Genomic DNA, 144179 nt, shown 5'->3' with positions numbered 1-144179 from the left:
GTGAAGTTGTACATTTAGCAGGTCTGAAAGTCAGACTCATGACCTAGTGCGTGCTTTGAAACTATTGCACTACTGAGCTCTGATTACAGTTCAGATTCACTAAGGATGTGTGCACTAAAGGGGCATCTACAAAGGACATGATAGACTTTAACCATGGGAGTTTGCTTTCTCTTTTTAATTGATTTTTATTGAGCTCTACATTTTTCTCTGCTCCCCTCCCTGCCTCTCCCCTCCCATTCAACCCTCGCCCAAGGTCCTCATGCTCCCAATTTATTCAGGAGATCTTGTCTTTTTCTACTTCCCATGTAGATTTGTTGTATGTATGTCTCTCTTAGGGTCCTCATTGCTGTCTAGGTTATCTGGGATTGTGATTCGTGGGCTGGTTTTCTTTGCTTTATATTTAAAAACCACTTATTAGTGAGTACATGCAATTATTGTCTTTCTGGGACTTGATTACCACACTCAAAATGATGTTTTCTAGCTCCATCCATTTGCCTGCAAAATTCAAGATGTCCTTGTTTTTTTCTGCTGTGTAGTACTCCATTGTGTAAATATACCACATTTTCTTTATCCATTTTCAGTCGAGGGGCACTTATGTTGTTTCCAGGTTCTGGCTATAACAAACAATGCTGCTATGAATATAGTTGAGCACATGTCCTTGTGGCATGATTGAGCATCCTTTGGATATATACCCAAAAGTGCTATTACTGAGTCTTGAGAAAGGTTCTTTACTAATTTTCTGAGAAATTGACACACTGACATCCAAAGGGGCTGTACCAGCTTGCATTCTCACCAGCAATGCAGGAGTGTTCCCTTTACCCTACGACCTCTCCAGCATAAGTTGTCATCAGTGCTTTTGATCTTGATCATTCTTACAGGTGTAAGCTGGAATCTCAGATTTGTTTTGATTTGCATTTTTACAAGCATCATCTGTTCCAATTTTAAAGTTATCCATCCAATGAAGAATACCTCCTTGTGTTCCTTGGTAGTTTGGACAAACAAAATAAAGATACATAGCAAGGAGCATAAATTCCAGTATGCTAGCAAACTGACTGATGGAAGGTGAAAGAAAAAGAAGTGGAAAGGATGAGGGGAAGGAATAAAGAGGGAAAGATGAAGAAGAGAATAAATAAAGAGACAGAATAAGTGTGTGAGAGAAATGGCAAAAGGGGTAAAGAGGGAGAAAAAAACACCCTGAGTCACAGCATTGGTTACAATTGCTTTCTGTGGCATTTCCTCTCATCACAGACAATTCTAGCCCCGAAGTGACTGGCACATAGCTTTTCCTGTTCCTAAGTGTCTCAAAATTAACTTCCAAGATTCTACAGAAAGCAAGAAACTCAGAGCCCAGGGACAAATCTGTTTTACACACGGGATTTAATGGGTGTCTAAGAAGTTAGTGAAAATTTTATATATTTATTTAAACAACTTTTTAAATTACCACTTACAGTATGGTAATTTTTTATCCATATATATTTAACATATAATTAAAACATTCAAAAGTTATTTTCATCTTAATATTACCTGGTCAAATATTTTGGAGATTCTCCAATGAATCACAATGGCACAGGTCTCTTTGGCTCTCCATGAGATTAATCTTTCTTCACACCTCAGTGGTCAGGGACTCCCATACCATCTCTAGTACTAACAAACAGCACCGGTTTAAGGGTTCCAACAAACCCTCAATCCCGGATCATGTTTCAGAAATGACTCATGGTACTGAGAGCACACATTTGGTTGCACCTGAGACAATATGAGAACTGAGTCTATGCTGAACTTCAAGAGTCTTACTCTATTTAACCAAAACATCTGGGTAAATAACCCTAGCCATGACCTTTCGTGCATGGTCACTAGTCCACTGCCATCAAAACCAACTTGTCCACCACCACCTAACCTAGTGAAAATCTGGAGTTTCCATCCTTCACTGGAGGAACAGTAGTTGCCAGGTGTGGATTGGGATTGCAAAACTGGTAACTGCCCCAGGATGCGAAAATCCCTCTCTTGTTGAACTGATTTAGGTTTGATGTTCATGTCACTTGCAACTAAGAACATTATAGCTGATAGTCTGTACACACCATGAAATCGCACATCATTCAGAAACATTATTATTAATAATTAATAATAATATTAATCATTATTTTCCTTTCTTTGTTTTTTTAAAGAAAGCTGAAGTACTGTGTAATTTGCCATCACGACTCTCACAGATTAAAAAAAAAAGATTTCTTACTGATGCTTAAGTGACCTTTTATTGGTTCTTCTTATTGATTTTGTATTGATTCTGGCCTTTTGGATTACTGCCTCCTTTTCACAAATCAGTCTGGAAGACAATTTTTTTTAAAATATACTGGTTTTTGTGACTAAAAAGGTACAGATTTTATCTTGCCAGTAGCTCCTATCCAACTCCTGTCAAGCCGCCCTCCTTTCAAGACACTTACCAGCTTTCCTCCTGCTATCTGAAGTTCTGGGCAGTGGGTTCAACTACATCAAAGTGATTAATGAGGGCTCTGGTTTATAGAGTCAAGAATGTGACTTGCTGGGTTTGACAATATGACCAACAAGAGACTTCAGACTACAACTAAACTTACAGATAGGTTGAAAGAGAGCTGTCTTAAGGCAAGAGATAGCCATGTACTGCTGGAACTCTAGAACTGTTGAGAACCTTAAAAAGGTAGATCAAAATGTGGACACAAAAAGCTCAATGCATCAGACTTTCCAGGTCCACTAGTAAAGGCATCAAACTCAAGTTGTGGCCTACATTTAAAATTAGTTAATGAAGTGCAATTTGAATCTCTGACATATAGAGACTTGAAAAGGAAGGCTTGGAAAGACTCTGTGTAGATCCATTTCTGGGACTGGCTAATGCCATTGATATGTCTTCCTTAGTTATTGTTTGGTGATTTTATGTCAGGGATATTTAGCTTATTTTAAATTACTTATTCAACTTAGCTTAAGGTCAGTTTCAAGGCATTTTTCTTTAGAAAGAATTTCTCTAAGTTCCCATTTTCTGCAATTTTTCTCTGTTAGTATTGGCATACCAGGGGGAGCACCTTCTAGTATTGGTCTTCACAGACAATATTTCTGCCTTTCAAGTATGATAGTCCCTCACTGTCTTTCTCCATAGTCTTGCTCACAGTCTGCTGGGTAACACATACAGGATTTATCGACCTTAGAAAAGCAAGGATGGGACAACTAGCAAATCAATATCCCGTAGGAGACTTAAACAACTGGATATCTTTCACCCAAGAAAAAGGCAGGTTTGGGGAAGTTATTTTTTTTATTTCCCATCCTCTCTCACTTAACTCAGTGGTGCAGTTGATCAAAGTTAGCTCTGTCATCGTCACCCTCACTGAACTCCAGAGTAAAATAGTCTGCTTGAGCTGTTAGCAATCTAAGTAGGCTAGAATGTAACCACTCCCAGGAGTCCTTGGTCATTTAATGTGTGCTTTAATTTAATTCTTTTTTTTTTTCTGAGAAAAGATTGGAAGCTAAAGTAATTCTCCTTGTGGGGATTTTCACCTGTAAGTTTGAGGTAAGCCAAGGCCATGGCGACTGATTGCTCAGAGTAGTCTGATCATGTTTATCCCCAGGCAGCTAATCATGACAACAGCATCAAGATCTTTAGAACCTGTTTTACAGTTGTAATATCATCTGTTTAAGTTATTAAGCAAATCATGGTTCACTAGCATGTTCTAAAAATTTTTCCTCTTTATTTAACTCCCTTCCAGAAACTTTTCTGTTTTTATTAACTTTTATTCTACTCTCAAACATTACATTTGGATCTCAGTTTTCCCTCCCCCTCTATGCCTCCCAAACTTCTCCTCTCCCTGAGATCAGCTTGTCCTTCATTTCCCTTTGAGAAAAAAAAGAAGAGCAGGCCTCCAAGGAATCAAGTGTTGCAAGGAGAGGGCCTGCTTGTTTGTCTTGGCCACCCAGATAGATTGCACCCAAAATTACCACAGAGAAATTGTATTAATTAAATCACTGCTTGGCCCATCAGATCTAGCCTCTCATTGATTAACTCTCACATCTTGATTTAACCCATTTCTATTAATCTATATATCACCACTTGGCAGTGGCTTAATGGGAAAGAGTCTAACCAGTGTCTTTCTCAGACGAGGGATTAATGGCTTCTCTCTGACTCTGCTTTCTTCCTTCCAGCCTCCAGTTCTGTTTTCCCCACCTATCTAAGTACTACCTTATCAAAAGGCCAAGGTAGCTTCTTTATTCATTAACCAATGAAAGCAACACATGAACAGAAGTACCTTCTACACCTTTTCCTTTTTTCTGTTTAAACAAAAAGAAAGGCTTTAACATAGTAAAATTGCATATAACAAAACAGTTATCAAGCAAGAATTACAGTTAACAATATTTGTATCTACTTTATGTTTTAATTATAAATTCTTCAACTCCATCAAAGACTCCAGAAGGATATAATATTACCTATGTAAACTGGAAGCACATTATAAACAACTTCCAACACTCTAGAATTGACAAAAATATCTCACTGTCTGTACAGTCACCCAAAGTTCTTCTATACTGATGGGGCATCCATCTTCAGCCTACAGTCCCATAATAGTATCCTGCAGACTTTTCCATGAAACAGGAAATTTCAAGACAGTTCAATTACTTTCTGCTGTATCCTGGAGAATGTCTCTCAGACTTTCATGAAGCGGGAACCCTGAAGGATTATCTCACCTTTATGAAAGTTTAGCAGTCATTTCTCTGTGGATCTTGCCTGTTCAATTTTTACAGCATACCATGAAGCAGTTTAGGCAAGAGTAGTTTCTTGACCAAAAATTGTTAACCATCTCCATAAGGAGTCTCTTCAATCCCCATTTTCCTCTTGGAGTAGCTGGTGCTGCCAGGAGCAAATGTGTCTCACTGTCATGAAAAGTCCTAAAATTTTAAAACTTTTAAATGACATATTCTGAAGGTATCTGAAAGATTTGAAGAATACCTAACTAACTGAAATATATCTCTATACATCTTGACTATTGTAGATGGTTATCTATTAACATATACTTTAATTAAACATTACATTTTTTAAATGAACTACACAATCACAATACTTTTATCAAGATCAGAAATACATATACATATAACAAAATTGAGCTTAAATTTGTATCAATAAAGCAAGATCTATTCCAATGCAAATCTCTATAGCATATCCCCCTTTAAATGAAAACAAACATTTACAAACAATATTTGTGAATATGGGTGTAGTTCTGTCTAAACATTTTCTGGCTGGTTGGGGGTATTGTTAATCAGGTCTTTTATGGTATATCGTGTGTGCTAGGTTCATCTCAGTCACCAGTTGTACGAAGTAATTTTTGAGGGTGTTCACGGCAACCTTTCAGGGGGCATGGTCTATCAAACCATATTGGTTTACAAGCAATCCACAGGTTCTCATCTTTTATGAAAACTAAAGAAAAGCCTCTTTTTCAAAGAAACATATCCTTAGACTCAAATTTTGGAATCAAGATATCTTTAGAACATATATGCTGGTTTATCTTGGCAGCCCATTCAATGAAATGTCTCTCTGTACTTAGCTCCTTCACAGTCAAAAATTCAAAGATAACACAATAATATACATAATCCAGACTCTGTGAATTTTCCATTTTTACATGGCTAACTTTTCTTTACTCCTTTTAATCTATGACTATCTGTACTCTGTCTCTTTAAAAATTTTACCTGTTTATAAAAGCATTAACTTTATTTTATGACTCTCTATACTTGAAAGACCCCCGAAGAGAGTCTTCCTTCTGGAGAGACCCTTCCCAAGGATCAGCGAGAACACTGTTGCGGATGCAAACAGCAAGAGGTTTATTTTCAGATACACAGGCACCTGGGGCGGCAGAGTCTCTCGGAAGACTTGCGCGCCCTCAGGCTGTGGTAAGGGGTTTTTATAAGGGCAGAGAGCAAAAAGCGCGGTTACAGAAGCAGATGCCTTGGTTACAGGGATTTCATTGGACAGCTTAATTTAGCCAGGTTAAATTGGGGAGAAATTCCCACTTGATACATGGACCCCGGTTAGGGCTGAGTTGGCCCTTTCATAACTGGCACTTCCCGTTCTTGCCTTGCCTCCATGGCTGACCACAGATATCCTGTTTTGCTACCGACAGTCTGTAATCCTGTTTTGCAATGTATGACTGTCCTCTGTCTGAATTCCCCAAAAGTACAAGCCTTGCATAAAATGGCGTTATTTTTAGCTGCGGCAGCAATTTGAGCAATTTGGGTTGGGGTCTTTCATTCCCCCATATCTCTTGTTAATTGGAATGGAATCTTTCATTCCTTTGGAGGGGTTGCAGTCAGAAGTCTGAATATATTGGTTCAGTTGGCTGACATTGCAGGGTCAATATGAATGCCTGCATCACTGCCAGTCTGTCTTTTACAAACTGTACCAGCCAGTTTAAAATGCAAGGGCCAAACAAGAAAATTAAAAGAATGATAATCATGGGGCCCATAATTGTGGAGATCAGGGTGGTGAACCAGGGAGACCTGTTGTACCATCCCTCGAACCATCCCTGTTGGGATTCAACTATTTGCTGTCTATTTTTGAGTCTTTCTCTTAGCTTGGCCATACTGTCTCTTACTAATCCAGTATGGTCTGCATAAAAGCAACATTCCTCTTTTAGGAATGTTTAAGGGCCGCACATAACCCTCCTTCTTTTAAGAATAGGATATCTAGCCCCCTTCTGTTTTGTAAGACAACCTCCGAGAGGGGCGTTAAGGATTTTTCAAGGGCACTTATGGACTCTTCCAAGGCCTGGATGTCCGTATTCATGGCTAGTTGTAGTTGTCTGAATTGTCTGGTCTCAGTTAAAGCTATTGCCCCCGTCCCTATTCCAGCAGCCATTCCCCCTACAGTAATTCCTCCTAGTAAAAGGGCCACAGTTATGGACACCGGTTCCCTACAATATCTGGGCCTCCTTTCATAGTGGCTGTAAAAGTCTTCAGATTTATGATAAATTACCTTAGGCCATAATTCTATCAAGACACAGTAATCATTAAATTTATCAAGTACTGCGGCTGAAATACATGGTGTTAGCCCGGTGCTACATGCCCAATATGTCCCAGTAGGGGCTACCAAATAATAAAATCCTGTGGAGGTTAATTTATCTATTTTTTCTGCATAACCTTTGATGGCTGGGGGGAACAGCCCCTATACAATATCCTTCCCCTGAAACTTCTGATAAGGTCAGTCTATGCCGGGGTATGGAGGTACATTGGGAAGGGGCCTTGGTGTGGTTGGTATAGTTGCCCATGATAGCTATCCCTTCATAATATGGGGGCCCTGAGACCAAACAAAGCCAGCAATCTTGTGTCTTGTCAGGATTAGTGTAATTGAGGGCTAAGTAGGTTCCCTCCATTAGATTTAATAGGCGGTCTCCCTTCCCTTCCTGAATTAAGGCAGCTGTGGGGATGGGAGTTGAGCCATGAGTCCTAGGTAGACTGGGCATAACAGGTAGTGCATTGTGATCAATTGACAGTTCCTTATTTTCCTGTACAGATGGGAGCCGCTGATTTGTCAAAACTTGATTAGGGCCGATAGGTATGGCCGCTGTCTTTACCTTAAGTTGTATTTTGAATATCACCCCTTTATCTGTCCCTGACATATGCCAGCGGAGCCCCCAGGTATAGCCTTTTTGCCATTCCAGGGCTTGTTTACCCTTGTCAGTAAATGTAATGTTAAGGGGCAGCGAAGTGGTTCCTGCCCTATTTTTAACCCAGCCTCTCTTGACAATAATTTTGTCCCAGGAGGAGGAGGGATTCCAGTAGGCATCCCCAGTGGTTTCGCATGTCCACTGAGCACAAAAATATTGTTCATACCCGCCACAAGCATATGCTTTGTCTCTGCTTCTATCATCCTTTGGACATACATAGAAATCTAATGAAGCTAGCCTGTCTTTAGCCCAATTGTCCCTGCATCCGGGGGAAGTTTGTATAGGCCCTCCTGATGAGCTGACCTCTGTGGCCGCATGCTTAGCGCGTGGCAGGTTGTCCTCAGAGTTGGTAGGGTCCTCGATGGGGACATCCCAGGTGTCTAAACCAGCTGCTAATTGACAAAAATCTGGGGTCAGGGGCGGCCACCAGGTATTGGGGGCATATTGGCCAGTTTTCTTCCAGACCGTCTCGCCGGTCTGGGAGATGACCCACCAGGTTAATAAGTAGACAGTGTGGGGGCCCTCTCCCTGTGTCCCCATAGGTCCTAGGATTAATAGGAAAAACCCGATCATCTTAAACATTAGTTGCAAACCAGTCTTATCTTTAGGGGATTTTGGGTACGCTGGACCTTCCATTTCTTTTCCTGATCTGGTGTCTGCTGTCCTGGGCTGGCGGCTTTTACATGTGAAGCATGTATCCAGGCTGCTATCCCTTCGACTTTAAGCGCCGTAGGGGTGGTCAATAGTACGGTATAGGGTCCCTTCCAGCAGGGCTCGAGGTTCTTGGTTTGGTGTCTGCGAACCCAGACAGAGTCCCCGATCTGGAACGGGTGGGGGATCGCAGGTCTGTCCAGCTGTTCTTGGTAGGCAGCGGCCAGTGGTTTCCAAATCTCCTTCTGGACAAGCTGGAGTGCCTGTAAGTGGGCTTTAAGAGAAGGGCTGTTAGCATAATCAGCAATGGTGTCATCAAAGAAATTAATCATTGGTGGTGGTGCCCCATAGATTATTTCAAATGGGGTTAATCCATGGGGGCCCGGAGTGTTCCGGACCCTGTATAAGGCCAGGGGCAGTAGGAGTACCCAGTCTCTAGAGCCAGTTGCGAGCGTCAATTTGGACAAAGTCTCCTTTATTGTTCTATTTGTACGTTCTACTTGACCTGAGCTCTGGGGTCTGTAAGCACAATGTAATTTCCAATCAATCCCCAATAGCTTAGCCACCAGCTGACTTACCTGGGAGACGAAAGCAGGCCCATTATCTGACCCCAAGACTTGGGGCATCCCATATCTGGGGAAGATCTCTTCCAGCAATTTCTTGGTGACTATTTTGGCTGTCTCATGTTTGGTAGGGAAAGCTTCCACCCATCCGGAAAAGGTATCTATGAATACTAGCAAGTATTTATAGCCATATAGTCCTGGCTTTATTTCTGTAAAGTCAATTTCCCAGTGAATACCTGGTCAGTGTCCCCGCATGCGGACTCCGATTCCAACCTTTGCCCTTCCGGCATTTACCTGTGCACAGGCCTTGCAAGAATCGGCTACTTGTTGTAAGATGACATCCTTTCCGAGCAGGTGGTAAATGTTTTCTTCCCTATCCAAGAGAGCTTTCATTTTTCGGCGACTGAGGTGGGTCAATTTATGCAGGTAGGATATTAATTCAAAAGTTTGTCCGATGGGCATTACTGGCTTTCCTGCATAGACCCAGCATCCTTTTGCGGAGTCAAAGGATGCCCCAAGGTTTTTAGTAAATCGGTGTCCTCCTTAGTGTATCGGAACAAGCCATGGCTTGGAGTTTCAGGGGAGGCTTCTGCCTCTGGTTGGAGGGGAAAGGCTTGGGAGGCCATCGAGGTCAGGCCTTTTGCAGCCTCCCGGGCCACTGTATCCGCTAGTCTATTTCCCCTTGCCTCTGGGGCATCTCCTTTTTGATGCCCCGGGCAATGAATGATGCTCAGTTTTCGGGGCAAAAATAAGGCCTTAAGTAAGGCCAAAATCTCAGCTTTGTTTTTAATTTCCCTCCCCTCTGAGGTGAGCAGTCCTCTTCTCCGATAGATTTCCCCATGAATATGGGCAGTGGCGAAAGCATATCGGCTGTCTGTATAGACATTTAGTCTCTTGTCTTTCGCCATCTGGAGTGCCTGGGTCAAAGCAATAAGTTCAGCCCTTTGAGCTGAGGTCCCTGGTTGGAGGGCCTTTGCCCAAATTACCTCTGTTTCGGTGGTCACCGCCGCCCCCGCCTTTCTGGCTCCATCCTCCATGAAGCTGCTCCCGTCTGTGTACCAGGTGAAGTCCGCATCTGAGAGGGGCTGGTCCATGAGGTCTGGCCTGGTTCCATGCGCTTCCGCCAGGATCTGCAGACAGTCGTGTTGGTCTGGTCCTCCGGCAGTGGAAGCAGGGTGGCGGGGTTGAGTGCCAATGTTGGGCCGAACCGCACTCGGTCAGTGTCTAGGAGCATTGCCTGATAGTGGGTCATGCGTGCGTTGGACAGCCAGCGGTCCGGAGGCTGTTTAATCAGAGCCTCTACTGCATGGGGTGCCAGGATAGTCAGTGGCTGTCCCAAGGTCAGTTTACCAGCGTCCTTTGTTAGGACCGCTATGGCTGCCACCATGCGGAGACAAGGGGGCCATCCTGAGGCCCTAGGGTCCAACTTTTTGGAGAGGTATGCTATAGGCCGTCTCCAGGGTCCCAGTCTTTGGATTAGGACTCCTTTGGCGTAGCCCTGACTCTCATCCACAAACAATTCGAACGGTTTGGTCAGGTCTGGGAGGTCCAAAGCCAGTGAGGCCAACAAAGTTTTCTTAATGTTCATATAGGCCTCTTGTTGGGCCTCCCCCCAGGTAAAGAGTGTCCCTTGTTTGGTGAGCGGGTAAAGGGGGGCTGCTAATTCTGCGAACCCGGGGATCCAAAGGCAACAGTATCCAGTGTCCAGTGGATCCCCAGGAATTCCCGCAGCTGACGGGGTCCCTTGGGGACGGGGATGTTCAGGATGGCCTGCTTACGTGCCTCAGTCAGCCATCTCTGTCCCTCCTGGAGTCGATACCCTAGGTATATGACTTGTTGTTGACAAATCTGGGCTTTTTTTGCAGAGGCCCGGTAACCAAGAGTTCCTAAGGTTCTTAGTAAAGCAGAGGTCCCCTCCCTGCATTCAGCTTCTGTTTTTGCTGCCAACAATAAGTCATCAACATATTGTAGCAGGATCAAGTCCGGGTGCTGAATTCTGAAGTCAGCCAGATCCCTGTGTAGGGCCTCATCAAAGAGGGTGGGGCTGTTTTTAAACCCCTGTGGGAGCCTGGTCCATGTCAATTGCCCAGAAAGCCCCATTTCTGGGTCCTTCCATTCGAAGGCAAAGATGGGCTGGCTACCTGGGTATAATCTTAAGCAAAAGAAAGCATCCTTGAGATCCAGTACCGTGTACCAGCTATGGGAGGGTGGAAGTCCACTCAGTAGATTGTAGGGGTTGGGGACCGTGGGGTGAATGTCTTCCACCTGCCTATTGACCTCTCTCAAGTCCTGCACTGGCCGATAATCGCCCGTGCCGGGTTTCTTGACAGGGAGGAGAGGGGTGTTCCATGGTGACCGGCAAGGAATCAGAACCCCTTGATCCAGGAGTCTCTTAATGTGTGGTCTAATTCCTTGGTAGGCTTTTTGGGACATGGGATATTGCTTAATTGACACGGGGGTAGCCGTGGTCTTTAAAGCGATGATCAAAGGGGGTTGCCGAATTGCCAAGCCCATGCCCCCGGTTTCGGCCCAAGCCTGAGGAAATTCTTTTAGCCAAAACGTGGTGGTCAATTTTTGGGGGTCCTCATGTTCTCCTGGCTCATATAGCTTGTATTCATCTTCCAAATTGAGGGTTAGGACATGGAGGGGCTCCCCTTGGGGGCCTGTAATGTGAGCCCCTGCTTCCTCAAAATGTATTTGTGCTCTCAATTTAGTGAGAAGATCTCTGCCCAATAGCGGGTAGGGGCAATCAGGCACATGCAAAAAGGAATGAGTCACCTTACCAGTAGCTAGTAGCACTTTCCGGTCCGTAGTCCATCGGTAACGTTTTCCTCCGGTGGCTCCCTGGACCCAAGCTGACCGGTCACTCAGTGGCCCCGTAGGCTGGGTCAACACTGAGTGTTGAGCGCCGGTGTCCACGAGGAAGGTGACCGGATGCCTCCCAACATCAAGGGTTATCCTGGGTTCGGGGGGGGGCTCCTGACCCCAACTTCCCTAGTCTTCTTCCAGGGACAAGAGGGAGGCCTGAGGCCGGGCTTTGCGGGGTCCTTTAGGGCGCTTTGGGCAATCTCTGGCCCAATGGCCTTTTTCTTTGCAATATGCGCATTGATCATGGTCCAATCTGGGCCCCTTTTTGTCTCCCTCCTGTCTATCCTGCCGCTGTCATGAGACTACGGTGGCTAGCAACCTGCTCATTTCCTTATTCCTCTTACGGTCCCTAATATCTTCTCTTTTCTCTGCTTCCTTTCTAAGTCTCTCGTCTCTCTCTTCTTGAGTCTCCCTCTTGTTAAATATCCGCTCTGCTTCCTTAAGTAAATCCTGCAAGGTGCTTTCCTTGAGGTTGTCCATCCTTTCTAATTTCTTTCTAATATCTGGTGCTGATTGCCAAATAAAAGACATGGCAAGGTTACATCCAGGATCCTCGGGATCATAGGGAGTATATATACGGTAAGCTTCCTTGAGTCACTCTAGGAAGACGGAGGGGGACTCCTCAAAACCCTGAATGACCTGCTTTACCTGAGCCAAATTGGTGGGTCGTCTGGCAGCCCCATGGAGACCCACTATGAGCAACTGGCGATAGAGACGTAGGTGGTTCCTACCTTCAATTGTGGTAAAATCCCAATTTGGGCGTTCCAAGGGGAAAGCAGCATCGATTTCATTCGGCAGCTGCGTGGGACGGCCATTGTCACCCGGCACCCTCTTACGAGCCTCCAGAAAGACTCGCTGCTTTTCCTCGCTGGTTTATAAAGCCTGTAATAATTGCTGGCAATCATCCCAGGTGGGCTGGTGAGTGACCAAAATAGATTCAATAAGAGAGGTTAGCATGGTGGGGTCCTTGGAAAAGGGAGGGTTATTATGTTTCCAGTTATAAAGATCGGAGGCTGAGAATGGCCAGTATTGAGGTTGGCCATTTGGCCCTATCCGGAGGGGGAAAGCCTGTGAGGTGGAATCTGGGGGAGGTTCCCGGCGTCCGCGCAGTCGTCCAGCCATTGGGGATGTGGCTGGGGGTGTGGGGTCCGGGGCCGCCGCAGTCGGGGCGGCTTCCTCTGGTGGAGCGGGTCCTTGGTATGGCAGGGGTTGTTCGTCCAATAGGTCCATTAATAATTCATCTCCAGGAGGCAGGACCGTCCTTGCCATTGGGGTCCTTTCGTTTTTCCCTCCAGGCTGCAAAGGCTTGGTGTGAACCGGGTAAAGAGAAGATTGAGTATGTGGTTTAGCCGGGGTCAGGAGGAGGGGAGGAGGAAGGGTAGGGGCAGAAGGTTCTTTCAAGAATGGCTTAGGGAGAACAAAAGGTTTGACCCAAGGAGGTGGGTCGTAGGCCAAGGCTTCCCAGGTCACAATGTAGGCCACCTGATCGGGGTGCCCATGTGTGCCTGGGTTCATCACCTTGGCTTTTACCTGTAAAATAACATCAAGGTTAAAAGTTCCATCTCGTGGCCAGCCAACATTGAAAGTTGGCCATTCAGAGGAACAGAAAATGACCCATTTCTTTTTGTGGATCTCCACGGACTGGTTATTAGCCGTGTCCTGAACATCTCTCCAGTGCTGTAAGGTGAGACTCAAGGGGGTAGTTATGGATTGCCCCATAATTTCCAATGAAATTGCCGTAGATGTGAAACAGACAAAAAGGACGCAGAGACAAACACAGACAATTTTCGCAGCGCGGCTCCGGCGCAAAACCGAAAGCAAAAACTCAGATGGAGACGTAGATGAGGGTCCGGATTCCTTGCCTCCCAGAAGGATCACGTACCCCTCAGACAAAGGTGGGGTTCCGAAGAGTCCAATCCGGGGTACGGATTCCGACAGATGGGCCCTGGAATATCGGGACCCAGACACCCTTGGAACATCTTCCAGGGTTGCAGGGGAGAAGTCCGAGTTCGTCAACTCCATCTCTATCCCGCCAAAAACAAGACACCCAGCTGAGGTATACAGAACGCAGCACAGTCGACAAACAGACAATAAGACGTGACAAAAATAAAAGGCTGGCCAGCTTACCTCCCGAAGGTGGGTCGGTGGTCCCTGGGTGGGGGTCTCCAGATCCCTGTACGGGCCACCAAATGAAAGACCCCCGAAAAGAGTCTTCCTTCTGGAGAGACCCTTCCCAAGGATCAGCGAGAACACCATTGTGGATGCAAACAGCAAGAGGTTTATTTTCAGATACACAGGCACCTGGGGCGGCAGAGTCTCTTGGAAGACTTGCGCGCCCTCAGGCTGTGGTAAGGGGTTTTTATAAGGGCAGAGAGCAAAAAGCGCGGTTACAGAAGCAGATGCCTTGGTTACAGGGATTTCATTGGACAGCTTAATTTAGCCAGGTTAAATTGGGGAGAAATTCCCCCTTGATACATAGACCCCGGTTAGGGCTGAGTTGGCCCTTTCATAACTGGCACTTCCCGTTCTTGCCTTGCCTCCATGGCTGACCACAGATATCCTGTTTTGCTACCGACAGTCTGTAATCCTGTTTTGCAATGTATGACTGTCCTCTGTCTGAATTCCCCAAAAGTACAAGCCTTGCATAAAATGGCGTTATTTTTAGCTGCGGCAGCAATTTGAGCAATTTGGGTTGGGGTCTTTCATACTCTTTTCTCTTCCAAGCCTACATACATTTATCCAACACTCTGACACATTTAGAGTTCTTTTATGCCTGAATCTCTCCTATTGTGAATCTATAATTCCTTACTGTCCAGGAGTACTTCTCAAAATGCTAAGCACTTCTTAAAAACCTAAGTTGAGCCATTAGTAGGGGTAATATGGTACTACCTGTTTTCCTGCCCAGTCTAAAGCTTAAGCTGTGCTTTATCATTATGATAAATACCGTAGTTCCTGCTCGCTCTGCACAGTACAGCATGGCAGAGCTGCTTGTGCCTCTGAGCCAAGCACTCTGTCCAAGTTCCAGGCACACAGCGAATCCACAAACAAGCTGTCACGCTCTACTCACAAACCCCATCCAAATGCTCTGTCTCCCGCAAGAGACAGTGCAAAAGACAGAGGTCATGCTAACCGCATAGGCCAGAAAGCTGGCATTTTAAAACTGCCATGTTTTTCCTGCTAAGGTTACTGAGTCAGGAAAAAATCTCTCCTAAAGGAGCTGAGGCTTGCCTCCAGCAAACAGCAAAAAGTTGTGTTAAACTCTCTGTTTTTTTTTTATCTAGAATTCCTTTTTCTAGTCCTCTCAGGTTTAACGTGGATATAAGCAACCATGTTGGAGCGCCAGTTGTTGTAAAGAGAGGGCCTGCTTGTTACAGAAGAACTTTGGGTGATTGTCCAGACAGTGAGATGTCTCTGCCAATTATGGAGTGTTGGAAATTGTTTATAATGCACTTCCAGTTTACATTGGTAATATTATATCTTTCTGGAGTCTTTGATGGAGTTGAAAAATTTATAGTTAAAAGATAAAGTAGATATAAATATTGTAACTGTGATTCTTGCTTGATAACTATTTTGTTACATGCAATTTTACTATGTTAAACCCTTTCTTTTTGTTTTAACAGAAAAAAGGAAATAGTGTAGGAGGTTCTTCTGTTCATGATTTACTTTCATTGGTTAATGAATTGAAAATGAATTAAGAAGCTACCTTGGACTTTTGATAGGGCAGAACTTAGATAGGTGGGGAAAACAGTACTAGAGGCTGCACGGAAGAATGCAGAGTCAGAGAGAAACCATGGATGCTCTGCCTGAGACAGATGCTGGTTAGAATCTTTCCTGGTAAGCCACTGCCAAGTGGCGATATACAGATTAATAGAAATGGGTTAAATCAAGATGTGAGAGTTAGCAATTAAGAGGCTAGAACTATTGGGCAAAGCAGTGATTTAATTAACACAATTTCTGTGTGATTATTTTGGGTGTAAGCTAGCTGGGTAGCCGGGATGAACAAGCAGGTCCCCGCCTTAAAACAATCAAGGAATAGCCACTGGGCATGGCCTAACAAGATACAAGATGCAGTAAGACAAGGCATTTAGGATCTTAAGCACCAATGAATTTATACCAATAAAAAGAGAACTTTAATTTTAGAAGCCATATTGTGTACTCTGCCAGTTATGTTTATTATCCTGAAAGCTATTTTTCCCTGAATATTATATTTCAAATCTCATAAGAGGAGATCTTTGAAACTCATCCCTGTGTTGTTTACATTTTCTGTATTACAATGCTAACACCATACTTTCTTTTATCCACAACTTGATTGCTCCTGGCAGCACTGATATATTCTGAAGAGAATGTTGGACCCTCCACTTGAAGCTTGTTTTCTTCTTGCCAAAACTGAAAAGAAAGAAAGAAAGAAAGAACTGCCCTTGCTTTGACTGTTGACATTATGCACATAGTCCAAAATGGACAAGCAGTACAAAAGCAAAAATGACAACCAATCCTTGCTAAAACAAGGTAGGACACTATTTCAAATTTTCCTTCTTCTGAAAATGGTCTGTCAGGTATTCTAGGCCTTAGCCAGAGGTGGTTACCCCAATGCTGCAAATGTGACTTTCGGTGATTGCCCAGGTAGTCCGTTGTCTCTGTCATTTATTGCTCCTTTTGGAAGTTGCTTTATTGTACTTTATGTTTACTCAGGTAACATTATTTTTCTACTCAAGACTTTGATGGGGTTGAAGAATAGATAGTCACAGCTACTTTCCTCTCATGATTTAGTCAAGACATTTTTAATATAAGATTTAGTCTCCCCATGATTGGGTATCTATTGAAATAATCTCTGCTGTTTGCTAACTACCTTATGCTAGACATTTAGTATATATTTTTTCATGCTTGATGCTGTTCATGCTGGTGGTAATTCTCTTTGGGGGATGTTGAGACAGGGTTTTTCTGTAGCTTTGTGGCCTGTCCTATAACTAGCTCTTGTAGAACAGGCTGGCCTCATACTCACAGAGTTGTACCTGTCTCAACCTCCTGAGTGCTGGGTTTAAAAGCATGTGCTACCATCACCTGGAAGTAATTCTAATTTTTATGTATGCTTTTGCCTCTTTTTCCCCCTGGACAATACTTGATATTTGTTCTTATTGTATATAGTTTTGTGTTAGCGTTAGAACCCATTTGTTATCACAAAATGGGGAGATGTTGTTGGAACTCCTTCAGCCAGTAACCTTTTTGATACTGGACCATTTGGGGAATGGTCTAAGCTACAATAAATGCAAATGAAAAGTGTGTGCATTCCTTTTCTGCTGAATTTGGTTCCCAGATTCCAGCACACACAGAGTACTGCAGATTTCTATCTTTACTGTGAGTTTTGTTCCTAAATAAATAAACCGTTGATATACTCCATTCTGGGCTATTGGTGACATCTTTAATATGTCTACAGTGCATATGCCTGGTACTGAATAAATAACTCATTTGTCAAGAGCTCTTGTCTGCTCTTGCAGAAGGCAGGGTTAGGTGCCCAGCAGTTACATCAGTCAGTTCTTAAAACCTCATAATTCAAGCTCCAGGGCATCCAACACCTATTTCTGATCTCAAAGGACACCTTCATTCATGTGGATACAAGCACACACACAAACCACACACACAAGAAAAAAATAAGTACAATTTTTAATTTCTACTGATACTGGGAAAATTCCTTATGCTGCACTTTATATACACAGTATATTAGTAGTATTGCAGATATTGAGTTGAATGATATACTTCTTAATTTATATGAAGAATTATAAACAATATTGTTAAAAAAGTGGAATGCCATCTTTAAAATGTAATATCAGAAAAATAATTTTAAATACCAAAATTAGCATAAACTTTCTATGACTGCTCATATCAAGTAACATTATGTTAAGAAATGATTTGAAGATTCCTGACAACATGTGTAAATATGTATTTCTGGAGTAGTTAGGTATAAAGAAAAAGAGATTAAGTTCAAAGAAAAGCTTGAGTTGGAGCCCAGCCTGGTCTAAAATAGTGAGTTCCAGGAAAGGCAGGGCAGTGTATAGAGAGAATATCATAGGAAAGACAGACAGATGCGGCATGTTTCAAAGGTATTTCAAAGGCACACTCTACTTTAATACTTTAATTATTTAGTGGAGAATTATATAACTAAATTACTGAATAGAATTTGAAAATAAAAAGAAACTTCTGCACAGGAATAATATTGGAAGCAGGCAGGTCTAAATATTAGGTGCATTTTCTCAGTTCAGGGCATGTAACACCCGATTCTGTGTTACCCTTCTTGGTACGGGTCGCGTGCCTTTGTACCTTACACGACTTTGGGCAAAGGCCTGGAGATTGAACAAAGAGACACACAAGAGACCTGGGTCATTCGACAAGAGATCACTGAATGCCACTTTATTCAGCTTAATGCCAAACTAATATACTTTGGCCCCAGTAAAGGAATTCCCTTCCAGCCAGAGGGGAAACTGACACCATAGGGAAACTGACACCATAGGAATTCCTCCTTAGGCAGGAGGCGGAGAGCAGAAACAGCATCAGAGAGAGACCTTGGTGCCCTGTAGCAATGCTCCTGGGCAGGTGGGAAATTACCATACCAAAGATGAACAGTGCCCTACAGGTAAATCACCAGACTATGGCATATAATTTATATATTTAGGCCTGTCATGGGTGGCAATGGACATCAGGCAGAACCTCTTACCTATCATGGGAAAGCATTCAGGTAAAAACACTTTTCCTGTCTTAGGTTGGGGCAGTCCCCCAAAACCTTACCCGTCATTGATTCACTAGTCACCCAACACCAAGTTCACCAGATTTATGCTGAAAAATACTCTGGGGCAATAGCTAAGAGGACTTGCCACGTGGCAACATAGACCTGAGTTTGTCTTTGGCTCTGGCATTATGAAATCATGAAGATGATGCTCCAGCACATATAAGCATTCCAAAAGGAGACTGTGCCTGCTCAATCCTTAATAAATCTGCCCAAAAATGGGGCCCTTAAAGTAAGGTCTCAGCACTGGTGGAAGGAACCCTTGTATAGTTAACTAGAATAATAATTGATAGCCAATTTATAAATCTTGTACTCCATGAAAAACAGCAGAAAGCCTTTTCTTTGACCTAGCAGAGGTCAAAAACCACAACCAAGAGCAAAACTAACTGCAGTATTCAATTGTAAATTTAGTTTCATTTGAACTGCCACGGCATTTGCAACCTGCCCTGAGAGGAGATCCATAGCGCTAGCAGAGGCAACTAACTGAATAAAGGAAAAATCCAGCAGTATTACCTGCTCTGGAAGCCACAGAAATAGCTGTCAATAACATGGGAGGGGTAGATGGGTAAAGGAAGAGTCTGTGGCACTTGGACCACCACCGCCAGCTTCTCAGGAACCCTGCAGCTCTTCAGTTGGCAGGCCAATGTCTGCTTGATCGCATGGTTTTGTCCTGTCTTCAGACTTCTGGACTGGAGAATCCACAGCATGCACCAGGCACTCCGGTACCCAAATTGGATTGGCAGCCTCCTGCGGGAAGACACAGACAACTCCCATGCCCCAGATTAGTACAGGATCTGGACCATGTCAGGTGCCACTACGCACCCTGCCTCTGACTGTTTCCAGAACTCACTCTGTAGTCCAGGCTGGCCTTGAACTCACAGAGATCTGTAGGTCTCTGCTTCCAAAGAGCTGGGATGGAAGGCACGTGCCACCATCATCCCCCATAGGGCCTCTATCTGCCACGGCGGCCACCAGGGCCATGTGCACACTCGGGCCCTTCCCTGCACTGCCACCTCCGGGATGCCTGCCGGCTGGCTCCAGACCACTGGCTCCAGTTAGCTTGCGAGCTCCGCTCCACGCAACTCTGAGACGAGGGCGGCAGCAGGGGTTCCCGGGGGCAGCTACAGCAAGCAGAGCCCCTGGGCTTGGCCTGGCTTTTTGCAGTTCCTTTAGAAGTGTTCTGACCTTCCACAATGAAAACAATTCCTAGATCTAGCTCTTTCTTGACCTTCCCTAAGGGCAGAAACAATAACCTGACCCAGCATGTGAGTGCCATCACACAACAGGATAAAATCATCCAAATTGTCATTTCCATGGGGGCATATAGCCTCCTGACAAAATCTGCCAGCACCCTCATAGGCCAATTGTTTTATGGCTGGCATAGCTGAGCTCACATCCCCCAAAACACAATCTCCCACCTGTAGTAAGCAGTCAACAAATTCATAACAAGGTTCTGAAGATTTTTGAAGGGTCTTAGAAAGCTGTTCTTCTCTCTTTTCTTTTTAAGACCTCAACATAAAACCAACAATATTTAACCTCATGGAATAAAAATTTAGAACTAACACTTGAATGCACTGATACAACTCTAACGCAGCCTCAATGCCATATACATTGAGAGAAATTATTAATAAGATCTCTTGAACTGAGAAGCTTCTGTATAGCAAAGGACACAGTCAAGGAGACATATCAGGCTATAGAATTGGAAAATATTTGCTAGTTATTAATCCATGTCAAAAACATAAGGACTCCAGAAATTAGTCATCAAAAGAACAATTAATCAAATAAAAATATATGCAAGAGAATTAAACTGAAAACTCTCAATAGATGAACTTAAAATTAAAGAAATACATTTAAAAATGTTTAAACATAACATCTTTAACCATTGGAAAAATGTAAATCAAAATAACTCTTGAGACTCCATCTTATCCCTGCAATATGACCAAGATCAAAAATACTGCTCCCAATTTATACTTAAGAGAAACTCCTCCATTTTTGCTGGAAGTGCAAATTGGCACAGCCTCTTTGGATCATAGTATAGCAAATTCTCAGAAAATTAGGTAACAAACTACCTCAAAACTCAGCTATACCTCTTTTGGGACTATATACAAAAGATGTTCAACCATACCATAAGGACACATGCTCAACCATGTTTACAGCAGAATTACTTTATCACACACAGAATCTGAAAACAATCCAAATATATCTCTTCTACATGCCTGAAAAATGAGATAGCCCTAAATACCATAAAATATTTTTGAGTAACTCTAATTACACAAATTGAAGAACCTGTATAACAAGAAATTTAAACCTTCTAAGAAATTTAAGCCATCAGACAATGGAAAGATCTCCTATTCTCTTGTAAAGATAACATCAATATAGCAATACTGACAATATTACTGAAAGCAATCTACAAATTTAATTAAACTCATAACGAAATTTTTAGACTTCTAAAAAAAAATCCTCAACCTTATGAGAAAAGATAAAACTCAGGATAGCCTAAACACTCTTAAAATCTTGTACAATCAAGGAACTTTTGAATCCATTAAAATCTCTGACTTTAAACTTTACTACAGAGTCACAGTACTGAAATCAATCAACCTTGGATACGAATTCACCTGCCTACAAACAGCAGACTTTTGACAAAGAAGCATAATTGTGAAATGGAAAGGAAACATTTTAAACTACTTTTCTACATTTCTTTAAATTCTGATGTCTATCTCTGAGCGCTCAATATTCACGTATCCATCCAGCAGCAACGCCTTCCTCGGCCATGGTGGTGGATTACGGGTGAGGCCGAATCTTGAACGCACCCGTGGCCTCGCCTCCACGCAACTCGGCAGTGGCAGGGCCACCAACAGCTGAAAGAGCAGCAGGGAAGCCCATTGCCTCCAGAGAGGGCAGCCCGAGGCTGTCGCGGCGAGAGGAGTGCTCCTAGGAGCCGCCAGCCACTTACTCGTCGCCAGTTGCCTGTCCCACGCTTATCTGTGAAACCTCACTCTCCTGGTACAGGGCGCGCTTCCCATACCAGACCACGAGTCTGGATCAATATCTTAGGAGTTGTAAACAGACACATGACACATAGAGAGACCAGATCATTCCCCAAAGGGTAAATGTCGACTTTATTTAGCATATATAGGCTTATATACTTGGAGGCAAGAGGACGAGAGCCCCCTTCCACCTGGGAGTGAGAAGAGGGGTGTTCGCCGCATGGCGCCAGCCGCTGGAGCCTCCATGTAGGGGGTATCGAGCTGGGAACCCTGACAGACAGATGGGAGGAGATTTAGGGCACGGTGAGGACCTTCTTAGCAGGTGAAATTATCATAGCAATGACAGAAACAAGGCTTTGAACTAATTCCCTCCAGCTAGCAGAATGAGCAGCGGAATCTAAGCTGGTTAGCATAAACAATTCTTGCATCCTGTGCTTTGGCCTCGAGGAACAGGGAAGACAGGGCCCTACAGCTGCCCTGGGCCCTGCCACCTCAGAAATGGACTCCCACCGGGCGCTAGCCTGCTCCCTTCAGTAATATAAAAGCTCTCTGCGTGTAGAAGCCAGGGACTAAAATCTTTCAAAAAAATTAGGCAATTAACTACCTTACACAAAAGAAAACTGTCTTAAGGAACCCTTGTGCTGTCTATTTTAAATACCGGTGCCTACTTCTTACTGTTTTTAAAAAGCACTATCAATCGGCCTGTAATCGGCCCTTTAACACTGGAACAGAATTACTTGCACCCATAATCCAATACACCCTCCCCATTTACCGGCTGGCCAGCCTCCTGAGGGTGACCTCTCAGGGATCCTTACTTCCCAAAATTCGCAGATGGGTCCCACAGATGAGTGTTGTAGATCTGCTTCAGATCCTAGCGGAGCCTCCAATTGTAACACCCAATTCTGTGTTACCCTTCTCGGTACAGGTTGTGTGCCTCCGTACCTTACACAAATTTGGGCAAAGGCCTGGAGATTGAACAAAGACACACACAAGAGACCTGGGTCATTCGACAAGAGATCACTGAATGCCACTTATTCAGCTTAATGCCAAGCTAATATACCTTGGCCCCAGTAAAGGAATTCCCTGCCAGCCAGAGGGGAAACTGGTGCCATAGGGAAACTGGCACCATAGGGATTCCTCCCCAAGCAGGGGTCGGAGAGCAGCAACAGCAGCAGAGAGAGACCTTGGCACCCTGTAGGAATTCTCCCAGGCAGGTGGGAAATTACCATACCAAAGATGAACAGTGCCCTACAGGTAAATCACCAGGCTATGGCAGAGTGAGCACAGGAGCAAAGAGGATGCAGGCTGGGTGGCCAGAAGCGTCTTAGAAATTCACCCCATGGAGGAAGGAGAGACCGGGGCCCTACGGGGCATATGAAAATCTGCTGACATTTTATAGTTCTTTCTTCATCTCCTTTTCTGTCCTTCTTCAATAATGTTAATTAACACGTAAAATCTTGCATTGCAGGCATTGCAACCCCTGATCCAGGACATAGTCTATCATAGTATCTGGGACTCTTCATGGTGAGATTGGTGATTGAGTCTCCTCAAAACTACCTAACGTCTTGACCACACCCACATCATCCAGTCTGACAATTACACTTGCCTTCTCTGTATTCCCTGGGTTCTTAAGTCTGTCCATTTCTGTTTGTTCCTCAATATCATTTTACAAACAATCTATTCCTCTTTCTCTATTTAACACCCTCTGCTGTGCCTTGTTCAATTTCTTTAAAATATATAAACTCTACAGTGTTTTTTTTAGAGTGATTACACTATGGTTGACTTGGGAGAACCAACAAACTGTGGAGTGAGTACTAAAAGGTGGAGGTTCCAGGAAGGGACCTCAGCATGTGGCTTTGGTTTTCATCTGTCTCTTAAACCATCTCTAGATATTTGGGGTCTTCAATATTGTACTGTGGTTCTAAGGCCTTGTACTGATTGTTTCCATTACATACATAATTGTTCTACATACCTGCAAAATGTTTGTGCACTTTATGAATGGCTTTTTGTTCCCACAGTACAAGCCTATCACCCTACAAAATCTATTGTTGTATAAAATTTGATACAACTTGTTATTATCATTAGTGTTATTACTAGTCCAGGCCTATCTCCCAGAATTATTTTTCTGTCTTCTTTATGTCAGATACCTTTCTTTTCTTTATTTGCACTGGAACCTAACATTGTCCAGCAGTGTTCAGAGGGAACTGCATGATGATAGTTTCAAATAAAGGATCTGTATTAAAAGAAAACATTTGTGAACTCACCCCTCACTCCTCTATCTCAGTATAGATATTGGTTATTTTTTTATTTACTTTCAATTTTCGACTTTAACACTAAATTTCAGCTATTCCTGAACATTTTGGATGTCATTAGACAAGACTGCATGTGCTGTTCACAACTTTGTCTTCCCTGACACCACCATCTCCACAGAGTTCAGGGAACTCTTACTGCCAGGTATTGCAGATCTTTGGCTCTCTCTTATCCATGGTTGGCATCTGAAATATTGCTTGCTGCTGGGAAGCACCAACAGGAATCTGGCTTCCCTGATACCATTGACTGGGCAGAGGGAGAAAGCTGACTCAAGTGTGGTAGAAATGCCTCTGTCCTCCAGGACCAACGCAGGGCAAGGTGTGGACTCTGACCAGGAGCGGAGAGGGCCAGGCTTCCCTTCTAGTGTTGTAGATGAGATGGAAGCCATGTCCACTTACACAGGCAAATCTGAAAAGCCAAGGTCCTCCAAGTTTCTACAACTAAAATGTGTCAAACTGCTGCTTTCCAATGGTGCACTGCAATAACTCAGATGACAGCCAGGTAGCCAGTCTCCCGAAGCTGGTGTGCTGTTTCATTGAAGAAAGAGGAGAGATTTATCAAAGTTTACAAATAACAATATTCCTCTCCCCAAATTTTGTTTTCAGTATTCCTCTTTTTCCTATTTTGTAGTCTTTCTGTCTGTTTTTCTGTGCTAAGCATTGACACTACAGCTTCTCATTCAGAAGATAGAACTGAGCCTGTCCACCAAATATTCTTTGTATCCTGCCCCAAGCAAAGGTTCTTTATGTATTATTTATTTCAAGTAAACCATTTAATTTACACATTTATTACATTTCTAATACATCTCCTCTTTCTTTGTTACGGTTTAAATGTTATGCTACCTCAAAAATCCACAAATTGAAACTTAATAACCAGTGTTGCTCCCAATTTGGAACATACAGAAAATGTTCCAAATACAAGCTGTTCTCTTATTTCTCTCCTCCAGGCAAGCAATTATTCCCAGATCCACCTCAGAAGAAGAGATTGACCTTCACCAGAGAGAAAATCTGCTATTATCTTGGTCTTGATCTCTTCAAGACAAAGAACTTTGTGTGATAAATTTCTGTTTTATGCACACTACCCCATCGATGGTACTTTATTTTATTAGCACAAATATGTAGTATTTTCCCCTAAAACAGAAATGTAAAGTTCCCTGGGGTAGTGACCACTGTCTGAGGCTCCCTATCATAATCATGGGATTTTATTCATTTAAAAAAGTCTCCTATAACAAATAAACACTAATTTGGAAGCTTAAATCAACAAATGCTTACTTTAACTAGATTTTGCACTTACAATTCATAGGTTTCTAGGTATTTGTATTAGTTTCTTCTTAGTTGCTATACCAAACACCATGACTAAGGAAACTTATAAAAAGAAGCATTTAGTAGAGCTTATTGTTTTAGTGGATTATAGTCTATGATGGCAGAGCAAAATCATGCCAGCAGGAACTACTGAGAACTCATATCTTGGCCCTCAAGCAGGTGGCAGAGATGAAGAAGAAACTGGGCATACCTAGTGTTTTAGAAACCCCAAGGCCAGCCACTAGTGAAAGATCTCCTGCAATAAGGCCACACCACCAAATCTTTCACAAACAGTTCCACCAACTGAGGATAAAGCACTTAAACACATGAGCCTATGGGGGACTTTCTAACTTAAGTCACTACAGGGATCAACTTTACTCTGGTTCTCACAAGAATAGCATCTAGAATATTTTCTTTTTTAGCATCTTATTACTTTGCAGAAAACCAGAAATGTTAAGTGATGTTGTTTGCTTTACTTAATCAAACTGTCTGTGAGTGTATTACCTTTTCAGGAGTTAGTATGAAGAAATGAGACGTGGTGACTCACTCCTGAAATTTTAGCACTCAGGAATTCATAACAGAAAGATTAATGTGAGTAGAAGGCCAGTGTGGTCAGTAGAAAGGGCATTGAACCTGTTCAGGCTACAGCATAAAACCATATGTAAAAAACAAACAAACAATGACCAAATCAAAAAGAAATTAAGAGTCATTATAAGCCCCAAATCCTACCTTTTTTTTATTAACTCTTGTTATCGTGCATGTGGATTTCTGTGCATGTGTATTTGTACTTCTGTGTGACTCACATGTACCCTATGTTGTGTCACATTCTCTGTGCTTTCCATTGAAGCTTTATATTTTCATAGAGAAACTACCACATCATCATGTTGACTCTTAACTGTTGGTATGGAAACTGAGGCAGCTCTCAGTTTCATATACAACTTACTTTGCACAATGTAGAGTACATCAAGGAACTGGTGTGTGGTTACCACACACTGGCCTTCACTGGGGAAGGTTTCTCTTTAGAGCCTTACTTCTGTCCTGTAAAGGCATATTATAAGTAATGTATTTTCCATCCTTTCACCCTTCTTCTATGGTTGCTAGAGGCAATTATGTCTGTATTCTAAGAATGAAGACAAAGAATGTTAAATTATAGATGAAATGCCTGGTTTTTCACTGTCAACAGAATCATAAATTTTACTTTAAACTGCTTAACTTTTATTTGGCTGAAATTCTGTAGGTAACTTTTCTGTGTCTTTACTAATGGCAATTGTTGTACAGTTAAAGTACTGAAGCTATTAACATGAGTCACAAATTTTAGCTATTTTAGTGACAGTATTCATTCATTCATTCATTCATTCATTGGACTTCTTGCCATACTTTTCAAACTGTAGTAAACTGTCATAATGCAGAAGAATCAAACAAAGGCACACATTTCTATTCTTTATCAACTGGCCAAAACAGCTACTGAGGATTTGGGCTTGCCCAGCTCACGCATGGATGATAGTGTAGAGAGTTCCATTTGGGTTGTGTGAACTGGAAGCTTAATGCATGATACCAAAAATTAAGAAAGTAAACATGACACAACTGGTGCACTAATTCCACTATTACTGAGTGTTTATTGTGTCCCTTGATGTTCCTTGTAGCTACTGTGTCTCAAGGAATAAATGGTGTAAATATTTCAGTTCTCACAAATGTGATAAGGAAAATGGATAGTCAATTAGTATCTGGTTAAATACTTTTTTATCCTGCCCTCCTTCCATTTTCCTCCCCTTCCCCCACTACCCCTCCCCCTCCTTCTCCAGTCTAAAGAGCAGTCAAGGTTCCCTATCCTATGGGAAGTCCAAAATCCTCCCCACACCCCCAGGTCGTGGAAGGTGAGTATCCAAACAGACAAGGCTCCCACAAAGCCCATCCATGCAGTAGAGTCAACCCCCAACGCCATTGTCCTGTGCTTCTCAGTCAGCCTCCACCGTCAGCCACACTCAGAGAGTCCAGTTTGGTCACATTCTCCATCAGTCCCAGTCCAGCTGGCCTTAGTGATGTCCCATTAGATCAGTCCCACCATCTCAGTGGGTTGACACACCTCTCGAGGTCCTGACTTCCTTGTTCATGTTTTCCCTCCTTCTGCTCCTCATTTGGGCCATGGGAGCTAAGTCCGGTGCTCCAATGTGGGTCTCTGTCTCTATCTCCATTCATCGCCAGATGAAGATTCTATGGTGATATGCAAGATATTGATCAGTGTGGCTATGGAACAAGGCCCGTTCAGGCACCCTCACCTCTTGTGCCCAAGGAACAATCTGGGGATCTCTCCTTGAACCTGGGAACTCCTCTAGAATCAAGTCTCTTGCAAAACCCTAAAATGGCTTTCTTAATTAAGATATTTACTTCCCTATTCCCATATCCACCCTTCCTCCATCCCACACATCCCATTCCCCCAAGCTTTCCCGAATCCTCCCCTTCTCCCTTCTCTCTACCCATCTTCCCTTACATCAACCCCCCACACCCCCATGCATCCAAGTTTTGCCTAGCGATCTTGTCTACTTTGGATATCCAGGAAGATAACTATATGATTTTCTTTTGGTTCATCTTCTTATTTAGCTTCTCTAGTTAAGGCGTAAGTCACAGACAATCCCACACCAGTTTGGAATTATGATTAATAGAATGGTTATTTATTCAAAGGGGAAAAAACTTATAGATTACTATCCCAGACAACAGCCCCTCCACGCGAACAGGAAAGGAGTCTAGGAGCCGGAAGCAGAGCCGGAAGCCAAAGAGGGAGTGGAGGACAGCTGCTGCTTTTTTTTAAAGAGAGAGAGAACATGCCCCAATGGGCTGGTAACTCAGCAGCGATTGGCTGAAGGAGCAGAAGGAGCTCCCGCAGCATTTCTCCCTTTTGTTTAAGTAAGAGACTTCTAAGCGTACTACAAAATTATATACAACAAGTAAAAGCTACGAAATTATATACAATAAATACAAATATCCTACTCTAACTAGCTTAAGTCTTGTATAACAAATAACTTGGCCAAGTCATGAAAGGAAAGTAACTACATTTATATAATCTTCAATCCCATCGAAGATCTGAGAAGGGAAATAATGTTACCTGAGTAATTAGGAAGTGCAATCAAACAACTTCCAGAACATGTAACAAATCACAGAGACAACTGGCTACCTGGACAAACACCCAAAGTCACATTTGCAGCGTTGAAACAACCAACTTTGGCTAAGGCCTGACATAACTGACATACCATTTTCAAAGGCAAGAAACTTTTCAAAACTATCTTACCCTGTCTTGGCAGGATATGACAGTTCTGTTTTATCCATTTATGGATATTCTGTAACTCTTTCAGTAATTGAGGTAATGAGCATTTCTTTACCCAAAGGCCAGTTCTGCCAAGAAGAAAGGCTCCAGGTGGAGTGTCTTTGGTGCTCAACATTCTCTTGGGAATAGATCGGTGTTGCCAGGAGCGACTGTGTCTCCCTCCCACAGAGCTCTGAATTAGATTAAAGCCCATTTCCTACAGCTCTTTGAAGAGGTTGAAGATTATCTATCTATACTGAATATAATATCTATGTATCTAAAGAACTTGATTAGTCTAATTATAAATGACAAACTTAGATGACTGTTGATCTATATAATTCTCAGTATCTATCTAACTTAAAGACTGAGATAATAAACAACTGTGCAATAAATGAGGACAATGTGACCTCCAAATATAAACAATGTGCAAGTATAATATTGCAATATAGTAAATATATATATCAATGCATAAACAATATATAAGTATCTTAATCAGAGGTAGAAGTGTACAATGCAATATGGTATCACTGAAATTGACCAATTATTGATTGGAAGCATCCTGCAGGCCTCAGAATTTCATAAAAAACATCACGTTAATAGTAAAGGCTTAAAGAAAGAGTTTTCCATTACATGACATCAAGCTAAGGACATTATAAAGAGATGTCCTACTTGTTCTTTCTATAATCAAACACCATTCCCTGCAGGGAGTAACCCAAAGGGTACTCAAAGGAATGAAATCTGGCAGATGGATGTGTTCCACTTTATGAAATTTGGTAAATTAAAATATGTACACCACACCATAGACATGTATTCAGGTTTTCAATGGGCAACTGCCCTGAGCTCAGAAAAGGCTGATTCGGTAATCATACATTTATTGGAAGTTATGGCCATCGTGGGTATGCCTGCACAAATAAAGACAGACAATGGTTCAGCATATGTATCTAAGAAAATGAAATGCTTCTTTGCTTATAATATAAAGCACGTTACAGGTATACTAAATAATCCTACAGGTCAGGCAGAGATCAAATCATACTATAAAGGATATGCTGAACAAACAGAAAGGGACAAAAGATACCCCAAGAAATAGATTGCATAATGCTTTAGAAACCTTGAATTTTCTTAATGCTAATGAGAAAGGAACAACAGCATCAGAGAGGCATTGGATAATGGAAAAAACTTCTGAACTAAACCAACCTGTTTATTTCGAAGACGTGCTGACCTCTCAGTGGAAGCCAGGAGATGTGCTACGTTGGGGAAGGTGTTTTGCTCTTGTTTCCACAGGAGAAGAAAAATTGTGGATACCATCAAAATTAATAAAGGTTCGATTTGAAGAGGAGAAACCTCTTGGAAAGGAGAAATGACAACTCATCTACAATGATGATATTCATACAGGTGGTAAGAAAAACACATAGAATGTGGGCAGGGTTATGTTCTTATCTTCACAGGAAAACATTCATTTTTGAAAAATTCAAGGGACCCTGGATATTTGAATACTGACAGATGGAAAATAACAGCCCAATAGGGACTATCAAGAAAATGGGATAGGTTCTGTAAGTAAAATATACTAAATCATATTTCTAAATTTATAGAGCTGGTTTTAGAGCTGGACTCTGGCTCAGTCCCTCTCTAATTCCAAGCCTGTTGTTAAAAGAAAAGCCCAGAGTTTCTGGAATTTCTGTCTCATGTCAAGAGCCATGATATGGGACAGAAAGAAATATGAGTTTAGAAAACATCTTTACTTTTCTTCATATCTATCATACCTTTCATTAAATATATCTATCATGCCTTTCATTGAATATATGTATGTCTGTATATGTCTATATGATTACTGTTTAAGTTTTCCACAATGAACAATGAGTTTTTCCTGCAGTGACATTTGAAGTTTCCAGGAAGAAGATGGGGCCTCATAACAACAACTCCACCTGGTTGAGATGACGTCATGATACTGATAGTGCTACTATAAGACCTGTTTTGGGTACCAGCTGCACAAGACGATTCCAACGTGGTTAGCTGAAATGGTGCTCATCTTGTACAACATTCTGGCCAGACCTCCATAAAATACACAGAGACTATTTGCAATTTTAAAAGACATTGATCTTGAAATTTAACCATCATTTTACTTTCACAGGATCCCCCAGAAAGAACGTTGACCCCATGACAGCTGGAAGTAATTCTAGAGAACAACAAACAGACAGACCGGTATGGGATCGGATGTGTGTTATGTACATTGGACAAAGCCTATTCCTAATTATGTCCTGTACCTGGATAAACAATAAAGTCAACTCTGTGTCATCTGGTATGAATTTAGCGGTTTCAATATGCAAGATAACTCTTTCTGCATATTGTGAATCTGTAACTATATTAATAGGTTCTTTAAAATCCCTTAGCACCATAAGAATGGCATATAATTCTGCCTTCTAGACAGAATTATAAGGGCTTTGTTCCACCTTACTCACTTCTTCTGATTTATAACCTGCTTTTCCTAATTTATTTGCATCGGTATAAAATGTCCGGGTTCCACTTATTGGAGCATCACATACAATTCTAAGAAGAATCCAAGAAATTCTCTTTATGAGGTTAAGTCTATCACTTTTGGGATAGTTGCTAATTTCTCCCAAAAAATTAACACAAGCTCTTTGCCATGCTTCATTATCTTCCCATAACTTTCTTATTTCCTCAGTAGTAAAAGACACTATAATTTCTGCTGGGTCTATACCTGCTAGTTGACGAAGTCTCTCAGTTTACCTTTTATAATTAATTCAGAGACCTTTTCTACATAAGTTTTTAATTTTTTACTTGGTTTATGAGGTATAAATATCCACTCTAAAATAATATCTTCCCACTGCATTAAAATCCCTGTAGGAGAAATTCTGGAAGGCAGTATGACTAGGATGGAACTAAGATTCGGGTTGACCCTATCCACATGTGCCTCCTGTAATTTTTTCTCAATCATTATCAGTTCCTTTTCTGCTTCAACTGTTAATTTTCTTGGACTATTCAAATATTTATTACCATCTAAGGTTTTGTTTAAATGAACTATTAGATCAGGTGTTATCCCATCAGCTGGTCGTAGACTGGAAATGTCACCTAACAATCTTTTGAAGTCATTAAGAGTCCGCAACCGGTCTCTCCTAATTTGTGCCTTTTGCATTCAAATTTTCTCTAACCCTATTATGTAACCTAGGTAATTAATAGAATCTCCTCTTTGAATCTTTTCCAGGGCAATTTGTAATCCCTACCTAGGCAAGACTTTCTTTACTTCTTCAAACATACATTCCAAAGTATGTTTATTTGAATCAGATAATAATATAATGATAAATTATGGACTTGGGAAATTGCTTACAAATTATTTCCAATGGCTTTTAAACAAAATATTGACACAATGTGGGACTATTGAGCATCCCCTGTGGGAGGACAGTCCATTGATATCTCCTAGTAGGCTGAGAATTATTATAAGTAGGCACTGTGAAGGCAAATTTTTCTCTATCCTTTTCTTGCAAAGGTATAGTGAAAAAACAGTCTTTCAAATCAATAACTATAAGAGGCCATCCTCTTGGTAATAGAGAAGGCAAAGGAATTCCAGATTGTAGCGGACCCATAGGTTGAATTACCTTGTTGACAGCTCATAGATCTGTCACCATTCTCCATTTACCAGACTTCTTTTTTTACAACAAACACAGGAGAAATCCAAGGGCTGGTTGATTCTTCAATATGGTTAGCATGTAGTTGCTCTTGTACCAGCTCTTCCAAAGCCTGTAATATATCTTCAGCTAGAGGCCACTGCTTGAACCATATTAGCTTCTCAGTTAGCAATTTTAAAGGTAGGGCTGTTGCTACCTCTAAAGGTTTGCTATTGTCTGTATGTTCTTGTACAGCCTGAATGGCTGGTGACCTTTTTCCATAATACCTCATTATATCCTTCCCAGAATTGTGAGTTCCTGGAACTACAGGAATGTTAATCTGGGTATTCCATTGCTGCAGCAGGTCACGGCCCGATAAATTTATTGCAATATTTGCTATATATGGCCTTAGTCTTCTATTTGTCCTTCAGGCCCAATGCATTCCATCCGTCTTGTGCTTTGCTTTATACGAGATAGGGTTCCAATTCCCAGGAACTGAACATCTAACTCTTGAAGAGGACAATTCGGATGCCAAGATTCTGGAGTAATTATACTTACATCTGCACCTATGTCTAATAAGCCTTCAATAAAAATGCCATTTATACAGACTCTTAGCTTTGGTCTTCGATCGTTAATAAAAGTTTGCCAAAATATACGTTTACTCTGTCCTCCTGAATTTTTGACTCATTGTCCACATGTAATGCATCATTTAGACCAGTATTACTTTTTACGGCAGACATTGAAGTTTTCCATTTTCTTGGTGAGACACATTTTCCACTGTAACTGGAAATGACTGGGCCACTTTTGGCTTGGGAGCATGCGAGAGGCCCCTCAAGGAGTTTCCCGATGGTATCGGGTTGCCTTGTCTGTCTGTTGTTGACCTGCATTCGTTGGACCAATGTCGGCCTTTACCGCATCTCCTACATATACCTGAAGGCTGAGGTCTCCTACTTTTGTCATTCCCAGAGGAGATATTATTCCTAGAATTTCTTTGCCTGCAATCCCTTTTCAGAGGTCCTAATTTACCACAATTAAAACACCTGGTAGCTTGATGTCTCCTCATAGCTTTGGAAATCGCTTCTCCTACCCAGGATTCATCATTATAGCTAAACGTCTCAACATTCATTGTATGCTGTATCCATTCTTCCATTGGTGCTGATCTAGATCTTAAAGGCCCAATTATCTTTTTTTACATTCAGTATTTGCATTTTCAAAAGCTAGAGATTCAAGAAGTATTCGTCTAGTTTCTGGGTCTGTTACCCCTATGTCCAGAGCCTTAATTAATCTTTGCACAAAGTCAGTAAAGGGTTCTCTCTGTCCCTGCCTAACCCTGGTATATGATTCAACCCTTTTTGCTGGATCTTGTATTCTATTCAAAGCATTCAAGGCTGCTTTGTAACATAAGGACAGCACTTCTTCGTCATAAAGAGCTTGGACCTGTGGATCAGCATATGCTCCTACACCAAGAATTTGATCTTGGGAAATCTCCACACCTTTTGCTCTTCCTTGCTGTTCCATATGTTTGGATTCTTCTCTGAAATAAATTCCAAACCTCAAGGAAGGTCCATCATTTAAAACTACAGACACTAGCTGAGAGAAATCATAGGGGGTAGCTCTGACATTAGAAGCCCAAGTCCTTATCATTTCCTTAACAAATGCAGAGTGCAAGTCATAATTAACAACAGCTTGCTTAATTTCTTTTAAATCATTCATTGCTATTGGGGTCCATCTAGCTTCTTTAACTCCCGTTGAGCCTTTAGAAGTTGACCCTTTGTCAGAATAAATTACAGGGTATGTTGTTAGAACCCTGGGTAAGCCAGTTCTAACAGCTGGTGGTGGCATTGTATCCTGTCCTTCTGCCTTCTTACTCTGTTCACCAACTCCAATAGTTTCTTCAATCATTTCTAATCTTTTTATCATTGTCTCCCTTAAATCCTGAATCTCCTGACCTACCCGTGTTTCTAGGAACTTCACTAAGGTATCAGTTTTTTGGTTCCCATTCTGGAGGTACATTCTATCTGTTACCTTATCAAAACTTTATGGTAACGTCTGAACGTCAAATTCCACAGCCCGAACCCTTTCAGTTAACTTCCTAGTACCCTTGAACATGGAGTCAGTTTTGTCTATCATAGTATCCACTTGTTCAGATAACCCCTGATTTTCAATAATTTTAATCCTTTCAACTAGTTGTTCATTATTTGTCCATAAAAAGCATATCTTTCTTAATGATAAAATATTGAAAAGAAAACTGAAACCTAGTATCAAGTAAATTAATGTATCCCAGTAGTCATATAAATCTTCCATGACATAATCCATTGCATTAATAAAGAAAACCGTAAAATTGGCGTTGGAAACAAAAACTGCCATATTACCTCTTGTCTAGTAGACAGCGCTGTTGCCAAGTCGTGACTAGAACCACTTCAAAGGTGACGGAAACGGGGTCCTATTTCAGTGTCCGCCTTAGTATTTTTTAAAAACTAGGAAATATAAGTTGCTCAAGAAAGAAAATTTAATTAAATCAATTCCATACACGGAACCAGAAACCCAGAATCCAGGGGTAGAAAAGAGGAACCCGGAAGCCACGTATGCGTGACTGAGTCATTCTGATTTGCGCCACTAAAGCACCGCACTTACAAGGGAAATTTAAAAACAACTCAAAAAAAGAGCAAACCAGGCAGGCAGAGACTGTCCCGAGCCTGTGGAGCTTGGGAGGTGTGGGGTTTAATTGAACTGCTGGCTCCACACACAGGGCACAGGTCACAGCTGAAGGAGGGCTCGTGACTAGCCGAGCTGGCAGCAAGCAGTTGAGTGGGGGGAAGGGGGGGGTTCTACACCCAAACGTTGGCTGCCAGTTGAAGGCGTAAGTCATAGACAATCCCACACCAGTTTGGAATTATGATTAATAGACTAGTTATTTATTCAAAGGGGAAAAAACTTACAGATTACCATCCCAGACAACAGCCCCTCTGCGTGAACAGGAAAGGAGTCTAGGAGCCGGAAGCGGAGCCGGAAGCCAAAGAGGGAGTGGAGGACAGCTGCTGCTTTTTTTAAAGAGAGAGAGAGACCATGCTCCAATGGGCTGGTAACTCAGCAGCAATTGGCTGAAGGAGCAGAAGGAGCTCCCACAGCACTCTAGGGTCATGAATAATAGGCTCAAAGTCCTTTAATTATATGTAGAATCAACTTATGAGTAAGTACATACCATATTCCTCTTTTTGGGTCTTGGTTACCTCACTCAGTAAAGTGTTTTCTATTTCCAACAATTTGCATGCAAAATTCAAGATGTCATTGTTTTTTTAACACTAAGTAAAACTCTAATGTGTATATATTCCACACCTTCTTTAACCATTATTCTATTGAGGGGAACCTAGGTTGTTTCCATGTTCTGGCTATTACAAATAGTGCTGCTATTAACATAGTTGAACAAATGCTTTGGTAGTATGATAGGGCATCTCTTGGGTATATTTCCAAGAATGGAATTGCTGGGTCCTGAGGTAGGTTGACTCCCAGTTTCCTGAGAAATTGCCAGACTGATTTTGAAAGTGGCTGCACAACTTTACATTCCCACCAACAATGGATGAGTGCTTCCCTCACTCCACATCCTCTCCCACATAGGCTCTGGTTGGTGTTTTTGACTTTACCTATTCTGACAGGTGTAAGATGGTATCTCAAAGTTGTTTTGATTTGTATTTGCCTAATCTCTAAGGAGGTTGAGCATGACCTTAAGTGTCTTTTGGCCATTCAAAGTTCTTCTGTTGAGAATTCTCTGTTTAGTTCAGTACCCCATTTTTTAAATGGGTTTATTAAGTTTTAGTGTCTAGTTCCTTGAGTTCTTTGAATACCTTGGAGATGAGACCTTTGTCTGATGAGGGGTTGTTGAAGATGTTCTCCCAGTCAGAATACGTTCTTGTCTTAAGAAGTAAGAATGCCTTTTTGTCTTAATGACAGTGTCCTTTGCTTTAGAGAAACTTCTCAGTTTCAGGAGGTCCCATTTATTCATTGTTTCTCTTATTGTCTGTGCTACTAGATTCTACCTAGGAAGTGGTCTCCTGTGCCCATGTCTTGTAGACTACTTCCCACTTTCTCTTCTATCAGGTTCTATGTGGTCTGATTAATATTGAGGTCTTTAATCTATTTCAACTTGAGTTTTTTGCATGGTGATAGATATGGATCTACCTTCATTCTTCGACAGGTTGACATCCACTTATTCCAGCCCGACTTGTTAAAGATGTTTTCTTTCTTCCATTGTATACTTTTAGATTCCTTGTCAAAAATCAGGTGTTCATAGGTTTGTGAGTTAATATTCAGGTCTTCTATTCAATTCCATAGGTCGACTTCTCTGTTTTTATACATATACCAAGATGTTTTCAATACTGTAGCTCTGTGATTGAGTTTGAAGTCAGGGATGATAATGCCTCCAGAAGTTCTTTTATGGTATGATTGTTTCGGCTATCCTGGGTTTTTTGTTTTGCCATTAAACTTGATTATACTTCTCTCAAGGTCTGTAAAGAATTTTGATGAGATTTTGATGGGGATTGCATTGAATCTATAGATTGCTTTTGGTAGAATTGCCATTTTTACTATGTTGATCCTCCCAATCCAAGAGCAAGGGAGATCCTTCCATTTTCTGTTATCCTCTTCAATTTATTTCTTCAAAGACTTAAAGTTCTTTTCAAAAAATCTGTTATTACCTATAACCCATAGGTTTGGGTATGTTGTGTCTTTATTTTCATTAATTTTCAAGGAAGAGTTCAATTTCTTTCTTTATTTCTTCCTTGACCCAGGGGTGATTCAGTAGTTGACTGTTCAGCTTCCATGAGTTTGTAGGCTTTCTGGTGTTAGAAATGTTACTGAATTTTAACTTTATTCCATGGTGATCCAACAAGACACAGGTGGTTACTAATTTTTTTTTGTATCTGTGGAAGTTTGCTTTGTTACCGAGTATGTGGTCAATTTTCAAGAAGGTTCCATGAGCTGCAGAGAAAAAGGTATATTCTTTCCTATTTGGGTGGAATTTTCAATAGAAGTCTGTTAAGACCATTTGATTCATTACCTACATTAATTCTCTTATTTCTCTGTTAGGTTTCTGTGTGATTGACCTGTCCATTGGTAAAAGAGGTGTGTTGAAGTCTCCTACTCTTAGTGTGTGTGGTTTGAGGACTGCCTTGAGTTATAGAAGGGTTTCTTTTACATATGTGGGTGCTTTTATATTAGGGGCATATATATTCAGAATTGAGACTTCCTTCTGATGAATTGTTCCTGTTATGAGTATAAAATGTCCATCTTCATCTCTTCTAGTTTTTTTGTTTGACGTCAATTTTGTAAGAAATTAGAATGGCCACACCTGCTTGTTTCTTAAGTCCATGCTTGAAAAACCTTTTCCCAACCCTTTACTCTAAGTAGATGTCTGACTTTGTGGTTGAGGTGTGTTTATTGTAAATAGCAGAATGTTGGATCCTGTTTTCATATCCAATCTCTTAGTCTGTGTCTTTTTATAGGTGAATTGAGTCCATTGATATTAAGTGATATTAATGACTAGTGGTTGTTGACTCCGGTTATTTTTTCATTTTTTTTTTTTTGGTAGTAGAGTTTGTGTGTTTCCCTCGTTTGAGTTATGCTTGTGAAGGGTCACTAGTTGTCTGAGTTTTTGTAGGCAGTGTTGTAATTTTTGAATTCCTTGGGTTGTGATTTTCCTTATTTTCTGTAAGGCTGGATTTGTGGCTACGAATTGTTTAAATTTGTTTTTATCCTGGAATATTTTGTTTTCTCCGTTGATAGTGAACAATAGTTTGGCTGGGTATAGTAGTCTGTGCTTGCATCCCTGGTCTCTTAGTTTCTTCAGTACCTCTATCCAGGACCTTCTGGCTTTCATGGTTTCCATAGAGAAGTCTGGTGTAAGTCTGTTAGGTTTATCTTTATAAGTTACTTGACTTTTTTCCTTCGCAGCTCTTAATATTCTTTCTTTAATCTGAATGTTTTGTGTTTTGATTATTATATGGCGAGGGGATATTTTTTTCTGATCCAGTCTATTCGGTGTTCTGTATGCTTCTTGGACCTTCATAGGAATATCATTCTTTAGGTTGGGAAAGTTTTCTTCTATAATTTTGTTGAATATATTTTCTGGGCCTTTGATCCACAATTCCTCTCCTTTTTCTACCCCTATTATTCTTAGGTTTGTTCTTTTTATTGTGTCCCAGATTTCTTAAATGTTTTGTGATGAGAATTTGTTGGATTTGCTGTTTTCTTTGGTCAGAGCATTTATTTTCTCTATGGTGTCTTCAGAATCTGAGATTCATTCTTCTATCTCTTGTGTTTTATTGGTTATGCTTGTTTCTGTAGTCTCTGTTTATTTACCTAGATTTTCCATATCCAGCCGGCCCTCGGTTTGTGTTTTCTTCATTGCCTCCATTTCAGTTTTCAGTTCTTGAACTGTTTCTATAACCTGTTTGATTGTTTTTTTTCTTGGTTTCCGAGAGTATCATTTACGGATTTACTCATTTCTTCAAACTTTTTTTATACTTCTCATCCATTTCTTTAAGGAAGTTATTCATATCCTGTTTGAGGGACTCTATCTCTTTCATAATGGTACTTTTTCCCACTTTTTCTGGATTAGGGTGTTCAAGTCCTTTTCTTGTAGGGTCACTGTGATCTGGTGTTTTCATGTTGTTTTTCAGATTGTTGGAGGAATTCTTGCCTTGGCCCATTTCTTCCTTTAAATGCTCACTAATGGATCTTCTGGTACAGGTTCAGGTTCCCTTGTTGGACCTGACCTTGCTGACAAAAGGCCTAACTTACTGCAGGCAGGCTATTGAAACACAGGGACTCCCTCCTGCCGGGTTTCACTTACCACCCTATCCCAGCACCCAAACAGGCTGATCTGGGGGATTTTATGGTCCTGAGGAAGGGAGGAATAAGGGAAGGGGGTCCTGGGTGAAAGCTGGGATGGGATAGGAGGCGAGAGGGTGGAGCAGGGTCGAGCAGCCCCTGCAGAATGACCAGAGAGTCAAAGGGGTTGGTAAATGTCTGTGCTCCTCCGTTGCCAGGCTTCTGCAGCAGGTCAGGACCACACTTACCCCTCTGATGGATCTTCTGCTACAGGATCAGTGCCCCTTGCTGGCCAGAAATCTTGCTGACAAAAGGCCTACCTTGCTGCCGGCAGGCTATTGAATCCCAAGAACTCCCTCCTGCCGCGTTGCACTTACCACCCTGTCCCAGCACCCAAACAGGTTGAGCTGGGGGATTTTATGGCCCTGAGGAAGGGAGGAATAAGGAAAGGGGTTCCTGGGTGAAAGCTGGGATGGGATATGAGGAGAGAGGGCATAGCAGGGTGGAACAGCATCTGCAGAATGACCAGGGAGTCAAGGGGTTTGGGGAATGTCTGTGCTCCTCTATTGCTGGGCTTCTGCCACTGGTCAGGAGCCTGGTTAAATTTTCTTTGCATGAAAAGTAGCTCCATAACTCCAGCAACCGAGAAAAGAGTGGGATGTCAAGAAAGACTATTTTATAGGAACAGGGAGGCCGATTCTGATATAGTTTAAAGGGTTTAACCAAGCAAGCATCTTACTTAAAAATATAAATTAATCTATTTATTAAATTGGTAGTTTAGTTATGATTTTAATTAAAGAAGTCATTTGAAAAAATTGTAGATAATTTAAAAATTGGGGAAAGTGTCAGTGAGCATCTTAGTAAGAGACTTTCAAAATTTCAATCAGAGTATTATATAATTATATACAAAGATAAAATAATCTATATCTAAAACTGCCATGGTTGTTTCTGTAAATATTCCCTTTTATTATACAAAATCTCTATTCTATAGCTCATTTTCTCTAGCAATTTTATTACTTGAGTTTAAAAGTTGTCCCTCCTATCTCCTCATCATTTCTTTCTAGGAAAAAAATGACAACCTACATGTCATATTTTTTGTCACTTTCCAATAACTCTCAAGAATTTTCTACATAGATTTAATGTTATGAATATTCATCCAATAAATAAGGTTCACAAACTACAGCTGAGGTCCTATCTGGGATCTTGAATTTAACAGAGAAAATTACATGTTAGATTTTGTTCCTCCATTCTCAGAATAGACATTATTTGGGCCCTGATAGCGAATTCTTAACAATGTTCTTGTGAACATTTTAAAAAAAGAATGCTTTTGCACTTCTTTTTCTTCCATTCATCTGTTCCTTTCCTGTAAAGATGATTGTTGGGGTACAGCCTCAATGGGATTCACATATTCTAGGGTAGGAGTTTGGCAATTAGAATTATTAAGCAAAATTAACAGAGATATGAGAGAAATAAAAGACATTTAAAGGGGGATATGATATAGAGATGAACAATTTGCATTGGTATAAATCTTGGTTTATTGATATAAATTTAAGGTCAATTTTTTATATGTATATGTATTTCTGCTCTTGATTAAGTTATGGTGATTTTGTAGTTCACTTAAAACTGTAATGTATACCTAGGAAATACAGGTTGTTAATGGATAATCATCAATAATAGTCAAGCTTGTAGTCATGTTAGTTAAATTTTCAAAATATATAGAGATATATTTCAGTTACATAGGTTATTCTTCAAATCTTTCAGAGACCTTCAGAATATGGCTTTTAAAATGTTTAAGCACTTAGGACATTTCATGACAATGAGAGACATCTGCTCCTGGCAGCACTAATTACTTCAAGAGGAAGATGGGCATCATGGAGACTCCTTATGGAGTTTGCTAGCCATTTGGGCAAGAAATTGCTCTTGCCTAGACTGTTTGATTGTAGTAAGGAGGCCACTTGTATGTTTTCCAGCAGTCCAGACTCCCAAAATTATCACACAGAAATTATATTTTTTAAATCCCTGATTGAATCTTTAGCTCTAGCTCTTTATTTGCAAACTCTTATATCTTTATTTAACACATCTCCATTAATCTGTGCATCATAATGAGGTCGTGGCCAACCAATAAAATTTCAGTGTGTCTGTCTCTGGCAACAACTCCATGACTTCTTTCTGACTCTTTCTTTTTTCTCCCAACATTCAGTTTTGTTTTCTCTGACTAACTAAGTTTCCACCCTATCAGGCCAAACCATTTATTTTATTCATTAACAGTAACCACAGCATGCAGAGGGGAATCCCACAACACTTCCCCTTTTCCTTTTAAATAAAAGGAAGGTTTTAACTTTTGCATAGTAAATTTACATATAAAAACAGTTATGAAGCAAAAATTAATCTGGAAATTTCTCTACTTCCTGGAGGATATGAAGAAATGTAAGATGCCTAGACATCAGACAGTACACACCTTTGTCTTCACTGAATTTTGCCTTTGGATATGCATAACTAATTTGTAGGATCAGTTTCAGTCAGTGAGATATCCTATATTATTTGTATAGTGAGTTGTGCATAAATGTAAGAATCAGAGTTATTAATAAATTTCTCAATTTCATTAATTATCCATGGAAAATTCAAATGAACTATTTCACTATTTCATTCTGTTTGGCATATGTTTCTTTATTGTTTATGAGAGGTAATAATACAAACTTGGTATAGTGGGAGTTAAAAGACAACAGTGATATATGCATAGAGATTAATTCTTACTGCGTGTCCTAATATTGAAATGGCTTCTGGGAATTTCTTTCACTTGAGACTTGACCAAATAGAAACAAATGAGAGGGTCATTCTACAGTATGAAAAAAAATGCAGGATGTGAAAGAGGAGTAGTTTGATGAACAGATAAGTTGAAGTTTCTGTTTGAAAACCAATGTTTAACTTTCACTTTCAACTTGCCTGACTTCAGAAGCACTTAGGAAACAATGCTTCATTGACTGTGAAGGTGCTTCTGTGGATGGCTAAATACAAGGAAAGAAAAAAGAAAGTGAGCTCACACCAACATTCTTCTCTCTGTGCTTTGCCACTGTGTACACTATGGAACAATGCCTTTCTTGCCAATAGGATAAAATCTTTTTTTAAACAGTGAACATAAATAAACCCTTCACTCAAGTTACTTTTTGCCATTTTGTCATAGAAGCATGGATAACGTCTCAAAAATTTTGGAGAAAAGTTGGTTAAATTTGGTAAGATCAGTAGTGAAATTTAAGATGGTCTCAACGTTGTGTTGATGAATCTGGAGGCATACAGGAAAGGCGTAAGGAGTGTGAGGGTACCAGCTAAAGAAACAGTCAATCATGATCTCTTTCATGCTATGTAGAGAATGGGGTTATGATCGTGAATTGAAGACACACTTATAGATACTCTATGCGCTCTGCCTTGTGTCTCAGGGTGCTTATGCACCTGGTGTCTACTAACTGCATATCATTCCCAAAGAGATCATTTGCGAATATCAGACACAAAACCCAATAATTCAATGGCTTGAAATGAGTATAAACAGGTACCCTCTGTGTAGTCAGCTGCTTGGAGCCTGACACTCACCACATTTTATACTTAGTATAATTAGGCTCAAGGTTCTTCTCTTGAAAAGGAGAGAATGAATAGATTTCTAATATTGGAATCTGGAGAGGTATTTTTCTCTAATTTTAGTCTTTCTTCAGGTTGATGGATTCCTTGTTTATGATCTAATGATTTGAACATCTTTCTTTTCCATTTCAAGCTTATAAGCTATACCAAAGGCTGTCTACAAAGATTGATTATCGACAGCTAGCAACTGCTACTGTGTATCACAAGAAAATGTATCATTGCTCTTAACAATTCATATTCTAAGAATCTCTCGTATTTTATTATTCCTTCTGAGACACTATCCGTAATTTGAGCTACTTTACTTGCAGAGGTCTATATCTATTTCAGGTTTGTATCTATTAGTATAGTGATCAATGGCTGTTCACTATACCGTGGTATTGCTTTTTAGATGCCATCTAAGAAATTCAGAATTAGCTGCTATAGTTAAATATCTAAACATCATGATAGTGTCAAAAATTAAATTAACCCAAGGACACACTCCATGTATTTTAAACATTTTAGTGAGTTGGAAGAAAACAGGGCCATCTGATACCATGCAACTTTAAAAGGTAATACATGGACTCTGTGTGTATCTTCAGAAAGTACCAGAGCTCATTTGCACAAACCTGAATCCTCTCACTGAGGATCTACATTAAGAAAGGAGAAAAAGTCACATACGAAATTGGAGAGGCACAAGAAGTTAATAGGAAGTAAAAAAAAAGACATCAATTTTTACTTATGGCTTTTAAGGGTAAATGAAATACAATGAAAAGGAAACTGATGATGGTAGATGCAATGCAATTAAGCCAGAAACTATAACTATTTGGAAGTATAACATTCCAGGTGTTAAACAGAGACAGAATGAAACTTAAGGAGTTCATGCTTTAGTATAATCCCAAATCAGTAATTTTCTGATACAGTAAATGAATCAACACTATTTCCCTCAGATTACTTCTGTAACTCACATTCTAGAAAACTGCCTGGTGTCATTGTCTCTTTAGGAAATGCCACTGGAATTTGTCCTGAGCTACTCAACTTTGTGTCTGTAAAATATATTATGTTGGATTCTTGGGCCTAATTCATAACAGAAGCCTCTGTTTCTTTGAGTGAACACAACTCACAGGTTTAAAGCAGTATTGTTTTGGATAGTTGAGGAAATATATGTAGCCAACCTTAACATTTTTTATTCCATCCCTAGTGGGTACCTCAAGTCAATAAACTATAATTCACTTCACCACTAATAGCATAGAAGATCGTCACTGTCCTAATTTTGTCTGATATAGTTGGTCTCGTAGGATCTGTTTCTGTTCCTCATAAAGTTGTTTTAAACTTATTGCCTTTATCTTGGTTAAAACAGCCTGACTTCTTCTCACTAGGTAGCCTGCTTGTTAATCATGCCCAAATACAAACTCAAACACATTCCATAGTTTGCTGAGCAAGATACACAACCTGATTATGTAAAAATCAAACAAACATAACTTGTGTGTATTTGCTTTAAATCTCTGTATCTGTGAACCCCATAGTAAAGCCTAGGGTTAAGATCTGTGTTTGACTAAATGCATGGTGTACTTGTCCCCTCATTGTAGGTTCTCAACAACTGAATGTCTCTGTGTCTCATTCCTTATAACACCCTGAGCATCTGGGTTTGGCTTGAAATCTCTCTCTCTCTTTCTTCTGGTTCATATACTTTGTTTTCTTCTCTCTGTCCTCTAAAGGATAGCTTTCATTTCTCTAGGCTGGAGTCTTTCCAGAAAATAGTTATTATGGCTAAGCTACTTTTGAAAGGACTGTCAAGTCCCCACAAGACTGGATTTAGAGCAATTAAAATGAGAACACTTGACACTCAAGCTGCACTCATGGTCTCAAATAACAAATGTTCACTGATTATTGCATCTATGTGATAGATGAACCTGAGTGCTGGGGATACAAAACCAAAAGACAAATTGAAATATCTACTAATCAAAAGCCTATTTTCTTAGAAAAGACAGACTATAAAATACCTAGATGAATGAAAATAAGAAAATATAGTGCAAGTAACTATTACAGCAAGCAATAGAGCAGAATTTAGGCCTCTCTGAGGAAATGGTCCATGAACTGCATGACACAGTGAGAAAAAAACACTGAGCTGGTGTCGTGCTCTTTAAACTGTACATATGACAGCTCAGTTATAAAGGCCTGGATCAGATCCACTCAAGACTGTGGAGTCTTGTGGATGTCGTGGTATATGCAAGGTACATCAAGAGCAGGAGAGTGAATGAGGAAGCTACATGGAAAGGGGGAAGCCAGAGCATGCAGTGGGGTCAGGTTTGCTGGTTCACAACAGAACTTGTGGTTAAGATTTGAGGGTTCCCTGTACTATCTTGACTGAAAGCTTTGTGGTGAGTCTGCAGGAATATTAGGAGATGATGAAGCCTTCATGACTGAAGCATCAATAAAGGAAAGAACTCACTCAGAGCATGAATGCACAGGGTATAATAATCCTCTCCTGACTGCCTTTCTTTGTCCATGGCATTTTGAGGTGAGCACGGATACACAGCAAAGTCTATGAGAACTACAATGGTTCTTTTACACCAACAGCAGAGGAGTTTCTTCATTGTCACAATGTGGAATGATATGGCCACACTTCTGGGACGTGGAGTGAGTTACCTAAATGACCTAGTACTTTCTTTTATGTTATTCCCCTTAAAAGTTCCAAACCTCCTATGAATGCACTATAGTGATGAAAAAGTATCCAACATATGAATCCAGAGACATGTGTGACTTATATTCAAAGTATACAGATATAATTCCAGGTACAGCAGAGGCTTTGAACTGTAAATCTGATTTGTTTTTGCACGCAGAGTGACGTTTTCATGTGCACAGACAAAATCTGAAAGACATCCTAGAATTAGCAAAACACAAAAGTGACAGTTGTTTATGTTTGGTCTCTGCACAATTAGATTGGTACATTGGCTTGATTAGTATATTTTGACTTCCAGAAAAATTCAGGAAGTGAATTTAAAAATGTACACACAGAAGAAATCACAATATCTAACATTATTTTTAACTGTGTCACAAAAGTCAAGGCCTGTAAGAGCATGAAAATTCTGTATTTTCCTACAACCACATGGGTAGGTGGTTAATATCCAGCACTCTGAGGCATTGCATGAAAAAGATGAGAGAATCTGTTCATAGTAGTTTGCATTGGCTGGGTTCAAGAGGATTTAGAGACTAGTCAATCATTCCTTATCATTATTTCTTAATAAACGAAAATAAAATTCCACCAGCCTTTAAAAACAGAAGAGATATAGACAAGTTTTCTGATATATTCTAAAATATTCAGTGAATGAAAAATGAGAATAAACAAAGAACAGTTTGCATAATGGGTGTGCTGAAGATCAAGTTCTTTGAGCTTATTTTAGCTTATGAAACTGATGTTGAAATCAAGGCATGGAAGCCATGCCACCGCAGTTTCTGACACACAGTCAGGAGGATCTGATTCCTCTTTGCTGTTTCAGGCCCATGGACTTTTGACTGAACATGTCAGCACTCCCAGGGCCCTATCCTTCTTTGTGAACTCATGCTTGGCATCTTCCCTGGTTAGATGTCCTCAAACTGAACACAGTGTAAAAATAGACTCTAATGTATAGTCTAACACAGCTCTTCTTCAGGAGAACCCCAGCTCATTTATTACGTGTGATGCATTCATTTTTCCCATTTTACAAAATAGAAAAAAAATATAAAGATATTGTCAATACTTTTGTCTGTTATTTAGTTACTAACCTTCAGTTTCACATTGACTGACAATTTCAAAGAGAGTACTAAAATTAATTCTGATATTAGTAACTTTATCCTGCATACCCTAAACTCCATCAAAATAAATGACAATACTTTGGTATGATATATTAAATAACATCAAAAAACATTCATACTTCTTTTTCTCCATGCTTTATTGTAGGATCTCATTTTTATCTTTCCTACCAACATTAACATGTTCTGGTTTGAGATGATTTGTCCTCTGTCTTGATGATCATGCTCCCTGTCTACATGCGTTGGCTCTGGGTTGCCATCCTCTATTTCGTTGACTACTATCTTACTTATCTGTCTTACTTATTGTCTGTTCTGATGACCCCAGTCCCTGTCCACACGTCCTAGCTCTAATAAAGCACCATTTCTCCCAATAACCACTGTTCTCTCTCCATGTGCATCAGCCTTTGTTCTGTCACATACCCACTAGCCCTGAGGAAGATATCTTCTACTCCAATAGACACTGTCCCCTCTCCACATGCACCAGTTCTTCTTCTGTTGAACCTGTCCATGCATGCATTTGCCCCAAGCAAGGAATCCCCTATTCCAATGACAACTGACCTTTTCCACATTAACTGACTCTGTCTGATGTAGTTGCTTCTTGACATTTCTGGGCAGACATCTTTACCCCAACTACCACTGTTAACAAATTTTATTTATTTGATCAAAGTGTGGTCACAGTGCCTTGCTTGAATTACCCCAAGTGACAATTTAAATGGGAAAGCAAATTGTAGTAAGAATGAGCCAACAGTCGATAAATAGAGAGACGCATAGAAGACAAGTACAATGAGAGATTTACAACTTACATGCATGCTCAGAGGTTCTATCTTGTTCCATTTGGTCCTTGTGGGGTCCAGGACTATATTCTCCTGAAAGCTTTCAGGCCACACCTATTTCTCTATAATTTCTCTTACTGGCCAGTGGCAAACAGCTCATCTGTTAAAAATGCAAGACAAACTGTTCTGTCTTATTTTCTTATATTCAAAAAAATGTGTATTAATTTCAAATTTTGGTTATGTAGCGATATAGGTTAAGATTGATTACACATGTTTTCTTTTTTGATTTATACTGACTTTTGCAGTTTTCAATATCTATCTATCTATCTATATATATATATATATTTATTTATTTATATTCTATAACGCTCTATAAATACATTATTTAATGGAAGAGAAGTCCTGCATTTGAAGTTGCCTGAAATACACTAGTTCATCATTTTCTCTTTTAAGTATTTGTTAAATATTTTATAATCATATTACTGTTATTTGGTCAGCCTCCTCTTGAAGTATAAACATCTGTATAAAATATTTACTATGCGTATATAGTTCCATTTTTCTTGAACAGATCATCCAATATTTGGCTTAGTTACAGTATGCATAACTCTCCAGTCAGCATCTTACAAATTCTCTAAAAATGGCATCGTTCTCCCATCGGGCTGTACAAACAACCTTGGATGATTTATAAATGTGCAGCAGTCTTTGTCCAAGTGCAATTTTCTTATAAGAAAAGCAGACAGAAGGCAAGCTTAGCCAGCATATTCAGATGAGTCACTGCTGCCCTATATCAACTCTACTTCTGATGTTTTTGCTTCACTGTGCCATTTTAACCATGGGAATAGAGACTTTGTTTTGTGTTAACAACTGATATTATAGATTATGAAATCATTACAGTTTCTGGCCATTAACATAGATTTCTTCAATAGCATCAGTTCAAGTCTGATTTAAAATATTATTGTGTTGATGATTATTATTATTTATTAGGAGAAATAAGACAAAATTTTTAAATACATGTGAAGATTTTCTCCCATTTCTTTCTCAGCTATTGTGTTCTTTAGGTATAGATCTTCATGAAAAATGAATTAATTTTTAGTAACTTCTTGCAATTGTAATCAAGTATCACCATCATCTCCCTCTTCCCTTTCCTCCCTACAATTTATTTTTTATTTTTAAAAATTCTTATAATTTTAAATTATCTTAGAACTTCTCTATGTGTAATTTATATATACTACAGAATTCTGGAGAGCATCTATAATGACATCTATACAGTCTTTTAGGTTTGCTTTTTACATGCAGACCTTCACTATGATAATATTCAGGAGAGGTAGTAAGAGTGGACTTCCTCCCTCAATATGACTTGAGGTCACCATAGTCTTTCTCTCTAATGTGTGTTAATTTGGCAGTTTTGAAAATGCCGATTTGAAGAAATTCTATTTGTTCTCAAAACAATAATATGTTTTTAAAATTAGAAATCAATGCTGGATTTTGGTAAATGTTTTATCTGAATTTATCAAATATTCATAGATAAGAAATTACAAAACCCTGTTCTACAACTGAAGTGTGCATTCTCTAGAGGCCAACATATCACTGACTGTGAGGTTTAATGGATTTAATAAAAACACTGATACATATCTAAAATCAATTCATGTGTTCCTGAGTGTCAAATCACCAAACTCGTGAAAAGAGATATCTCTTGGCACATTATGTAAAATGGTTTTCATTCTATTACAAAAAGTATAGAAAGAGGTCACTGTCTTTATTCGTATTTTCAAGGAGAATCTTAAAAAGCAGAAGGAAGCAATGCTTTCAAGAGCTTCTGAAATGAGCAGGCATTGTAAAGGTATGTTGCACCCACCCCTTTCCTTTCATGAGTTAAATGAATAAACAGGGAATAGGATCTGGCTTGTCTTACTAGGGCAGACCTGCCAAGGCATTAAATAATGTGGGATTCCCCTACATGTTGTGAATATGTTTTTTTTCCATTGTCTAATAAAGAAACTCCTTTGGCCTCTGGCAAGGCAGAATATAGATAGCAGGAAAATTAAACTGTATGCATGGAGAAAGAAGGCAGAGTCACATAGACACCATGTAGCTTGTAGCTTCCAAATGAGAAAGATGCTAGAAACTTATCAGTAAGGCACAGCCTCAAGGCCACACAGAGATTAATAGAAATGGATTAATTTAAGATGTAAGAACCAGCTAGGAATACACTTGAGCCATTGACCAAACAATGTTGTAATTAATATAGTTTTTATGTGATTATTTGGTCTGGGTGGCCTTAAAATGAAAAAGAAGTCTGATTACAAGTGGCACCAACATGGGGTAAGAATTTCTACAAAAGTCTGGCAGTGGTGGTAAACAACTTTAATCCCAGCACTTGAGAGGCAGAGGCAGGAGGATCTCTGTGAGTTCGAGGCCAGCCTGGTATACAAGAAATAGTTTCAGGAAAGACTCCAAAGTTACAGGGAAACCCTACCTCAGATGGGGGAAAAAGAATTTACACAAAAAGATTGAGAAAGTTTAAAAAAAAAAAGATTCTAAAGAGACAAAAGAATAGGGTCAAACATGACTTCTTGGTATCAGCATTGTCTAGGGTAGCCTTTGTCTGCTAGAGGCAAGCAGAGACATGACTACTTTAAGAGAGGCTTCCTGACTTGCATTAGCAGGAAAAACCATGCCGCTCTTTTAAGAGGCCTTGCCACCAAACACTTGAATAATGTTTATGAGCAACTCAGCGTCATACTTCTTGGTGGTGGTATGGACCTATTAACTCTACAGAGATGTGGTAAAATAAAACATGGCTCCCACCAGTACCTGTGCTATGAATTTAGACTCTCAGAAAGCCAAGGAGTGAGATTAATCCAGCCAACAAAACCATGGCTTTAATCCTAGCCATATCACTTAGCAAATTAAAGACTAAGATGATTAGAAAAAGATAAAGATATACAATAAAGATAGATTCAGATAGAAAAAAATTATAAATGGCTTACCATGTGTTTAAAATATATGTAGGCTTGGGAGAAGAAAAAGGATAGAGAAAATCCTTTAAAAAAAAGCAAGAAATAGAGTGGCCCAGTATGGTGTCTCAAGCCTTTAATCCCAGCACTTGGAGGCAGAAGCAGGAAGAGATCAAGACCAGCCAGCTCTAAAGGCTGATCATTGTGGTCATTTTACTTTTCTGATTCTCAGTCAAGTTTTATTTATTAAAACACAAGTGAAATGCCACTATAACTGAAGCCTTTCAGTTTGACACCAGCTTCCAGGACAGCCAGCATTTCCTACATTGTTTCCCTTCAGCCTCTAACATAGTTATTTTCCAGTCATTGTGATAGAATACACTGACACAACAGTTTAATGTTGTGGGTACTGTGTTCCATCATGGTGGGGATTCCTGGCAGTATGTGCTGTGTGTGTCAGAGGAGCTGACACTGCATCCAGAGTCAGTAAGAAGAGAGCGAGGAATGCTGGTTCTCATCTCACGTCCTCCTTTTACTCCGTTCAGGACCCTGGCCCCATGGAATGGTGGTGCTCACTTTGTGTGGGAAGTATTCTTACTTCCATCATCCTGATCTAGACAATCCTTCCCAGGCATGGATCTTAGGTGTTTCTATTTCCTGCTAAGCTGACAGTATTAACCATTTCAATATCTTTATGACCCCTGATTAGAATCAGCCAGCCAGCGTCAGAGACTGACAACACTGAAGAACTTATTTTTATATTAACCTTTCACCCAGAAGATAATTTTATATAACAATATTTATAAAAGTTTTACAGAACTCTAAGACCATAAAGAACAAACACTATAACAAACCTGTAACCAAGAAATCTTCAAAGGTGTGTCTCATTTCCTCCTCCCATTCATACCAAATTTCACACATGTAATAATCCCATATTCGTATTAAAGGCCAGGGACCTGTGTTCTCATTATAATTTTACAGCAACATTTATGAGAAGGAGTTTATAGCTTTTATTTTTTATATCTATAAAGTAAACTCTGATTGAAACAAGATTTCACATAGGAAAATTCCAGGATGCCAAAACACCTGGCTTTTGTCATTGAGAAATTCATAATACAATCCATTCTCTGGGCTCACTTTGATAAACTGTGTCTTAAGAACAATCCTACTTGGTGTCCTTACTTTTGTTTTTGGTGGTTGTTTTGTGTCTTTCAATTTTTTGGCAGCAGGAACTCTTGTCCTCTATTTACCATGTAGATAAGAATGTTCATGAAATTCTCATGCTCCTGCTTTGGAGTCCACATAATGGTATTGCAGCTGTGCACCACTACACCAGACAAAAACCATCTCACACTGTGGCACAGCACTGTCATTGGTTTAACTAACTTTTTTCCTTCTTTAAGTACAATATTATACCGGTATTTTTTTAAGTTTAACCAACAAACTGATTTTTGGAGGATGTGTGGGTGTGTGTAGTAGTAGTAGTAGTAGTAGTAGTAGTAGTAGTAGTAGTAGTAGTAGTGGGAGGAGGCTGCTTATTGGTTCCCAGCCACCTGGCTAGCTTAGACCCAAAATAATCACACAGAAACAATATTAATTGAATCACTGCTTGGCCCATTAGCTCTAACATGTTATTGGCTAACTCTACATGTTAATTTAACCCATTTCCATTAATCTGTTTATTACCATGTGGCAGTGGCTTACCAGCAAAGTTTCTGCACATTTATCTCCATGGCGTCTCTCTGACACCACTCTTTTTTCTCCCAGCATTCAGCCTAATTTCCCTACCTAGTTCTTTTCTGCCCTTGCCATAGGCTCAAAGCAGTTCTTTATTCATTAACCTATAAAAGCAACACATAGACAGAAGGACCTCCCACACCATGTGCCAATTGAATGTAGCTTTTTTTGAGGGATTGCTTAGCATTCTGTATTCAATACACAGCACTGGAAAAATAATAAAAACATGAACCTGGAACACCAGCTCTTTAACAGCCAGAATTGCTCTTTATAACCCACATGAACAGTTTTTAAAAAAACCTGAAAAACTGTGAGGAAGACACATGTCTATTAACCTCCATCTAAAACAATGGGCCAAGAATGACAGTAAAAATGGTAGAAATTATTTTAAAATTACAACAAGTCACAACATCACTAAAGACTCATTTGATAACTGAGTTTCTCGAACATTAACAGGATGTTCTGTAGAAGTTATCTATTAGAGGAGAAGTAGTATAGGCTATTTCATAAGATTTAAGGGTATGGAAATAAGGTTGTTTATGGGTCCCAACTGTATAAAGACAGCAGTTGTGTAAAGACCATGGTAATTGCACATCACCACCCTTTATATTCTCTCTTGCCTAACTAATACTTTGAACACTGTAAGTGCTTGGTTCACTTGATTTTGCACACTACTAAATAGCAAAGACCACCTTTTAACAAAATGAATATGTCCAGTTTTATTCTCCTTTTAAAAAGAGGCTATGTTTTAAACTAACTATTCACAGTTTATATGACAGTGATGTACAGTTTAGGCCAATTTCAGAATAATGATTTCCATTTGATTTTGCTTGTTTGTATAACTGGTTATAATTTCTTTAACTAAAGCCAAAAGTACCATTGAGGCTCCTGATTCTAGAGATAAATGATGAAGTCTGTTTACAGTATGATTTCAGCTTTCAGCAATACCTGACCTAACACTGCCCTGTGTCTGACCTTCCAGAATATTGATGCAATCAGAAATCCATGAAGTAGATGTCACATACCAGGTACCTAACCTTGGAAGCACTCTAGTCATCACAGATAAATATTTCATTTATCAATTCTTATTATTAAAATACTTTTAGTGTAGCAGCTCAGATTTGTTACTCTCTGATATATGTGTACACACATCACACACACACACACACACACACACACAGGGTAAATCCTTCAATTTATGATTATGATAAAAAAAGAAATAATCTCTGAAAGCAAACTTTTAATTTTAGACTACCTTATCTGGATTCTCAGTTTGAAGGTTTTAAAAATAATTGATCTTAACATTTTTCAAGCATCATTTAGTACTACAATGTTGTCATAAATTTAATTTGTCCCCAACATGTGCTTTTCCATAGTGTGGAAATGACAAGCATTTTAGAACCAGACAGACTTCATTTCATAATCCAATAAGATACCACCAAATAGCACGTAGTGTTTAAATTATATTATTGACTCAACTCCAGAACCTTTTACAGGAGAAAAATTTTAGATTTTAAAACATCTGGAGCAAAACAGATCTAAATGTGGTCTTAATTTAGTAAAAGTCAAAAGATATTATGAGAAAATCTTAATTGGAAAAAATACTTTCAGAAACTATATGTCTTTCTCAGAAAAAAAAGTAATGATTAATAGGTCCAATCCTAAATTACAGAATTGAATGACATATTTTGTTTTTAAGTATAGATTTAGCAAATGTACTTTGCTGAGACCATATATTATTAAATTAACTTTCATGTGGCTTTCTCTCTGCTTTCAGAATGTCTAGTACTATGTGGTATTAATTGCCTTCATGGGAGAGTAGTTTTTTAAATTAATATTACAAAATAAAATAAACCTTTTAACAATGGAAGTGTCTATAACTTAGAATATGTTGAAAGGACTCCTGCTTCAGACTCCTGCCAGGGTGAACTCCCTCTCCTCCTTGGTGGATTATACACTCAAAGTATGAGCAAACAATCCAATACTCCCTCCTTGTGTTGCTTTTGTTATACACTTTTTCATAGCAATGAGAAAAGTAATTCTGTCCATCATCATTAACTAATAATGAATTCTCTAACATACCACACAATATATATGAAATTCAATTAACAACTTCATTTTTTATAAAGGGGAAATATGAAAATTACAATGCACCTGGTTCTTAAAGTATAAGTATAATTACTTGTTTGAGGAATATGTCATGGAAACCCTCTGTTATTTCACTCAGCTTGGAAAACAATTATGCTGATATTGGCCTGAAAAAAGCAGGTTTGCTATTGCTATAGATAGATTAATTTTCAGAGCAGTTGTGCAGAGCAGACCACTTCTGGAAAGCATAAAGTTGCAGACTAATTTTAAATTCAGGGGGGAAAGCTGTAAGTAGTGATACACATTTCAGTTCATAGAAATGTCAACACACAGTGAAGTTCTCATGTGTATCTGTGGTTATAAAGGGCAGTTGGCCTCATAGCACTATTTAATCTGATTTGGGAATGATACTTCCTACTGGTATCCAAGGCAAAATCATAGTCCAGTGATGACACAAAGTTCAAAACGATATGATGGTGGTAGGATAGAAGCCCTTCAAAGACTTTGGTTTTCTTTTAATATACGGTAACAGCTGGATAATGATTGAGAGACTAAAAGAAGCAACAGAAAAATATATGAGAGAAAAACAACCAATCATGGCTTTACATGGAATTAAACCAAAAAACGAAAAAATGTCTGAAGATTTTTAAAAAATGGATTTTGATACAGAGAAGTTGGGGAAGCCATCTAACAACACTTTCACCTCCTAGTCCCCTTCTATAAACACATGTAGGTACACCTGCAATAGAATTTAGCATCTAAGTCCAGCATTTGAATTATCAAGACTTTTCAGCAGACTGATATCTTCAATATTTAAACATGGCCTTCTTTTAATTCCTTTTTGGCACTACTACCATTTCTTTTGAGACATAGTGTCAAAATAGTCTCAAACTTTTGGTGCGACCTTCTTCAGGCTCTTGAGTGTTGGGGTAAAAGTCAGGACCCACCATGCTGGATTTCTTCTCTAATTATTTTATTTTACCACTCAATTCCCTCTTTTAAGATTAATGTCAATTGTTAACTTTACTAGATGTAAAACCACCATGGAAACATACCTTTAGGTATATCTTTAAGTGCATTTCCAGGAAAGCTTAACTGAGTACAGAAAACCCACTCTGTATTTGGGTGACATCATCTGAAGGGCTGCAGTTTGCTGGAAAGAATCAGAAAGAGAAAACGAGCTGAACATCAGCATTTGTCTCTCTGCTTCACTATTAGATGCATGTGGTTGGCTATGTCAACCTTCTAACACCTAGATGGACTGTATCTACTCCAGCTGTAAGGAAAAATCAAAACAAAACAGAACTTCCTTCTCCATGGTTTAAGCCTCACCTTGTAACAAACTCCCTGGCTCTGACCTGGAATGACCTTAAACTGCATGTTATAGGAACACCTGTCATCATAGACCAGGGTGCACAAGCTGGAAACAGAGGGCTGGGATGTCTAGTATTCATTCTGCAGTCCCCTCCCACACTATACTGAAGTTGTGTGTATCCAACAGCATATGGCAAAAGAGATGTCAGGTTATGAAAGTCACTGTGTCTCAGTCTTCCCTTCCTCTTGGAATAGAAAAGTTTCTGTATCCAGGTCACTTGAAGAGCAGAGCGACAAGCCACTAAGAAATTTGTCCTTTGAAAAACCACAGATGTAATCTTGGATTATATAGCTATAGTCAAGTCTTTACATGGTGGTAGCCACACAAAATGACTGCCATCACTGTCTCCTCAATGTCTCTGTGGTCTCAAAATTATTGAATTGCTCCTGGTTCCAAAAACTGAGAAAGAAAATCAACAACTGTTATTTAAAAGTGTGTGCACCTCAGTAATTTGTTATTCTGTACTTTTAAGAGGACTTCCTAGCTGGGCATGTTGCACCTGTAATTCCAACACTTGGGCAGTTATAGCTAAAGGATTAGGAATTTAAGATGAATTTGAAACAAATAGCTCCAAAAAACAAAACCAAAAAGGTAAAGATAAGCATTCATAGCTAAAAGAAAAAAATCTATTACATTACAGTACGACAGTTTATATTTAACTAACCAGCAATTGAAGAAAACTGTGTTTTTCTCTATGGTCATTCTGAAAGCATTCCCATACCATGATAAATTATAAACATTTATTGAAGAGTGGGGAGTTGATGCAGGGGCAAGTAATACATGTTTCTAGTGTTCTCACTGATTGTTTATTTATAAACTAAACTAAAACGTAAGCTAATTGAACTCATCATGAAAAATCAAATAGACCACCTTTTCTGTGTCATAGAAAATGTGAATCTAATGAATTCATAAATGAGTATATAAAAATGCTTGTGATAATAAGTGAAACAGTATACTACTTAGGCAATTTTGTGCTAGGGGAGGCGTAAGACCAAAAGTTAACCTGTAAGCCCTACCAACCCAAAGACCACATAACTTCTTGAAATGCTGGGAGTTGTAGTACTTGAAAAATAATAATCTCATAGGAGAATATAGTGGCAGTATAGGTTTGTCCTTATAGACCCTATAAAATGTGTCTTGGGGTCACTCAGCTTGGAAATCCAGAGAGTGGTTCTAATCAAAGTCTTTCTTTGTAAGTATTTCATTTAAGCTTGCTATAAATTTGTCTCAACTGGTAAAACATTTTTCTCCTCTGGCAAATCTCAGGATTACAAAGACAAACCATCATTTATCTTAAATAGATACAAATCACCCTTTTACTGTAGTTAACTTTTCCACGGTGTTCTCCAAGATTTTAGGCTGAATACCTGAACACTCTTCTTGAACCTAAAAATGTTCTTTCTTTCACCTATTTTCCCACCAAATTTTTGAAATTTTTCTTCTGTTTTATTTAAAAAAGAAATCAAAGAAGTAGACAGAGTATGGTGAGTGAAATACCTCCAGTAGATGAGACCATGCCAAAGGAAATTCAGTCTGGATTAGGTATAAAAGTGAAGATCACCAGGGCAGAAGAAAGAGGCCCTTGTCTTAGAAGAGCTTGTTTCTGCAAGTTGTCATTCCATATTTGGGATATTTCTTATACCAAGGACTTCTGGCAGAATTGAGCACTCCTGGGAATGGAGGTTAGCATATGAGGAGGATTCCCAGGGAAGCTGGAGGTCTTCATACAAACTCGTCAGTACAGACTCTGTCAACATTTTCAGTGTTTGTCAATGGAGCCGTATACCTGTTTACATCTGTGCACCAGATCCCTCCTAGAGTCTGTATTCTCTTTGCCTATATTTCTGGAAATTTTAATTTCAGCTACAAAGGTCACTTTTTTGCACAAAAAATAGGTAATAGTAGCAGGTATGGTATTACTGATATAAGCCCGGAACTTGGGAAGTAGAGGCAGGAGGATTAGATGTCCAAGGCCGGCATCAATATAGTAAATTTATAAACAAGCTGGGCTGTAAAAGACACTGTCTCCAAAACACAAAACCAACAACAGAATTGCCTCATAGCTACAGAAATTTGCCATCTGTTTGAGGTTTACTTTCGAACAACTGAGAATATATAATAGAGTTATACGCATTTACATACTTGTTAGTGAGCGGATGCTACCACATTTTTGAATCACGGGGAAAGAAAGATATATGGAGCTAAGATAACAGAAACTGATAAGAATAGCTGACTGAACATAGTTGAATAAAATATTTGAAGACAATTTATTGTCATCCACTCAGGAAAGTTTAAAATCCCAAGTTGTGAAACAGAAGCCCAAAGAAAGGGCTGAATTCCTTATCTTTCCTTATGAAAGTCGTTCTTGTATGCAATTGTGAAAGAAACTGTGTATTGACGTCAATCACTATGTGGTCCAGTGTGTGCAGAGAAAAATCTGAAGGACCCACTGAGATGGAAAGATAAAAGGAACACACAGAAGTGTAAAAAATTACACTTTTTCTTGTAAATGACAAACAACATGTGAACATACTTTTAGACACAGCAGCCACCTGTAATCCTTGGCCAGGGGCACAGACATAAAGCTAGGAGCAGCCAGCTTGTTGGTTCTGACTCCTTCCTTTCCCGTCCTTAAATGTCTTTGGGCCATTCAAATCGGGTGGCGTGTTCTTCCTACCCGGATTGCACCTTAGTTGGGTTTCCTGCCTTTTCCAAAGTGCACTGGAGCATAAGCTCCCACAGCAACAATTCTCCTGACCAACTGAATCCTGCCACCTGGACTCTGCCAAGCTTTAATTCCTCCCGCTTCCTGCCTTCCTTCTCTAGGTTCACAAAATGGTTGCACAAATGCCAGTGTGTCTATCTCTGCCTATCTCTGCCCGTAACACAGCAGCTCACTTGTCCCTCCAGGGTAACAATCTCCTTTGTGCTTAGTGTCAGGTGTCCATTTGTGTTTTATGTTGACTCCAAGGTCTCAATAGCTAGCTAACCTGCCCAATTCAGTGAGCTCAGCTTTTAAGACAAAGAACAATCAAGAAAGATGAGCCAAGAACAATCTCTCTGATACAGAGGGAAGAATTATGATAAAATCAGCCCACTTCGTGAAACTGTTTTTCATTAACACATAGGCAGATATACAGGGAAAGTCTGAAATTCTGTCTTGTCTGTGGGTTGGTTTCACACACTAGATACTTATTAAATGATAAATGAATATGGAGTTGGGTTATGAGTGAAAGAGGGCAGGTTTTTTGACAACAAAGTCACCAGTTCCTACTCTTCCTTAAGCACAGTCTTGCTGATTACCTCAGGTCTCAGGTACAGCATCTCTCAGCTTCATGAAAAATCTGCCTGGCCCAGTGCTTCGGCCTCTGGCCTCTTGCCATATTACAGAGCTCAGGAAAATAGCTCAATGTATGAACAGAAGCCTGGGGTCTTTGAGTTCAGCCTGAAACTCAAAAGGTTTCTTCATAATGCATTCATTTTTTATTGTTAAAGAAGATGATTCTTTTCATTTGTGCAGCCATATTACAGTATCTGAAAATGTATTCAGACAAATTGTCAGTCTAATGTAATCGGTATGTAGCATTAACCACAATTCCTTACTTCACTTTAGAGATCGGATATCACCTTCCCTGACTATTTAACACCTGTAAGGTTAAAAAACATATGTCTTGGCTTATTACAAGAGACTAATAGCTGTGTAATGTCACACTCTGCTTGATGGTATTAGATAAAGCATGAATCAATGCATAAACCCAGACCTAGGTGGTTCATGAATTTCTTTTACTCTGAGATGACATTCTATCCATTCTTTCCTCCTTGTTTCTTCATCTCTCTGCTTCTTTCTTGTCACTTATTCATTAGCCTAGGTCCTTACTGGAAGACTCCGCATTACTTTATGTCCATGGTGTTCCTGTTTTCTCAGTTCTGCTATGATACATGCTTTGAAACACTGGGGAGCATTTTGCACCTATTAAAAGGGGAATTGCCACTGTAGCTCAGTTGATAGATTAAGGGAACCCACAGAAACATCCAACACAGACTCATAGGAGTTCACAGACTCTGGACTGACAGTTCGGGAGACTGCATGGGACTGACCTAGACTCTCTACATATGTGTGACAAATGTGTAGCTTGATGTACTTGCAAGACGCCTAGCAGGGGGAGCAGGGCTGGTCCCTAATCCTTAAATTGACATTTTGGAAACTATTCCTCATACTGAGTTGCCTCACCCAGCCTTAATATAAAGGGAAGAATTTAATCCTACCTCAACTTGATATCATGCTTTGTTGACATTCATGGGAGGAGTGCCCCTTTCTGGACAGAAACAGAGGAGTGAATGGGATGGGTCAGAGTGGAGGCAGGGAGAGGAAACATGAGAAGAGGAGGGAGGGAAAGCAAGTCATGATGTAAAATACATGAAAAAAATTAACTAACAAAAAACCTTTGATACAGCTTCATGTAAACTGTAGTAACAGAAGAGTGAATGAATTTTGCACTTCTGAGACATTTCAAATTGACACATCTTGCTTAAATCTCAGACTTATTCCCGCATCCTTTGTGCTGGAGCACCATTCTGTTAGATAAACAACACTCTTGCTGCCTGTTCTTCCCCAGAAATCAAAGGAAGAGTATTTGCAGCACTTCCTGGAGAGCTGAGAAACTGAGGCATGAAGAACTTTTAAAGGGAGCTATATCCCCCTTCTCTACTTTTGGATACAGGCTTGCTCATTTTCCTACTCCCCAGATCCAAGGTGGCCTTGAGTAATAGACTGTCTTTTTCAGTGTTTTCCTTGCTTCTAGAACTTAGAATAGTTCACTAGCAAGAAAATCCCGTCACTGTTCTCTGCAACCTAGAAGAACAGACAACTCTCTATTTTTCCTGGAGACTGGAGGGAAGTGAACTATTCTGTTCCTCCTCAGAATCCCATCATGGCTCTCTGTGGACGTGCTACTCTAACTTTCCTAATGCAGTTTTTCTTAGGGAACTTGCTCACAGTTCCTTTTTAAAGCCTGTGTCTCTTTTAATAGGTTATGATAGTCATGCCATGCTTCCAGTCAATGAACAAGTGTTGCAAAAGTAGTGGCGGGTTGCATTCCTGCCGGGATCCCGGTTCCCTGGCTAGTTTGCACCCAAAATAATTATACAGAAACTGTATTCATTTATACACTGCCTGGCCCATTAGTTCTAGCCTCTTATTGGCTAACTCTCACATCTTGACTAATCTAATAATCTATATGTCACCACGAGGTCATGGCTAATTGGCATGAGTCTAGCCAGCGTCCGTCTCAGGAAGGGGAATTATGGTGTCTGTCTGACTCTGCTCTTTCTCTCAGCATCCTATTCTGTCTACTCCACCTATCTAAGCTGCTGTCCTATCAAAAGCCAAGGCAGCTTCTTTATTAACCAATGAAAGTAACACATAGACAGATGATCTTCCTACATCAAGCAAGCACCATCTTTTGTGATGCTCTGAACATCTCTTACTTATTCAACATTGAGACTCAAGTGCCTCTCAGGTTTGACACCTCAACTTCACATCGACAAACCCAAAAGACTTCCTCCTACACATTAAATCTCCAATTATCTTAAGTCTTCATGTCATTTTCACCTCTGTCATCTTCAGAGTTGGTGATCTTTCTTCTCTTCTCTGCTGAGCATCTGCCTTTGAGACTACTATCATAACTACAGGCATTCCATTCTCCACATCACAACCAGGTAGCCTGCTTCAACCATTTCTTCATCTTGTTGACTCATAACAGATGTTTTCTGAGGACCCTGGCTCTGTGGCTGTTCTCCCTTAAGTGCCACTATTAAATGGGGACTTAGACTTTATATGTAAAATAAGTAGACTTTGTGTCATAGTCATCTTATGTCTTAGATGCTCTTTTCCAGCTCTCTGTCATTTCTATGGCAACCTCTATGGAAACCTTCTCATTCTTCCATTGTAAACTGGAGTTGCATGCTCTTGGCAGCACTTGTGGCCAAGCCTCCTGCTGTTCAGTCCCTAAGAGCTGTCTTTACATGGCAGTCCCTTGTCTATTGTCAGTTATGTGGTTAGCACTGTGGAGTTTCACAGCATGATTTTGAACTTTTCCTGCATCTCTAAAATCTGAGTTTCCTTTTTTTAAAACTAAACTTTAATATTAACAACAACTTAAAAATAAATAAAAACATCACATACTAAAATTAGCCAGACCCAAAATCTGTACAATTTAATGAACAGTAAAATACTGGCATTCAAAATGAAATCTGTAAAGCTTCACATTAATTTTTTCATTCAGTGCTGAATATATTTAGGTACTTATTTGCCAATACCATCATCCCAGAAAAGAAAAAAAAATCCAACACAATTAGAGAAGCAATTGGCTTTATATCACCAATCATAACTCATACCTGTACTCAGTTCTTCCTTATCCCCTTACATTTACTTTTTCTTTTTTGCATGTTATAGTATACTCACATGTACATGTGTTTACATGTATACACATATTATCTATTTATCTGTTCATTAAGGACTAGGTTGATCCTACTTCTTTTTTATAGTTAGTAAAACATAAGAAACAGTGCTTAATTACTCTATTACAAACAGATTTTGCACTTTTTGGCTTTATTCTTGATACACTTGTTTCACTTATTTTTGAATCAGATTACATTTACACAAAGTGCAATAACAAATAGCTTAAAAATCCTACCTGACCAATCATAGTCACAGTGTCTTTTGGTCACTGAATTCATCCAAATATCTTTCTATTCCAAGACAAGTAGACAATGAAGAAAAAAGAAAAAAATATCAACTTTGATCAAGGTTCATTTGGAACTTTGAACTAGAGAAATCTGGCTTGTGTTCAATGGGTTATCCATTATATTATTTATACTTGTGGGTGTTTAAATTTGTACTTACTGCTAGGAAATAGAAATCATAAATTCTTGATGAGAGTATTGTCAGAATATTTTTATGTATCTTTCTTTTAGATTAAGACATAACTTTTAAGATTTTTCTTCATCCTTAACTTAAATTATCTTTGATAGTATTAACTGGAAACAGTAAAATCACTCTTCCAATTTCTAGTATTTGAACTCATAATTTGTAATGCTGTCTTGGAGTAGTATGATAGAATCATGTTAATTGGATAATGTTTTATAGTTTTTTGTTTTAGTAAAGGGTAGAGTAGGAGTCTATATTACTGTAGAAACCACTAAGTTAGTGATTTTCAATCTTCCTAATGCTGCAATACTTTAATATACTTCCTTATGTTGTAGTGACACTCACCATAAGATTATATTGTTTTTGGTTCGTAACTGCTATTGTTATGAATTATAATATAAATACCTGCTTTTTTTCTGATGACTTTAGGTAACCCTTATGAAAGAGTCATTCAGTTTCAAGGGGGTTATGAAGAACAGGTTGAGAACTGATATTCAAGATAATATGTCCCATCTCTTGTACGTACCCTCATTTTATTCTGAGAAGAAAATGACCAAATTATATCAAAAACAAACAAACAAACAAACAAAAAACCCAAAAAACTCTCTGCTGCTATCTTAGCTTCACAGCCATGTAAATCTTGGTCTTCCTCTATGAGACACTTAGAACTTAGCTGCAACCCTGGAATTGATGTTTAAGCTTACATACTGGTCCTCTGAGTGATACATAGAGTGTAAATCTATAAAATAGATTTACATTACATTGTGCTTTTGATACATTTATTTAGGACAGGATGCAATGTTTAGTACTGTGTGTAATTCTATAGCATTCTATAGCAAGGAAAAGCCCTCTTTAAGTGTCTTTCTTCCTCACTAGATGACCTTAAGTATAATACACTGTGTGAGATGTGTTTGTGCATATATAAATAGATGACAGAAGATAGATGGATGGATGAACAGCTGACCGGATGGATAGATAGATAGATAGATAGATAGATAGATAGATAGATGATATGCTATAGATAGCAAATTAAACAGATTAATTGCTTATTGCTAGCTAGTTAGATGCATGGATAAACAGACAGAGAGCTTGATAGAAAAATTGATGATGTAGATGGATAGGTTAGGACTATATATATGATAGATAGGTAGATAGATAGATAGATAGATAGATAGATAGATAGATGATAGATAATAGATAATAGATAGATAATCATGGATATATGATAGATTACAGAATGAAGTAGATGGATTATAGATAGATATAGAGAGATAGATAGACACATAGAGACAGATATATAGGTAGATAATATGTAGACAGATGACTAGATAGATCACAACAGAAAGAAAATAATAAATTCATAGAGATAAATAAAAATGTATATAGACAGATGATAAAGATAGTGAAATTACTGATAGCTAAGTAGATAGTGATATATTATTAGTAAATAATAGTCATATGAAGAGAGAAGTAACATAATTAGGCACTATGACTCACTTTTCTCAGCAGTGAATTTATTCAGTTACTTAGTTTTTATTTTTTTAAGAATTATTTGATTGGGAATTCTTTTTAGGGAAAGAAACTTTATTTTATAAACTATTTATTATAACTTAACTCACAAAGAAAAATCTGAAGTTGAGTATTGAGTATTTTATTAACTTGAATCTCCTTACTTACCGGAATGTCTTGCTAAGTCATGAGCAGTAGCCGTGATAACCAGAACAAACAGAGGTCAATTGACCACCACAGTCACACACAGGAGAGCCTTGCCTCTGCTAGGACCCTCTGTCACCTGGTGCTTTTTCCTTTAAAGCATGAAATTGGTATGAAGTCAGCTTCAGACATGAGTTTGAGTGTTACTTCTACTATGACTACCTTTTGAATTCTAGCAAATGTCTTAACTCTCTGAACTCCACTTTCTCTTTCCAGCAAGATGTATCTGTCTTCTACCTGACGTTGCAGGCCTCGATGTGATGAGATTCACCTCTAAATGCTGTAAATACCATTGGTTGATAAAGAAACTTTCTTGGGACTGTGCGTAGAATACAGGTAGGTGGGGAAAAATAAACTGAATGTTGGGAGAAGGAAGGAGGAGTCAGAGGGAAGCTATGTAGCCCAGCAGGACAAAAACACCAGAATTCTACCTGGTAAGCCTTTGCTACATGACTATACATAGAGTAATAGAAATAGAAATAGGTTAAATTAACATACACGAGTTAGCCAGTAAGAAGCTAGAACTAATGGGCTAAGCAATATTTTAAATAATATAGTTTCTGTCTGATTATTTTGCGGCTGAGTAGCCAGGAACCAACAAGCAGCTTTCCTCTAACATTGATGGCTACCTTGGCCATCAATGGTAATTGATGGTAACCCTAATTGGCATCACAGTAGTACTCTAGATGAAAAATGAGCTCTTGAACTGAGAACTACATATGCACCCTTTTGAAAATGGCATTCAGACATAGAAATTTAATAAAGTAGGAAGGATAATTCTATCCAGCATGTATACAAATAACCTGTTTATATAGTATATATACCAATAAATAGTCTTTGTATCTAGCATGTATATCATACATTCACAAACACACACAGAGCCTGTTTTCCTTTATGTTGTAGTTATATCTAGCTTGTGTTTTGTTTTTCCTTTCTAACTATATGTAGGTGTATTTTAGCTGCTTCGTTTACTGGCTTTCTTGGTCAGCCAACTTACAGCAATCATGAGCAAGTCTTGTCTCCTTAAAACTCCAATATGTACTTTTCTAAGTGTTCTATAAATTTCTCATGATCTACTGCAAACACACAAAAAATAATAGCATTTTCTTGGCTTAAGTTGTTAATTTCAGAGATGAAAAGCTAATGTAGATGGTTGGCCACGTTAAACCACATTACATGTTAATGCTACCATCTTGCAAGCCCTCTGGCAGCAGCTACCATTCCCAGTTCCTGAGATGGAGAATGTGACTGTTACTGATCCTGTGCAGTTGGACATGTAGGAGTGATCTAGTGTTATGAAGTACCTGGGAAGATCTATCATTTGGGAGGAAAATGTTTAGAATCTGGAGTTCATCACTGATCTTTTCATTTTTTTTCTTTTGTTTGTTTTGGAATGTCTTGAAATAATAATGTTTTGATAATAAGTCGACTGTCATATGAACATGTGGATATCTGGATGCCTGGCATAGGGCAATAGCTTTATATGTTTAGGAAGCTTACAGAGAAGTTTTTGTTTTGTTATTTTGAATATTTCCCAAGTAAATGTTACTTTAGCTTTGAACCATGTTGCATTTGTGACTGGATGCATGGGGATCTTTTCATCTCAACTATGGTACTGACAACATATAAAATAAACAAGTTCAGCCAAGTCCAGACTGATGAACAAGAATCAGAGTTAATTGTGTTACCAAGAGTCAGGACTGAGTAGCAGAATCACTATCATAGGTGACAATTTATATTAGCTGTTTTCTGGTTACCCTATGCACACTTTACAGTAAGCAATTTCCTCGTGAATAGCAACTATTTACTGATAATTTAAACCCCAGAAGTGGCTCCTTCTTCCTATAAATTCCTTGTAAGTCCTTATAACTTGTAATTCTCCTTCCTTTAGGAAGGACTGCTTCAGAAAGGGAGATAGAGCTACAGAAAAATGTAAAAGGTGATGTATTAACTCAGTGCCAATTAGATGAGAATAAAGATCTCAACAGCAATTTAAAAATATGGCATATGGTGGAAAAAATATATGGATAAGTAAATATGTCAAACAAGATGAAAAATGTGCTTACTAGATTGTTGAATCTGAGGGTGTTAGGGAAGGTTATTCCTCACAAGGCAAAACAGCAAAAGTTCAAATTGTGAAATTTAAGACACAAACAAATGATATTTAATATTATTTATTTAGTGACAAGAGTATTATCCGTGGTAAGTGTGACATAGTGAGAAAGAGAGAGGGCGAGGGAGGGAAGAAGAGGGAGAGATACAGAGAGACCGCAGGGAGTAGAGAATGTGTGTATATAGTAAAAAACTAGAGTAGAGGAGAAAATAAGACCAAAAGGGAGTTAAATACAAACTTTAATGTTTTTATAAGAATGATGTTAACTCATTTGCAATGGATGACAGGTATATTTCAGTCTTGGTTGAGGTGGAGAGCTCAGGAGTAAATGAGTCAGTAATGGACTGATAGTCTATTATGCATCACATACTGTTGTTCTTCTCTTGAAGCTCTTAATGTACTGTTGTGATTATCTGCCTTATTTCTGAAAGTCTTCCTTTCTCTTCATTAATTTTTTCATCTCCAGAAATATAATCCAGCTTTTCCCCTTTCTTTCTGCAGGTTTCCTTTCTATTTTCATTGCCAGCTCTCCTCTTTCTTTCTGCAGGTTTCCTTTCTATTCTCATTGCCAGTTCTCCTTCCGAAGACCAGCCTAGGGTGAAGAGAAGCACGGGATCACACCATAGTTTAACTCAAAAGGTTCTTTCTTTATATCATTTTTTCCGTTTTTTTTCTGTAAATTCCTGTAAGAAATCTTCTTTGGTACCATCTAGGACTGAAAAACAAATGTGGGATTGGGCACTAGAAGAATGAAAATGTGCTTAACAATCCTACCAGATGTAGTGAATGAGCATCAGGACAATGGTAGTAGGATCCTCCTCAGCTCTGTGAGTAAAGCTATCCTGTTCCTGCGTGTCTGGACAGACTGGGAAATGATTCTATGACGTGGGAACTTCAGGTCACCTACAATGTCCTCTGGACTTGGATCTTTCCAGCATCCTACAGACAACCACTATGATATGAATCAAGTAACTTTCAATTATGTAGTCTTAGTAGCTGCCAGGAATAGGTGATGAGTCAGGGCGTTGTTTCAGTGATGAGAAGGAAAAGTGGAATAAATTAAACATTTTTATGTGAAACATAAAGCTACATTAGAACAACATTAACTGAGCATTGTCTATTGTTGAACATGCTACTGCGTGATATGTAGATTCCATCACTTTAATTTAAATAATCTCGGGAATTCAACACAAAATATGTAACAATATTAACTACAAAATAAAATTTAAAATCCTCACCTAAGGTTAATATAATTCAAACATTTTATTCTTTTTTTAATTCTCTTTTGGAACTTTTTCTCTTCAAAAGCATTAAAATATTTCCAAGTTATTTAGAAGAAAAAAATTTGTGAAAATATTCAAACAATTTAAATTTAGCAGGCCTTATAGAAACTGGTATAAAAATATGCCCAGCATGTAGATATGAGTGCTAGTGTTTTCAATAATGTAAATATTCCTCCCATTTTTCTTTATGTGAACAGTGCTCATAGAGGCCAGAATAGAGCATTGGTTCCTCTAATGCTGGAGTCACAGGTGTTCTGAGTGATACAACTGAGTGTTTGGGTGACAACTCCTGCCCTCTCCAAGGACAGTAAATTCTCCTAACAGTTAATCCATCCTTTCAACCCTCAACACTTTATCATGCATTCTGAAGATAAAGTAATATTCTGAAGATAAAGTAATATTTAACATAAATGTAGTTTTTGCCTTGAAAAAGTGTTCTATATATATCACTGCTGTAGGAAGTCTTACAGCTTGTGGTTACCCACCTACTGGGGCATGGACTCTGAGACTATATATGCTGATGCAGAGCCTGCATCTGCCCTTTCTCCTTTTCACCTGCTGCTCTCTCAGATTGCTGGATTGTTGGATTTGATCTCTGTCTCCGTTCAAGCAGAGAATTCTGATTTGTGAGTTTACCCTTAAATAGCCATCTATTTCTCAATTCTGATTGGCATAAAATTTCTTTTAAAGCATCTGTGCCACACTTGGCTTCCATTTGGATTTAAACTCCATGCCTATCAGAGTGGATGGCCTAATGGCCTAGCAATTTCACAGCCCAGACAGTCTCCCAACAGTGCCCACTTGACTTGCTTTTGCCTAAGCGGTTTCTTGTAGAATCCCCACCACAGTGGAATTTACTGCATGTAGCAACTTGGAAATTTCCCAAGTGCACACATGCACTACCACTGCATTTGCTGGGGTGATTCCTTGCTGTGTGTTAACTTGTGCAGCTTCCAGTTTCTGCTCCCTGCCCCTGGGTTCTCAGTTTTTTGGTTCATGTATGAAATTGATTTTTTGCCTTTAATTTGTCAAGAAACACATATTTCTCAGTATTTAACCAGTACAAAGGCAGAAACTAAAGCAGCCCAGGACCATTCCTGTCATCAAGGTTGCATTGCTTCTAGGTGCAACTCTGCAACCACAACATCTGCTGGACAATAGCAGGTAATATATAAATCATAATGGTAGACATCATTAACAATGCAACTTTAGTAACTTTTTTGCTAATACTATGGATTGTATTATGTAAGGCATATATGATTATGGTGATACTGCATTTTGTTTGGTATTAGGTTTCAGTTTTCTTTTCCATATTCTATCATTAAGGAAGAATATGGCACTTTTAGAAATGATACAATCTTTGCAGACTAACAATGAACAGCTAACTGACAGGATTAATATCATTGAAAATCAAGGATTACCGAAAAAGTTAATACTATTACAGACAAAACTAAATCCATATCTAAGGGTACTAAGAAGTTATCTGAAAGATTTCATACTGTTGAATTTGACAATCAAAAGTTTTCAAAAAGTCATGATAAGTTAACAGAAAAACTGTCTCTCCAGGATGACAATCTGCATGATATTCAAATAAATTCCAAGGATGAGATGTTATCTTTAAAGGAGAAAATTCAAACCTTGGAATCACATGTGCAGAATGAGGACCAGAGACTATGTGCCTCAATTAAATCATTAGAAATATACACAGGCCAGGAGATTCAGGCTTTACAAAAAACAATAATAAAAAGATTTGAAATAATTGAGGAAATTATTGGAGCTGATGAAAAGGGAAAGAAGACACAAGGACAGGATTCAACATCACCTGTGGCTGTCAGAGATGGCTAGCCCAGGGTTTTAGCTTCCTACCCTGTAATCTATGCTGAAAAATCATCCAGGTTATAAAGGCCAAAAAAGATCCAAAGGCAGTAGATGGATATCTGTAGGGATGAATGAGCTAAAAGAAATAAAGCAAGCTGTTATAACTTATGGCTTGCATACTTCATTTGTTAAGGTAATGACAAAGACTTGGGCTTCTGATGCCACGGCTACCCCCATATGATTTTTTTCCAGTTAGTTTCAGCAGTTCTGGATGATGGGCCTCTATTGATGTTTAGAATTTATTTCAGAGAGGAAGTCAAAATTTTGGAATAACAGGGAAAAGAAAAAGGCCTTGAAACTTCCCAAGATCAAATTCTTGGTGAAGGCCATTATGTTGACCCACAGATTCAAGCTATTTACAATGAAATGATCTTGTCCCTATGCCACAAAGCAGTCTTAAATGCTTGGGACAGGATTTAAGAACTAGGAAAAAGATTGAATCATATACCAAGGTTAGACAGGGACAGAGAGAACACTTTACCAACTTTTTATAAAGACTAAGTAAGGCTGTACAAAAAGGAGTAACAGACTCAGATGCTAGATGAGTACTCCATGAATCTCTAGCTTTTGAAAATGCAAACTTAGAATGCAAAAAGATACTTGGGCCTCTAAAGGTTAGATCAGTACCTATAGATGAATGGATTCTGCATACAATGAATGTTCAGACATTTGTCGATAATGCTAATCCTGAGTAGGAGAAGCAATTTCCAAAGGAATGAGGAGACATCAAACTGCCAAATGTTTTAATTGTAGTAGAATAGGACATCTGAGAAGGGATGTAGACAAAGAATTTTTAGCAATAATATCTCTTATGGGAATGGCAAAAATAGGAGACTTCAGCCTTCAGGTATATGTAGAAGGTGTGGCAAAGTCGGACATTGGACTAATGAATGCAGATCAACAACAGACAAAGAACCAGATACCATCAGGCAGGTCCCTAAGCCAAAAGATGCCCAGTCATTCCAAGTAACTGTGGAGGACATGTCACACGAGGAAAATTAAATAATCCAGAGCCTTCTGTACAAGACCATGCTGTTCTGAATGATGGCATGAACATGGAAGATAAGTCAAAATTCCCAATGGGAAACAAAACACGTATATTCTGGCAGACTTCTAGAAATGATCAAAGGCCAAAGCAAAGAGTGTGTATAAATGACATTGTAATTGTTGACTTGATAGACAAAGGTGTGAATGTGAGTATCATTACTCCAGAATCTTGGCATCCAAATTGGCCTATTCAAGAATCAGATGTTCAATTACTAGGAATTGGAACCATATCTCAAACTAAACAAAGTACAAGATGGGTTGACCATATTGGTCCAGAAGGTCAAAGAGAGAAACTGAGGCCATATGTAGCTAATATTGCAATAAATTTATGGGACTGTGACTTGCTACAGCATTGGAATACCCTGATTAAGATTCTTGCAGTCCCAGGAACACATAATTCTGGGAAGGATATAATAAGGTATTATGAACAAAGGTCATCAGCCATTCAGGCTATCCAAGAACATAGAATAACTAGCAAACCTTTAGAGGTACCAACAGTCCTACCTTGAAAATGGTTAACTGAGAAGCCAATATGGGTTAAGCAGTGACCTCCAGCTGATGGTAAGTTGCAGGCTTTAGAACAACTAGTATTAGAACAACTAGATTGTCACCATATTGAAGAATCATCCAGCCCTTAGAATTCTCCTGTATTTGCTCTTAAAAAAAAACGAAATCTGGTAAATGGAGAATGGTAACAGATCTAAGAGCTGTCAATAATGTTATTCAACTTATGGGCCCTCTACAATCTAGGATTCCTCTGCCTTCCCTATTATCAATAGGATGGCCTCTTATAGTTATGGATTTGAAAGACTGTTTCTTCACTATACTTTTACAAGAAAATGATAGAGAAAATTTTCCCTTCACAGTGCCTACCTATAATAATTCTCAGTATACTAGGAGAAAATTAGTGGAAGCCAAGTCTCAAGAATCTCCCTGAGCTGACACTCAGTCCTTAGATGGGTTTTATATAAGTGGAGTCATTGCAGAACCAAGGAAGGGATCATGAACTAAGCCTTTTTTCCCAAAGAGTAACTGGCTTATTTACTTTATCAAAGACCAATACAAAGCAAACTCTGAATTTCTTAGTACTTGTAAGAGATGTTATAGCAAGCAAGGAAAGACTTGTCATGTAATGCTTGTCTTCCGACTCAATAGCATTACATATCTCTTGCATACATCTTCCAGGATACACTAGCTTTGTATAAAGAGTCTCACAGAGACATTTGGTGTAGGAAGGTCTTCTATGTGTTACTTTCATTGATCAATGAATAAAAAAACAGATGGCCTGATAGGTCAGAAAATAAGTAGGCGGGGTAGACAGAACTGAATCCTGGGAGGAAGAAAGCAGGATCAGAGAGAGCTGCTGCCATGAAGCTGCCAGATCAGGCATGATGAATCACCCCTGCTAAGCCAAGAGCTCATGGTAACATACAGATTATTAGAAATGGGTTGAATCAATATGTAAGAGTTAGCCAATAAGAGGCTAGAACTAATGGGCCAGGCAGTGTTTAAATGAATATAGTTTCTGTGTAATTATTTCGGGTGTAAACTAGCTGGGCAGTGGCAAGTGGTCTGCCACACCCTAATACAACAGAGTGGTACCCAATATGGGGCTCAAACCCACAACCCTGAGATAAGAGTCTCATGCTCTACCGACTAAATTAGCCCAATGTGGTAACTAACTCCACGTAAAACCTAAGAGGGCTTAAAAAGGAATTCTAGACACAAATATAAAGTTTACCACACCTTTTTGCGGTTTGCTAGGGCATGCTGTAGAAAGATTTTCTGATTCAGCAACAGCAGCAGAAAAAAATTTATGTTTGAGTTTTTAATGTTTTGCTGCTGTTTTGTGTTTTGATTTTCGTGTGTGTGTGTGTGTGTGTGTGTGTGTGTGTGTGTGTGTGTTTGTGTTTCAGTGAAATTTCTTTAACTTGGTTAAATAGTGAATAGTTGTTTGGATGTTTGTTTCTTTTTTTTTTCATGAGATAGTTTATTTTTTAAAAGAAGGCTCAGAAGGTGAAGGAAACATTAATGATCCCATTACTAAAGGTTTGAGGCCTTATTGCTAACTCTTTGGGATATGGAATTGAGAAAGGAGAATAAAAGTTAACCATTTCATAAAATAACCTTTATTCTCCCTTCTTCTGCCCATATTGGGGTTTTATCCTACAAATCACCTACGATACATGTTCTTCCTGGATGGGGTGGTAGCTGGATTTTCCCCTGCATTTTGTTTAGAACTACGCATATCTAAATATTTCTCAGTTTTCTTCAGCTAATCACCAACACTGTGGGTCTTGTATACATTTACTGATTTTGCTTATTGAAACATAATTATTTTAAGATCTTCTCAAATTCTCATAAGCTCAGCATCCCTCATATAAATAAATATCTACTAAAATATCTCTTTTTACTCAATAATGATGATATACTATGTAAAATGAGAGAATCTGTTTTTATGAATTTTCTCATATTTTACCTCATAAAGAACTTCTAATGTTTCCTTTAGGTACCTTTGTGTTACGGTGACCAAATGTCTGATAGAAACATTTATTCTATTTCATGGCCTCCAAAATTTAACTCTATCATGGAAGCCAGAGTGTGGCAGAACAGTCAGGAAGCTGAGAGAAGGTGTACTTGAAGGACTGGGGGAAGACACAGCCCAAGGAAACATCCAGTCCCAATTAGGCTTACTATAGTCATGATGAAACTCCATGACCAGGGCAAGAAGAGGAGAAAAGGGTTTATTTGTCTTATGTTTCCAAATCACTGCTCATCATCAAAGGAAGTCAGTACAAGAACTCAGGTTTGATAGAAACCTGGAGGCATGAACTGATGCAGATGCCATGGAGAAGTGTTTACTGGCTTGCTCCCTATGTCTTGAGCAACCTGAATTTTTTACAGAACCTAAGATGACCAGCCCAGAGATCATACCACACACAAGGGTCTGTGCCCTCCTCCATCAACCACTAACTCAAACAGTGCTCTACAACTGGATCTTATTGAGGCATTTTCTCAAGTTAGTTTTCCCCCTTTCAGAAGACTCCAATTTATGTCAACTTGATATCAAACAAGCCAGGATAATTGTCCCCTTGTAAACTTAGCAAACATCACTGTTGAGGCATAGAACTTCCTTTCATGTTCATACCCAATATAACACATTAAAATCAACATCACTATATAAGACATTTCACAAACTCTAAAAGCCCCATGTCCTTTTGCATTCTATGGAGTCACTTTCTCAACTGAGATTCCCTCCTTTCAGATGAGCCTAACCTATGTTAAGTTGACAGAAAATTAGCTAGGACACATCCTTAGTGACTTGTTTCCTCTAGAAAAAAATGTCTCCTTCCTCATGTGTCATCATAATAGTGAATCCACCAAAGAATTCACTATATCACAGGCTTCATCAGACCACCCCCATTAATGCCCTTGGAGAAACATCAAAGAATATGAGTTTCCTTGTTTGTTAGTCATTTCTCAGTTGGGTAAGAAGACAGTCAAATTAATCTTCATAGTGCATCTGCATGAACTATATTCTTAGTGACACTTAAGAAGAGTTTTCTTCAGAACCATCTGGAGTACCAGCAAAAACAAGGGTTATAGGTTTTCTCTAATTTTTATTTGAGTGGAGTCCAAAATATTCAGTCCCTAACCTCACCTCTGCTGTGCTAAAGAAGATACTTCTAAAAGCATAAAAAAAAGACTGCTTGTAATTTCCAAATGAGAACTACCTTTAATTTGAAATGGTATTGTACAAGTCTCATAAATTATTTAAAATATCATCTTTTCTTTAGAGTGGCTATATCTAACAAAACACTCATTCTCCATTAACAAAAAATTCTGTGTTTTGTGCTTCCAAACATACTTGTTATTTTTCACCAACATTTTTTATATAAAGAAATAGAATTTTGAAGAATGTAAAACTAGCATTCATGCAAACTCTGGTCTCCATGAACCCATTTTATCTGTTTTAAATGTATTAATTTGTCATTTACTCACTAAAATGTCAAGGTTTAGAACATTCATTTATTCATCTGCTACATGGCAAACTTTAGTATAAGCCAGTAAAATGTCATGCACCATAGTCAGAGAGACAGTCATGTATTTAAAAACACCAGAGTTTAGAGAATATTATACAGTTCCCTAAGAGTCAGTAAAATAAAAACAGATACAGTGTCCCAGCCACATTCCCTAAGGAAACAAATTGAATTGGTAATGGGTAAGAAAAAGTAGTATACACTTCACAGGTGGAATTTAGCTGAGAGTCCTACCACTCAGGTTTAAGACTTTAGTGTTTGCATCTAATTTTATCCTAAACTAAGGACATTTCAGGTGGCATCAGTAAACATTCCTTGGGTTATTTCTAAGACAATAAATCATTTTCATTATCCTACGCAAAGTATGCCTTTCCCTTACCTTGGTGAGTAGCTCCAGGATGCCTTTGTGATTTGAAAAATTGCCTCTTTCTGTGAACGGCACAGTGGAGACCCATTTAAACTTCCATTGATGTGATAGTCCTTAACTTTCTCCCCTGTGGTGCACAGAACTGTTGAATTAAGACACCCAGAGAGAAGGATTATCATCTTCAACAAATAGGAATCCAACTGGTACTGTCATTCCACTGTTTGTCACTAAGTCTTAACAAGGCCAGTGATTAATGCTCCCACCTCTGCCCAGCAGATTTGTAAATTAATCATTGCGGTCATATCAGTAATTCACTTCCTGAGCTGCTTATCCCAGAAGACATGGAAGAAGGAAGAACAGAACAATCTCTTACAAATGGAAATGAAGACAGGATTAGTGGAAAGAAGAGGGAGAGAGAGCAAACACCTTAAAAGTAGAGTTTGTTTGCACTTGTATCTTGGAAGGTACCTGCTCCTTTTGGTGGAGAGTGAGACTTCCACATATTCCAAGGGCATCCCAGAAGAAATCATCACAACCTCTAAAATAAATGGATTGTGCATTTCATGTGATATAGTATTTGTTGTGTTGTGAACATAATTCTTTATAGTAGCATTGTTTATTTCTAAGACCACCTCTCAATATAAAATTCTAAATGTAAAATAAACAATGACAGAAAGCTGCAACATTAATTCTGAGTCTTCCCTTAATATGCTGCACAGAATACTTTGAGTATTTTATCTGTGACCATTGTGTCCTGAAAATTGAAAAATATGTCACACATACAGATGATGCATATCCTTTCATTTGTTTTTTACATGAAAATAAAGTAGAGGTTTAGACATTATGAAGTCAAAGGGAAACATCAGCAGTCAAGGACATCACTCCAGCTGCTCTTCCAGAGGACCAAGATTCAATTCCAAGCACCCATACAGCTCTTCAAAATCCTCTGTAACTCCAGTTCCAATGGTTCTATCAGACATTTTTTACCTCCTCTGGAATAAGAATGCATGCAGTACAGACATACATACAGGAAAAGTACTTGTGCACATGAGATAATAAAATAATAGTTTTAGAAAATCATACCTATATTAAAATAATGAAAATGTTGTTGAATATTTTATTTTTAAGAAATATATGCATGACTCTTTCTATATTATGGCAAATTATATGAAATTTATTTCATTGTCTAAGTTTTTACTTTAAAATTATTGGGATATCCCTTACTCAACTATAGGCAATGCTTGGTAGAAGGCCATGTAGTCTGCTCATGGACATGCTCCACTCTCTCTGTTTCTCATACCTAATCTTCAGGGTTGTCCATAATGGTGCAACAGAATACCAGTTGCAGCCTCCTTTTCCCCAAATCTGGGACTCATGTGGATCCCAGAAACAATTCCCTTCTGACCTTCCTCTTTTTTGCATCCCAGCCTCTAACACCGTTAGGCATTCCCTGTGAACACACCAGTCAAGGTGGCCAACAACTAAAAAAGGGAACACACAGTCATCACATTCTCTGAAAATTCAAAGAGAAAACAGAAACCAAGGAATGCAATACCACCCAGCAAATAAATTCCAAGAAATCATTATGTAGGCCTATAATCATATATAACCCAGATGTGTAGATAACATCATAAGAATACAATTAATAATGGCCAGCACAATATGTCTCCACTTCAGGCTTGATATCCAACCACAACAGGACCTGAATATTCCAATAAAGTGGAAGCATAAGAAAGACATTAGAACCAACTATATGAAGATGATGGAGGTCTTTAAAGAGCAAATGTACAATCCCCCTTTAATAAAAGAACAACAAGCAGTAAACACAAACAATTGGGGGAAATGCATAAGTGCATAAATACCTGAAATAAAGCTAGGAGAGCACATGCAATCACAGGAAATAAATAATTCCATCAAGAAAGCCAAGGAAATAAAAGGAAATGAATAATACTGTTCAAGACCTCAAAATGGAAATGGAACCAATAAAGAAAACACAAATGGAGAGAATTCTGGAAAAGGAAAATTTAGGAAGGCAAACAAGAACTTCATCATCAGACTGCATGAGATGGAGGAGAGAATCTCAGACATTGATTATATGACAGAGGAAATTGATAAACCAATCAAAGAAAATATCTAATCTAAAAATCTCCTTGAATGAAACATCCAGAAAATCTGGAATGCTTCTAAAAGACCAAATTTAAGGATAATAAGGATAGAGGAAAGTGAAAAATCACAAAGGTACAAGAAGCATAAAAAGGACCAGTTAGATTGCACCAGAGAAGAAATAATCAAAAGACTAAACATACAAAACAAAGAATATGAAACCCTTCAATAGAAAAAAACAGATAACATATATAAACATACGTACCAGAATCACATCTGAGTCTTCAATAGAGACTATAAAAGCTCCTGCTCTTAAAAAGGTGTGATCCTTTAAGTGATCACAAGCCCCAGCAATACTTTCAATTACTATAGATGGAGAAAATAAAAGACTCAACAACTGAGTCAAATTTAAGCAATATCTGCCTACAGATTGAACCCTACAGAAAGTGATCGAAGGAAAATTTCAAAACAAGAAATTTTTGTTTTGAATACTTTGAATACTTCAAAACAAGAGGTTAAGTATAACCATGAAAAGACAGGAAATAATCTCACACCAAAAAAATCAAAAGAAGGGACACACACATGTCAACACACACACACACACATACCCACACAGAAAGATAAAGAGGGTAAGAAAGAGAGAGAGACCAAAACAACAATAAATTATAAGAATTAATAATTATTGGTCATTGATATCTAACAATTATCTAACAACAACAAAAAAACAGACTAACAGAATCCACCCTTCCTCTGCATACAAGAAGCAGACATTGACATCAAAGAGTGACATTCTCAGGATAAAAGGCTGAAAAAAAATTCCAAGCAAACAAACCTAAAAGGGACCCTGTGTAGCCATTTTAATATCTAACAAAATAGAATTCAAACCAAAATTAATCCAAAGATATGCAGAATGACACTACATACCTCATCACAGGAAAAATGAACCAAAATGACATTTTTTTTTCTTTCTAATATAAAATTCATTTTACATACCAACCACAGTTTGTTGACTAAGTTTTCTGTCCTGCCCGGTTCCGGCAATCGTTAAGTACCAAAAAGTCACACAGAGGAGAGATCTACATTAACTGTAAACTGATTGGCCCATTAGTTCAGGCTTCTTGTTAACTCCTATGACTTATATTATCTCATTATTCCTGTCTATGTTAGCCATGTAGCTTGGTACCTTTTTCAACGAGGTAGTCACATCTTGCTTGTTCTGTGGTTGGATCAGGACTGCCTCTGGGCTTCCTTCTCTCCAGAGTTCTGCTGTTCCCATTAACCCACCTTTACTTCCTGTCTGTTTGTCCCACTTATACTTCCTCCCTGGCTACTGGTCAATCAGTGTTTATTTAAAATATAATTGACACAATACAGACCATTGTCCCACACCAGCAGTTCCTCTTCCCTCTCTTTTCCCGTTCCCCCATCCTCCCCTCATCACACCTACCATCTACTCCTCAGAAAGGGTAGAATCTCCCATGGCAAGACAACAAAGTCTGATACATTAAGTTCAGAGAGGACCAATACACTCCACCCTGCATCAAGACTGAGCAAAACATCCCACCATAGGAAATGGGCTCCAAACCAAAACCAACTTATGCACCAGAAATAGATGCTGTTCTCACTGCCAGGAGCCCCTCAAACAGAGCAAGCTACACAACTCTCATTCACATGCAGAGGGCCTAATTGGGTCTCATTCAGTGAGGTCAGATTCCCTCACTCATGATGACTTTTTTTTCTAGTTCTGTGCATGTGTCTGAAAATTTCATGTTGTCTTTGCTTTTCTTTTTCTTTTTACAGTTGTGTAATTCTCAACTGTTTAAATGTACCACATTTTCTTTATCAAGTCTTCGGGTGAGCTGCATATTGATGCAGGTTCTGATTATTAAGAACAATGCTGCTATGAACATAGTTGAACAAATGTCCTTGTATTATGATTGAAAATATTTTAGTTATATACCCAAGAGTGGTAATGCTGTCTCTTGAGATAGATTGATTCCCAATTTTCTGAGAAATCACCATACTGATTTTCAAAGTGTCTGTACAAGTTTACACCCCCACCAGCAGTGCAGTAATGATCCCCTTGCTCCATATCCTCCCAACATAAGTTGTCCTCAGTGTTATTGATTTTAGCCATTCTGATAGGTATAAGATGGTATCTCAGAGTCCTTTTTAATTTCTATTTCCCTGATGACTATGGGTATTGAGTAACTCTGTAAATATCTTTTAACCATTTGGGATTCTTCTGCTGAGAGAATTCTCTATCTCACCCAATTTTTAATTGAATTATTTGATATTTTAATATCTAATTACTTGAATTATCTATATATTTTAGAAATTAGCCTACTGTCAGATCTGGGGTTGGGGAAGATCTTTTCCCATTCTGTAGGCTGCCATTTTCTTATTTGTTGTGTCCTTTGCCTTACTGATAGACACTTTACAGTTTCAGGAGATCCAATTTATTGATTTTTGCTCTCAGTGTCTGTGCTACTGGTATTATATTTAGGAAGTGAATTCCTGTGCGAATGTGTTCAATGCTACTTCCCACTTTCTCTTCTATCAAGTTCAGTGTAGCTACAGTTACATTTATGTTGTGGTGTTTGATGCACTTAGGCTTGAGTTTTGTGCATATAGGTATGCACATATAGATATAGTTCTATTTGAAATCTTCTACATGTTGGCATTCAGTTGTGCCAGCCCCATTTGTTGAAGATGCTTTCTTTTTTCTATTGTACCATTTTGACTTCTAAGTCAAAAGACAAGAATTCATAGGTATGTAGATTAATGTTAGGGTCTTCATAATCAGTCCCCTTGATTCATAAATCTGTGTTTCTTTTTTGTTGTTGTTGGAGTTTCTTATTTGTTTATTTTGGTTTTGATTTTTCAAGACAGGGTTTCTCTGTGTAACAGTTCTAGTTGTCCTGGGACAAGCGCTTGTAGATGCGGCTGGCCTCAAACTCATGGAGATCTGTCTGCCTCTGCCTTCTGAGTGCTGGGATTAAAGGCATGTGCCACCACTGCCCAGTCCACATGTGGCTTTTATTACTATATCTCTGGAGTAGAGCTTGAAGTTAGGGATTATGATGCCTACATAAGTTTCAATATTGTAAAGGATTACGTTGACTGTACTGTGTTTTGTTTTTCTTATGAAGTTGAACATTATTCTTTAGACATCTGTGAATAATTGTGTTGAGATATTTTTGTTTTGTTTTGTTTCATTTTGTTTTATTGAGACAGGGTTTCTCTCTGTAGCTTAGGAACCTGTCCTAGAACTTGATCTGAATACCAGGATGGCCTAAAACTCCTCCTGAATGCTAGGATTAAAGGTGTGCACTATCATGGCTTGACTTGTTTTGGGATTTTGTTGGGGATTGCAATGAATCTGTAGATAGCTTCTGGTAAGACTGACATTTTTATTATGTTGACTCTATTTATCCAAGAGCTTTTGAAATCTTTCCTTTTTCTGAAGTCTTCTTAATTTCTCTCTTCAAAGACTTAAAATTCTTGTCATACAAGTCTTTAACTCATTTGGTTAGAGTTACACCAAGATTTTTTTTAGTATTTGTTACTATTGTAAAGGGTGATGTTTCTCTAATTTCTTTCTTGTCCCACTTATCATTTGTGTGTAGGAGGGCTGCTACTTTTTTAGTTAATTTTTTATCCCACCACATTACTGTAGGTTTTTATCAGCTATAGGAGTTCCCTGGTAGAATTTCTGTGATCACTTATGTTTATTAATATATCATCCACAAACAGTGAAAGTTTGACTTTTTTCTTTCCAATTTGGATCCCATTTAGCTCCTTTTGCTGTCTTATTGCTCTAGCTAGAATTTTGAATACTATATTGATATGGATAGAGTAGACAGTCATGCTTTGTTGCTGATGTTAGTAGAATCTCTTTGAGTTTCTCTTTATTTATTTTGATGTTTGCTATAGGGTTGTTATATAATTGCCTTTATTATGCTTTGGTATGTTCCTTGTATCCTTGATTTCTATAGACCTCTATCATGAAGGGGTGTTGGATTTTATTGAAGGCTTTTTTATCATCTAGTGAGATGATCATGGTTTGTCTCTTTTTTTTCTTTTAGATTGTCTATATGACAGACTACATTGACAGATTTTTGTATGTGTAACTATTCCACATACAAAGTATGTGGAAAGTAGGGATGAAGCCTATTTGATCACGGTGGATGATTTTTTTTTGATGTGTTCTTGGATTTGGTTTGCAGTGTCTTATTATTTTTTCATTGATATTGATGAGGGAAATTTGTCAGTAATACTTTTTCTTTGCTGTATCTTTATGTGGTTTGGGTATCAGGGTAACTATAGCCTAGTAAACTGCATTGGCAATGTTCCTTTTGTTTCCATTATGTGGATCAATAGCTCTAAAATTCTGCATTGAAACCATATAAACTTCAGCTTTTTTTTTTTTTTTTTTTGGTTGTGAGACTTTTAAAGACTTTTACTATTTCTTTCCATTTAAACTGTCTTGTCTTGATTTAATTTTGGTATGTGTTACCTATCCAGAAAATTGTCCATTTCTTCTAAATTTTCTAATTTTCTGGAGTATAGGCTTTTGAATCTACTAATTCTCTGGATTTCTTCAGTGTCAGTTGTTATAACCTCCTTTTCATGTCTGATTTTGTTAATTTCAATATTCTTTCTCTGGTCGTTGATTAGTTTTCACAAGGGTGTGTTTATCTTGTTGATTTTTTTCAAAGAACCAACTATGTGTTTCAATAATTCTTTGTATTTTTCTCTTTGTTTCTGTTTTATTGATTTCAGTTCTTAATTTGATTAATTCCTGCCATCTACTCTTCCTGAGTGAGTTTGCTTCTTATTGTTCTTGAGCTTTCAGGTGTGCTGTTAAGACATTAGTGTAAGATTTCTCTAAAACTTTTATGTAGGCACTTAGTGCTATGAACTTTTTTGCTATGGAATCATTTTAATTGAATTCTAGAAAGTCTTTAATTTATTTCTTCCTTGACGTAGTAGTGATCAAGTTGAGCATTATTCGATTTTCATGAGCTTATTGACCTTCTGTAATTGTTTGCTGTTGAATTCTACATTAAACCATAGTGATTCTGTCAGATAAAGGGGTTTATCACATTTTTGTGTGTTTGTTGAGATTTTCTTTGTGATTGAGTATGTTTTCAGTTTTATTGAAGGTCCATGAAGTGTTGAAAAGACAGTATATTCTTTTGTGTTTGAGTGGAGTGTTCTAACTTCCTTGGGTTGGAATTTCCTTCTAGCACTTTCTGTAGGATTGGAGTTTTGGGTAGGTATTGCTTAAATCTGGTTGTGTCATGGAATATCTTGTTTTCTCTGTATATGGTGATTGAAATTTTGCTTGTTATAGTAGTCTGTGCTGGTATCCGTGGTTTCTTAGTGTCTGCAGAATGTCTGCTAAGGACCTCGTGACTTACAGAATTTTGATTAAAAAGGCAGTTATTATTCTGATGGTTTTGCCTTTATATGTTACTTGGCCTTTTCTTTCTTTTTTTGTAGCTCTTAATGTTCTTTCTTTATTTTGTTTGTATAGGGTTTTGATTATTATGTTTTGAATGGACCTTTTCTGTTATAGTTTATTTGATGTTCTATTAGCTTCTTGTATTTTCATAGGTATTTTCTTCTTTAGGTTAGGAAAATTTTCTTCTATAAATTTTGTTGAAATAAATAAAGAAATTAAAGACTTTCTGGAATTGAATGAAAATAAATTTAAAGCATACCCAAATTTAGGACACAAAGAAAGTGGAGTTAAGGGGAAAGAAAGTTCATAGCACTATGTGTCTACATAAAAAAATGCTAAAAAATTACAAACACACCTTAAAACTCTAGGAATAAGAGAAATAAGAGTATGTAATAGGACTAGATACCTAGAAATAATCAAACTGAGGTCTGACATCATTAAAGTAGAAATGAAGAGAATAATAAAAAGAATCAAAAATAAAAAAGAGTTTGTTCTTTGGGAAAATAGACAAGAAAGGTAGTCCCATATCCAAACTATCTGAAAGATAGAGGAAAAATCAAAATTAAAAAACTCAGAAGTAAAAAAGGGGGACATACCAATAGAGACTGAAGAAATATAGAGAATCATTAATTCATACTTCAAAGACCTATACTCCACAAGATTGGAAAATCAAGCCCAGATAAGCACTCCAAATAGACATAAAAACCCTAAAAAAAAGAAGAAAAAGAAGAGAAAAAAATGAAAGCCCAGGAACAGATTTTCAGTGCAGAATTCTACCAGACTTAAAAGGAAGAGTTAATACTCTTCAACTTGTTACACACACTAGAAACAGAAAAACTTATTGCCAAATTCTTTTTATGAGGCTACAGTTACCCTGATACCCAAATCACAGAAAGACACAACAAAGAAAGAGAATTACAAACCAGTTTTCCTCATGAACATTAATACAAAAATGCTAAGTAGAATATTGCCAAATTGACTTTTATTTACAGCTCCTATTTTACTTGGGATTATAGATCTATTTATTTTTTTTATTTAATCTCGATTAAACTTTGGTAAATAGTACCTATAGAGAAAATAATCCATTTCTTTTATAATTTCTCACTTTGTGGAGTACAGGTTTTTAAAATTTTTTTAAGATTACCTCCTTGTCTCTTCCTATGTTCTTCTTTGTGTTTCTAATTTTGTTAATTTGGAGAATTATGAGGAAGTTTTCTTTATAAACATACATACAAAATACTCAATCCAATACATGCAAAGTGAATCCAAGAACACCTCAAAAAATCATCCACTATGATTGATTAGGCTCCATCTCAATGATGCAGAGGTGGTTAAACCTATGAAAAGAAGAAAATATTACCTACAATATAAATATACTTAAAAAACACCACATGATCACCTCATGAGATGCAGAGAAGCCTTTGACAAAACCTAATATTCTTTATAAAAATGTTCTAGAGATAACAGGGAGACAACTGACATACCTAAAAACAATAAAGGCAATTTATTGCAAGCCTATAGCTAAAATGAAACTAAATTGAAAGAAGTTAAAATATTCTGGAATAATTTTCTTGTACATTGTGAAGAAATGTCACTCAAATTGGTTTGATGAAAAACTAAAAAGTCAATGGCTAGGCAGGATTTTGAGGGCAGAGAAAACACTGGGAAGAGGGTGGATTTGCAAGGAAATCCCAGAGATGCAAAGCAACTAACATAGTCTTTGTAAAATAAAGGTTACTGAGTCAAGTAAAAGAATATATATTTAAAAATACAAGTTAATTTAAGTCATAACAACCAGTTAGACACAAGCTGAAGCTATTAGTTTAGTTTTCATAAATAATAAGGAGTATCGATGTGATTATTTAGCAGATGCCTGACTGGTGGGACAGAAAAAAGACCACCTACAAATGATTTTCAATGTCCAGTCACATATTTCCACAGAAGACCTAACCTAAAAAGACTTTAAAAGTGTTTGGTACATGGAGTCAAGCACACATTCCCAATGACAGTACTCTCTTAGGTAGTTTCAGTGCTACTGACATACACAAGTGTACATTTTTTTTTAAGAATCCCTAATCCTGAGCACTTGAATGAAGTCTATAACCATTGGGCAGTGTGAGACTTGGGAGAAATGCCTACAGCATCATGTACTCAGAAACTTACCAAAGCTGGGGCAGTAATGTGACTTCCACCAGTACTTCTGCCATAGGGATAGGCTCTCGGAGAACTGAGGCAGGTTGATCCAGCTGCCAGCTTACCATAAGCTAAGCTGTGTAGTAGTTTAAGGTTCTGCTCAGGAAGACAAAAAAGGATATAGATGCTGCAGTAAATCGGGTTCAAACAGAAAAAAAAAAACTCTAAATAAGTTACAGTGTGTTTTACAATATGCATATGCTTAAGAAAATGCATATAGTCCTAAATATAGTTTTAAAATAATGGGCTGGAGAGATGGCTCAGAGTTTAAGAGCACTGGCTGTTCTTCCAGAGGTCCTGAGTTCAATTCCCAGCAACCACATAGTGGCTCACAACCATCTATAATGAGGTCTGGCTCCCTCTAAATAAAAAAGTAAATTACTTAAAATTGATTAGCCACAAAAGAACAGAAAATACACAGAAAGTCTGGATGCTATATGGTGTCTTGCTAACTTTGCCAATGCACAAAAATACAACAGCTGTTGAAAGATATTGAATTATGAAACTGCTAAATTAAATCATCCTATATATATTTAAAGTCTCTTAACTTCAAATTGGAAGATCATCAATGTATTATGTTAAGGGAGAGGTTATGGTTTTGTTTCCACAGTAATTTCTATGGATTTCTGATTTGGAATTCTCCTCAGTATGCTGTGAATGCCATTGGTTAATAGAGGAACATCCTTAAGCCTATAACAGCACTATAGGGAACAGAGCTAGGTGGAAAAACTAAGCTAAATGCTGGGAGAAATGGAGGCAGAGATAGAAAGAAGCCATGTAGCCCTGACAAAGACAGATGTCAGTTGGAATCTTGCCAGTAAGTCACTGCCATGTGGCGATACACAGATTACTAGAAATGGGTTAAATTAATATGTAAAAGGTAGCCAATAAGAAGCTAGAGCTAATGGTTCAAGCAGTGATTTAATTAATACAGTTTCTGTGTGATTATTTTAGGGCTAACTGGCCAGAAACCAACAAGCAGTGTCCTTACAACAGATTTCTTCCAGATTAAAGAGATCAGATTTGAGTAGGGAGACCTATTGAGTATCTTGTCTACAGACATGTTGGGAAAAGTCAAAAAAAGTCTACAGGACAAGTGACATGTAAACTGATCCCTTGACATTGGAGCAGATCTGAGATGAAATGAGACATGATAAATCTGAATGGATATAGATTCCTCATAGCATTATTACATGATATCCTTTCACATGATATGGATACAGATATATATTACAGTTTTATTAAACAGTCCAAATGGATTTATAAAATTGACAAATGCCTTTTCCCTGCTCAAACATTAAACACAGAAAATCTTTTACTGACTTTTTCACACCATAAATTCCATACTTCTATTAATGCAAATATGTTTGCTATTTTTGAAACTTTACATTTTTACAGCAAGTGGGCCAACACCAATGAAAATGTTGATACAGAACTTCAGAGTGCCTCTGCTGCAGGTTCATCAGTGTTCTGTATCCAGTACAGCTTCAGTACTACTTGTTAAGATGTACAGACTTACAAACTACTCCATTCAGGATTTCAAATAAGCCTTGCACTTTCTCATTACACAGAAACTGGACAACAAATAATACAGCTAACTTTCCCAGGACTTGACAATTATCCCATTTTTTCTGTGGTCTCCTAAATGTGCCAGTATCCCCAGACAACAGGAAGCAAGCTAGAGAACATAATTCCCACATTTCCAAGAGGTGGGGTAGTCATTTTATGAATTATACATGTTTGTTATCCATTATGGTTCTTGGTCATTTTATGGGTTATACATGTTTGTTATCCATTATGGGATTTGAAAAAATGTTTATTGGCCATGATGAGAAAAAAAAGGTAAACAAAGGAATTAAATTCAAGGACCTCTTTCTGAAGAATAAAAGGGGGATTTAATATCAAATTGACAAAAGAATGGATTGTTGAGTCTACATTTAAACAAACACTACACTCAAATACTTCACACTGGTATGGATTTTTATATAGTGATACAAATATAAGGTTATTTGTGTTATTTTAAACGTATGTTTTTAGGCTTAAGGATTTATATCTATACAACTCATTTAAAAGGTTGTATAAAGTTTCGGTTGTTGAAAGATATTTAAAATAATAAATAATAGTCACCTATAACTATGAAACTTATAGTCATGTTAGGTGTGCTTTCAAGGTCATACAGAGATATATTTAGGTATAAAGGTGATCTTCAAATATGATAGAAAACCTACAGAATATGTTTCTGTAATTTTGAATGTTTCAATAATATAAGGATTTTTAGGACCGTATGATATATCTGCTCCTGGAAGCATCAATGTACTTTAATAACAAAAGAATGATAGACATTGAAGAACTTCTATATTGATATTGCTTTCTTTGTGTCAAAATGCTGTAGAATAATCCTTATTTATACCACTGTGAATATGTATTATTTTTATTGGTTAATAAAGAACTGATTGGCCTTTGGCTGGTCAAGAAGAGATTGTGTGAGAGAACCTCACTAGAAAGATACTGGAAAGAAGGAGGACATAAGTTGAAAATAGTAAACAGATGTAGAGAGAAACAAGGTGGGCATACCATACTGAGAAAAGGTACCAAACTATGTGGCAAAACATAGATAAGAAATATGGGTTAATTTAAACTGTAAGAGCTATCAAGTAAAAGTTTGAGCTATAAGCTTCACAATTATAATTTATATTAAGTCTCTGTATGTTTATTTGGGAGTGGATTTTGGGACACAGAGAAATTCTGCCTACAAAAAAATCTGTTCATTTGAGCAAGAAACCACCATTGCCTCAGTTGTTGACTGTATGCTGTCAAAATCGGACCAGCAAGAGTCAAAGATGAACAACTGCTGAACTTAACCAGGACAGAATCAGATGCTCCTTCAAAATTCCTGTTTCACAGAAAACCCTGTCATATATTCTAAGCCTATAGGCCTAATATGGATGCCCTAACATTGCATAGAATCCTTGGATGACTATCCAGAATTCCAGATGTCTGTGTGTTTGTAAGTTGCTTGTGCTGTACTTACTGGTTACTTGGGTAAAATTATTTCCTTAAGGGGTCTTTGATGGAGCTGAAGACAAGGTAGTTAAAGTTCAGTTTTCCTCAGTTATGATAGAAGGTAAATTAGATACAGAGCTTTGGACTCATTAAAATATAATAAATAATATTTTCCCCAAATTTTCCAAATAAAAATGGACTAAACAGTATAAATGTAATTCTTACCTGATAGTTGTTCTTACTATAATTAATTTTACAATATTAAAGTTAAAAACTTTCCATTTTATTTAGCCAAATGGGGGAAATGTTCTGAAATAATCCTTTGTACTGTGTGAAGAAATGCCACTTGAATTGATTTAATAAAAAGATTAACAACTGATAGCTAGGCATGATTTGGGGGCAAAGATAACACTGGGGATAAGAATGGTGGAGTCCTGAGAAGATACCGGGGATGCAGAGCAAGCAGCATGGCCTTTTCCAAGTAAAGATAAATATGCTACATAAAATAACATTGATTAAAATATATGGATTGATTTAAAGCATAAGAACTAGTTAGATGCAAGCCTAAACTTTTGGCTGAGTTTTCACAATTAATAAAAAAATATCCATGATATTATTTGGGAATTGATTGACAAAGATAGAAAATGTCTGTCAATATTCATATCAATTACACTAATATCAGGGGAAAAATATGGTTGTGTATTCTCTCAATATTTACTCAATACAGTACTTAAAGTTTTAGATTGAATAAAAAGTAAAACTGAATGAGATCAACGTGATTCAAGTAAGAAAGAAAAAAGTCAAACTTTCACTCTTTGTAGATGATATAATAGTACACATGAGCTACCCTAAAAATTCCACCAGGAACCTTCTAGAGATGATATATACTTTCAGAAAAGTAAATGGATACAAGATTAACTCAATACAAAAACTAAAACATAAACAGTGCCCTCCCATATACAAGTGGCCAAAGGACTCTGAAAGAAATAAGAGAAACACACCCTTCACAAGATCTTCAAATAATATGAAATATCTTTGGATAGCTCCAACCAAACAATTGAAAGATCTGTACAATAAAAACTTCAATTTTTTGAAAAAAATAAATTGAAGAGGATATCAGAAAATGGAATATCTCCCATGCACATGGGTTGGCAAGATTAACAGTAAAAAATGACCATCTTACCAAAACCAATCTACAAATTCGATGCAATCCCCATCAAAATTCCAACACAATTCAAAATTCACAGATCATGAAGGAACAATACTCAGCTTCATATAAAGAAAAAACTCAGGATAACTAAAATCTGAAAGATAAAAGTACATCTGGGGGTATCATCATTTCTAATTTCAAATTTTACTCTAGAGCTATAGTGATAAAAAAAACACATGGTATTGGCATAGAAACAGGCAAGATGATCAATGGACTTGAATCAAAGACTCAGACATAACCCCATACATCTCTGGATACCAGATTCTTGATACAGAAGCCAGTTATTCACAATGGGAAAAAGTAAATCTTCATCAAATGATACTGAATTCACTGGATCAATGTATGTTGAAGAATGCAAACAAATCCATTATTTATCACCCTATACAAAACTCAAGTCCAATCGGATCAAAAACCTAAACATAAAACCAGATACACTGATTTTGATGGGAGAGAAAGTAGGGAATAATCTTGAATTCATTGGCAAAGAAGAAGACTTTCTGAGTAGAATATGACTAGCACAGGAACTAATGTAAACAGTTACTATGTGGAACCTCCTGAAACTGAAAAACTTCTGTATAGCAAAGGACACTATCAATACAACACAGCAGTAGCCTACAGAATGAGTAAAAATTTTAACAATTTAATATCTGAGAGTGCGCTAATGCTCAAGATATATAAAAACCTCAATAAAAGACATTAATAAACTAATTAATCCAATTCAAAATGGGGTACAGATTAAACAGAGATGTCTCAATAGAGGAATCTTGAAGGGCTAAGAAACACTTAAAAAACTGATCAACATCCTAGCCATCCCGAAAATGCAAATCAAAACTAACTTGAGTTTCCATCTTGCAACTCTCACAATGGTTAAGATTAAAAATAAAATAAAACACACAAGTGTAAGCTCATTCTGTCAAGGATGAAAGCAAGTGCAGCATTTCTTCTTTCCTGGTGGGATTGCAAATTTGTACAACCACTATGAAAATCAATATGAAGGTTCCTCAAAAAACTGTGACTCAAACTACCTCAAAACTCATCTATACAAAAGATTTTCTATCGTACCACAGGATTCTTGCCTAACTATAATCATTCAGATTTTACTCTAAATAGCCAGAAACTGGAAATGACCTAGATGTTTTTCAGTCAAATAATAGATAAAGAAAATGTGGTTCACTTACACCATGGAGTATTACACAACTGTTTAAAAAAATGACATCTTCATATTTGTAGTCAAACGGATGCAACCAGAAGACCTCATCCTGAGTGAGGTAACCCAGCCCCCAAAGTACAGATATGGTGTGTATTCAATTATAATTACAAATTAGCTACTAAGTGATAGTGATAATAAAGATACAATCCACAGACACAGAGAGACTGGGTAAAAAGAGACCTCTATAGATGAAGAAAGATCTTCTTGAAAGAGGGAATAGATTTTACAGGTAGACTAGAGTCAGAAGGGGACTGCAGGTGGAGGTATCAAGTTAGGGGACAAGTTGGCTGGAATTGGGTATTCTGGGGGATTTGGGAAGTGGTGTGGAAGTCTAGTGCAGTGGAAACTCCCTGGAATCTTTGAGAGTGAGCCTAGTGAGGATTCCTAGTAATAGAGGATAAGAAGTCTGAACTGTCAGTCTTTTGTAGCCAGGTAAGTGGTGTGCTTGTTTTGAATTCACTTAAGATGTTGGCTAAGGGGATCCTGTGGAGATCCCCAATCAATTTTGGCTGATTCTTGGACAGAGGGCCACTTTCTAAAAACTAGCATTAGGACCCCATGGTTAAGGACAATATTCACACAACTCTTTGAATTAGAAATGTCAAGCTAAGCTGATGATTCATGGAGTTTCACCCCTATGTTCCAGACTCTTCGTTGCACAAAAGACTTTGGAGGCTACTAAAAGACAAACCTGAACACAAATTTAGTCACAAAACATTGACATATAATCTGTTCTGCCTGCAACATGTGCTAGCACAATGACTTGGTTGAATTTGTGAGACTGGCCTGTCAATGTCTTCTTTAACTTGATGGTCACAGAGGAAATGGAGCCCACTTCCCACAGCTCCTCAAAGTCCAGAAACCAGAGACTTGATAGCCCAGGGTAGAACCAAACAGAGATGAAAAAAATTCAGTGGAATGCCTTCTAATGGTATTCTGCTATACTCATTCTCAGACAAGTGCCTGTTCAGTTGTAATCAGAGAGGGTTTATCTGGCCTCCATCAGGAACAAATAAAGACAGCTACAGCCATACATTATGCAGAGTGAGAAAAAGTCTAAATTGGAGGTCTCCATCAGATCCAGTCTCTAGGACTAGGAACCTCTTGGAAGTGAGGAGAAAGATTCCAGGAGTCAGAGGGAATTGAAGACATCAGGAACACATGACCCACTGATTCAATTAGGCAGGAATTATATGGCTTCACACAGACTGAAGCAGCAAGCATGAGGCATGCATGGATTTGTACCAGATCCTCTGTGTATATGTTATAGTTATTAGCTTGGTGTTTTGTGGGAATCCTAATAGTGGGGGCAGGTGATATTTTTGGCTGGTCTTGGGATTCTTTTCCTCCTAGTGGGTTGACTTATGTAGCCTTGATTGGAGGGCTTTTGCATTGTCTTATTGTATCTTGATTTATCATGATTGATTGTTGTCTCTTGAAGGTCTGCTCTAGTCTGAAGGAAAAGGGAAATGGAGGGGAAATGAATTTGGAGGAGAGGGGAGATGGGGAAGAACCATGAGGAGTAAAAGTTGGGGAAACGGGTCAGAACAATATAGTATTAGAAAGGAATATATTCTCAGTTTTAAAAAGTAAAAAAAAATTATTTCAATGTGAAGGTATTTATTCTTTTCTAAAAAATATTTGTAGAAAATTTTAGTAGTTAATAAAATTTTGATGTTGCTATAAAATTTTAAATGTAATTAAATTTAGCATTATTTCTTCATTTTACTTGATCTGATAGACTTATTGATTTTCATTATTTCTTTGACTTTTGAGATTATAATATAATTATATCATTTCTAACTTTTCTTTCTACCTTTCAAACCCTCACATAAACTCCCTCACTCTCTTCCAAACTCATGGCCTCATTTTTTATTAATCATTATAACGTACATGTATATATGTATATATACAAATAATTGTATGAATAAAGTCAATCTGTACATAAATCTACATCCAATTAAAATGCAGAGTTATGGAGCCCTCTGTCAGTAGACATCTACAAAACACTTAAATTTAGGAAACATTTTAGGAAAGAAGGTAGAAAAATTGTAAGGGTCAGAGAAATTGCTATGAGAGTGTGTCTCCTAGTAATTTCATATGCTACATGTATATAGTCCCACCAGCATGACTACCTTAACATAAGATAAACAAGGTCAACAGAAGAAACATGTCAAAGTGGACAGAGGAGATCCCCAAAGGCCTTAATCCTACATCTATACAAAGAGCTACAGGCAGTAAAGAAATACTGAGATTGGGATAGATGTGTTCTCCGGGAAAGAGGACACAATGGATTTTTCAATAGCAAATGGTCAGCCCCAAAAACATGCAAATGAGCAGCATCATACAGGCTCATTGGTTTTTAATCATAATGCTTGCTTGGGCTAAAATCTCAATGGTTCAGGCAATTTTTTCTGGTTTAGGGAAAAATCTCTTGCTTTCCATTTTTTTTTTAAAATGCTTGGACAATCATTCCAACACCACTAGCAATAAAATATTTATTCTTTCCCTACTGATGTCCCATTTCTTTTTTTATAGAAACTTTTGTAATATACAATAGAAGACTAAATAATGTCAATAAAACTGTATATTGTAGATATGTTGTAAGCTCAGAAAAAAGCTAGAAGATGCTATTATAATGTAATTGGTTTTAGCAAATACTTTCTTCTCAATTTCCTTTTCAGAAAAGTCAAAATTAATTTGCAATTATTTTGATAACCTCCAGTAAGTCACTATGTTTCTTTAGAGATATGCAAATCACCCCACTTATTAAACAAGAAAACAACTGTGCCTAACTGAAAGATATTGTGTTTCTTTGTTTAATGTGCTAATGTTAACATGCCAATAGAAAAACTAGATAGCTATTTTTACATTGTTCTTTCATCTTATGACAGACAGAAGACAATTACTAGTTTCAATAAGTATATAAGCTCTGCATCCATGTTACAATATAAGCTCTATTTGAGCAAGTTCATCAAAAGATACACTTCAGCTTTGCTTCCAGTTCAGAACCAAAATGCTAGATGGATAGAAACATATTGAGTTTTCATTTCTATAAATATCATCTTCACATGATAATAGTAAGTACTATGGGATTTTCATGAGTATCTGCAGGTGTGCCCATTGTATTCTTGTCTCTAGATCTTTGCCCCAGCATAAGTAACTTTCCCAAAGCTGCAGAGACTCTTTCTAACATATAATGTAGTTGAAGGATTTCTGATCAAGACTAAAGTACTTCATCACTGCAGGTGGCCATACTCTGATTTAAGAAGAGAATGTACTTCATTCAGTGGGGGACATTACACTTTCTTTCCATGATTTTCAGGGCCAGAAGAAAGAGAAAATACCCATGTTTGCTGTGAAGATTCCATCATGTAGTAATATGATAGATTTTATCATGTAGTAATATGGAATATGCAGTATTCCAGGTCTGACCTTAAATCCACTTAATGACAAATGGGCTCCAGTGCAGTCAATGCTTATGGATGAACCTATAGTTAGGAGAAAGACCTCAAGCAGAGATACATCAATTCCTATTAAAAACCAATTTGCAAGTTTTATAGAAGTTTGAAACAGAAGGCCAATTCCCTCTTTGATATTAGAAGTGATCAGTGGGGTTTATGACTTGAGCAGAGAGGGTGAGATATAATATTTAAGATTAGCAAAAGTATTAAGGAAAACAAAAGATGGACATTCTTCTGGGGGCCTTCCATGGTGGTGGATAAGTCTCAAAGAGGAAGTAAGGTGTTGGCCAGGCAAAAATGAGGCAGGCATGATAGTTGAGAGAATCCTGCAGCTGACTGACTAGCAGTCAGAGTGTTTCTCTATTTACAAAAAATTTAGTAAGTAGGGATAGATTCATGTTGTTCCAAAACATTGATCATATCATTTTTATTTTGGATATTTATTCCACTTTCTCTTGCAAATATTTATCGATTAGTGATAAACTATGAAAGACTCATTTTACTTCAATTTAATCATCATTGATAAACAGTTTTTTACTCATCAACCCTATAACCCATTTTTAAGACTATAGAGGCAAGAATGGAGGGGTAAGTGTGTTCCTGACTGCCACACAAGTCCAGTAAGGGAACACACAATCTTCCTGCCATCCTTATCTCTCTAGCTACTCCAAAGGGGTGGCTTCCCCCAGCTAAACCCTCTCTCCTCCTACGCCATCCCGACTTTCTGCCTGGAACCCTTACCCTTCCTCTCTCACTTTTTTGGGGCTTAAATTCCTCCAACTCAGCCTGGGTGGGCACCGTGGCTGGGACAGGCACTGAGTGCAAATAGAAGGAAGTCCCTTTGTTCTAAAAGCCCACCTGTAGCAAGGTAGGACTGCAGGCAAAGTGATTCCTAGATAGCAAGGGGCACTAATCCGGTAGCAGAAGACCCAGCAGAGGGAAGAGTCATTGGAGAGCATCTGAAGAAAGAGATGGGCAGGCACCAAGGCTAGAATTCCTCCAACAATCTGAAAAAAAACATGAAAACATCAGATCCCAGCGATCTTACAACAGAAGGACTTGAACACCCTATTCTGGAAGAAGTGGAAAACAGTGTCATTATGAAAGCAATAGAGTCTCTTAAACAGGGTAGGAATAACTCATTTAGAGAAACAGAAGAGAAATGTAACAAAAAGATGAAAGAAATGAGTAAAGAAATGGAAGAGAAATATAACAAAAGGTTTGAAGAAATGAGTAAATTCGTAAATGATACCCTTGGAAACCAAGAATAAACAATCAAACAGGTAATGTAATCAGTTCAAGAATTGAAAACTGAAATGGAGGCAGTGAAGAAAACACATACCAAGGGCCGACTGGATATGGAAAATCTAGGTAAACAAACAGAGACTTCAGGAACAAGCATAACCAATAGAATGCAAGAGATAGAAAAACGAATCTCAGATTATGAAGACACCATAGAGAAAATAAACACTCTGACAAAAGAAAACAGCAAATCCAACAAATTCTCATCACAAAACATTCAGGAAATATGGGACATAATAAAAAAAACTGAATCTAAGAATAATAGGAGTAGAAGAAGGAGAAGAATTGCAGATCAAAGGTCCAAAAAATATATTCAACAAAATTATAGAAGAAAACTTTCCCATCCTAAAGAAAGATATTCCTATGAAGGTTCAAGAAGCATAGAAAACACTGAATAGACTGAATCAGAAAAAAACATTCCCTCACCATATAATAATCAAAACACAAAGCATTCAGATTAAAGAAAGGATATTAAGAGCTACAAAGGAAAGAGGTCAAGTAACTTATAAAGGTAAACCTAACAGACTTACACCAGACTTCTCTATGGAAACCATGAAAGCCAGAAGGTCCTGGATAGAGGTACTGCAGAAAGTAAGAGACCATGGATGCAAGCCCAGACTACTATACCCAGCCAAGCTATTGTTCACTATCAACGGAAAAAACAAAATATTCCAGGATAAAAACAAATTCAACCTGACCAGCAGGGTCCCTGATTTCTAGCAGACACCATTGGAAGGGTGAGTTTGCTTCGACCCGTGGCAGGGTCCAGGTGAGGAGGAGTTCGGACTTTCCCCGACCCCATAGAGTCCCAGGTCACCCTGCAGTACTTGCTCCTCCCTCCCGCCTGCCATCCCAGCTTCCATCCAGGTACAAATTCCTATATTTCTCCCTTCCCCCTGGGGCCATAAAATTTTCCCAGCTCAGCTGCCTTGCTAGCTGGGCCTGCATTGTAAGCACATCCCGGAAAGAGGGAGTGCCTGTGCTTCAATAGCCTGCCTGAGGAAAGGTGGGCATTCTGTCAGTGAAGTCCCTGCCCAAGAAGGGAACCTGACCCGGTAACAGAAGTTCCAATAGAGAACATTTGAAGTAAGAGATGGGCAGACGCCAAGGCAAGACCTCATCCAACAATCTGAAAAACAACATGAAAACACCAGATCCCAAGGACCCTACAATAGAAAGACTTGAACACCTTAACCAAGAAGAAGTGGAAAAAAGTGCCATTATGAAAGCAATAGAGTCCCTTAAACAGGATATGAATAACTCCCTTAAAGAATTGGATGAGAAATATAACCAAAAGTTTGAAGAAATGAGTATAGAAATGGATGAGAAATATAACAAAAAGTTTGAGGAAATAAGTAAATCTGTGAATGATACCCCGAGAAACCAAGAAAAAGCAATCAAACAGCTAAAGGAAACAGTTCAAGAATTGAAAACTGAAATGAAGGCAATGAAGAAAACACAAACCGAGAACCAGCTGGATACGGAAAACCTAAGTAAACGAACAGAGACTACAGAATCAGGCATAACCAATAGAATACAAGAGATGGAAGAACGAATCTCAGATTGTGAAGATACCATAGAGAAAATAAATGCTCTTGTCAAAGAAAATGGCAAATCCAACAAATACTCTTCACAAAACATTCAGGAAATCTGGGACACAATAAAAAAACCAAATCTAAGAATAATAGGGATTGAAGAAGGAGAAGAACTGCAGATCAAAGGCCCAGAAAATATATTCAACAAAATTATAGAAGAAAACTTTCCTAATCTAAAGAACGATATTCCTATGAAGGTTCAAGAAGCATACAGAACATCAAATAGACTGGATGAAAAATGAAATCCCCTCGCCATATAATAATCAAAACACAAAACATACAGATTAAAGAAAGAATATTAAGAGCTGCAAAGGAAAAAGGTCAAGTAACTTATAAAGGTAAACCTATTAGGCTTATACTGGACTTCTTTATTGAAACCATGAAAGCCAGAAGATCCTGGATAGAGGTACTGCAGAAACTAAGAGACCATGGATGCAAACCCAGACTACTATACCCAGCCAAGCTATCACTCACTATCAACGGAGAAAACAAAATATTCCAGGATAAAAATAAATTTAAACATTTTGTAGCCACCAATCCCGCCTTACAGAAAGTAATAGAAGGAAAATTGCAACCCAAGGAATCCAACATTGCCATCACTGCCTACAATAACCCAGACATTTAGCGACCCTTCACAACCACAACTCAAAGAAGAGAAACACACAAACTCTACTACACACACACACACACACACACACACACACACACACAAATAATAACCGGATTCAACAACCACTGGTCATTAATATCACTTAATATTAATGGACTCAATTCACCTATAAAGAGGCACAGACTAAGAGATTGGATACGAAAACAGGATCGAACATTCTGCTGTTTACAAAAACACACCTCAACCACAAAGATAGACATCTATTCAGAGTAAAGGGTTGGGAAAAGGTTTTCCAAGCAAATGGACCTAAGAAACAAGTGGGCGTGGCCATTCTAATATCTAACAAAACTGACTTCAAACTAAAATCAATAAAAAGAGATGGAGATGGACATTTTATACTCATAATATGAACAATTAATCAGAAGGAAGTCTCAATCCTGAATATCTAGGCCCCTAATACAAAAGCACCCACTTATGTAAAAGAAAAACTTTTAGAACTCAAGGCAGTTATCAAATCACACACACTAATAGTAGGAGACTTCAACACACCTCTCTCATCAATGGACAGGTCAATCAAACAGAAACTTAACAGAGAAATAAGAGAATTACTAGAGGTAATGAATCAAATGGACTTAACAGATATCTATAGAATATTCCACCCAAAAAGGAAAGAGTATACCTTCTTCTCTGCAGCTCATGGAACCTTCTCGAAAATTGACCACATACTCGGTAACAAAGCAAACTTCCATAGATACAAAAAAATATTAGTAACCACCTGTGTCTTGTCGGATCACCACGGAATAAAGTTAGAATTCAATAACAATTCTAACACCAGAAAGCCTACAAACATGTGGAAGTTGAACAGAAAACTACTGAATCATCCCTGGGTCAAGGAAGAAATAAAGAAAGAAGTTAAAGTCTTCCTTGAATTTAATGAAAATAAAGACACAACATACTCAAATCTATGGGACACAATGAAAGCAGTGCTAAAAGGAAAGTTCATAGCACTAAGTGCCAAATTAAAGAAAACGGAGAAAGCACATATTGGAGACTTAACAGCACACCTGAAAGCTCTGGAAAAAAAAGAAGAAGACTCTCCCAAGAGGAGTAGAAGATTGGAAATAATCAACCTGAGGGCTGAAATCAACAAAATAGAAACACAGAAAACAATGCAAAGAATCAATGAAACAAAAAGCTGGTTCTTGGAGAAAATCAACAAGATTGACAAACCCCTAGCCAAACTAATCAAATGGCAGAAAGAGAACACTCAAATTAATAAGATCAGAAATGAAAAGGGGGACATAACAACAGACACAGAGGAAATTCAGAGAATCATTAGATCTTACTACAAAAGTTTATATGCCACAAAGTTGGAAAATGTACGAAAAATAGATTGGTTTTTAGATAAATACAATTTACCAAAGTTAAATCAAGATCAGGTAAACAATATAAATAGACCTGTTAGTCGCGAAGAATTAGAAGCAGTTATCAAAAACCTCCCGACCAAAAAAAGCCCAGGGCCAGATGGTGTCAATGCAGAATTCTACCAGAACTTTCAAGAAGAGCTGATACCTATGCTCCTTAAGGTATTTCATAATATAGAAACAGAAGAGTCATTGCCAAACTCTTTTCATGAAGCTACAGTTATCCTGATACCAAAACCACATAAAGACACAGCCAAGAAAGAGAATTACAGGCCAATCTCACTCATGAACATCGACGCAAAATTCTCAACAAAATTCTGGTAAACCGATTCCAAGAACACATTAGAGAAATTATCCATTATGATCAAGTAGGCTTCATTCCAGAGATGCAGGGCTGGTTCAACATACGCAAATCCATCAATGTAATCCATCATATAAATAAACTAAAAGAAAAAAACCATATGATCATCTCATTAGATGCAGAAAAAGAATTTGACAAAATCCAACATCCCTTTATGATAAAGGTATTGGAGAGATTGGGGATACAAGGACAATACCTAAATATAATAAAAGCTATTTACAGCAAGCAGACAGCTAGCATCAAATTGAACGGAGAGAAACTCAAAGCCAATCCATTGAAATCAGGAACAAGACAAGGCCGTCCACTCTCCCCATACCTCTTCAATATAGTGCTAGAAGTTCTAGCAATAGCAATACGACAACATAAGGGGATCAAGGGGATTCGAATTGGAAAGGAAGAAGTTAAAGTCTCGTTATTTGCAAACGATATGATAGTATACATGAGCGACCCCAAAAACTCTACCAAAGAACTCCTACAACTGATAAACACCTTTAGTAATGTGGCAGGATACAAGTCAACTCCAAAAAATCAGTGGCCCGCCTATACACAAAGGATAAAGAAGCAGAGAGGGGAATCAGAGAAATATCACCTTTCATGATAGCCACAAATAGCATAAAATATCTTGGGGTTACTCTAATCAAGGAAGTGAAAGACCTATTTGATAAGAACTTTAAGTCATTGAAGAAAGAAATTGAGGAGGATACCAGAAAAGGGAAAGACCTCCCCTGCTCTTCGATTGGGAGAATTAACATAGTAAAAATGGCAATTCTACCAAAAGCAATCTATAGATTCAATGCAGTCCCCATCAAAATCCCATCAAACTTCTTCACAGACCTTGAGAGAACAATATAGAGTTTATATGGCAAAACAAAAAATCCAGGATAACCAAAACAATCTTATACAATAAAGGAACTTCTGGAGGCATTACCATCCCTGACTTCAAACTATATTACAGAGCTACAGTATTGAAAACAGCTTGGTATTGGCATAAGAACAGAGAAGTCGACCTATGGAAACAAATAGAAGACCTGGATACAGACCCACAAACCTATGAACATATAATTTTCGACAAGGGAGCTAAAGGTATACAATGGAAGAAGGAAAGCATCTTTAACAAATGGTGCTGGCATAACTAGATGTCAACCTGTAGAAGAATGAAAGTAGATCCATATCTATTACCATGTACAAAACTCAAGTCCAAATGGATTAAAGACATCAACATTAATCTGTCCACTTTGAACCTGATAGAAGAGAAAGTGGGAAGTAGTCTACAAGATATAGGCACAGGAGGCCACTTCCTAAGTAGGACCCCAATAGCACAGACAATAAGAGAATCAATGAATAAATGGGACCTACTGAAACTGAGAAGCTTCTATAAAGCAAAGGACACTGTCAGTAAGACAAAAAGGCTGCCTTCTGACTGGGAGAAGATCTTCACCAACCCCTCATTAGACAAAGGTCTGATCTCCAAAATATACAAAGAACTCAAGAAACTAGACACTAAAACTCTAATTAACCCAATTTAAAAATGGGGTACTGAACTGAACGGAGAATTCACAACAGATGAACTTCAAATGGCCAGAAGACACTTAAGGTCATGCTCAACCTCCTTAGCAATCAGGGAAATGCAATTCAAAACCACTTTTAGATACCATCTTACACCTGTCAGAATAGCTAAAGTCAAAAACACCAATGATAGCCTATGCTGGAGAGGATGTGGAGTGAGGGGAACACTCATCCATTGTTGGTGAGAATGTAAACTTTTGCAGCCACTGTGGAAATCAGTGTGGCGGTTTCTCAGGAAACTGGTTGTCAACCTCCCTCAGGACCCATCAATTCCACTCTTGGGAATATACCCAAGAGATGCCCTATCATACTACAAAAGTATTTGTTCAACTATGTTCATAGCTGCACTATTTGTTATAGCCAGAACATGGAAACAACCTAGGTGCCCCTCAGTAGAAAAATGGTTAAAGAAGGTGTGGAACATATATACACTAGAGTTCTACTCAGCGGTAAAAAACAATGACATCTTGAATTTTGCATGCAAATGGATGGAAATAGAAAACACTTTGCTGAGTGAGGTAAGCCAGACCCAAAAAGAGGAATATGGTATGTACTCACTCATAAGTGTTTTCTAACCATAGTTAAAGGTCTTTGAGTCTATAATTTGTGATCCTAGAGAAGCTAAATAAGAAGGTGAACCTGAAGAAAATAATATAGTTATCCTCCTGGATAGTGGAACTAGGCAAGATTGCCAGGCAAACTCGGGTGCATGGGGGCTGGAGGGGTGGAAGTAAGGGAAGATGATAAGGGAGAGCAGAGAGGGGGAGGATTGGGGATGGCTTGGGGGAATGGGAGGAAGGATGGTTGTGGGAGCAGGGAGGTTTATATCTCAGCTAAGGGAGCCATTTTAGGGTTTGCAAGAGACTTGATGCTGGAGGGGTTCCCAGTAAAAATTAAATTAAAAAAATAAATAAATAAAATTTAAGAAAAAGAAAACACTTTACTGAGTGAGGTAAGCCAGACCCAAAAAGAGGAATATGGTATGTATTCACTCATAAGTGGATTCTAGCCATAATCAAACGTCTTTTAGCCTATTATTTGTGATCCTAGAGAAGCTGGCTAGGAGGGTGAACCTGAAGAAAATTCAGGTAGTTTTCCTCCTGGAGATTTGGAATAGACAAGAGTCCAAGGTAACCTTGGGTGCATGGGGGGTGGGATGGTTGTTGGAAGGGGAGAGGGTTAGAGAGAAGGGAGCAGGGGAGGAATGGGGAATGCTCGTGGGACTTGGAGGGGGGAGGTAGGAAGGATAGATATGGGATCAGGGAAGAATATATCTGAACTAAGGGAGTCAGTTTAGGGTTTACTAGAGACTTGATTATAAATAGGATCCCAGGTTCAAGAAGAGATCTCCAGATTGTTCTCTGGACAGAGGAGAGGGTGCCTGAACTGGCCTTGGCCCATAACCATACTGATGAATATTTTGCTTATCACCATAGATCCTTCATGTTGCTATGGATGGAGATGGAGACGGAGACCCACATTGGAACACTGGACTTAACTCCCTAGGTCCAAACGAGAAGCAGAAGGAAAGAGAACGTGAGCAAAGAAGGCAAGATCAGAGAGAACCTTCATCCGACAATGGATGGCGAGAGACCCACATTGGAGAACCGGACTGAGTCCTACAAGGCCCAAATGAGGAGCAGAAGGAGGAAGAACATGAAAAAGGAAATCAGGACCGCAAGAGGTGCGATCACCCACTGATACAAGGGGACTGATCTAATGAGAGTTCACCAAGGCCAGTTGTCTGGGACTGAGCGAGTACGTGATCCAGCCAGATTCTCTGAATGAGGTCGGATTCTCTGAATGTGGCTGGCCCGGAGTCTTTCTGAAAAGCCATTGACAATGACACTGGGACTTGTTTCCTCTGCATATACTGGATTTTTGGGATCCAGTCTGTTTGGATGCTCACCTTTCTGGACCTGGAGGGAGGGGGGAGGAGCTTGAACTACCCACAGGGTGGGAGACCCTGATTGCTCTTGGGGATGGAGAGGGAGGAGGGGAGGGAGTGAGGGTAGTGGGAGGGTGTTTGGAGGAGGGGCGTAAATGGAGACTTTTGTATTTTAATAAACTTTGAGGAAGATAAAAAGATTATAGAGGCAAATGACAGTATATATATATATATATATATATATATATGTATATATATATGTGTGTGTGTGTATATACATATATATATACATATATAAAATCTTGGTTTTAAAATGGGACATGAATCATCATGCAAAAGTCTATCCCATTCTAAATTATCTTGGATATTGTTAGACCCACTTTACATGGTCTCTGGTTGCATTATCCATGTGTGCATGATTCAGCTAAGCCCTTGAGCACATGAGTGGTTGCATTATTTAAGTATAACCCAGTTAAGCCTTTGCACAGATGCATGAGCCTCATCATCTTCATATGACATAGTCACATCAACCCCCTTTGTGCATGTACTAGGTAACTTTTAAAAGCTGGACGTGCAATCTCTTTCTCTCTGCCTCTCTCTGTCTCTGTCTCTGTCTTTGTCTCTCTCTCTCTCTCTCTCTCTCTCTCTCTCTGCACATTGACTTCCCCAGGCCTGTACATGCCCCCTCTAAGAAATTCCTAAGTGGGTTTGTTATGTATTCCATGTTTTCTTCTCACTCGTACCAGGTAATTTCACTAGTTACCTAAAACATTGCAAAAATGGATTCAAAATGATAACTTGCAATGAACAAAGTAGCAAGCAGATTGAAAATTGAAATGAGTATTTAAACATTTGAATATTATGTTATCTAGTGATCAGAGACTTTAAAAGTAGCTTTTATGAGTCAATAAATTGATTCTAATGTGTTACAGAGTGTGCAAAGTCTTGGTTTACATAAAAACACTGATATGATCTTTACATAAGGACATATTTCTTACATAGAGTGAATTAGAAGAACTAGACTGCTAAAGGTAGCATGCAAAAGATGCATCTAAACACAGACCATTGGTTACTAGAGGATAGTGATGTGGCTTGGAACTTCTCTTTAATAGTGAAGTAAGGGCAGTGTTTGCATCTCCATGGCAATAAATACAAGCATCCTAAGAATCTGCACTTGCTTAACCTGGTTTCATTTGCAAAAGAATGAAAGAAGTTAAGAATAAATGAAGTTTTGTTCCTGCTAGCTCAGTGGTTCAGTCCTTGGATAAAGAGAGAAGGGAAGAAAATTTGACTGAGAGTCAGTAAGTGGAAAGGAGAAAAATAGTCGAGAGAAAAGAATAATTAAAAATATGTGGGTTATTAAAAATAGAGTTATGGTAAAAATAAAATGCAGGCAGGTCCCCAAGTAGCTGCAGTGGGATTCAAGATCATGCTACAGATTCCCAAAGTGGCAGCAGCCAGAAGGTTGTGGCTCCCAAGAGTAGTTCATCAAGAGGGACACAAGGGGCATTCAGTCCAAGGCAGGAAGCCTCATGGTGGGTGAGAGACCTCAACAGGGCAGCCAGTAACATGAGGAAAGACAGATAAATGGATATGCCATAAGACCATGCCTCAAGTCTCTGAAGATGGCTGGTCCTGGACAGGGAACCATGCAGCAGGCAAGAGACAGAGACATGGATAGGTATGTCATGCAGAAGGGGAGAAAATCAGAGAGAGAGCCAGAGAGGAGAGAGAGAGAGAAAGAGAGAAAGAGAAAGAGAGAGAGAAAAAAAAATCAGGGAAAGGCAGAGAAGGGAGAAACTGAAGCTGCCTCATTGAGAGAGCTACCAAAGGAAGAGACTGACTTGGAAGCTGGAGATCAGCTTGCCTTGAAAGATCCCCGATATTGGAAGACTCTCACTTAAGCCTTGGGATAACGCAACCCCCCCAGTAACTCACAAGAGACCATCCTTACTGCAATCACACAAGGTTTAATGACAAGATGACAAGACGAGAACCAGTGCACTGGGACCGAGACTCATAACCCACGCAGGGGAAGAGTTCGACCCTGAGTGACCGGGAGAAGTAGTTTTTATAGGAAGAAACCATGCAGCCCAGTAATCCCAAAGGGGGGCAGAGAGAGTGTCACAGAAAATTCTGAAAATTCCAGTGATGATTACAAGGGGGCAACTCCCTGCCTCTCAAGATCATTCTCAAGGTCATAATCAGCTAGTTCCTATACCAATGATAATTACCAGGGGGTGATAATTACTAGGGGGAATGTCCCTGTTTCTCAAGATTACTCTCAAGATTACAATCTACCTTTATCTTCAGCTAGTTCCTGAAACTCTGAAATTGGCTAATCCTAGATTTCTGATTCTTCTCTTCCTGCTAGATTTTTGGCTCTGTTTTCCTGCTAGGGGGATCTGGATTTATCCAGGTCTTTCAGCCTCAACATACAAGGAAGGGAGTGGGCATGGCTTGTCTTTTATAAGGACAGAGCAGACCATTTCAAATGGAAATATGACATTATATTCTGAAAGGAAGATTAAAAGGTAGTGTTACATCTAAAGCTACAGAGAAACCATGTCTCCTAAAACAAAAAAGGTGGTTTTACCATTTTTCTATGCTTACTAGTGGCCATATGTTCTTTAACAGCTTTCATTCCTGTCTAGACATGATGTTTTCAGCCCAAAGTCATTGTGAAATGTTTCTTGGTCACACAAAATAGTCATAGAGTGAGAATCAGGAGTAAAAGATACAGCAGAAATGCTCAAAAGTAGAGAATAAACTACTTTGCCTTAAGACAATGGAAAATATGTCTTGAGGATATATTAAGAACACTTGGCTTGGGTGCAATGACAACATGTGCCTAGGTCCAGATATGTTCTGTCTTCTTTTGTTTTTGTATTTGTAGTGAATAATGCTGTGATAAAACTGAGGCATTCAGCATCTCTTCAGTAGACTGATTCCCCCTTCTCTGAGTATATAGTCAGTAGTGGAATTGATGGGTCATCAATGGGAGTTTCTCTAATAAAATAGTACAGTATGTTATGCTCTTTCCTGATGGAATTGGGTATATACAAGTATGAGTATATATGTATACAGTATGTTATATCAAAAATTAAAACTTTCCAAACATTGATAAAATATCTGACAATGTCACATTCAAAAGTTATTTCTCCCATCTTTCTACACTGTGCAAATGACACATTTAACTGAGGCTACTATGTGCTTCCTCAACACCTAGAATAGCATTTCTCTATGGAAATAAAAGCAATTTACTTTCATTATCAAGAACTGAAGCTATTTCCTTGGAGGCTGAAGTTGGTCCACATTATTTCTGAGTATGAGATAAAACATTGAACTTGGAAAAGGCATCATTAAACTACAAAATTCTTATCACCCAGGGAACCATGAGAATGGGTAAATATGTAACCTGTCAGAGTAATATTATAAGTTGCTAAGTGATCATTGACCTTTGTCAAGACAAGAAAATGAGGAGTGGACAACCCTGTTGACCTTTGCAATACTCGTGTAAACTGTACACTTACATAAATGAAGTCTCTGTCTTGATTTCACCACCAAGAAGATAACATATGCAAGGGGGTTTTCTTACAGTACAATTTATTTTTTCTAACTACTATGCTAATATGTTCTTATGGTTTTCTTTTCTAATGTTAATAGAGGGCTTTTTTTATCTTAAGCAAAGGCCTGGCTTTTTAATACCTAACAACATAACTGATTCAGAAATATGCTTACATGAAGATAAAAACAAATGAGAGCCTAATAAAATTATGAACTTGAATATTTGCATTTCTCCTTATAAAACCTCTACAGAAAGTCCTAGCTACATAGTCCTCAGCAGCAGTTCCTGGCTGTGGTTTAAGTATTGCTCTAGTTACTTCATCAGCTCCTAAATGCCAATGAAATTCTAACGCACAAGTAGGGTTGATTGATCCGATAATATCCTCATTGCATTATATGTAACAAACTCATATTTTGAGTCTCACATTTTTAGATAATATTGTAGAAAAGTTGAGTTTTTAGTAGTAAAAGTTAATAACTACTCTTCCCTGAATGTAGTAATCCACAGAGTCAAAGTGGATGCCCATATCTTGTTTGATGGCACTTGGATTTAGCATTTTTGGTGACAATAAGCTCAAATCTCACACTGAATAGTACTTAGAGCTGGACAGTTCAGAGATGACTAGATTTAGTGGAAGTATTGCTTTGTTAGTTAAACATTATTGATAAATTGACTGTATTTAGAATCACCTGAGAGGCACATCCGTAGGCATGTGTCTTAAGATTTTTTAGAGAGATTGACAGGAGGACAGACATTCATCATGATTATTGTCACAGCATCCTATGGCCTGAGAACCCAAGATGAATCAAGTTTGAAAAGGAGCAATCCAACTAAACAGTGATGTTAACTGTATCTTCTTCACTGACTACAAGCACCATGTAACCAGTCAGAAGGAACTATGACTACATTATTTTCACTCTTGTTCCCATGATTTACTGCCACAATAGACTATGTTGAGTTTAAAACATAAGCCAAAATATATATTTCTCTTAAATTAAACTTGGGTGACTCCTTCCCACCCAAAAAAACAAAATTAAACAATACAGAACCTTACATAGTGGTACTATTCTTCTAGAAGGAAGTAAATCAAAGGCTCTACTTAACATGTGAAGATACAGCAGGAAATGGTCATATATGATTATTTTTAAATACTTAGATCTTGGATTCCTGCACCTAGAATTCTTGAAAAGCATAATTCTTAGTTTATTATTTAACAAAGAGAAAATTCATCTACTATGAATTGATTAAAATAAATGTTATTTGCTTATTTAAATATTAATAAGTTAGTAAAAATCTACCCTGATATATAATGTGTAAAGAGTGAAGTTTGGCAACATTCATTTGTATTCTCAAAATTTACTATAAATATTGAAATCTTATTAATGAATAAATACATGGATATTCATGAAATTTTAAGAGACTGAAATTTATTTATTCATCATTCTTATGCAGAAGAAGAGTGATGATAGGGAGAAGAAAGAATAGAAAAAAAATCCATGGTGCCCTTACATAGCACCTTGGGAAAATATAACATGATTAGTAAAAAATTTAATGTGACATTTCACTTTTAAAGAGCTTTAAGAATGAAGACTTTTACCTTGTGTAGCAATGTATTATCTAAATAATTCTTAATTATCCAGGAAGCATTTGATCACCATCTGAATTATTCAACAATTAATTTCTTTTGAAATTTTGGCACTTAACTTCTTATCAAGACATTTTCCTGAGTTGGACAGGCAGGAATAGACTCCAGTGAATTTTAAAAATAATCACAGTTTGTGTTAAAGGTTTAAATAACATCTTCACTGCCATGCCAGCATGGGCTGGAACCAAGAATCTCGGCCGAGGGTGTCCAGGTTGAATGAATGCACAGAGCATGAGGTTGAGGTGGAACAGCTTTTTTTATTGTTCTGCTGGGGCTAGCTTTTATATCATGGCACCAAATGAGGAGGGGGCTGTAAAGGGACTGCAACCTGACCCCAGCAGGGATCAAGAAAAGGTAACCATGCACTCAAAATTCCTTTCCCAACTCCAGGTGCAGAGGGAATTTATTATGTTTTCTTTGCAGGTAAGTTCCTCAAATGGGGGCAGGGATATGTAACTCAGGGCTGTAGTTCCCACAATTCCCCCTTACTTTTAGGTCCAGCGAGGGAAGTACCTTCCTTTTCCAGTCATAGAGCCCCCGATGCCCTGTCTTTGGTGGGGGGCTCTCCTCACAGGTTTCCCGTCCTTGGAGAGCCTCATTTTTTCAACATCTGCAACCACACCTCATGACTTCTGGGAGAGTCATGGGCCAGACTGAGTAGCACCTGATGGTGGACAAGCTCAGTCAGGGTGAAGATGTTTAGGACTCGATTTAAGAGGAGCAGGCCTACTGCCACCCCTACTAGTCCCAAGATCCCCAGGGACAAGGCACTTCCCCATCACTGTGCCCATCCCCCAATCTGGGCCATGGTATTCCACCATCCCTCAGCAGATACAGGTTTAACAAGAGTTTCATTAATTGCAATAATTTGATGTACCAAAGAGTGGGTAAAATTTACAAAGGAATCATTCCAAGGCCCCCTAAGGTAAGCATTAAGGTGTTGCACCTCAAAGGACATATTTTTCACTTCCATAAGGGTCACACAGGCCAAATGAAAAAAATGAGAACAAGAGGCTTGTTGCACTATCCACAACACATTAATCTGTTCTTGTTTGTTGATTTAAATTTAACATCCCCAATTGAATATGTGAGTTGATAGTATTTTGAGTTTCTATGAGTAACACAGGCAACAAGAGTGTTAACAGTCTCTGCAGTAGCTGCATTCTGGGATATGGTGATTCCCGCAATGGTGGCGGCTGTGGCTAATATGCAATGGCTGTGATGACTGCTGTGGTGGTGATCCCAAAGTCTCTTCTTTCTCTATACAAGATAAACTCTTGGCCATCATGTGGGTCTTATATCACCAGAGGAACCAGGGCAGGAATTCTCACCATCAGCACGGACTCATCCGTTGGGGACCAGCAGTTGCTCAAAAAGCAGGAGCTGGAAGAACAATTAAGGACACCATCCTCCCTGACCGACCCATTAAAGGAGACAAACATAAAGGGAGGCAGAACACAAGCTAGGCTGACAATAGAGAAATTCATTCCCTCAGCATAAAAATTAATCTGGAGGGATGTTTCAAAAATTTCTGATGTGTTCCATTGGGCTGTAGCATTGAAGGCCAAGCCCCTTTGAAGGGCTAAAGGCCTAATATCTGTACATGCATGAGGGTCACAGAGAAACATGCCCGAGAACATAAGTGAAGCTCCTGCCATATTTGGATTTCTATAGGAATAATCAAAGGCCCCTCTCAAGAAGTTTTTAAAGGTAGGTCGGTGATCAAACCATCATAAATATTTTTCTCCCTCCAATTTCCATGGTTCCTTAGGAGCACAATTTCCCCATGGTAATGGTAAGTATAATCTGAAGGATTGTGGCATCTTCCAACATAAGGGGGCTAGTCTCAAAGGGATTGGAAGTCCAGAAACATTTCTGTTAAAATTTATTGGGTAAAAGATATCTCTCAATCCAAAACAGGGATGCCAAGAAGAATTAGAAGAAAAGTTTCCCAAAGAATAATTACTAAGGACCACGCATGGTCCAGAAAGAGAGACACTAGGCATCACTGAAATATCGCTAATCCTCCGGAAGTAGAGGGCATGGGATATATCAACCTTTAAATTACCCAATGAAGATCTTTCTAATGCTATATTTGTTGCAGGAACCCCCAAGGTATATTTGGTGGAATAAAAGGATGAAAAAACAGAGCTTATTTTACTTACTGGCATCAGTATGGGTGGATTCCTCACCAGTGTCCATCTCAGGCCTCCCTCGGTGTTCTTCACTTAAATCCATATTATCAGGACAATTAGGGCCTGGCTCCACTGGCTGAGCATTCTGCTCCAGCACCCAGATGGGTTTTTTGGTTCCTGGAGGGAAGACACCCTAGCCAACATGGGTGTGGGTGATTGCCATTGTCCCGTGATACTATCCTTCCATATAACCCAACCCAGAGATTGGGAGGGTTTCTGCCAATGTCTTTCCATTGCTGATAGACCTTGTTTATCTACTGTTAAAAAAATTTAAAATGTATAAAATTGTAGATAATTGGGTATTTGGGAAGGTGATATACTCTCCCTTCCTTATTTTACAAAAAAACTGTTTAAGGGTAGCATGTGTGTGCTCCACTGTGGCCTGTCCTGTGGGATTATGTGGAATTCCGAAGGTATGTGTAATTTGATGTTCTGGGCAAAATTTTGCAAACCATTGGCTGGTATAAGCCAGTCCATTGTCTGTTTTGAGAAAGTCTGGGATGCCCATATAGGCAAAAGCCTGTAGACAATGGACAATAAGTTCCTTAATCTTTTCCCCTGGATGTAGGGAGGCATAAATTACCTTGGAATAAGTGTCTACAGAGACATGTAAAAATTTAAGTCTGCCAGCTTGAGAAAAATGGGTAGCATCCATCTGCCAAAGGTGGTTAGGACAGAGGCCTCGAGGATTAACACCTTCATTGGGGGCATTATGAAATAGAACACAAGCTGGACATTGGGACGTGATTTGACTAGCTGTGGCTAGAGTACAGCCAGAGTGAAACTTCAGAGAAAAGGTATTTAAATGATACTTTTCATGAAGATGATGGGCTCATTGTTCCTCAGAAAGGAACAATGCCATTGGGCAGGTGAGGGAATCAGCAAGCTTATTTCCCTCTGCCAAGGGCCCTGGCAGATCAGTATGGGCCCGAATGTGGCCAACAAAGGCAGGAAACACTCTTTGGCATATAAGACTTTGCAGCTGAACCAAAAGGTGGAAAACCTGAGAGGTAGATAATATGTATGGTGAGGTTTCCAATGGCCCAACAATCCTTGCCACATATATACTATCGGTATACAAATTGAAGGGTCGATCTTTGAAAAAAGAAAAGGCCATAAGGCAGGCTGTGAGTTCTGCAGCTTTGGCAGAAATTGGACCTAAGGGCTGCTTTTCCTTAATTGAATCAGAGACCACCACTGCATAGCCCTTGGAAGTACTGTCAGTGAACACTGAGAGCACTCCCTTAAGGAGGGAGGTTGTAATAATTCTTGGAAAGATAACAGGATGATTCTTAAAATAGGAAATTAAATGGGAATCAGGATAGTGGTTATCAAAAATGGCTCAAGTGGTTGCAAAGAACAAGGGCCATCCATCTTGAACACTCTGTAGCCTTGTTATTTCCTCTTTTTGATAAGGGATTAGAAATTTATTTGGGATCCTGCGAAAAACTTGTAAGCTAAAATCATATGCCTTCCATAGGAGCTATAGCACCATTTCATAATATGGGGTCACCACCTTTTTAGGGGAAGTGGGTAAATGTAGCCAATAAATGGGTTCCCCTTGCCACGAAAACACCAGTAGGTAAAAATTGTGAAGAAAAGACCAATTAATAAAAAGGGTGGGCGTAATCGAGGCGGCAGAGATGTGCTCGCTGAAGAGCATTAAGCAAGGCATATAGGGCTTCTTTTGCTGCTGGAGTCATAATTCTGGGGGTGTCAAGGGAAGGGTCTTAGGCAGCATGTCATAAAGTGGCTTAAGAGCTCTCGTAGAAATGGAAAGGGAGGAATGACTCTACTGAACATCTCCATCTCCCAATAATCTCCGACAGATCGTACTGAATTTGTTGCCGGATGTTGTTCCTCTCCTCTACCTTACCGGGCCTCCCCTTAGGCTGAGCAAGCGGTTCGATCTCCAGCCTCCAAAAGTACCTGTCCCTGCCAGCATGTCAGTGTTTCTCTGAAGTTGAGCATGCAGTGCATTCTGAGCGAAAGTCTGGGGACATCTATCCTAAAACTCTCCTCTCCATAGAAGGAAGACTCCCCCACTAAGCGTAGCATGGCAGAGCTGCTGCCAATCACTTGGGGTGAGATTAAGAACCATAAAAGACTCTATAAGAGATAATGTAAATGGGGCTTGGGTGCCATAAAGGCTGGCAGCTTCCTTTAATTGTTTTAAGTCCTTAAAGGCCAGAGGTTCATAAAAAACCTGCCCTGGATGGTTGGGATCTGGAATTTCCATAACAGGGGCAATCACTAGGTAGCACTTAACACCTCCTCGGGGAGCCTTCTCTGAGCCTAACCGAATGGGAGGGGCTGGAGAGGTCCTGACTGTGGCAGAAAGAGGACAGGGAGAGGGCTTGTCCTGCTCCTCAGGGCTCCTTTTTGTCTTTTCTTTTAAATGGGCCCTTCGTAATTCCCACTGCAGTGCTGCGATTTCTCCCTCTAAAGTTTCTTCTTCTGACCCTGTTGATTCCCCCATGCTCTCTTCAAAATCAGACAAAGAGGAATAGAGGTGTGTTTGTGCCAAAGAATTTTGCTTGGGACGAACCTCTAAGTTCTGAGAGGAAACTCTGTCCTGGGACTCATTTCCCTCCCCCCTGTCTGGAGGTTTTTTCTTTTAAGTCTTCCTCCCCTCTACCTTACCAGGCCTCCCCTTAGGATGAGCAAGTGGTTCGGCCTCCAGCCTACGTGTGTCAGAGGCAATATCAGAACAAAGGGAAGCCTTAGTCTCACTATCTTGAATCTCAGATAACACCTCTTTTGTTGCTTCCAAAGCCTGCTTAACCTGGACTTTCTCTGTAAGCAAAGCATCCCTGATCAGTCTCCAAAGGGTGAACGTGGTGATTGGCAGGACTTCAGGCCCCTCCTTTCTCAAAGTTTTTTGAAGATCCCCGCAGACCTGTTCCCATTCAGAAATATTGAGGGCTCCACTGGTGACGAACCAGGGACTCCATGTTTCTATAGTTTTAAGAAAATCTTCTAGAGTCTTAGTTTTTACAGCTGTTCCCTGCTCTTTCAACAATCTCTTTAACTGAAACTTTAACTCTGATTTACCCGAGATATTCCCCATTTCTTAATTATATATATTTCTTAATCCCCAATTCATCCTGGCTGACTTATAGGACAACCCAGTCCACTTTTACCTCACTTTTCGATCTCAGTTATCTTGGTAGAGACCTCTAAATGCCATGCCAGTGTGGGCTGGAACCAAGAGTCTCGGCGGAGGGTGTCCAGGTTGAATGAACACACAGAGCACAAGGTTGGGGTGGAATAGCATTTTTTTATTGTTCTGCTGGGGCTAACTTTTATACCATGGCACCAAATGAGGAGGGGGCTGCGAAGGGACTGTAACCTGACTCCAGCAGGGATCAAGGAACAGTCACCATGCACTCAAAATTTCTTTCCCAACTCCCGGAGCAGAGGGAATTTATTATGTTTTCTTTGCAGATAATTACCTCAAATGGGGGCAGGGATATGAAACTCGGGGCTGCAGTTCTCACACATCACTCTCAGTTTCTATGATTAAAAGCTGTTATTATTTGGTTATTTGGAGACCAATCTTTATGATCACAGTGCAAACCAAAGGATGCTCTTGGGATCAACTACTACATTATAAAGACTAAGGAATAAAAATTGTGAAGAGACAGAAATAGGCTAGATGAAAGATAAATAAACAGATACAGATAGATAGATAGATAGATTAGATTGATCAATAAAAAGATATATATATATATATTAGATAGATAGATAGATATATAGATAGATAGATAGGCAGAGATAGATATATACATAAGATATATATATATATATATATATATATATATATATGATAGACAGACAGACAGACAGAGATAGATGATGGATGGATGGATGGGTGGATGGATGGATAGATGGATGGATGGATGGATGGATGGATGGATGGATGGACAGTCGGCAGACAGACAGACAGACAGACAGATAGTTGATGGATTAAATTATACAGGGAAGTCTAAACCTATGGGAATAACATGGCTTATTCAATATTGGGTTTAAAGTTTAGACTAAGATCAAATACAACTTTAAGTCATATCCACAATAATATACTACTGTAAGAGAGACCATGATTTCAAAGATTACACAATCTCCTGAAAACAGAAAACCAGCTGGAGACCACGATGCTTTGGATGACTCTATGCATTACATCACCGGCATTAGCTCATGGATTCTGTTTGACTCTTGGTGAGAGTTTCATCACAGGGTGAGCTGACTCTCAGTAATGTTTGGTTGACTTTTTCTGATGGCTAAAGGTGGTTTCAAAGATTTGAATGCTAGTATTTCATCATTTGAAATTGTCTTTTTGATTTTTTGCATATTTATCTCTTGATTATTTGGTGTATTTTTTTACTTTGTTTTCTTTATGAGTTTGAGATATTTGCCAACTGTTAGAGGCATAGTCATTTAAGATTATCTCTAATTCTTTCAGCTGACTTTTCACTCTGTTGTTTCCTTTGCCATGCAAAAAGATTTTTTCTGTTTCACACAGATTCATTGTCAATCTTTCAATTTCCTGGGTTATCTACAGACTGTTTTAAAAAGCACTGATAATGGTATATTTCACCTAAAGAAAAAAAGTTTTCAAAGTTTTTGCATTTGTTCTGTGCCTTTGATTATCACCATCTAACATATTTCATCTACTTATAAAATGGGCATAAAGGTACTACCAAGGGTAGCAGAGAGAATTAAAGGAAAAGTATGGGTGCATTCAATGTGCTTTGTCTGACACTCCTCTAGGAAAAGTCATCTCCAAACAATAGGATGAACTTAGATTTTTATTCAGATACTCCATTGTGATCACAAAATCTGCTCATTTTACATTTGATAAGTAAGACCTTAAAATGCTAATATCTTAAGTAAAGTGTCAGACTTGAAATTAAAACTTTTTTTCAAACCCTATTCTCGTACACTTTTATTCTTATTTTCAAATATCACTTGAGGATGCTAAAATGAAGAAGAGATAAAACCTGAGTTGAGAGTATCAAGGTGGACAGTGAGAAAAGGATTTTATGTGAAATAGCAAAGAGGGGGTGAAAAAAAAAGTTGTATCTTTATTCTCCACTCTATATTTGTGCAAATACAGCATTGTAGGATGTAACAGAATTTCATGGACCACTAGCTCCCAAATCATGATGAAGACATTATTGTTGTTTGGGCTTACTTTAGGCTTGTTTCTAGCTACCTCTTTTAAACTTAATTAACCTATTTCTATTAGTATATTGCTGCCCTGAGGTTTGTTTACCTCGTTTATGTACAGTCCATCATACTTTCCTGCTTTCTTTGTGTCTGTCTTTTTGGCATCTGGCTGATTGCTCCCCACTTGACTGTGTGGCTCACCTTTTCTCCCTCTTCACAAGTCCTGTCTATCTCTGCTTTGCTTACCTATTACCTGTTCAATTCCTTATTAGATAAATCTGGTGCCTTAGGCAGGCAAGGTGAAACAGAAACATCTTTAAATAAGAAAAAATAACATAAACAAAACAACATGTTTTTACATAGTTAAACAATTATTCTTCAACACACACAGGTGCAACACATCTTTCATTGTTAAACAAATATTCTATTCCACAATAGTAGAAAATTTATTATTTCTGTTTTAAATGGTTTGTCATAGTTCTAAAAAATTATTTGCTATTATAAAGAAATGAGCAAGGAAATAAGTTATTTGCCAAAATTATAGTCTTAGAAATTTAAATAATAGTAACAACAATACCGCATTATTCAAAGAAGATAATGTCCAAGAAAATGACTGGAAATGGACATTATTATAAGAGATGAAGATAAATATTTGAATAACTTTTAAGCAAGTAATATTTACTAAGAAGTTGTCTCCTTTACTGATGCATTCAAAGTTTTTCCCTGCTTTCTCTTCTATCAGGTTCAGTATATCTGACTTAATGTTAAGGTATTTTTGGATTTATTTGCATTCTTCTACATGCAGACATTCAATTATAACATCAGCATTACAGTGTTTATTGAAGATATATTTTCTTTTTGGTGTGTATTTCTGGCTTCCTTTTCAAAAATCAAGTGTCCATAGTGTGAAGATTTATGTCTGGGTTTTCAGTTTGATTCCAACGATAATCATGTCTGTTTTTATGGCAATATAGTGCATTTTTTGTTTTTGTTTTTTGTTTAGCTTTGCGTTTTGATTTATACTTTTACTATAGCTAGCTCTCTATTAGAGCTTCAAATCAAGGATGGTGATACCTTTGAAAATTTTTCACTATTCAGGACTATTTTATCTATCTTCAACTTTTTAAATTTTCTGTATGAAATTGAATAATGTACTTTTAAGATCTGCAAAGAATTATGTTGAAATTTTGATGGGAATTGTATTTAATTTGTAGATTACTTTTGGTATGTTGACCATTTTTACATTGTTTACTACTGATCCAGGGCACAAGAGATCTTTCCAACTTTTGACATCTTTCTAAACGGAATACTGACAGTACAGGCACTAAGACTGACACCTAATATATGGAAGATTGTTAAACTGAAAAGCTTCTGTAAGGCAAATAATGTGGTCACTATGAAAAAATAACAGCCTTCAGAATGGTAAGGGATTTTCATAAATGTGAAGGTCCAAAAATGTTAGCCTGTTTCCATGTTGACCAAAGGTCAGAGAGTTGGAATTTTTCTCCAGTTTCTTCAAGGTTATTGTGCTTCTACCTCAAACAAAAGTTCACCTAGATGTTGATTCAGAGAGTTCTGCTCTCTAAGGGTTATTGTCAACAGGTGTGGCTAATAGACAGACCTTGCGCTCCAGGAATAGAGCACCCCAAACAAGAGTCTAAGAATCCAATTAAGTTCCAGTTTTCTTAATAGAGATAACTTGGGATTGAACCCAGCAGGTGGTTTCCCTACAAGAATGTTTTGGTCTAGGGTGTAAGTGTGACTAGTTTTGTTCTAGTAACAGAATCTTTAAATATGAATGTTACTATGAACTATAAACTGTGACTTTCAATTGGTATGTTTATTTCCTTGTATCGTGTTAATGTAGTCTTTTGTCTTACTCTTGCCTTTTGGGGTGTTGGGTATTTTAAGCATTTGGAAATTAAATGTGGGCAAATTTCAGTACTCACTGGACTGCCCTCTGATACTATTCTATATGGTTTTTTTTATTTTATTGTTTTCATTTGTGTCTTCATATTCTTTACTATATTTCTAAATTAACATGCCTTTACCCTGGTGAGAGGTATTTTTGTCATGACTGGTCCCTGACACACAAATGTATGATAGAAGGCACACATCCAAAATATATAAAGAACTCAAGAAACTAGGAATCAACAAAAAAGTAATAAATTTAAAAATGGGGTAAAGAAATAAACAGAAAATTTAAAATTGACAAATCTCAAATGGCTGAGAAAATTTTAAGCTATTCTTCAACAGGAAATTCAAATCAAAACTACTTTGTGATTCCATTTTATACTTGTCAGAATGTCTAATATCAATAATGCAAATAATAGCTTATGCTGAGGAGGATGTGGAATAAAGGAACCACTCCTCCATTGCTGGTGGTAGTGCAAACTTTTACAGCCACTTTGGAAATACAATCATTTCCATTTCTTTGAAAATTGGGAATCCATACCTACCTGGAGAGCCAGCTATTCCACTCAAAGATTGTTCCACCAGGACACTTACTTAACTATGCTCATAATGACTTTAATTATAATAGCCATAAACTAGAAAACATTCCTGAAGTCCTTCAATCAAACAACAAATTAAAAAAATATGTGGTATATTTAACTGGTAGAGTATTACTCAGGTATGCAAAAAAAGTGACATTAGGAAATTTGCAGGCAAATGGATGGAATTAGAAAAGAATCATCCTGACTGAGGCAACCTGGACCTGAAAAGATAAACATGCTATGTTCTCACTTATAAGGGGATATTGGCTATTAAGGATACCCATACTATAATCTACAGAATCAGAGATTAAGTAATCCACACCCAACATTAGGAAAACTCAAGGAATCCCAAGGAAGAGTAGGAAGAACTTTAGGAATCAGAGGGGTTCAAGACACCAAGAGAATATGGTCCACAGAATCAACTAAGCATGTAGCATAGGGCCTCAGAGAGACTGAAGTGGCAATTAGGAACCCTGAAGAAGTCTTTCTGTACTAGGTCCTCTCCATACATGCTGTGATTGCTTAGCTTGAGATTTTTGTGCTATTCCTAACAGTAGGAGAAGGAGTTTTTTGGCACTTTTTCTTACTCTTGGGACCCTTATCTTCCTACTGGGGTGCTTTGTCTAGTCTTTATATGCGGGTTTTTACGTAGTCCTATTGCATCTTGAAGTGGTGTGTTCAGTTGTTATCTTTGGGGAAACAGTTCTTTCCTGAAGGGAAATAGGATATTTGGGAGAGGGGAAGTAAGGAAGGGACTGGGAGGGGTACAGGGGTGAGAGGGTGTGGTTGATATGTATTTTATGATAAGACTGAACAAAGAGAACAAATAAATTTTATTTAAATGTTTTTAAAACATCATTAAACTTTTCCTTTCTTGAACTGAAATGTGAACATCATTTTTATTCTTTCTAAGGGGCAACACAATTTTTATCTGAAAGTTGATTCCATTTCTCCTCCCCAAAACAACATTTTAAACTGAAAATTCAGGTGGGTTTTATTTCTGAATAATTTGTGTGTGGTCTTTCGAAAGCATTCTACTTTTATAATTGAAGTGTGAAAATTTTCTTATTGTACCAGAGTTTCATAAAAAGAAGCACATACTCATTCAGGGTGAATTATGAGAGTTAGTGGGACAGATGCAGGAAAATACCAAGGTCAAACCCATGGCATTTGTATTATAATGACTACAAGTGTTCATGATCTTCACTACTTCTGTTTCTTTCTTTTAGATTTATTTTTCTTTAATTATGTGTATGTCTGAGTATTTCTTAACAAAAGCCCATGAGTGCAATGTCTGTGTTCAGAACTGGATACTGGATTCTCAGGAGCTAAAGTTAGAGGTGGCTGAAAGCCTCTTGATGTGGGTGCTGGGATATGAACTTAGGTCCTATGCAAGAGCGATACCTGCTTTTTGTCACTGACTCACCACTAGCCCACCTCTTTGCTCCTTATTAATAAAAGATCAATTGAATAAGTCATGAATGCAGACACAGAATAATTTGCTGTTTGAAGATCATAAACTTGAATTATTTAGTGTCCTATGAGTCTGAGAGAAGAATATTTTTCTTTGTTGATGAGAACACCCTAGTTCCACAGAAACTCCTTATGTCTTGATACTTTTCCCCTTCTGTAAAATCTTCATAACTGACATGCTCTCAGATAATAATTTCAGTTTTCTCAGCTCTGCCCAGATATTCAATAAAATCTTTCTTTTCTTCACTTCCATCTTGAAACTAGCCAGTCTGTAATTGCACATGCCCTTAAGTAAAAACAACTCCAAAATTTAATAATAGCAGGGCTTCTTCCTGTTTAGTTAAAATTGTAGAAATGGTAAACATGAGAAACTCTATATTGATGCACTTTGAGGAATGTATGAACTAAAGTGTTCGTTTGAATCAATATAAGCTATTGTGGAGATTCAAGATCCAATATGGTCAGTAGTTTATTCCAAATGCCAGTACTTTTATTATGTTTTGTTAGAACAATGAGAAAACAAAATAAGAAGCTTCTTTATTAGAACAAAAGGGAAACATTGGCTTTGTGTTGTTACATTGTCTTAGTTAATGCTGGTGCATTGAGACAACAAAGTGTCCACAGTATACACTGGTACAGAGTATATAGAGAACAGATTGCAGAAAGGGGAACTAAATTTGGAAATTTTTGAAAGCATGGGAAACTGACATACTGAGTGTATATTATCCTAAACAAATCACAGTGATGAATGTTTACTATGCACTAAAGAGAACTGGGTAATACCCAGAAGGAAGAATGATTTGAAAAGTGACATAAGACAAATAATAAGTTTCTGGCCATGGGCATTATGTTTGTTTGTTTGTTTTTGCTTGTTTGTTTTTAAATAATAAGAGAAGATAAATATGGGGAGGTTTTATGATTAGGACCCATATAATAGGTATCCTAACTTGCCTCTCTGGTAGTGATGAAAGGTGGGTTAAGATCAGGCTTAATTTCCCTGGGGAAAGGACTGGAAGAGGGGTAAGTACATACATTGCAGTGTTGTAGAGAGAGGGCTGCTTGTTCATCCCAGTCGCCTGGCTAGCTTAATCCCAAGTAACCACACAAAAACTGTATTAATTAAATTACTATTTAGCCCATTAGCTCTAGTTTCTTATTGACTAACTCTTACATCTCAGTTTAACCCATTTCTATTAATCTGTATATTTTCATATGGCAGTGGCTTACCAGGAAAAATTTGTCACATCTGTCTCTGGTGGCTCCATGGTGTCTCTCCAACTCTGTTTTCTTTTTCCCAGCATTCTGTTTAATTTTCTCCACCTATCTAAGTTCTGCCCTATCAAGGAAATAAAGCAGTTTATTAACCAATGAAAGCAACACAAAGGCAGAAGGACCTCCTATACCATAGAAGGACCAGAAGGGCACGGGGTCTCTACTTCAAGGATTACTAAAAGGCTGAAGACAGTCAATGGACAGATGATCCAGAGACATAGAGCACCACAAAAAATACTGTGATAAATGTTAAATACTCATGCACAGATAAGTAACTCAGGCAATATGATCATTACACACTGCTCTAAGAACTCCTTCAGCCAATAACTTTTAAGATACTAGCCTACTTTAGGCATGGTAAAATGTACTATATATACTGATGTAAAACTATGCATGACCGCTACCCCATCCCCGCTCTCAGGCAGGAATCCCTTCCCCTCCTCTCTCCCTTTATTGGGGCATAAAATACTCCAACTTAGCTGGTGTGGGCGCTGCAGGGATGGGGTGGTGAGTGCAAACGGGAGGGAGTTCCTTTGTTTTATTAGCATGACTGCAGCAAGGTAGAACTGCAGGTAAAGTGAATCCTGGCCAGCAAGGGGCACTAATCCTGTAGCAGAAGACCCAGCGGAGGGAAAAGCCATTGGAGAGCATCTGAAGAAAGAGATGGGCAGGAGCCAAGGCAGGAATTCCTCCAACAATCTGAAAAACAACATGAAAACACCAGATCCCAGAGATCTTACAACAGAAGGACTTGAACACCCTATTCTGGAAGAAGTGGAAAACAGTGTCATTATGAAAGGAACAGATTCTCTTAAAAATGGTATGAATAACTCACTTAAAGAAATTGTAACATGAGGGCCAGCTTGTTGGGGTTTCTGTCCTGCAGGGTACCCCAAAAAGCCGGCAAGTCCCAAAGAGAAAAACCATACATAGAACTACATAAGGTTATAAGCTGATTGGCCCATTAGGTCAGGCTTCTTGTTAACTCTTATAATTTATATTAACCCATTATTCTCATCTATGTTAGCCATAATGGTTCCGTACCTTTCTCAGCTGGGCAAGTTACATGCTGCCTCTTCAGTGGTCTGCGCAGGAGTGGCTGAGGGCTTCCTGTGTCCCAGAATACTCCCAGTCTCTTTGCTCCACCCCTACGTCCTGTCTGGCTTTCCCGCCTATACTGCCTGCCTGACCAATCAGTGTTTTATTAAAATATGATTGACAGAATACAGACAATTCTCCCGCACCATTTCCCTCTTTTTTTTTTAAACAAAGGAAAATACCCATAGTCCATTTGTTGGGAATGTGGGCGTAGTATTTCAGACTACTTCCTGCTGGTTGGGGGCAATGATAATCTTATGGGGACCTAAAGAAAATTTAGAGTTATAATCAAGTCCTGACTGGAGTATCCTGTGAGTCTTGATCATCTCAGGCAGCAGTCTTGAACCTGTTCTGGATGAAGAACTCAGACATCTGGGCCATCTATTCCTGTCGGAGATTTTTCAGGTGGCCTCCCTTGAGCAAAGATGATTTTTCTTAACTCAGAATGAATCCATAGCCTCACATTTTCTGTGGAAACAAAAGCAAAATCCCTTCTCCAAAGTAACATGCCTTTTGACTTCAGTTTTGAAGCCAAGGTATTTTCAAAATACCTATCTTGGGTTAGTTCAGCAGCATTTAAAAACAAAAGTCTTTTAGCAGCTGTTGTTCCTTCCTCAACAATCAAACAATTCATAGAGAGCATAATAACATACAGTATCAAGATTCTCTTTGTATTTTCCATCTTTGTGTGGCTTTACTTTAACCTCTATTTCTTTTATTTTTACTTTTACTTTTTGAGACAAGTTCTCTGTATATCTTTGTCCTGGAATAACACTGTAGACCAGGCTGTCCTTGAACTCACAGAGATCCTTCTGTCTCTACCTCCCTAGTACTAGGCTCAAAGGTGTTTGCTACCACACCTTGAACTCACAGAGATCCATGTGTCTCTGCTTCCCCAGTGCTAGGATTAAAGGCGTGTGCTACCACACCTTGAAGTCACAGAGGTCAATCTACCTCTGCCGCCCAAGTGTTGGGATTAAAGGTGTGTACCACCACACCCAACTACTTTCTTTCTTCCTTTTTTACCCTAAGAACTTTAACCTTTTATCCTGCATATATTTTTAACATATAGTAAACCATTTGGAGGTTTCCTTTGTCTTTGAATCTCTCTTTACTGTATATCTTTCTGACTACATGAGTATTTTTGGAGAGGATTAAAGCCACGGCTTTGATGGCCCATTCCTTAGCTTTCCAGCCTCGGTGGAGGTACTGGCTGTAGCCATTTTTGTTGCTATAACTCTATGGCGTTTCAAGGTCCTTGCTAACAAGTAAGCTGCAGCATTCTGCTCATAGACCATAAATCAGTCGGACTGCCTGCCTGCAAGAGTCAGAGATTGCCCTGGCAGGACAGCCCAGAAAGCTGGCATTTTAAAACAGTGCAGCTTTTTTCCTGCTATGGCTGAAAACCGAAAAGCATGCGTTCAGCTTTTCATCAACATCATTTAAATGTTTCATGGCAGGACCTTTAAAAAGAGCTGCAAGGTTTTGCAGCTAAAGCTGAGTCAGGAAGCCTCTCTTAGATGAGAGTGCTTGCTTGCCTCTAGAAAGCAGAGCAGATCCGAGAAATTGCTGCCACCAAGAAAACATGCTTTACTCTATTCTTTAGCAAACTTTCTCAGGCTTGCTGTGGATGCAGTTATCCACGTGGGTGCCATCTGTAACATGAGGGGGCTGGCTTGTTGGGGTTTCCATCCCTCCAAGTACCCCAACAGCTGGCAAGCAACAAAGAAAATCACACGGAGTCTACATTAGGTTATAAACTGATTGGCCCATTAGGTCAGGCTTCTTGTTAACTCTTATAATTTATATTAACCCATTATTCTCATCTATGTTAGCCATAATGGTTCCGTACCTTTCTCAGCTGGGCAAGTTACATGTTGCCTCTTCAGTGGTATGCGCAGAAGTGGCTGAGGGCTTCCTGTGTCCCAGAATACTCCCAGTCTCTTTGCTCCACCCCTACGTCCTGTCTGGCTTTCCCACCTATACTGCCTGCCTGACCAATCAGTGTTTTATTAAAATATGATTGACAGAATACAGACAATTCTCCCGCACCAAGAAATAGAAGAGAAATATAAGAAAAAGATTGAAGAAATGAGTAAAGAAATGGAAGAGAAATATAAGAAAAAGTTTGAAGAAATGAGTAAATTCGTATACGATACCCTGGGAAACCAAGAATAAACAATCTTGGTAATGGAATCAGTTCAAGAATTGAAAACTGAAATGGAGGCAATGAAGAAAATACCAACCGAGAGCCGGCTGGATATGGAAAATCTAGGTAAACAAACAGAGACTTCAGGAACAAGCATAAACAATAGAACACAAGAGATAGAAGAACAAATCTCAGATTATGAAGACACCAAAGAGAAAACAAACGCTCTGACAAAAGAAACCAGCAAATCCAACAAATTCTCATCACAAAATATTCAGGAAATCTGGGACATAATAAAAAAAAACAAATCTAAGAATAATATGGGTAGAAGAAGGAGAAGAATTGCAGATCAAAGGTCCAGAAAATATATTCAACAAAATTATAGGAGAAAATTTTCCCAACCTAAAGAACGATAATCCTGTTAGGGTTCAAGAAGCATACAGAACACCGAATAGACTGGATCAGAAAAAAAAATCACCTCGACATATAATAATCAAAACACAAAGCATTCAGATTAAAGAAAGGATATTAAGAGCTACAAAGGAAAGAGGTCAAGTAACTTATAAAGGTAAACCTAACAGACTTACACCAGACTTCTCAATGGAAACCATGAAAGCCAGAAGGTCCTGGATAGAGGTACTGCAGAAAGTAAGAGACCATGGATGCAAACCCAGACTACTATACCCAGCCAAGCTATTGTTCACTATCAACGGAGAAAACAAAATATTCCAGGATAAAAACAAATTTAAACAATATGTATCCACAAATCCAGCCTTACAGAGAATATTAGAATGAAAATTACAACCCAAGGAATCCAATATTCCCAACACTGCCTACAGTAACTCAGACATCTAGCGACCCTTCACAAGCACAACTCAAAGAAGAAAAACACATACACTCTACTACCCCCCCAAAAAAATCACCGGAGTCAACAACCACTGGTCATTAATATCACTTAATATCAATGAGCTCAATTCACCTATAAAGAGGCACAGACTTAGAGATTGGATATGAAAACAGGATCCAACATTCTGCTGTTTACAAGAAACACACCTGAACCACAAAGACAGACACCTACTCAGAGTAAAGGGTTTAAGAAAAGGTTTTCCAAGCAAATGGACCTAAGAAACAAGTGGGTGTTGCCATTCTAATATCTAACAAAATCGACTTCAAACTAAAATCAATCAGAAGACATGGAGATGGACATTTCATACTCATAACAGGAACAATTCAACAGGAAGACTCAATCCTAAATATCTATGCCCCTAATATAAAGGCACCCACATATGTAAAAGAAACTCTTCTAGAACTCAAGGCAATCATCAAACCACACACACTAATAGTAGGAGACTTCAACACACCTCTGTCACTAATGGACAGGTCAATCAGACAGAAACCTAACAGAGAAATAAGAGAATTATTGGAAGTATTGAAATAAATGGACTTAACAGACATCTATAGAACACTCCACCCAAATAGGAAAGAATATACCTTCTTCTCTGCAGCTCATGGAACCTTCTCAAAAATTGACCACATACTGGGTAACAAAGCAAACTTCCACAGATACAAAAAAATACTAGTAACCACATATGTCTTTTCTGATCAGCAAGGATTAAAGTTAGAATTCAACAACAATGCTACCCCCAGGAGGCCAACAAACTCATGGAAGTTGAACAGTCAACTACTAAATCACCCCTGGGTAAAGGAAGAAATAAAGAAAGAAATTAAAGTCTTCCTTGAATTTAATGAAAATAAAGACACAACATACTCAAACCTATGGGACACTATGAAAGCAGTGCTAAGAGGAAAGTTCATAGCACTAAGTGCCCAATTAAAGAAAACAGAGAAAGCACACATTGGAGAATTAACAGCACACTTGAAAGCTCTAGAAAAAATAGAAGCTCATTCACCTAGAAGGAGTAGAAGACTAAAAATAATCAAACTGAGGGCTGAAATCAACAAAACAGAAATACAGAAAACAATCCAAAGAATCAATGAAAAAAAAAGGTGGTTCTTGGAGAAAATCAACAAGATTGACAAACCCCTATCAAAACTAATCAGACGGCAGAGATAGAACATGCAAATTAATAAGATCAGAAATGAAAAGGGGGACATAACCAGAGACATAGAGGAAATTCAGAGAATCATTAGATCTTACTATGAAAGATTATATGCCACAAAGTTGGAAAATGTAAAAGAAATGGACAGTTTTTAAGATAAGTATCATATACCAAAGTTGAACCAAGAACAGGTGAATAATCTAAATAGACCTGTTAGTCACGAAGAATTAGAAGCTGTTATCAAAAATCTCCCTACCAAAAAAACCCAAGGACCAGATGGTTTCAATGCAGAATTCTTCCAGAACTCCCAGGAAGAGCTAATACCTACACTCCTTAATATATTCCACAATATAGAAACAGAAGAGTCACTGCCAAACTCCTTTTGTGAAGCTGCAGTTACTCTAATACCAAAACCACACAAAGACACAACCAAGAAAGAGAATTACAGGCCAATCTCACTCATGAACATTGACACGAAAATTCTCAGTAAAGTACTGGCAAACCGAATCCAAGAACACATTAGAAAAATTATCCATTATGATCAAGTAGGCTTCATCCCAGAGATGCAGAACTGGTTCAACATATGCAAATCTATCAATGTAATCCATCATATAAATAAACTGAAAGAAAAAAATCATATGATCATTTCATTGGATGCTGAAAAAGCATTTGACAAAATTCAACACCCATTTATGATAAAGGTGCTGGAGAGACTGGGGATACAAGGATCATACCTAAACATAGTAAAGGCAACATACAGCAAGCCGACAGCTAACATCAAATTGAATGGAGAGAAACTCAAAGCCTTTCCACTAAAATCAGGAACGCAACAAGGCTGTCCACTCTCTCCATACCTCTTCAATATAGTGCTTGAAGTTCTAGAAATAGCAATAAGACAACATAAGGGGATCGAGGGGATTCAAAGGGGAAAGGATGAAGTTAAACTTTCGTTATCTGTAGACGATATGATAGTGTACATAAGCCACCCCAAAAACTCTACCAAAGAACTCCTACAGCTGATAAACACCTTTAGTCATGTGGCAGGATACAAGATCAACTCCAAAAAATCAGCTGCCCTCCTATACACAAAGGATAAAGAAGCAGAGAGGGACGTCAGAGAAACATCACCTTTCACGATAGCCACAAATAGCATAAAATATCTTGGGGTTACTCTAACCAAGAACTTGAAAGACCTATTTGATAAGAACTTTAAGTCTTTGAAGAAAGAAATTGAAGAGGATACCAGAAAAGGGAAAGATCTCCCCTGCTCTTGGATTGGGAGAATCAACATAGTAAAAATGGCAATTCTACCAAAAGCAATCTATAGATTCAATGCAATCCCCATCAAAATCCCATTAAACTTCTTCACAGACCTGGAGAGAACAATAATCAAGTTTATATGGCAAAACAAAAAACCCAGGATAGCCAAAACAATCTTATACAATAAAGGAACTTCTGGAGACATTACCATCCCTGACTTCAAACTCTATTACAGAGCTACAGTATTGAAAACAGCTTGGTATTGGCATAAGAACAGAGAAGTTGACCTATGGAATTGAATAGAAGACCCGGATATTAACCCACAAACCTATGAACACCTAATTTTCGACAAGGGAGATAAAAGTATACAATGGAAGAAGGAAAGCATCTTTAACAAATGGTGCTGGCATAACTGGATATCAACCTGTAGAAGAATGAAAGTAGATCCGTATCTATCACCATGCACAGAACTCAAGTCCAGATGGATTAAAGACATAAACATTAATCTGTCCACTTTGAACCTGATAGAAGAGAAAGTGGGAAGTAGTCTACAAGATATAGGCACAGGAGACCACTTCCTAAGTAGAATCCCAGTAGCACAGACAATAAGATAATCAATGAATAAATTGAACCTCCTGAAACTGAGAAGCTTCTGTAAAGCAAAGGACACTGTCAGTAAGACAAAAAGGCTACCCTTTTGTCTGGGAGAAGATCTTCACCTACCCCTCATCAGACAAAGGTCTGATCTCCAAAATATACAAAGAACTCAAGAAACTAGACACTAAAACTCTAATTAACCCAATTAAAAAATGGGGTACTGAGCTGAACAGAGAATTCACAACAGATGATCTTCGAATGGCCAAAAGACACTTAAGGTCATGCTCAACCTCCTTAGTGATCAGTGAAATGCAAATCAAAACCACTTTTAGATACCATCTTATACCTGTCAGAATAGCTAAAGTCAAAAACGCCAATGATAGCCTATGCTGGAGAGGATGTGGAGTGAGGGGAACACTCATCCATTGTTGGTGGGAAATCAAGCTTGTGCAGCCACTACGGAAATCAGTGTGGCAGTTTCTCAGGAACCTCCCTCAGGACCCAGCAATTCCACTCTTGGGAATATACCTAAGAGATGCCCTATCATACTACAAAAGTATTTGTTCAACAATGTTCATAGCTTCACTATTTGTAATCGCCAGAACATGGAAACAACCTAGGTCCTCCTCAATAGAAGAATGGTTAAAAAAGGTGTGGAACATATACACATTAGAGTTTTAATCAGCGGTAAAAAAACAATGACATCTTGAATTTTGCATTCAAATGGATGGAAATAGAAAATGCTTTACTGAGTGAGGTAACCCAGACCCAAAAATTAGTAACATGGTATGTACTCAATCATAAGTGAATTCTAGCCATAGTTAAAGGTCTTTGAGCCTATTATTCGTGATCTTAGAGACGCTAAATAAGAAGGTGAACCTGAAGAAAATCATATAGTTATCCTACTGGATATTAGAAGTAGACAAGATTACCAGGCAAACTTGGGTGCACGGGGGTGGGGGGTGGAAGTAAGGGGAGATGGTTAGGGAGAGGGGATAGGGGACAGGGGAAGGATTGGGGATGGCTTGGGGGAATGGTAGGCGGGAGGGAGGAAGGATTGTTAGGTGAGCAGGGAAGTTTTTATCTCAACTAAGGGAGCCATTTTAGGGTTTGCAAGAGACTTGATTCTGGAGGGGTCCCCAGGCCCAAGGAGAGGTCCCCAGATTGTTCCCTGGGCAGCAGAGGAGAGGGTGCCGAACTGGCCTTGGCCCATAACCATACTGATGAATATTTTGCATGTCACCACAGAACCTTCATCTGGCGAAGGATGGAGATAGAGACAGAGACACATATTGGAACACAGGACTTAACTCTCTAGGTCCAAATGAGAAGCAGAGGGAGGTAGATTGTGAGCAAGGAAAGCAGAACCAGAGGGAACCTTCATCCAACGATGGATGGAGATAGAGATAGAGACACACATTGGAATACTGGACTGAGCCCCCAAGGTCCAAATGTAGAGCAGAAGGAAGGAGAACATGAAAAAGGAAGTCAGGACCACGAAGGGTGCGTTCACCCACTGATACAAGGGAATGATCAAATGAGAGCTCACCGAGGCCAGCTGGACTATGACTGAATGATCATCTCACTAGATGCTGAAAAAGCATTTGACAAAATTCAACACCCATTTATGATAAAGGTGTTGGAGAGACTGGGGATACAAGGATCATACCTAAATATAATAAAAGCAATATACAGCAAGCCGACAGCTAACATCAAATTGAATGGAGAGAAACTCAAAGCCTTTCCACTAAAATCAGGAACGCGACAAGGCTGTCCACTCTCTCCATACCTCTTCAATATAGTGCTTGAAGTCCTAGCAATAGCAATAAGACAACATAAGGAGATCAAGGGGATTCGAATTGGAAAGGATGAAGTTAAACTTTCGTTATTTGCTGACGATATGATAGTGTACATAAGTGACCCCAAAAACTCTACCAAAGAACTCCTACAGCTGATAAGCACCTTTAGTAACGTGGCAGGATACAAGATCAACTCCAAAAAATCAGTGGCCCTCCTATACACAAAGGATAAAGAAGCTGAGAGGGAAATCAGAGAAACATCACCTTTCACGATAGCCACAAATAGCATAAAATATCTTGGGGTTATTCTAACCAAGGAAGTGAAAGACCTATTTGACAAGAACTTTAAGTCTTTGAAGAAAGAAATTGAGGAGGATACCAGAAAATGGAAAGATCTCCCTTGTTCTTGGATTGGGAGGATCAACATAGTAAAAATGGCAATTCTACCAAAAGCAATCTATAGATTCAATGCAATCCCCATCAAAATCCCATCAAACTTCTTCACAGACCTTGAGAAAACAATAATCAAGTTTATATGGAAAAATAAAAAACCCAGGATAGCCAAAACAATCTTATACAATAAAGGAACTTCAGGAGGCATTACCATCCCTGACTTCAACAGCCTAGGTGCCCCTCAATAGAAGAATGGTTAAAAAAGGTGTGGAACATATACACATTAGAGTTTTACTCAGCGGTAAAAATAATGACATCTTGAATTTTGCATGCAAATGGATGGACATAGAAAACGCTTTACTGAGTGAGGTAAGCCAGACCCAAAAAGAGGAACACGGTATGTATTCACTCATAAGTGGATTCTAACCATAATTTTAAAGGTCTTTGAGCCTATTATTCGTGATCCTAGAGAAGCTAAATAAGAAGACGAACCTGATGAAGATTATTTAGCTATCCGCCAGGAGGTAGGAAATAGTCAAGAGTCCCAGGTAACCTTGGGTGCAGGGGGGGTGAGTGGGAGGGTTGTTTGAAGGGGAGAGTGTTAGAGAGAAGGGAGTATGGGAGGAATGGAGAAAGCTCGGTAGACCGGGATGGGGGGAAGGGAGGAAGGATGAATATGGGATCAAGGAAGAATATATTTCAACTAAGGGAGTCATTTTAGGGTTTATAGGAAACTTGATTATATATGGGATCCCAGGTCCAAGGAGAGATCCCCAGATTATTCTCTGGACAGAGGAGAGGGTGCCTGAACCGGCCTTGGCCCATAACCATACTGATGAATATTTTGCTTATCACCATAGATCCTTCATCTGGCGATGGATGGCGATACAGACAGAGTTCCACATTGGAGTACCGGACTGAGCCCCCCAAGGTCCAAATCAGGAGCAGAAGAGGAAGAAAATGACGAAGGACTGCGAGGGATGCTATCACCCACTGATACAAGGGGTCGGATCTAATGAGAGTTTACCAAGGGAAGTTGGACTGCGACTGAATGAGCACGTGATCCAACCAGATTCTCTGAATGTGGCCGGATTCTCTGAATGTGGCTGGCCCGGAGTCTTTCTGAGAAGCCATTGACAATGACACTGGGACTAGTTTCCTCTGCATATACTGGATTTTTGGGATCCAGTCTGTTTGGATACTCACCTTCCTGGACCTGGAGGGAGGGGGGACGAACTTGAACTTCCCACAGGGCTTGAAACCCTGACTGCCCTTAGGGACAAAGAGGGAGGAGGAGAGGGAGGGGGGGGAGTGGGAGGGTGTTGGGAAGAGGGGCGTAAATGGAATCTTTTATAATTTAATAAAATTACTTTAAAAAAAAAGAAGTAATGGAGAGACGCTCAGTTTCTTTGGACCTAACTGGATGAGAAGTTCAAAGCAGATTGTACTCTCTTCTCTCTACACCTAGCCAACCAGAGCATTTTCTTGGCATGATTTGGGAAATCATGGTGGTAGTCAGTTGTTGAAACTCCTTAGGATTGTCTTACTTGATGGATCAGGAATGAGGGCTCACTGGAAATTCTTGACTTCTTTTGTCTTCCCAGACCCATCCAACCCAGCCAGCCTTCTTGCCAAGTATGGATTCACACACACATTTTTGTTAATGTCAAATGCTGCCAAAATCAATTGCAGTGGCATGCTCACCCAAATTCAAACAGTGAGTGTGTAGGATTCAGGTCTCGAAGGCAAAAGAACAAACTATTCTATGACTCAGAACACTTTAAAATCAAGTAACATCAAGAGTGTATTAACTGATTGTTGTCAAAACCTCCATTTAAGGATCACAAAATTAGAATATTAATACCAACTACTTTCAAATGATCTGCTGATGCCAGTGCTGGGTTTCTAAGACAAATATTCAAGAAGTGACATCAGCAGCCAGAGGTTGAAGAAATTCCACACTGGACACTTCATATGAGTGTCATCTCTTGGTGTCCCCAATGTCATGGTAGTCTGAATTCCTCAGCAGAGCTAGTGTTCGGAAAGCAATGAATCATCCTGAATTCATTTTTAATAATTTTGTACTTGGATGTTCTGTTTCAGGGACTAGAATTTCCTTGTTTAAGTACACTCTCAACTTGTTCTTCACAATGATTGGCCTGAACAAAACTATTTGTTTGATTCTTCTTCCTCCTCATTTATACTGATGAGTTCCTTTTCATCATTAGGTCAATGTTCACGAAAGGGATTCATAAATAGACAAAGAGTGTGAGAGGTATACATGCAGGGGCAAGGAGGAGGAGGGTGAGAGGAAGAGGAAGAGAAGAACAAAGAGAAGAGGAGGGTTATTTGAACTCTGACAAGTATGACAAAATCTAAGAGGAAAAAACTATGATGTGATAACTAGGAACAGGAGGAGGAGATAAACATGTTCTATGAGCAAGGAAGGTTTGTGCAGAGAAGAGTAGACAAGAGGAGAGCAGGGAAGAAGGGATAGAGAAGTGAAAGAAAAAGGAGAAGAGAGAGGGGGAAAGAGAGAGAAAATGAAGAGAAGAGAGAGGAGGACACTTGGGGGTATATCTGCTTGACTGTGAATTCGTTTTTCTTTTTCTAATTTTATGTATTCAATTCCTATTCTGACAGAGGGAGATTAAACCCTTGACAAATTTAAAAGGCAAACCAGTGGATGTAATTTTTCTGCTAAAACATAGAATGAAGGATATATATATCAGGGACTATCTAAAGTTTCTTTATGAAGCCCACTTCAGAGTTGTATATAAAAATATGTCTTTCAAATCTTCAAGAATGAAGTTGAAGGAACTTGATAAAGATTGGTGAAAATCTTCAGAGCCTATGTAGTAAGTATCAGAATCCATGATATAGCAGGGTTCTGTGGGACTAAGCTCTTCTCACTGCAATTCATGAGTGGCTGGAGTGAGATGTTATCCATCAAGAAGCAGCTCAACCCAAACATCAGGTACATGAATGCTGTGTCCTCAGTGGGCAAGTGAGACTGGGGACAGAGGACAAAGAAGATATGACTGATCAGAATAGCCATCTTGTCTCAACATAGTCTCCCAAAACTTCACTTTCAAGGTAACTCAGGAGCTTAAAATTCAATTGACTTTCTGAATCCCCCTGAGAAATTAAAGCAGACTTGGTTGTTAACCATGGTTCACACATTGAAAGAAACAGTAGACTGGAATAGATGTCTATTGTGAGAAGGACATATCTTCTCCCTAATAGTGTTTAGGGGAGAGAGGATATATAAGAGAAATACAATACTAAACAAAAATAATATGAGGAGGAGGAAAGATGAAGACAGAGATAATTATCATCCTTAAACTAATAGGTGCTCATATGTGAAATATGTTTAAACTATTTCATGACAAAAATGAAATCTGTTGTAAATTTTATTATTTCTGTCATAGAAAATACAGTGATTTTATCTAAATTTATACTTATATTGTGCATATATAATAGATGTCTTTTCATTCATGATATTCCACACTGTCCCTATGGGAATTTAAAGTCTTAAACCATTTAGAGCCCCTTCAGGAACACAAAGCAGTACAACTTCACAAACAGGTCTTAAATATAGGATAGTATCAGATGGTCTATTTCTGATAAGCCACATGCAAAGCAAGTTATTTGTAAAAATCAGTTTCAAAAACCCTAGTCATATGAGACTCAAAAGATTAATCTAAAACAAAGGTGCTTAAAACAAAACAGAAAATCTTTTATTATGTTCTCCATTCAAACTCAATCTTATGTGTATCATAACTACTATAAAATCACTGGTTACTTAATTCCGAAGCTATGTGACAAAAAGTTGGCTAAAGCACAGATGAATTAGTCTCACATTCTGAGGTAGCACTGAAGTTAATGGAAACCTTAAAGACATACACTCTGCAGGATATGTGCAGACTGCCCACAACAGCAACTGTGATTAACTCCTGGAGGCACCATAGATTTTAAGCCTCCCATCAAGCAATGGTGCTCATGAGTGCTGGGACTAATGCTGTTGCTTTGCACAACTTCCTGGAAGACTGCTGACCCATTTGCTTCACAGTTTCATCTATAGCTGTTTTTTCTCCAAAGTAAAACAGTTAGGAATTATTAGATTATATCTGTGCTCATGTTTCTTGCTGTGTGTCTACAATCTCCAAAAATACTCCCCTCTGATAAGAGTTCCTCTCATGACAGAAATCTCAGACATAGCTGAGGAAGAAAATGTGTACCAAGATTGGTAAGGAGAAAGAAATGTGTGTGTGTGTGTGTGTGTGTGCACGTGCGCACGCGCGCATGTTTGTGCATGTGTGTTCTGTATGTTTTTGTTCTGCTTAAGAAGGTGGAAAAGCTCTACTTTCCTCATTTTGCAACAGTATGATTAGATTCTGTACCATGGATCCATAGTGGGAAATAAGTAAATAAACCAATGATTTTAAAGACATTGAACTTGGCTGTGAGTGAAGTGTCAAGAAGGCAGGAAGCTCACTGTTGTTTAAATCTTAAAGATGAAGAATGGCTGAGAGCTGATTGGAGGAACTTCATGTACATAGTTGATCAGTATTCACATCACGTGTGAGTACAGTTTCCGATATATGATATTTTGGTTGTAAAAAGAGCACAAGCTAAATGAAAATCATATTTTAAGCTTGAAAGACACTGTGTGCCTCTAGACTGAAGAGATTCTTAAGAACTGAGCCAGGAAGACACCACTGATAGACAGATAACTCATCTGAAGGTTTATTCTTTAGCTTTAATTCCATAAGGCCAGGTTTCTTAAAGAAGGGCAAACCATAGTATGTAGAACCACAGGAAGTTACTCAACTCATTATTATTCCTAAACCATTAGCTCTGCCCTCTTTGCCTTTCTAATGAAAATATCAATTTTTTTCTCTAAAGTGTCCTTTTGAGTTTTCTATTCTCTTGCAATTGTCACAGTAGTGTTTTGAATATAAAATGATTACTGTAGGCTCTTGTGTTTTAGTATCTAGTCTTCAGCTAGTGGCAATGTTTATAGAAATGTGGACTTTCGGAACATGGGGTCTAGGACTGAACCTAAAGGTGCAGCCACACTCTGTTTCTATGCCTGCTTCCTGATTTAATAAACTATAATAAGCCCTGAGCTTCTACCATTGTGGACTATCATACACCACCATGCCTTCTACTTCTTGTTAGACTAATTCCTTACCCTACTGGGGATCTTTGCCCAGGAATTTAGTCTGACAATTAATAGAACCATTTTTGCATCATCTTCCTCCAAGAGATGCTGTGTGTATTTATATCTCTTCTGCCTCCAGATAATGTTAGCATTGTAGTTTTGTTTTCTGAACCTTTCCAGCATCTTATTCTGAATGTGACCTGACTGAGCATCCAATGAAAGAATTCTAAGGAATAATGTAAATTCTAGTGTTTAAAAAATGATAACTTGCACCTAGATTCCAGAGATTCGAGCCTGAACATCATAGCTCTGAGGCTATAATTTGAATTTTCATTCCTCAGACTTATCTACAAAACACTCTATGAGTGGGAATATTTGGGGGATTAGAAAGAGATATTGGAGCATCACAGGCTTCATATCTCATCTTTTCAACCAACAGAAAAACTGCTTTATGGGGCAGGGTCTATTTTGTGTGAATAATGGTTTCTCTATGGTCTTGAAGAGTACTAATTACATATCAGGTGTTTCAAGGAAAGTAATTTTTCAAACCACTTCCATACTCTGTGAATGGAGTGAAGAGCACCCTAGCTGTAGTATCTGTGATCTACCTACATTAAGATTCCAGAGAATGTAGTAGTTTTAAAATCACTGGATCTTTTCTTTGGTATGAATAGAAATCAAATCAAAATCATCATTGTCCAGATACTCTAGGCCTTTCAGGAGATTCTAGGCAGGTAGGAATGAAACTAAAATTCTTCTGGCCCTTTGTATCTACACATCCCAGGTGCCACTTGAGACATCAATGTCTGCAAGTTCACTTCCTGAAAAAAAATGGCAGAACCATGGCTTGTAATAGTTTGACAGGTATGCAAAGAAAATATAAAACTATTTATAAATGAGACGATTTCTAACTGATCTAATGAGAATCTCTCACCTGTGCATAACTTGTTTTCAAGTTGGCCTCCATGGACAGAGGAAAATTAAACCCAGATTAGCATTTAAATCATGATACAATAACAAGGTTAAAAATGCACTGGTAACCAGCTTTATACAGGATACAAAGAGGAGGCTCTACCTTCCTGGCCCAAAGCATGCAGAACTGAGGAGTACTCAAAATGTGATAAATCCTGTGGTTTTCCCTTCTTGCTCACAAGACTAAAAGGTAGTAAACATTTTATACATATCCTGGGCTTCACAGCACCCAGAGCAACTCCCACTGATTTCAGTTAAAGAAAACATTACTGAGGCAAAATATTTTTCCTTGGTTTTCCTGAAAGGGCAGGGTTCATTTTTTTAAACTCAATTCTCATGTCATCCTAGAAAGAAGGTAATTTCTGCCTTTTGGATAAAAATCTCATATGAAAGAAGTTTCTTGGCATCTTCCCACCTCCCTGTATTCCAGGTATCTCTGTCATGTTCTCCACAGAGTAACTTTTTTACTCAATCAATGAAAGTCATTTTTGAAAAAAAAAGAAGACAATTTCTCCTCCCTCTCCTACATCTGCTTTCTCCCATCATCTGTTACCAGAGCTGTTCAGATCAAAGCCTGGGCTTTAACCCCTCCAATGAGCCAGGCACATCCACCTTTCTTCAGCAGAACAACTGCATAGACGAAGTTATCAGTGAAACAGACAAAAGGGGATTTTTCCACTGGGAAGAGGGCCAAAGAGGTTCAGAGACAGCCCCTCCATTTCAACTAGGTGGCTGAGGGAAATTCCAATGTATTGGTTCTGCTATTTGAAGAGTCAGACAGTCAAATGTGAAAAGAGATGTACAAGGATTGATGCTTTCAGAGATTCAATTTTTGCCTGTGATCATGTCAGAAGAACAGCAGACAAAAATTGAAATTGGAGGTGTCAGCCCACCAGGAAGAAATTCTGTCACATAGGCAGGGTCCAGAGACCGAACACTTCAGAATGTCTCTTGCTTCTGCTGTGTCTTTACATGTTTGCCACTGCCATCTTTCTCTGGTATCTGGCATGGTGTGTATGGGTGCAGGTAGATTCCCACTGCCTCTAGTGTAGTGTATTTATCTCATGGAAACATCCTGGTCTACTGGGCGTTTTTACTTGCAGATTATTATAAATATAGTTTATTCTTAAACTGCAATATCTAATTGATAATAATAATGTAATTTTAAATAAGATTTTATGATTAAAAACAAAACAAGGAAGTGTCACACAGCTGGAATGCATGAGTTTCTACTGAAGAACCACATATACTGAGGCTTAGGTTAATGATTAGGAAAAGCATTTGATTCCCAGTTAGCCCATCTAGCCTAAATTCTTTTAATCTTAATGTTGCAGGATGTGTTCATAGGTTTCAGAGTACATCACATTTGAACCAAAACTTTGAAAATAATTTAAAGTTAGATTAATATGTTTTTGTTAAATAAGACTGAGGGGGAAAAAAAAACAAGAAGACAATCTAAAGTTTTAGAAAGGCATGCTGTTGTGTGAGGAGCTCTTTAAGCTAAGGGAAGAAAAAGAAAGCAGTCCAGTTTTCATTAGCTGATGTACCTTTCTTGCTAGGATTGGTTGATGACCAAAGGTGATGATTAATTCCTTATACATATTTCTGCCCTCAATCTCTTGCCATAAAAAAAAGCTATTGATTGGTGCAGGAGAATTATCTGTATTCTGTCAATCATATTTTAATAAAACGCTGATTGGCCAGGCAGGCAGTATAGGCGGGAAAGCCAGACAGGAAGTAGGGGTGGAGCAAAGAGACTGAGAGTATTCTGGAAGCGGAAGCTCTCTCTCAGCCACTCCTGCGCAGATCACTGAAGAAGCAACATGTAAGCTGCCCCCGCTGGAAAAGGTACGGAGCCATTATGGCTAACATAGATGAGAATAATGGGTTAATATAAGTTATAAGAGTTAACAAGAAGCCTGACCTAATGAGCCAATCAGTTTATAACCTTATGGAGTCCTGTGTGTAATTTCTCTTTGGGATTTGCCGGCTGTTGGGGTACTGGGCAGGACAGAAACCCCAACAAGCCAGCCCCCTCATGTTACAATTGATAATTGGATATACCCCCTAAATATTTAAAATGAAGCTGACTGATGTTTTTTATATATAAAAGTTTAATTTTGTGATTCCTTATAAGAGTATATTTAAATATAAGTAGTAAAGTGCTTGGTCCTTTATTGTTCCTTACAGCTTGCTGGTAAAGGAACTGACAGAGAAGAATGCCTTGATTGTTTACTTTGCTAATCTATGACAGATTCTTGGGTATAAAAGTACGTGTGTTCCTGGGGATAATCTGTTTATCACCTTTAATATGTAAATGTTTAATTATTTAAGGGATATATAAAACATGCTTTTTTAAAACTTATATTCATTATAATCATTCTCTTGAAACATACAGTGTAACCACATTGTAATTTTTATATTGTTTGACAGATTTTGCTGAGGTGTATAAACTGCAAGTGAAAAACTAAAAACAGAAAGAGAAGGAGAGCATAAGAATGAGAGAAAGAAATCACCAGGAAAATGAAGCATAGAGAACACAAAATGAGAATAAAGAAGAAAACCATCAAGAGAGTATATCTCTTTCGGTTACCCTTTCAGAAAAGAAAGTTACAATACAGAAACTTCAATGGATTTTCTTTTGAGTCTTCCACTGCAGGAGGCTGGTGCACTAGGCAGAAAAACTTATTTCGTTGAGATAGAGAATTGGCCTTGGTGACATCAGGATTGCACTTGAAATGATGATTATCTTGCAACTAATTGAAGATTCATAGTTTTAGAGTCTTACAATAATGTTTCCTGGGAAATTTTCATTCATACAAGTTATCAAACAATTCAGGATTTATCTTTGAAATTAGCAATACTGTATATATTTTTCTCTGTATCTAAATAAAGAAAACAGGTTTTTATCAATTCTCAGATTTTAAAGTTTATTACAAGTACACATCATGTTAGCTTTAAGCAAATACAAATTTCCTCAATTTTAAACTTTATGTATATGTATCACCTAGTTAAGTTACAGACTTATTAACACTTATGTCATCTTTAAAAGCAGCTAGACGTAATGTCTTAAAGTTATCACAAGTTGCCTTCCAGACTCAAGAAAGAATGGCAGCATGCTTATGCAAGAAAAATATAAACATTCATTTCCATTCTTCCTTTATTTGATATTCATTATGAACATAATAATCCATTTGAATAATGATAGTTCAGATATAAAAATCCATCTTGCTATGCATGCATGTTGTCATCAAGAAAAATTTAAGTCACAGTGCATGAAATAAGTCATTTTTGTGTTACATAGTATCTGTTTCTCATTTGTCTGCAGACAGTGCTAAGCAATAAACACCACTACAAACACTGTTATAAACAAACACCTGAAGACACTGTTAATAAAGATTAAAATTCTTCCCTGTGGATTTGTGGTGGGAAGATATATATGTATCTCTACAAAACTCCAACAAAATTAAGCATAATGGGTTAGTCATTTTAATCAAATACTAAGCTTGTTTCCATATTTCACAATTAGCATGCATATGTCTTGTATGCATTGAATGTAAATGATATTCTAGTGTAAATTCTGAAATTTAAAAACTAAGACCAAGACAGAAGGGGAAAATATTAGAGTAAAAAGCCAGAACTTTATTCATTCATTCATTTATTCATTCATTCATTTTGGCTGCTCTGTTGTGTAACCCTGCCTGGCTGTCTTGGAACTTGCTCTGTAGATCAGACTGGCTTTGAGCTAAGAGATCCACCTGCCTTTGCCTCCTGAGAGCTGTAATTAAGGGCACGCACTACCGCTGATTAGCTTAAATAATAAACTGTTTGGAAAACAGTACTAAATCAGTATTTTCAGTCTTTTGGCAATCAGCCTGCCAAGATGTATAGAATCTCACTGAGTTCTATAGACAAATAGATGTCTCAGCATTGTATATTACATAAAAATATCCAGGTTAATTTTTAATATGTCTTAAATATAGCAAGTATAAACTTTTTTAAGTTGTCTTATTTATTGGGTAAAGTAAAATATTTAATAAAGGCAATTTCTATGCAATATTTACCTCTCCATTTCATTTATCATGCTAGAAGCACACTTATGACAGTGAAAATGCTAACTTTTGTTTCACTTTCATTTTGAAAACCTTCTCTCTTAGTTTCTCTTTTTTCTTCAATTCTCAACAAAATGCTTACACGTTCACATTACATACACAAATGATAACCACTTAATCTCGATTACTACCTAGGAAATCAAATGTTTGGTGATTATTGAGGAAGAATTTTAGAGAATATGTATTTATCCTTGTAAGTACAACATGCTAAACACCAAATATATATTTAAGGACTGTATACAATATATTCAGTCACAAATTGCTTTAGAGTTACAGCAAATTAAATTGGACACAATTGAAAATTCTGGACTTTAAGGACAAGACAAGATCAACACAGTTCTCTAAGAATAGTGTTCACAAGACCATAAACTATTTATAGTAAACTTTGTAACTAAAGAAAGACTAATCCAATAATGTAATATGTGAGCACAGGAACAAGTATCATGGCTGTTCATTATTATTATTAAGGACTATGCATTACATCTACCCGAGGGTCACAAGGTGTGAACCATATAATTTTTGTACACATATCAAACATAAGCAGAAGCATGATTTGTGCATTGTTCTTCATTAACTCCACAAAGACATCAGTCAGCTGTAGGAAGTTTTTAATTCCATTATCTTCTAATGAGACTTACTACTATACCATATATTCTCCGTGGCTCACTGGAATCTCTCTTTGCTGTCCTTTTCTCTATCTCTCTTCTGTTTTTCTTTAATTTACTCTATCTCTCTGTGTCTACTTCATGTATATAAAATAAATCAAATCGATGTGTTTCCATAACTAATTCAATTGAGTGAATGGAAACATTTAGACATATAATTAGAGGCAGTTATTTTGGAGGCGGGATGCTGCAGTGGACATTTGTGAGATCTGCCAACAGACACCTAAATGACTAAGGCTTCAGCCTTGCTTGTTGAGATTGGGATAATAACTTTACAATGTTATTCTGAAAATATGGAGATTATGCATTCTTTTTACAGGGAAGTAAGCAGCACCTGGTGTTGTAACAAGTACTCCATGAATGATCGTTTTGAGAAATGTAGACCCTTGAGAAATGTAGAGTCTGAAATCCTAACAAGAGGAGCCATAGAACACACATTATAAGCTGTGCTAATGTAAACAAGTGCAGGAAGAAGAAAATTCCTTTTCAGAAATTGTAATGTGCTAACTGACTCACTGGAAGATTTGTTTAGATAGTATGTGGATCATCTACATAAAGCATTAGGTCAATCAATACATAGCCACTTAAAAATCAATTCCTAGTTAAAAATCAATAAGAATATTTGCTCTAATTTCATCCTATATGTATATTTTCATGTTGGCCGTGTGTATGCATTGATCTGCAATATCCACAACTGAAGTAATACCATTAAGATAGTCAGTTTTACTTTCCACAAAGACTGGACTCAAGAGTTCACGGATCAAACATGATTTGTGGATGTGACTCTAATAGTGTTTCTAGATGGACTTTGGGCTTGTATCAGCAGTTTTTTTGAAAGAAGGGAATGCTCTCTTCATTATGGATAAACACTATCCCATTGGTTCAGGTCCTAAATGGAAACATGTGGAGAAATGAAGAAATCATCATCTGTTTTATGACTTCCTGCTTTAACTGGGGCATCACCTCCCTTTTTTTATCTTAACCAACAATTTATATCATTGTTCTTCCCAAACCACTGACATTCAGTTCAGAGGAGAATTGTACCAGCAGCTTTCCAGACACAATGGTGTTCAGATGTGCAGCTGCACCACTGGGTAAACCAATTTTTACAAATTCTTTTCACTTGTCACACACCCTCATCAACTCAAATGCATTAAAAGTAAGAAAGAAAAAAATGTGTGGTCTGTACAAACACACATGCAGATATGTTTGTGTGCCTGTGACTAAATGCTCTTTCTGAAAAGTCTTACTCATTTCTAGCAATTGTGATTTTAGGGTTTGATGTCCACAGCTATACAATATCCAACCATGGGAAATAAACTTTTGGCACAGTTGTTATGTGCTGGAATAAAAAAAATGATAAATGTAGCTCTAGATGGAGAGATGTTATACAATCTTGAAAAGATAGCTATACAGGTAATAGTTTTCTATCATTTTATATTTCTTACTTGTAGGTATAAGTGAGGATTAAAAGATACTATGGAGTAACTTATAAATAATAATGCACCTTAGGTGATGACAGACTGCATTTGTACTGTGGTGAATGTATAACTAAACACCAAAGGATAAGAACTCAAACAATCACAGACATACTTTCTAGACATGAGCAATATATTTAAACACTGAACTTTAGTATTGTGACCTTTAACACAAGCACACATGTGATTCTCCTCCTGTGAAATTAAGGTTTCATTATACATGAGACATGTGCACCACACACATTGTTCTAAGGAATGTGACAGTTATAAAATAGAAATAGGAAAAGGAAAGAATTGTATCTCAATTTCTTAATTGATGGCTCCTTTTTGGTGAAGAAATAGAAGCTAGTCAGTCTAATTGTCTGAAGTTTTTGATTCATTATTTGACCCTGAATCTTCTTATTCACTGGCTAATGCAATGAATAACACACAGCCATAGTTATTAAAAGGAATACTTGTACAAATTTGCTCTGAGTAGCAGCAAATTAGATTCTTTTGTTCTGTGCAAATTTCACCTCACTGATGGTCATTCGAAGTGACTGTAGAAGAAAGGTTTCTCTTCTGTTGTTCTATTTCCATATCTCAAGTATGACTTATTTTCATGTTCTGTGCATCCCAAGAGTGTAAGAGTTACAAGGACCAGGCTTACTGTTAATTACATTTGCATTTAATTTTAATCAAAACCTTTTCTAATGGTTCTTTTAATGGAGTAGTATTATCTTTCACTCTTTGATGAATGAATGAAGATCTCTGTAAATCTGTAGAAACCTGTTTATAGTAACCTGACTCCTTGGAGGGAGTGGAAATTGAGTGCAGAGGATGCAAGGGGGAAAACCACTTAAATACAAGTGCCACATTTTATCACCACTTAAAATGCTAATGTTCAAAGATGGAGAAGAGATTTTGACAGTCCAAAAGAGTCAGTACACAGAACCTCAGTGGCAACATCGACACTACCCCACATCGTTTTCCTTCAAGAGTGCCTCCATTTTCTCTTTGTACATTGGGACAGAGTCTTGATGTTTATAAGAACAGCGAGAAACCCAGGAGCAAATTAAGGTTTTCGCTGTTGAGAATTTCAGATCTCACCTACAGACATCAACTATTTTGACATAAACTAGGACATTTTTGTGTAAAAATTTTACAGCACAGTGTCTATGTTCAGCTAACATTGAATTCTCTTATTTAGAACTATTTTGAAGTTGGGGTTCCCTATTTCAACAATATCTTGTTCAATATGTTGTTTCTTTTCTCTTGGTGGACGGGAGCCACACGGTTTCTTGACGACAAGTGCTGATTACAGCTGCAGAAATCACCATCAGCACATGCACCATTGTAAATATAGGGTCAGAGCCTAGAGAGGAGACAGCTTTGATGTTGTTTATTGTTTATTATTATTATTATTAGCTAAATTTATTCACTTATTTTACTTCCCCTCTCTTCTCTCTTCCCAGCTTCAAGTCCACCTCCTCCCTACATGTGCAATCCACTCCTACTGTTTCTGTTCAGAAAGGAGCACACCACCCATGGGTGTCAGAACGGTATAGCATATCAAGTTGAGGTAAGGCTAAGATTCTCCCCTTAAGGCTGGACAAGGTAACCCAGTATGAGTAATAGGTCCCTGAAAGACTTAGTGACAGACCACGCTGCTATCTCTAGGAGTCCCCAAAGTAGATCAAACTACACAACTATTACGCATATGTGGAGAGTCTAAGTCAGTCCCATGCAGGCTTCCTAGCTGGTGGTAGAGACTGTGAACTCCTATGAGATCAGGTTAGATGTTTCTGTGTGTTCATGTAAGACTTTAAGACAATTCCGAAGCCATTTCTGACAATTCTGAACCCTCTCAGCCTCTCTGCCTTAGTGCTTACCCTCCTCCCCTGGGAACCAAGGACCTAACAGCTACACATGCACATATGTTCTCCAGAAGTTGGGGCAAGATAACCTTTAAGATGTTAACTCAGTTCCTGAACAATTACCCATACATGTATGTTTTGAATCAGTCACCTGAGAAAGGAGGTCGAAATGACCTCTTACGTCATCTGATCTGGGAACAGCTCTCCAGCCAATTATTGGTAATAGCACTTTCGAATAAGCAAATCATAATGGCCAAAGAACAACCACCCTTGCTTCTGTGGCCTATACCAGCTATTTGAGATCTCTCAGCTTCCTGAATGCTGAGGGACCCTGTCATGACAGAATTAATAAAATCCTCATGTTTTTGCATCAGCTATGGTGTGAGGGGTGGTTTCTGGGAGTGACTCCTTCTCGGTGTTTGGACACAGGATCCAACATTCTCTTGTGGTAACCTTGACACTCCTGGCTTTTACAATTCTTCCTCCCTTTCTTCAGTAGGTTTATCTAAACTCCACCCAGTGTTTTGCTGCAGGATCTCTGCATCTGTTTCCATGAGTCACTAGATGAAGGCTCTCTGATGACAAATTGGTTAGTTACCAGTGTAATTACAGAAGATAACCAGTTCAGGCTATCTTCCACCATTGCCGAGCAGTTAAGTTAATGCAAGCTATTTGTTATTTGAAAACTGTCACATTGATTTTTCATGACATTAATCAGAAAAGAAATCTCTTGTGATGTCATCTCTCATTACTGCTGAACTACAAGTTAGAATGTCATGACTGTGGAGTGTAAAGGCA

The 144179-nt window shown here is 38.3% G+C and overlaps 1 protein-coding gene across 1 annotated transcript; it reads right to left on the bottom strand.

Moving 5' to 3' along the window:
* Positions 1 to 8672: 8672 nt before the first annotated feature.
* LOC148121241 (uncharacterized) lies at positions 8673 to 10466 on the bottom strand. Its single transcript, XM_087909470.1, is given in 4 exon segments — positions 8673 to 8714; positions 8894 to 9349; positions 9352 to 10008; positions 10092 to 10466. Coding segments are annotated over 4 exon segments (1530 nt in total).
* Between the last annotated feature and the right edge of the window lie 133713 nt (positions 10467 to 144179).

Source organism: Myodes glareolus, chromosome 8, assembly GCF_982192425.1.
Source record: "Myodes glareolus chromosome 8, mMyoGla1.1, whole genome shotgun sequence".
Lineage (NCBI taxonomy): Eukaryota > Metazoa > Chordata > Mammalia > Rodentia > Cricetidae > Myodes > Myodes glareolus.
This window is presented reverse-complemented; position numbering and strand designations above follow the sequence as displayed.